The 144179-nt window shown below is 43.3% G+C and overlaps 6 protein-coding genes across 6 annotated transcripts in view; 3 read left to right on the forward strand and 3 right to left on the reverse strand.

The window, feature by feature from the left end:
* dkk2 (dickkopf WNT signaling pathway inhibitor 2) overlaps positions 1-7819 on the reverse strand; it is a 10511-nt gene extending 2692 nt beyond the window's left edge. Inside the window, exon 1 of the mRNA XM_071924808.2 lies at positions 7554-7819. Within this exon, the coding sequence (XP_071780909.1) occupies positions 7554-7751 (198 nt within the window). The 5' untranslated portion in view covers positions 7752-7819. The remainder of the gene's footprint in view (positions 1-7553) is intronic.
* Positions 7820-31113: 23294 nt separating this feature from the next.
* On the reverse strand, positions 31114-47879 carry papss1 (3'-phosphoadenosine 5'-phosphosulfate synthase 1). The gene is made up of 12 exons (XM_071924461.2): positions 47689-47879; positions 47105-47219; positions 46746-46981; positions 45883-46021; positions 44265-44383; positions 43779-43892; positions 43477-43588; positions 41073-41278; positions 38235-38370; positions 37289-37557; positions 35606-35835; positions 31114-32382 (listed from the first exon to the last, which is right to left on the reverse strand). Exons 1-12 carry the CDS (start codon positions 47746-47748, stop codon positions 32244-32246), a joined length of 1875 nt encoding a protein of 624 aa, XP_071780562.2. The 5' UTR covers positions 47749-47879; the 3' UTR covers positions 31114-32243.
* Positions 47880-48593: 714 nt separating this feature from the next.
* On the forward strand, positions 48594-58425 carry sgms2a (sphingomyelin synthase 2a). Its single transcript, XM_071924576.2, has 6 exons — positions 48594-48676; positions 53069-53563; positions 54368-54485; positions 55041-55194; positions 55873-56039; positions 57694-58425. Exons 2-6 carry the CDS (start codon positions 53115-53117, stop codon positions 57877-57879), a joined length of 1074 nt encoding a protein of 357 aa, XP_071780677.1. The 5' UTR covers positions 48594-48676; positions 53069-53114; the 3' UTR covers positions 57880-58425.
* Positions 58426-59839: 1414 nt separating this feature from the next.
* Positions 59840-64016, forward strand: cyp2u1 (cytochrome P450, family 2, subfamily U, polypeptide 1). Its single transcript, XM_071916122.2, has 5 exons — positions 59840-60394; positions 61685-62335; positions 62775-62936; positions 63175-63342; positions 63465-64016. Exons 1-5 carry the CDS (start codon positions 59962-59964, stop codon positions 63644-63646), a joined length of 1596 nt encoding a protein of 531 aa, XP_071772223.2. The 5' UTR covers positions 59840-59961; the 3' UTR covers positions 63647-64016.
* A 693-nt stretch (positions 64017-64709) lies between these two features.
* Positions 64710-69193, forward strand: hadh (hydroxyacyl-CoA dehydrogenase). Its single transcript, XM_071916121.2, has 8 exons — positions 64710-64874; positions 65845-65973; positions 66091-66248; positions 67054-67180; positions 67638-67727; positions 67845-67917; positions 68468-68584; positions 68802-69193. Exons 1-8 carry the CDS (start codon positions 64758-64760, stop codon positions 68918-68920), a joined length of 930 nt encoding a protein of 309 aa, XP_071772222.1. The 5' UTR covers positions 64710-64757; the 3' UTR covers positions 68921-69193.
* A 1040-nt stretch (positions 69194-70233) lies between these two features.
* lef1 (lymphoid enhancer-binding factor 1) lies at positions 70234-110833 on the reverse strand. The gene is made up of 11 exons (XM_071916119.2): positions 109832-110833; positions 107629-107695; positions 106147-106274; positions 88267-88399; positions 85342-85432; positions 84017-84136; positions 83021-83183; positions 82080-82187; positions 80254-80302; positions 79497-79538; positions 70234-71728 (listed from the first exon to the last, which is right to left on the reverse strand). The coding sequence occupies exons 1-10, from the start codon at positions 110042-110044 to the stop codon at positions 79504-79506; spliced, it is 1107 nt and encodes a 368-aa protein (XP_071772220.1). The 5' UTR covers positions 110045-110833; the 3' UTR covers positions 70234-71728; positions 79497-79503.
* Positions 110834-144179: the final 33346 nt, after the last annotated feature.

Below are 144179 nucleotides of genomic sequence, written 5' to 3' on the forward strand. Positions count from 1 at the left end.
TTTAAGAGGTGCAATAAAAGTGAAAAACCTACCCTAAAACTGAAATTGCATAATTGTAATGATGAGTATCAACAGCACTAACAGCTCTTCCCCAATCTATAAACCTGAGACCTTATGTGTGATGTCATCAAGAGACAAAACCTGGAGCTGCTCCACTGATAATGACCAGCCTTGTTTCTTTGATATTTTACATCAAAATGAGCTTCATTTCATTGCAGAACTAACAGTTATAAACATGCAAAAAAAACAACAACTTCATATCCCTGTAAAATCAACCTGTCTCTGTAAAATCAAGTGTCCACAAAATCATCTCTCTCAAGTATTTCCAGAATTATTGGCATAATTATCAAGAGTTTACTGGCTCTCTTGTATGCCTGGGACTGAGTTTTTCCTCCTGCATTCACAAATGTAGACCAAACTGTCTCATATAAAAAAAATTTTTAAAGATTTTTCTTTAAATTGATGTGAAAGATTATGATAAGTTATGTTCAGGTGTTGTTTTACCTTTGCTTTTGGTATTTGACTAGTGAATGTGACGCTGTGGTTCATTCCAGGTTAACTAAGCAACTTAGCAACCCCATTATCCAAAACTATCAGTTTCATAATTCTGTTATAAAATTCAAGTATAATGGTTACCAGACATTACGGAAAGCATTTCTGTTCCACTTAGTCAAATAAATCTCATTTTTCGACTCTCTTCAAACCATCGCTTATTTCTCTGTCTCCTTCTTTCTCTAGTATTTTTATCTGATGACAATAATATTGAAATCGCATACAGTAACTCGATTAACAATTTGGGCTGTGTTCCCTCCGAAGCAGAATTAGTGTTTCCAGCAGTGGAAAACATGTTGCAGAGGGACAAACATGACTCTCACTGGAATGGGAAACATTTTCAGGTCCCAAACAATGGAGCCATCGGCCTTTCCCCAACAAACAAGACACCAGTCAGGTTCTCTCAATTGAGAAAGCGTTCAGAGGCCTAATTAGTCCACAAAAATTAGTAATTAGTTAATCATACTCCTCTAGAGTCGGCTAGTGTTGTGTCTCACTGTTCCTTGAGTATAAGGAGATTCAAGCAAATTCAACCTAGCAATTTGGCATTTGGGTTCTTGTTTGGACACATTTTTATTGTCCAGCAAAGCAAGGGCAGCATGATCAACAATGTAACTAGGATCATTCAAGTCTGTTGAATGCATAAAGTAAGTGGACTGAGATGACCGGGGTAGAGAGACCACCCCTTTTTCTATAAACACAGCATCCACTGTCCACAGCAGCTAGGAGTACAATCAAAGCCAAGCTCACTTTTTCCATAACAAGTGCGTACAACAATGGGAAATATTACTGGAACCGCTGTCATAATGTAATTCCTTACACATGGAAGTCTTGTCGCCGTTAGACTTGGAGTGCGAGCAAAGGAGTTTGAAAGACGTTATATCACAAATCAAATGAGCTCCTCATACAAATGAAATAATGTCACGAATTTGTACTGAACTCATCAAGGGAAAGGGACATTTTGAACAGATGCAAGGAAGCATCAATATTTTGGATAGGTTCCATTGGGCGAGACACAATAACGCTTAGGCCACGGAAGTCTTAATACCGCAGATGTTAATGCTTTCAGTTTAACTTTAGGATGTTGTTCTTGCGTGGGATAGACTCAGCTGTCAGACGGCTGCTACAACACAACACCTACACAAAATATGCAAATCAGTGAAATGACAGGGCAACTGAGGAATCTGACTGTAAGTTGTCCAGTGTAGATTGACATTAGAACAACATGTTTGGCTGGCACACCACCACCACCGCAACCACATTTAGCCGGTACTGTACTGACAGATCTGATTTAGTGTGGCTTACCACTGACAAACACGGAACAATAAACATGTGAATGAATATGAAAGAAGTTCAAATCAGAGTAAAATCGTTACAGCCACAATAAACGGCGAACTCCATTCGGGGCCATAAGGTCAACTGGGAAGGGCTGCAATACCCAAAACAGGCATCATTCCAAAATTGAATGTACACCACATGTTTAAATCAACCCTCAAAAATATCAGTATCTGAGGACATTAAAAGTTGTTATTCAATATGCTTGTGTTTAAGAAAGTGAACAAGATTAGACGCTTTGGATGGAGTGTAAGCCGTATTGACTTTGTCACATTGAAAACACATGGAGCCAATGATACAGCCACAGACAAACGAGGAAAAATATTAAATGGATACTCATCTATCATTATGACAGATCCCCATGATGCAGATGCTAAATCTACTGATGAAAGTAATCAAGTGTTGACGGATTCTAAAAATGTCTTAATTACTATTATATTGAGAAATGTTCTCTGAATGGTCAAAAGGATTCCCCAATCTCACGGCCTTATTTCTAAGCTGTGCATTTCTGTTTCTGTGTCGATTACCCTTTTACAATGATTTGTACGTTGCCATTCTCAATTTAGCACCGTTGAGGAAAGAAAATATGCTGCACCATGATCTGAAGAGAAGTTCAAGAAAGTGCAGTGGGAGTTTTTTTTCCCTGACGTGAAAAATGGGCTGCTATCTAAATATGAAGACAAATGGCCGTGGCCGTGTGCAGTAGTACTTCATACTACCTGCTCTGATTCCTATCTGAGTGTCTGGCCAGCAGTCTTGGATTGATTACAGTGTATGGTACATATGGGGGAGAGGCGGCGGTGGGGGGGGAAGGGGGCTCACCTCTTCCATCACAGCTCAAACCACAAGACAGCCCTTTGAAACCCAATGATACAAGGCCGACCCCAAATCACGGCCGATAATCTCGCCTTATCTCGCCGTGTTTTAAAACGCCTCATTCACAACTTCTGAGGGATGGGGTTTCGTTTGGATGCGTCTCATTCATCTCCAGTCTTCGGCCCACTTTAGTGGCCACTTTTTTCTGTTGCTCCCTTATTTTCCCCCAGACAGTCTTCTCACATAAAAGCGTGGCCTCGTATCCTGCGGAGGAAGTGGGCTGAGAACTGTGTACTCTGCAGCCTCTCTCGGTATGCTGGTGAGACGATAAAGGCAGAGACAGACGCGGAGGCATGAGGGAAGCCCCGGCCCTGTCTCGTGCTGCTCTCGTGCTGGTAAAGCTCTGCGGCTTTGAAGACGGACCTCAACTGTGCGGGAGCGACAATCTACAAGGGCTTTTCTGCAGGATATACAGGGCTTTGAACCTTCCCCTTAGTCTTGACTTCCCTTATTTACATCTTTAGAGTCATGCCAAAGCACTGATATAATATGATGGGACTGCACTGTGACACAAGGTGTGTAGGTTGTGCTTAGTTTATGTGAACAGAATGTTTTAAAGTCTATAGTTTGTGCAAGAAAGGAGACTCTGATACATTTGACACATAATAAAATGTAATAAAATTGATTAAGTCTGCTTTTTGAGCTATCAACATACAGCTAAACTTAGGTATAAAAAGTATTTCATATAGTTTCTATTAACAAAAAGGTTTGACAAAAACACACGTGCACACAGATGCACTCATGCACATACACACTAACAACACACATGCAGACACACACACACAACACCCAAAACACACACACACATAACACGTACACACTTTTTTGAGCTTATGTCGTGATTGCACTTGACCTTCGGAGATGAAGCCAGTAACCTGAAACTGTGAATGGTGTTAATGAGTGGCAGGGGCCTTGCAGAGTCAAATAAACTATGTCACTGAACAAACAAACCTCATATGCCCTGAAAGCACAGACAGCCGGTATCAGATAACATAGGATGGCAGCGCACAAGACATACGTACAAAACATTTCTGCAAACACGACTCGGCTTCTTTCATCACTCAAAACACATGTGTTTATGCGTATGTCTCTTTGAGGGGCTAGACTCCAAAGTCTCCCAAATCTAGACGGCTCTTAAGTTAAGTATACATGCTAAGCTGCTCTTATTTATCGGTCACAAAGAGGGCTTGCCTTCTGCCCTGCTTGGGACAGAGTCACCATACATGACTCCTTTCTCAAAAGACAGGAAAGAGGAAAAGCTCTTGCTATACACCGGTGATCTAGGAGGTGTAACCCTGTGGAATAAGAGCTGTCTGGGTCTTCTCTCTCATTAACAAGTCCAATTACAATAAAAGGAGGTGAGCTGGGACCCCTAATGGCTCCAGCATGGGGGCCCTCACAGCACCCAAGGGACCCACTGACTGGACGGGCCACCGGACAGGAGACCCCCGGCTGAAGACCGAAGCACAGCGCTAACAAGCGGCCACACCTCTGCCTGCCTCCTCTCTCCCTCTCAGCTCATTAGGATCACTGAACAGTCAGTGAAGGCAGGAGGGGGTAGGAAGAGGCAGGCAGCGCTGAGAGAGAGAGAGAGACGTGGCTCTACTTTTACAGGCAGAGCCTTCGGAGATTTGCTTGTTAAAGTAATCTCTGTGTTGAATTATATAAAGCAACTAGTTAAGGCTGGCTGACCGGCTGCTGATGTTTAACAGACACGTACCGCATGAATGCCGCCACGCTGCCGCTTCCCTTGTGGGTTCAGAGGTTACAGTGGTGAGCGCTGCCTGCCCATACTATCCATTTCTGTTGGTTTCCTTCCAAGGGACCAGTGCCCACCCACGAGCGCTGGCTGTCAAGGTCTTAGGGGCCCCCTTTTCTGGTTTTGTCGGTTTTACCCTAGTCAGTGTGATGTGAAAGGGTGAGGCGATTGGGAAAACACTCAGCAGCTTGCCTTAATTGAAGTGACTGAATCACAAGGCATAGCCAAAACCTGACCCTGGTTTGTGTGTGATGAATGTAACTCTTATCGCCAACGAGAACAACATGAGCGCAAAGCTTTTGTCAACAGCTCCAGGAAATAAAAGCACATTAGGCTGTCACATGCTTCCTATACCAATGGCTTTGGCCCACATTTATAATCTGACAGATGAAACAACAAATTACACCCTTGTTTCCTGCTGCTATGGCTCGCCTCCACTGGGTGGCTGGACTCTCTGCCTCGATAATTTGCTACTTTTGAAAGCAAGCCAGCCGGGGCAATTTATTGGGAGCTTGTTTGTAATCTTCCACATATTCTTTAATGTTGGGAGATTTTCAGGCCCACAAACAGCTGCCCGATGCCATATAAAAAATTACCCCCTTCTTGTGTTTGGCTTGGGGAAATGGAGAGGCGTTATAATGTGAAAAATGTAGGAAAAGTAACAAAATGTGTATTGTGATAAATTATGGAGATGCTCACTCATACGCAAACATGCAATCGCTCACATCCCGAACCACTGAGTACACTGAAGAGGTGTGATAATCTGCCAACTATTCCTCACAAATTGCAACAAACTCAACATCGTGACATATTGACCATAAATCTGCTTGTAAGATACTGGCGCACAAGCCAGAGGAGATATTTGAGGTTGTGCATGCCCATTTTCCAACCTTACACTCAAGCATTAATCAGCATTAATCACCTCCATGCAGACAGATAACAGCGAAAATACAGGCCTAATGTGAACTAGTACAGAAAGAAAAGACCTAAGTGATGTTTCAGGCTATTTTTCTCTGTGTTTACACAATACAGTATCGCATTGTCTTAACTCAACCTCTATAATCAAACCACTATTTTATGCATTGTAAGATAATCACAGCCGCATGCTGATTGTAACTCAGTATCCTTGTGATAGCTCCTAAATTGTTACAAATCTTTGCCACGCTTCGCCCATTAAAGCCTCGTGAAGAGGCCAGTGTTGTTATCTTTGATTTATTCTGCTCATAAATGACCACTGCATGATGGGATGCAGAAGGTCAATGGAGTTTGCTTGCCAGGCTCCAACCACATATCTGGCCAAGGTTGAGTTGCGGCTGTTACTTCACAACTCTGGAAAACCCTCTGGCAGCCAGCACGCAGACACACGCATGCCCTCCTGCCATAGAAGCTATTAGCCATCTTCATTTGGACACGCAGCTAAATATACTATGGCACTTTACTTATATAACAGTATGGTGGTCTCTGCACACACATATTGTATCCCCTCAGTCCACTCTTCCAAACCACTCAAGATTATTGCAATGGCAAGGATGTAAGCAGGCGTTTAAACTGAGGTCTGGCAGTGGTGCTTTGGGGTTGGATCTCCATAGTCCGCAGAGGAGAAAAAAGTGGCTTTTCCATAATCTCCTCTGTCTGAGCAGGATGTCAGAGCGTTGCTCTCAGCACTACACACTGCAAAGATATCCAACAAGTGACAGTTCGGAGACGGCTGCACAGGCCAAACGCAGACATAAATTAAAGCTACACAGCGAGGCCATCAGGCATTTGATATAACTCACTTTGATTAATAAAACAAACAAACCACAAAAAAAAAAAAAAAAAAAAAAAAAAACACAAGAGGAATCAGCTGTTTCTGTGACCAGAGGTACAGACTGTGCATGCTGTGGGGCAACATGTGATGGAGATGTGGCAGTGCCATCTGCTGCTCAAAAGGACACCGTGACCCACCAATAACAACTAAGAGCTAAACATACCGGCTCATAAATGTGTTATTAAAACTTATTTTGTATCAACAACACAGGTGGGTGTAGGCCTGTCCAGTCTAGTTAATTTATATTTGTTTACTTGTTTGACTGATATGTAGCATGTAATGTCCTCCCTCTCTCCCATCTTTCCCAAATTGATATTATGCTTTCCAATACCTATCCACAACAGCCAAAAGATAAACTAAATTAATACAATAAAACATCCACTTCTGAGAAATTATTCGGTGTGTGAAGAACTTTGCCTAGCCAACAATAAATATACAACAGGTCTGATTCCTCATCATGTACACATCACTCATAATGTTCACACCGTTTTTTTTATGTTTGGCAAAATCAAAACTTCTTTAACATTTTTGATCCCATCTTTCGCTGCCAAACTAATACCACACTTTGTTGAAACAGCAGGAATTGATAACTCTTTGAGTGGGTATTAAGTGGTCGGTAAGAGTATCCCTCAGCGGCCCCACAGTAAGACTCTCATAATCCCAGCAAGCGTCTGGACCACTTTAATGACACTAAGAACCAGACAGAAAATTACCCCAAGTGTTAACTTTTTCTCACATTTCTGCTGGCATTAATGATTTACTGTGGAAGTGCGCTGCACCCAACTGTGGCGTCAGGTCTGAAAGGCAATTAGGGTTTATGAGGGGTCCAATCCCTGCAATTTCCAATAACGATTCACACGTGAGAAAGCTTTTTTTTATGGCATAGGGCTACTTCACTCGCTCACCTCAAGACACTCCATATAGGCGCATTATTTGGAGACGCTACCACACAAATACGCACGCTTATTTGTATCCATGACACACCCGTGAAACAGCTCCAATTCCTTGTCCTGCCTATCATAATAATTTACCACTGTTATTGGAATTGGTAGATTATTAGTAAGTATTTCTACTAACTATAAATTATTCAATTAATCCTAATCCCCCTACCCAAAGAAAAAGGCGAGGACAAATTTACTGAGGCTGTGCGTAATTGGGCATTGGAGTCGGCATTGGAATATCAATTTGTAATTCCTGAGAAATTTGAATAATTGAAATTACCTGGATGTTATATTTCTTAGTGATCCCGCTGTGGAGGGTGGCGGAGCGGTTTGTAGCAGGCGTGGGTGTCTCTTCCAACAGAGCCGGCTTGATGGAGTTCGCCTTTGACCGCGCTTCTGATACCTGGGATGTCCCCATCCTCAACGTAGCGACTAGAAACACCAGAACACACCATCTATTCCAAGTAAGGACGAGCATCCTTCCGAAAAAAAATATTGAAATGCCAAAGGAAAAAAGGCAACTTCAATAGAAGTGAACAACCTGAACTTTGCGCGAACTTTTTACGCGCCGCAAAAATGAAGTTTCTCACTGAATTGTGTGCGCTCTTGCACTGTCCATGCGCTAAACTGGCCCGTCTGCAGTGCAAAAAGTAGTGTTGGGCCCAACTTTTTTCCCCTGTAAATTAGATACTCACACGAATGACTGCCATCGACACACAATGTCACCTATCTGAAAACACCGATAGTTCAGTCTAGGGAGAAAAAAAAATGATGAGCTGAATCTCTTAAAATGCTGATGCTCTCAAGGTCAGAGCGAAACTTGACAAGAGATTTCCACTCTGTCTCTGGCTGTGAGTGAGTGCTTAGTCCTGCAGCCTGGTATTTTATGATCTCGGATACTTTCTTTTTATAGGATTCTAATGGGTTTGCTTCCTCCGCCCCCATTCAGAACTGACAAAGAATGAAACTGATCTGTGTGCGGCACTGCTGCTCGCGCATTGTCGTCTCGACACCGGCACCAGGAGCCCCGTTGGGAAAAACCTATAAAATTATACACTGTGTATTTTAACTGAGCGCTTGACCCTTTTTACTGCGAGGCGGTTGGGCGCGTAGGAAATGAAAGAAATCAGGGGACTGGGCTACACTAAAGAGGGTTTGTCAGTAACGTGGAACATTTTACACAATCACGCGTAAATTAACCTTTTTTTAATTTGAGTTATTTGAGGAAATTGTTACCCAGCGGATGCGTAAAAATAGCCTACAAATTCTAAAATATTCCAAATCAAATTAAACCCATCTGACAAGATAAATCATGAAAATATTTAAATTAAAACTTGTGTTTCGGATGATATGTGTCATTCAAATGATGTTCCGACCGTCTTTATTATGAAGGTGGTGTGTAAACAAGCAGGAGGCGGTTTGGACTCCATTTAAGCAGCATTCCAGAATAACGTGAATAAAAAAAAACAATCTGATAACCATTGTTTTCCTCTGTGGGAATGGCATCCCTCATGATACAAGGAATGCCCATGGTGATAAAGTTAGTGATATAAGTAATATAGAGGCTCCTTTGTTTGATACATAGAGTCCCCTACATCAGGATAAGTTATATTCACGTTGGTTAGATAATACATCTAGGAGTACAATGACCTCTTTCAGTGCCAGGTATATACAGGTATAGCCTATGATTATTGAAGTGTAACATACCTAAACACTGTCTGGAGATCATTTATTCTGATGATGCATCTGTTGTACCACTGGCAAAATACAATGTTGTGTGTATGCCATGCATGCCATTCACTGACATGTATGTAAATTATTAGGTGGTATAGCTGCATATCTGTGCTGAATGCAAACATCCATCATGATCTTCTTCTTTGTGCATTAACCAGACACCAAGTTTCTGGGTTGACTGTCTCTTATCTTCTCGTAACATGGAAAATATGATGCACTGAGAAACCACGGTGCATGTAAATCAAGCACAAAAGCTTCCTTATCAATGTAAAAATAAGCAGCCAGTCACCAAAACCAGCTTTCCCACAATGTCTCTATGACTCTCCTGCAAATAATGCTTTCGTCTTCACACGAGTTGGAAGCATCTATTCAGGGCTCGAAGCTTGGCTGAGCTAGGATGAAACCAATATACCGGTAAAGGCTTCTGACCTCAAAAGCTATCCATCACAGGCTCCAATTCAAAGTGTCAAGTTCTTTTGTTGGAGACAATGGACAACCAACTGAACTGGGGAGTGGGAGGAAGTATTGGACTTGTTTGATGTAACTGTAGATGCTTAGAGGTGATACTATTTTAGCCACCTTTGTCACCTGAGTGCACAGTGATTTACCCTCAAACACTGTCAGTCCAGTCACATTTTATTGTCTTTTAAAGAAATAAAACAAAAATCTTCCATTGTCATAAAAAAAGTGAGCTGTTGGACATAAAGTTTCAGTCCCTTTCAGACAAAAATGAGATAGAAGAAAAACATAACATTTACAGAAGTATCCCTTGCCTTGTGAAGATGTTATTAATATGTTTTGTTGACTGAACGAAAGATCATGTTCAAATAACCAACTGAAAGAAAAACAAACAATGATTTACAGCATAAACTGTGCAACAGAACTATGATTTATTCCATAAAAGCCGGGCGATGCCCAGCTGGATTTTGTCAGTTTTATCTGCTTTTAGTTAAAGTCACTAATGTTGCTGTATTAAACAGTTTTAAAAAGCCCCCGAGGAGAGAGAGAAAGTGGCCTGGGGTAACCAGAAGACCAGATCAAGGCTGGCTGGCTGGCTGGGTTGGGGTGTTTGTATTTCAAACACATTCATCACTATGATACATATTGTTATGCCAGGGGAAAAGAAGAGACACTTAAAATGACACTTACTGTTGAATCTTTGGAGGACAAAAAGCAGCATGGTGTTGCTGTGGTGCTGATAGCTGTGGAGACGTCCGGAGGAACCACAGCAGATGAGACGTGACAGGTCCGAGAAACACATGATGAAGTATCCTGGTGAAGTGAAGGTGATGTGAATGTTTTGGACAGCAACGCTCCTGGTGCCTCAGATAAGGTTGTACATCTATCTAGTTTGTTTTAAAGATGACTGCGTGACTACGCCTATCTGGTGCTTTGGCACTTTTTTTTCCCCGACACCACGGAATAACCCAGGGCCTTGTGGATGTCACAAGGTAGTGTCCAAAAAAAATGTGATCTTATTAAAAAAACATGGGAGGAAACAGGTTCGGGTGCCCCTCGCAGCGTGACTTGACAGGAACACATTGACGAGCACCTGGGCCAAGATCTGTGGCGTGATTGTTTTCTTGGCTCGCTCGCTTGGAAAGAGTTTACCTTGGCATTATCTCGCGCTCTGATATGCTATCATCACCCCAGCCTCCATACGGTAATCACATTTTGACTGCTATCTTGCCATGTTTAGTCACTCACAACACAAATGCTGCCGAGTCTCAGATGTTTAAAAATTCAAACCATCTGTAAAATAATATCTGAGAAAGTATCAATATCAATTCACCTGACAACAGAGAAAGCAAGCATTGTTGATTTGCAATCTGTTTTTGAGGGAAGATTAAAGTCGTATCATAGCAGGTAGACTCCCCTGACGCCAGACTGGATAACTCTGGCATCAGTCGGAGGTGACTCATAACTGGAAGAGGTCCACCCCAGAGGAATTATAGCAAGGTAAACGCTGACAGAGCCAATCATGTGACCCAGGTGGTCATCTGCCGGGTGCCAAAGCCTCACTGCACTGCTAACTGACAAACACAGCTTCTTTCAATATGATAATCCATGGTTTGCTTTCATCTGATGTCTGTCTGCTGAGTTCACATACTGTGATATACAATAAAGCACATGTGAAGCGCCTATAACACAGGTCAAAACAATGTATATAAGCCACATAATGTGACATTCAGCATTCCTGCGACATTCAGGAGAGTGGCAGGCTGCGGTTCTGAACGGCCTACATGAACGGAGGGAGGAGGGAATGAGTGACAGAGCGTCTTTCATGCTGTCGTGAAGTCTAAGGCTCAACGTCAGATTAAGATTCTGGCAATAGGGGTTAAGCCATTGCGGTTTGATCCTTTGATGTAACCCATGATAGTGTAAACCTTCGTACCGTGGCGTATTGAAACTGGTTCTTATTAATGGATCACACAGTCCAGGACTGGTTTCGCCCTCCTGGTTGACCACCCGCAGCCACGCATCAATACAACACATCAATCGGCCCACCCTGACTCTGCCTTTGATTCGGGCTCGTTCACAAGCGGCCGTGTTTATGTTCTGTGTAGAATATGGGGTTCCCCGCAGTTGAGACCCGGCAAGACGTCTGTAAATCATGTGCCGTTAGTGCGGTGGAGCTCAGTGAAACGCTGTCTTGCAGACTTTGATGTGAGTCATACAGAACATGCATATGGAGCTACACCCACACTAGACGATAAACAAATGATCCAAGAGGCTGCGTCTCTCCCTTCTTTGGTAGATCACTACCTCTGTGGCCGGCAGATGTGAGCTGGCGGTCTGACGGCGTGGGTCATGCAACAGGTGGCTAACCATTAGTGCGACGGGCCAAGAGGAAACAGGTCCGATTCCAGCAAATGAAGCGTTTGGACATCCCCAGAAAAACACATTCTGGAGAGTTGTTTTGAGTTTAATTGCAGATGCTAACACAGTTTTTATTTCTATGACTGGAAGTTCTCAGAATGCCGTCGATGATGGCTTTCCTGGAAACGCGTTCTCGTTAAGAGTTGTTGAAAACAGGCTTTTGGTTTGCTCATTAGATTGGTTCATTTAGTCTTTTGTTTCTTTAAGATCCTAGATATGATCTATAATTTGTAGAGATTTCAACTCTTTCCAAATGCAAAACAACAAGCCACAACCTATACTGGGACATTACATATCCTATACAGAAGTACATAATAAAAGGGTTTTTTTGCAAACACAAGGAGTAGCCACTAATTAAGACATTTTGGATCAAAAGCATCTTGTCCAAACTTGACTAAGACACACACAGTGGTATTGGTTGTGTTTTGGACAGAGAACCAACACTTCCCATTACATCTGTACCCATTCTCAAATGCTTGGCACTATTGACCCCACACAGATTGACCCATCCCTATTCAAACACTGTGTAAATGGATTCATATATCCCCAGCTCACTAGTAGTGAGCTTCAATGACACTAAATACTGTAATCCTAAATTATAATTCATACAAATATAGTAAGTTTTCTTATATATAGTAAGAGACAAAAAGTGCTGAAAATGCTTAAGAACAGCAACAGCACTCCAACACATGGACTTATTTTGTCATCACTTCATTATGAATTCTCATTAAGTAATTCCCTTGCCATATGTGTATGCTCATCAGTCAATGAATGAATGTCAAAAGCCTTTACCTAACATACAGTAGACTGGGATGGCTCTATTCACTCCTGTGGATGTTTATAGTAGCCTTGCCCCAGTAGAGCGACAGCCATTGAATAACTTTCTCAGGAATCAAATGATTCATTGTTCCAGCTCTGCATGTCCATATCCAGTCTACATGCATGTCCTGCCGCTCTGATCCAGATCGTTAGCAACGCCACTTTAATCAAAAGTGTACCGCTACTTTCACAACTCCCAACTTCTTTGAACTGCACATTCCAGGAAGATGAACTGGAGGCTGGAGCGGTGGGGACGGCTCTGTTTAAAGAGGAGATGTTGCTCGCCAGATAATTGTTCCTATCCCCTCATTTCCCCAGAAGATGGATTAGGCCATTTCCGAAGAGTCAGGCCTTCAGTTGGGAACATGAATGCACCCTGTTACTGCCTTTAACTGACTCAGATTATTTAATCGATAACAGTGACCCTTCTTTGGCAGAATGCTGACCACATGAAAGCACACAGGGTTCTGGTAATCAAGGGCCCAGAAGGCCATCCCTGCCTCTAAATCAAACGATGCCCTCTGCGCCTTGGGCTGTGGGAAGTGGGGACACGACACACAGAGCCACACTGTCACTGGTGCCTGTGCTATTTGAAGTCTTCTTTAAAGACGTGGCTGCCTGTCCTCCTGAAGTTTCACTATAGACAACTGATACGAGAGGGAAGGCAGCTTTGGTAGCAGCGCATTCCACGATCATGTCTCATGGGCAAATGCAAAGCCTTACAAAGACGTACACCTAAAGACACAGGTATCACACAGAACAATAGCATGCATACTTTTCTACTGGTGGAGATACTAGGCTTTTGTTCATTCTTCAGCGGCCACAGCCAATGCAATATTACATAGGGGGGGGGGGGGGGGGGGCATTAAATATAGTTGTCTATGCTGAGGTTGACATATTTGAAAAGAAAATTTCTGCCTGTGGTTCTGCCTAGCATGAACCATGAATAACAGGCACCAGGTACGTATTCCAGCAGAGCAGTATGCGCAGGGGCCGGAGTCTGGCAGCTTGTGGCCGACTCTCCGAATGAGATTTATGATGTGCCTGACCAATATAGGCTATAAATACCATGTTCTCATGATAAACTGTGATTTTCCAAATATTCCATTGAATCAATATGGTAAACCAGAAAATTAGATAATACCATCTGCGGGATTTTTAATAGCATACTTAGGGCTCAGCAGCGCATGGACAGCACAGATAAATGTAAGCTTAATTATTGTTGCTGAGGTCCCTAAGAGGAGTGTTGATTAGGTTTGACAGTAATAGTGTTTTAATTGAAGCCAGCCCCGGCCACATGCATATGTGACTAGCGGTATACATGCTATGTCTGGCTGACGCATGCACTCAGCAGTTTATTGTAAAGTGCTGCTTTAAAATGTCTGCAACGATTACGACAGCATACATTTCTTTAGTGGATAAAAGCATAGAGGTTTGTTTCTGTGTCCAGAAACAGTGTTTTAAAGGTTTGTAGGTACTGTGGCCAATAGCTGTTTCAGCAGCCAGTCACTTAATATATTCCACAGAAAAGAGGAAAACAGTATGTTGTACAGATGCTATAAAACTAAGACATACTCAGGGTTGAAAAGCAACCGAGTACTTTCACTCAGATACTTTGGGACAATTTTGGGGTACGTATGTCGATTTTACAAAACTTGCTTCTGTCACTCTGTCACTACATTTTAAAGCCAATATCCTACTTTTTACTCAGCAATATGTATGTAAAACTGCAGTTATTTATTACTTTTAACAAAAAGTAATAAATAAAAAAAATTAAAAAAAATACTGTGACAATTTGTGAAAAATATGACGACTTCATAAAAGTGAAGTATGCTTTGTACTTAGATAGATAGACAGATAGATAGATAGATAGATCAAATGTATACTCAAATACTAAATATAATTAATCACAATGCATCACAAGCAATAACGCTGATTCTCACAATTGCTTAGATGATGAGTGATTTGATGTTACATATAAACAAAGACCAGATAAAAATGTATCTCACAGTTCACGTCCTCTGAGAAATTCCCCTCACAATGCCATGTAATCAATGTGTCCATGTATGTTATTTGGTGCTCTTCAAATTCCTAGTTACCCCTGGCTTTAATCTGACTTCAGATCTGCCCATCCTAAGGTAGTTCTTTGTTGTTGCTGCAAGCAGCTGTGGTGACATCATTTTTCTGTGATCACTCGCTATCAATGTTACGGCGCAGTGCGGGATTGAATGACTGCCATACAATGCACCATTGTCCCCAAACCTGTGATGTCGGCAGACAGGAAAGTCATAGAGCTGGACCCCTTTACAGATTTCAAACGTCGGCTCCTATCAGTGTAATTCCCTCTCAGATCTTTTCATCGCTGCACATTTGCAACCGCTCAGTCTCTCTAGCACTGTATGCCTATGAAATCCAGGGCACACTCTGTCTGTTTTTTTGGGTTTTTTTGCGTGTGTTTTTTAAAAAGTGAACTAAAGGGTTCAGCTAATGCATACCATTCTTATGAGGGTGAACTTTAAATACAACTATACAAGTTATTATTTAGTAGCTTTGAAATGCCAGTACAATATCAAGTTCCCAAGCCTGATCTAGCTCTGCCTTCACTCACTGTTTGAGGCTGTAACCATTTTTACATGTTGGAGGCGTGGGATGTTAACAGAGAACTGTCGCTAGGCCTGTGTTGAGTGTTGACAATGTAAAGAGGCACAAATTCATTCCAGAGGAGCCTCAGGGTGTCAGGAGAAAAACTGTAGACACATTTCAAATCAATATTCCCGATCCCACCATTCACCGCATTACCACAAGCATCTGTGAATACCCTTTTTAATTTCAAATGTATTCCAATCCGGTTCAGTAATAGGTCAGGGAGATATGTCGGTCGGTGTTGGAATAGTTCTGGTTTGGACAAGTGTAAGGATATTGTTAAGTCAGAGCCCAAAGTCTCAGACCTTCCCATCGTAAAGAGATCACTCATCCCTGGACAAACGGGCTTGTTGGTCAGAGATGGGACACGCTGTGAGCCAGCGCTCAGTCAACACCAACAACCTCTTAGCCACAGAGGAAACAGTTTCACACAAGTCTCTGGCCACAGGATCCTGCTTCCCCTCTGACACACGCACATTGCATGTCGTAGGTGCAGCAGGGCCAGCAGCGACCACTGAGGTCACAACATCTGGGAAAAGTGTCATCGTCACCGTAACGCGGGACAGACAGATGACAAATGGAACAGTTAGACATTTGAGACACTTGTGACCAAAACTTGCCAAGATTGCAAATGGCAGAAAAATGAAATGTGGTGAGTTGGAAAGATCTTCTTGTTCTCCTCTAAATGTCTCTTTTTGTTCTAAAAAGGAAAGTCCACTCAGTCTCATTTAGATGTGGGAAAACAGAGAGGGTGCCTGCCACAGGAGTGAAATCTCTGATCTGTGGGATTCAGTCGCAGGCCAGCGAGGGCACACATGTGGCTCCAGAGGCAGGGGGCTTAACCGCTTCACAATCTCTGGACACCCTCTAAACTACAGCTGTGTATCAAATACCCATGCATCACAGGAATACTAAGCAAAAGTGTTGGGATGTTTTTTATTACTGCTATCCGTCCTGGGCCTGGTGTTTTTATTGGTTTGATGTGATGGATCCAGATGTCTTTAGGTGTTAACTTTGACCTGGAAAGCTTGTTTTGTCTTTGTCCCACAAAAGCTCTCTTAAAAAGAGGAAGGCACAGCAGAGATGAAGCACATTCCTGTGGTATGTTTCCAATTTCTCTTACGGCAAAGTTAAAAACCAAGGCAATTTGTATACGCTAACGGTGATAAGTAAAACCTGGTAACTTTTTAAAGACCATCTCTCAAGGAAAACTTCCTTTCATGTGTCCTTGGCCAATTACTGTATGCTAAGCACTCAGAGACATTTCCGGGACAACAAGAAAATAAGGGACAGGACAGCAGTCTTTTATTTCTAAGCCATCCATTCAATTAGCTGAGGGCTTATCTTGGCGGCGCATGATCTCATCACCCAGAAATCTGAAGCTTTATGACCATGTGGTGAGGTACACCCTCTCCACTTACCATATATAATCACTGGCTCCTTTGTGCTGGAGTGACCAGTGCTGCTGTTTACAGTAGATGTTAAACACGTTGCATCCTTTTCCTCTGCTTCACTTGTCCTCCATCCAAACATCCACTCAGCTATTATATACAGAGCGACCGCAGCATCGCGGCAGGAGCTGTCTTCATAGTGAGCGGCTCATGAATATGTTTTGTATCTGTGCGGCATCAACCCACGAGTGTCAGATCATTAATAGAGTATCAATTAACTTCAAATGTGCTTAGCTGCTGGTATGAATACAAATTACAAGCTTTCGTGACAGATGGAGGCGGCATTTATTCGACTCTGACATCTTATTTTTTGTGTTGTTGTGGGTTTAAACTCTTCTCACTTCATTTGGTTTTGTTTTCCGCTGTTTTCCCTGTCTTGTCTCCAGAGGGGGAAGCGTGATTTACAGGCTCAACAAGCACTGCCTTTCTCCAAAACGTTCAAGTGGCACCTATTCTCTATCTTTTGTTCATTACAAACTGCATGTGTAGGCAATGAGGTTTTCTGTTTTCACTTGCGAAAGACACAGGCAAAGAATTTAGCGCTTCCAGCAATGCCACTGGTTTCAAACAATGTGTCACCGACAAAAAGACCTAATTGAAAAAATTAAAACCCAAGATTAAAGATGAAAAGCGCTGTTGACTCCGGTTTTACAAATAAGATCCACGTGCAAGCAGGGAACCCGCTGCAGCTATGACAGAGTTGCAAACTGTCGTCTCTCAGAGTGTGTGTGTATGTGTTTATCCGTGTGTGTGTGTGTGTCTGTGTGAAAACAGTGCTGTAATGGATGCCAGGTGGGCAGCACACTCTCACACGGAAGACTGATGAAGTGTAAAAGACCTGAGATTTGTCTGCCTCGACAAATGAGAGGATAACGCCGGAGGACGGGTGATGCTGTGGTGATGCGACGCCGGCCAAGATTTTATAAGACAGCTTCTGCGACTGCATGAGATGGCACTGCAAGATGATGAGCGACGAAGTGGAACTGTGTGGGGCAAGCGTATTTACATAGCAGATGTTAGACTTCACGGAGGTCTGTTGCTCGAAGAAGACCATTAATTTGCCCTGACTACTCTCAAAACATATATAAGAAGGCTTTAAAAAGCAGCGGGTTAACCCAAAGAAAATAGCAATGGCCGCACAGAAACGCAGCACAGTCAGAAAAAGTAAACTTAAATTCTCATTCAGCAGAGGATGCCATGTTTGCACTTTAGTCTTCTGCGATATTTGGTGAAATTTCAGTTGGGCCTAATTGTGGTGCAGAACCACATTTGTCATGGTGGTTTTGGCAACACTCGAACGGTAAAGGGGACTTGGGAATTTGTGAGAGTCATCTTGACCCATTGCCTCCCCAGGGTGCTGTTGGGGACAGATGTGCTGCATATTGGGCATGCTTTGTTCCTCAGTCACCGTGCTTAGGCCTTTAGGACGTTGGCTGGAATTCTGCCTTGAGAAAGTGAACAAAGTGTCTGTGGTCAGTGGGGAAAACCGCGGCACAAAGAGAGGACCCATTCCTCAGGCGACAGCGAGGAACAAAATGTCCCCTTCCTTGCATGTAAATGACGCTCAAAACATTTCCCAGAAATTTTTTTCTTTATAACCTAATGGCTTCAGGCCATGCGAAATTGAATCCCTACACCTATGACATTAAATCCTTCGAGCAAAAATCGACTTTCTGAGCATACGGTTTAGAAATGAGGAGAAATGAAGTTTAAAAAGAAATTTAGAGCGATGACAAATCTCATGATATCAACTTCAAACTACCTCATTATTTCCCACACATAGCATGCAAAACCAATCTGTAGCATAACCAGCCTGTTTCAGTGTTATCTAGTGTGGTCTTGTGCTAAAGCAGACCTCCATGTTACCTGAGCTTACCAAAGCTTGCCAGTGGGAGCAGATTATAGGCCTGATATAATAAACATCCTTTTATGGTGCCAACACAGTAATTATGAGCGTAAGACAGCAGATAATACTGTGTCAGTGTCATGCGGAGGATGTTACAGGGAGGTCAACTTTACAGCTGGTGACAGCAGACCAGTATGATTTACTGCAGAGAGTTTGTTCCTTGTAAAGACTGATTGTAGAGAAACTCTTTTCAGTGTCTCCTCCCAGAGAAGGTTTCATTTGCGTAAACCAGAGGAGGCTCAGGCTGCCAGTCAATCTGCTTGGCTTTAATTTTCAGCTGAGAAAACAGAGGGAAGCCAGACCATCAAACAAGCAAATAAACAGTTGAGTTGAGAGAGACCCAGGTCCAATATCTATGAAAAACAAGCGAAGAACTAGATAAACAACTTAAATAGTAGTCATACCACCTAGGTATTCATATGACACGACAGGCTTTGTTTATTTAATCAATTGGATAGAAGATTTTTTTTTTCACTCTCAGATTCACAGACTGAGTTGTTGGTAGCTAAGAATTGATTTGAAATAATTTCTGAAGCTATAAATGGTTTGTTTCAGTTTGCAGTAACTGTAAACAATGAAGCAAATGAATCTGCAGTTTTAGTTATGATATACGATCTGAAAGTTGCAAAGAGATTATTTTCCATTGAGTCCTAATGTTCAATGTATGTCAATATGCCCTTATTTCATATGATGATCATTGCCATTTCATCAATTCCATATGGTTATCCTGCTCATTGAATTTGTCCATATTGGCCATATAAATTACCATCAGTCCATCCTAATTTATCACAAACTTTTAAGAATATGAGATTTATCACATAATGTTGCAGTATCAACCACTGTGTTTTGTATCACAATAGTTGGTAAGTTTTGGCAAACTTGATTCAACCAATTACTGGAAGCCTGTTTTTTGTATACTGAAATAACAATGAAACTAGAATTCCAAAATAAGAGTGGACATGTACTTTTTTTATGGGTTGCTTCAAAATCTTACTTTGCAAGCTAGCAGTTGTATTAAAGTGGACTTTGACAGTGGATATTTGACAGCTTCATAGCGCAGGGAGCCAAAGACTGAATTATGCCCAGCATCTTGGCAGCCCGCTGTTTCAGCAATGAGAGGAAAAGCTGTTTGCACTTGGATTTCTCACTGCAGTGCTCTCAACACTGCAATCTGTCAAAGCTGGGATAAACAGACTCACACATCCCAAGCTTGTTGCTACACTGGAACTGTGGATGTTGTTCTGTACATCTATCTATATATCATGTTTGTCTATTTAAGATATTCAAAACACTAAATACTTGCATGTGTTGCACGACTTCATTGTAAGTTCATTGTGTTGCTATGGGCAACTGAAAAAAAGTTTTAAATATGTTGTTTCATTAGACAAAGAAACTTATCACAGATTCAGAACCATGGTAAAAAAAAATCAGAAATCTTTTTTTCTTATGCGTTTACACACTGTATGATGTTACTCTAGTTATTTGTAGTTATAGTACATTTCCACCCCCAGACAGGGAGGTCCTTCATATGATAATGTTGAGTGCCAGGCTGCGACACACGTGGGGATTGAACGGGCCAACTGTGAGCCTCAGGTAAAATACTCTAACCACAAGGCCACTGAGCTTGCTAAATTCTTGACTTTATGGGGATTAGCCAATAAAATTACATTTCTTCATGGGAGAAAACAGAAACGGAGGGAGGATTAACCACCTCGTTAGATATACAGCACAATTAATTTGAAGGTCTTTGTTTGGATTTCAGATAACACAAGAGCAGCAGATTGTACAAAAAGAGAGATTTAAACAAACACCATTTTAGTTTTCTGATATTAGTGTCCAAATTTCCTAAACGCTAATATGGAAACAAAATTCCAATTCAACAGTTCGCTCGGTGTTTCAGAGAGATGGAACGGGTAAAGAACATTTTGTGAGTCAGCACAAATATAATTTTACCTCATGTTTACCTTGAATCCCTCTGCAAACACTTGCTGCCGGTTTAGTTGCTCTGCTATTCTTGACAACAAAATCAAATGTTCCAAATTACCCTCCTCTAAGCTTATGAGTGAAAAAAGCCACAATTTTCCTCTTTAAAAGTAATTTGGTAATAGGCAAGGACTGAATTGATCTGTGTGAACAATTGGGAATCCTGGCCCTGCGAATGTCAAGAATATTTATTTTGAACAGCAATGGGTTCACTTGCAAAAGACGAGAATAAACCATCCTGAGGTGAATCATTATACGTTGGCATCCGAACATACCACATCATAAAGTAACGACCACCCTGGGGATACACATTTGATACTGTTGGCGGGTGCATATTTCCATCAGCGTGTACCGAGGATGTTTTCCAATGAGAAATGTCGTGGAAATCAACATAACCCAACTGTTGCACAATTCACTGGGAGCTGGGCTTGATTTTGAAATCACACTGAGTCTTGTTTTTAATTAAAATGAGCTCTTTTAGAAGCTGCGTTCAAAGATTTTCTCTGTCAACAGTCATTTTATTCTCAAGCGCTGCCTCTGGTCATACTTTGGAGTTACCATAATCTTGAATACACGCTCCAGAGGCCTTACGATGCAGAGAGAGCCATTCAGAATCTGTCTTGGATAGAAAGGGATGGATGTTTTATCTGAAATAATGTGTATCAAATAGATGTCCATTTTCAATTGTGTGCTAAAATTCCGGTAGCACTTAGTATAATTACAATATTGGTCAAATTGCAGCCATATTTTTGACATCAGATCAGGGTATGTCTCATCTTGTGGCTTTGTGGTGAGAGGCTTTAAATGAATGAGAAAAATGTGGGAAATCATTTGGAGTTGTGTGCATGGAGCAGAGCGACTGTCATGCTCTGGGTCAGGCGCGTCTCCCTTTTAAACAGATAGTCATCGCCTGTTAAAACATGCAGACAGGAATTGAATTTGCTTAAGCTCCAAAATTGGCTTACATTCACAAAGGGCAATGGCGATTGGGTTTCAAAATGTCAGCTCACCGACTGCTGGCTCCAGGGCCTCAGAGCGCAGTGACTGATGTGCGGATGAGGACGTTTCTGGACATTAGGAACAAAAATATGCGTGGCCTATTGAAAGTCAAAGCAGAGCCATATTGTATATCTCCTCTGAGTTGCATGGTCAGCTATATCTTCAGTGGGCTGAGGATGATCAGTAAACCAGTTTCACACAATCTCTATCTCGCACGAGCTCCTTGACTTACAACGTGTCTCAACACCATTGGCCGGGTGACATTTCACAGCAATAAAATGTTTATGGTTAAAAATAGAGAATTGCTGGAATTTCTGTCACCATATTTTTGGATAACCACATTGAGGCTTGATGCTTGATTGCCAGAAAAAGAGGTTCGTAACATGCCAGGAAGCTGCTGTCTAGTTTGACAGGAATTCTAATTACCGCATTTTATCATGGTATCACTCAGCACTTGGAATTCAAACATGTTTGTTCTCCGCTGAGGCTCAGACTACGAAAAAGACATCATTTTCTGTATGAAGTGGATGGAGGCCTGTGGCAACCGGGGGGTTAACTGTGCGTAATATTCAGGAACCAAATGAGTCACACAGCCTGTTGTTAGGCCTGATTGCTGCTGTTTTCCAGAATCCATAATGAACAATTCCCTGTAGTCACGTCTCAGGTTCTGCTCATTTATTTATTTGTGCTTAGAGACATTAGGATAAAAGGAAAGGGAAGGCGGAGGAGGAGGAGGTAGAAAAAGATCTGGTTCAATTACAGAACACCCTGTTTCGTTAACACATCCGGACTCAACCGATACGCCGCTAAGACGCTGCACACCGCTAGCCGAGCTGCGAAGTGCATTGTAGATGAAAACACATAAAGGCTGCATTTAATTGGGCTATTTATCCTCTCACCGGTGCACCCACTTTGCCCTCTGTGTTGGTGCCTGTGTACGCGCTGGCTTCTCCTGTTCCACGCATTGTTTCCAGAGGGAAAGGATAAGGCCCGGAGTAATTACTGCAATTTATGATCAAAGCTAGAACAATGTCCAAGACAAATACAATCGTGGCATCGGATAGCAGCACATCTGATGATATGAGGGAACTTGAGATTGCCTGAGTGCGCTCTGCCAAGGAGAGGCTGAAACCGCATCACTACACTTTTTTGCATGCAACAAGCGGCTGGAAGTCAATCACAGGTGCTCATTATGTCTTCTTCTATGAGTCTACCTCGTGAACTCAGAGTGAACTATGCTACAGGATCTATGATTCACACAATATGATAGGGTCAACAACATACAGATGCTGTCTGGCACAAACCAGCTGCTATATTGCAGTGAGTGTTTTGCACCAAATATGAGTAGCAAATATGGTACTGATTAATAAGTGTTAAGATGTATAGAGTCGCCTAGGGTCAATCTACTTTATCTTCACCTTTTCAAAAATCTCTCCTCTTCACTGCAAAACACTTTTTTTCATCACTCATTTTTTTTTTTACAGTTCACAGTTAGTTACTATATAGTTAATGGTTAAAGTGATGCTATTCATGACTCATTGCTGTGGTGTTTCTGCACTGCACTTCCCAGAGATCACTTGGCAGTCAAACAGTGTGGCCAGTACTGTGATGTCTTTTTCCTTGGATTTTCTGCTGATGCGGTTTGAGTTTCTGTAGGTACCGCTCTTTTCTTTGTCTGTTCAGCCGTGGCGGCTATCGCTGTTCATGCTAACTACCCAGTTCTCCTTCTATTATTTATTCCAAACAAACCGCTGTTGCTGCTGCCAGAAACATAAAACTCATCACTTCCTGTGTGCCAGAGGATTTTTGCCAGGAAAAGCTACCTGACACCGCATTTTTTTTTTTTTTTTTTAAAGATTTATTTTAGGCATTATTGATAGAGACAGAGACAGGAGGGTATGGGAGAGAGAGAACAGCAAATGACCGCGGGCCGGATTCAAACCCGGGTCGCTGCAGGAAGGACCGAGCCTTATGGTACGCCCTCTACTCTGTGAGCCACCGGGGTGCCCTGACACTGCATTTTTAAAACAGTAGATAAACGCTTTCATGCATTGTGTATAGGCTGACCAAGGCTAACATGTATAGGGTTTTATCCCCAATGAATATATATTTTCTGATTTGATGGGGCCAACGCCAAAGCTTGGGCTATCAGTTTTAACTTTATAAATATGTTTTATATCTCAAGTGGTGTCAAACCTAAACCATTTCCAGGGCTGTTGGCATTGAAAGCCATTGGAAGCCATAGGCAGCCATAGGCAGCCATTGGAAGTCATTGGAAGTCATTGGAAGTCATTGAGTGTGGACCCCAGGAAGACTAGCGGTGGCAGAGGTGACATCTTCTCCCTGTGTTTGCATGGGTTTCCTCCAGGTGCTCCAGTTTCCCCCCCTCAGTTCAAACACACGCAAGTCAGATGGACTCAAGTCTCTCAGTTGCTCATAGGTATGAATGAGAGTGACTAATTGTCTGTCTGTGTTGGCTACTGTGATGCATTAGCGACCTGTCCAGGGTGTTTCCCTGCCTTCCTGCCTCCTTGTCATTTAGAGTCACATCATACCACTTTCTTTAGCTTTTGACAGTTTCTCTAAAACTGTTGGCATTGCTTCTTCATCTATGTAGAACTTTTTAGCCCAATTTAGGTTAGCATTCAATTTGTTCAGCAATCTTTTTGTACAAGGTGCTGTAGTTATCATAGTCACATCATCCATATGTGTCCTGATGGGAGGGCGGTGCAGCCCCTCCTGCAGCCTTTCCACACCACCCAGCTTGATGTCCTAATGATTACTTCCATTGCCATAGTGAAAGCTGGAGGGAATATTGGGCACCCTGCTATGATGCCTATCTCCAGATGCTGCCATGCTTGATTAAACTCTGCTATTGTGAATCACATTTGAATATCTTGAAAATTCGCCCTGACCCGCCGCTCCTTCCCCTCTCTCTCGCTCATCTTTGTACAACCACCAAACACACAGCGAGTTAGCTGCCACAGTTCCATCCCAGCTTTTTTGGCATAAATTGATCATCAAATTTCCCCTCTCACCAAGCTTCCTATTGGGATTTTCCCCCTTGTTTGAAATCTGGTGTAAATTTGCCTGATAATCCCTGGCCTAACTTGACAGCCTCTTCACCACCACACTAAGGGAAATAAGCCGCAACTGACTAACATCTACAGAATTTTTCTCTTCGGGAATGAAAATCCCTCTTGCTCTACACCATGATCTAGGAAATAAAGTTTCTTTCATACTAACTTCATAAGCCTCCACAAAAATCTCACAAATATACATGTGGTGTGCTGTTAAATAGCTGGTAGGGGACTCGGATTGACTTAGTCCAGTGAGGCCCTTGTGCAACAAATGGAAAACAAAACAAGTATGATGTGAAGTCGCATCTTTAGAGTTAAAACATTTTTGAAATTTTAATGTGAAATGTACTATAGCAACTTGTAGGTCATATCATTTATAATCAATTTATTTTACTCATAACAATAAAGTTTATTGGATCACATTTGTTAACATAACTTGAACATCACTTGATATCTCACTGTGTTGAATCTATTCTACATAAACACTAATGAGGCATGTTTATTGGCTTTGAGTTCAACACACTATAAATATTTGAATTAATATTGTAATAATGCTGAGGGTTACTATATATTATTAATGTGGCCTACAGCAGCAGCACTTCTTTTCATTTTGAATATGACCCATTTGCACTGTGTCTTTCCCAATCTTCTTTCAGCTTGAGACTTTACAGACTCGCTGCTTCTTTCATATCCCACAGGAACGTCTCCTCTCTCCCTAAGTTGGCTTTGGAAAGGCATGATATCTGTTAAACCTCTGGCTTGGCTCTGTTATCTTAAACCACTGGCAGTGATCAGGGTTACATTATCTGGCAAGATGTGAGGACTTTGCAGTCTCAAACTGAGAGATGCTCTGCTGCTTAGATCCTTGGGAAAATGATCCTGGACTCCAGGATCTGATCTGCTGAGCGGACCACGTCAAGCCAGCAGTGCTGTCATTCTTCCATTGAGTTGCACCTGTGGACACACAGACATTCTTTATACAAACAGACTAAAGATGAAAAATAACTGCATTGGCTAATTCTGGCACATAGCAGAGACATGCTGATTGATATAAACTGTCCGTGTTTAATAAACTATTGAATTCTACTTCAAAATCAGCATGAATTATCAAATGAAAAGGACAATTTTAAAGGGCCCTACAGAAGTATAGTGACCAAAGTGAAAACTCAAGCTAATACAGCATTCACAAATGTTATTCCAGTATCCAAATTCTAATTCTAATCCAATATTTGTGACTATTGACAACTCTGTCCCAAAGATAGAAACCAGACTAACCAAGACAAAACCTGGAACTGCTCCACTGACATTTGAGACACACTGTGGACTTTTTGGATACGGAAAATGTGTCCATATCCATGTAGAATCACCCTGACACAAACTATTGATTCTTGTATTATCACAAAGTCCTCAGAGTCAACCTAGTCTTCATTGGCCATAAAGCACAGCAGAGAGAGGTCCAACAGGCATCTGCAACCCCTCAGTGTAACTGGCAGCCTGGTCAAATACAATGGATTGATCTGAACATTGTAGTAAAACATATTTGTCAGAATAATGTTTATTAATTTAGTCTGTAATTTTCTCTAGCTGTTTTGCATGAGCTTCAAAGGCTGCTTTGACCACTGTAAAAGTTGACAGTGATGATCCTTTTTGTGGATACAAATTTTTTTTTTTGAAGAGATAGATCTGCACATACCCAGGGCCAAGTTTGACTGGATCTAGAATGTCTACATTTTCTATATCTCTTATGTCCCAGCTGATACCGTAGCATCTGCTAGTCACCTCACAATTTTTCTGACAAAATTCCTGAAAGAAGTCTTTAACACAGTTGGACTTGGTTTGTTATTGATATTCAATAGCTCTCTGGCAAATGGCACTTTGCCCTCTATTTTCAAACAAGAAGTAATTCAACCCCTTCATTACAAAAAACAGGCATAAATCCCAGCATCTACAGGCCTATCTCCAAGCTTCCATTTTTATCTAACAGATTCGGGTGAGCATTCAATTTTAATCATTTTAGATCATAGCACAGCCTTTGACACTCTCTGTCAGCATCAAGGACACAGTACTTCACTGGTTAATCTCATGCCTTTATAGGACATTCTCCATCACCATAGGAAACTTCTCTTCTTCCTCAACATGCATTACTTGTGGAGTTTCTCAAGGTTCAATTTCTGACCCTGATCCTGTTTTCCATTCACATGCTCCCACTTTGCCACATAATCCACAGTTACAATATTTATTTCCATTTCTATGCCGATGATACACAGATATATCTACCTCTGGAACCCAGTGAAGCAAACGGCCTATAGCCACACTCAAGGAGGGCCTCGGTGATATTAAGTAATGGATGACACAACATTTTCTCCAAATAAATGAAAGCAAATCATTAAAACTAACCAACCAGAAGTCTCTTCATGTCTCCAGCTTGTTCAAAGTGCAGCAGCCATAATTTTAACTGGTACAAAAGAACAAAATCACATCACTCCAGTTCTGACTTCTCTTCACTGCTTACCTAACGTTAGGTCTGGCCCCAAGATATATTGTAGACCTTTTAACCCCCTTATGAGCCAATGTGCAACCTCAGACCCTCAGGCCCATTCCAAAGTCTAGGCTTAAAACCAGATTATGGTGACCAGGCTCTTTTCTACTTTTTAAAACTTATTTTTATAGATTTGATTTTATATGATGTCTGTTCATATTATTTTTACTCATATCTTATACTCATATCTTTTTATTTTGTGATGCCTTCTTGTTTCTACTTGTTTTAATTCATTTTGTGATGGTCTGCTTTGATTTGATTGTTAAAGCACTTTATAAACACTGTTTTAAACAGTGTTATACAAATAAAGCGAATTATTATTATACATGTCACAAAAGCCGAGAAAGCAGATGAGGTGATAGTTGACAAGAACAGCCAAAAGAATTGAGCACCGGGCATCTTTCCAATGATAAACAACCATATTGTAACAATTCTCCACAATGGATTTAGAATCTGGATATAATGAACCGCAGTCCTTCCACCCCATTACGCACCCCAACAACTCAGGTCAGCCACCAGATATGGTCTATGCTTAGGGCCTGTCAGGACTTTTGGCATTTTCTTTATTTATAGTTTTTGAAAAAATAGTGAATCTTGACATTGTAAATATCTGTCTTTCCTCCAGGTAGGTGACAGGCAGACAGACACTGCTCCACCCTGCAGGGGGGACCCTCAGTGAGGAGGGCCAAGCTGTGGAAGCGATGGGCTCCCAGCCCACCTTTTGTGCCTGACAGTTTATGTGTGGTATAGGAGCCTGGAATTCCTCCTTGCCTGGGTCCTCCACTGTCGTGAAACAGATGCTTTCCTTTGATGTGCTCAGGGATCATTATTTGATGTATGATCTCCTTCCCTCTGTATGATCTCTTTATATTGAGCCTCTGGCTCCTGAGGTAATGTTCCCCAGGCTGTCTAGCCTCATTCTGATATGGTGTGTTGACAAGGGAATCATAAAGCAGAAGGATTTATCAGGGTATAGTAATCTTGTAGTAATGAGTGTCTTCTGTATCCTATATCAATAGCATGCGGGAGGAAGAACCGGTACACCATGTATGGCTAATGATTTGTGGCAATTCTTTGGCCACCATCATGTACTGCACCTATACATCATGGGGCCCATTAAATGTATACAATACATTAATTTGTCTGTAGTATGTCTCTGCACTCCAGGCTGGTTGTTCATGACATCATCTGAAGCCAATTATATTATCAGCTCATTAAAATGACAGAAACTATCAAATGGGTATAACCATATCACAAATTCACAGCACTGTATGATAGAGAGTTATTAGCAAACCATTACTTTTGCATATGTTTATGCTAGGATATGTCAAGAAATTAATGTACTGTAATTATGTACTATTAACTGTACTCAATAACTGGATTTGATGTTTCCAGAGAGCAAAGACAGTATGGACTTGAATTAGGAACAGAAAGTAAGGATGACAATTACTGTATGGTTATTTTATGGTCCAGCATTGGCTTCTCTTTGATTCTTCTGTCCATATATTCTGATGATATACAGTATGGACAACATAAAGGAAACACCAACATCAAGCCCTTGCAAAGTGAAATGTTCTGCTGGTTCTGTGCTGGAGTAGGATGAATTTCCTGGATGGGTTTGCTTAGCCTTAGAAAATCAGATTGATTCCAATTTTCCATAATTGGACTAAGCAAATTTGACAAATTCTAATCACTGCTAACATACTCAGATAATGACTCTGAGTTTATCCCATGATGCACTGTTTTATGGGAGCAATGTATTCCAGGATCAAAGTGCCCCTGTTGACTAAGTGCAAATGGTAACCCAATGAAGAGCGTAGCAGTGATGTTAGCCATATGTCAAAACCTTCTCAATAATCAAACCCCAAGTGAGCTTTTACTGGAGCTTATGAAACAGTATCTGAGACAGCTTTTTCCACTGCCATAATGAAGATGGAAGGCCCAGATGATCACTCAAAATCTGTTACCAATGATTAGCTTTGACTTTGCCCTGTAGGAGATGGGTGAAGAGAAAGCACTCTGCCCCATTACAGACACCTCCGAGCTGCCGCTGAGGAAGGTTTTAACACCGTGTTTTCCTTTAATTTGACCGTGCCTGTATCATCGGATTGCATTTTGCAAAGAAAAGCCTGTTTTTATCGTGACTGGCTTTGAATGGAACTCAAACCAGATGGAGGGAAATTGGAGATAAATGCAGCTGGAGTCCGTGTAAGAGCAGAACCTTTTGGTGGTATGGGATGAGAGGGGGATGATGTCATCATTGCATGTCGTGTGTGCCATGCGTGGGTCACAGTGCATCTGCATGAAGGAGAATGCCTATGGCGGTGGTATTTGCATTTATGTCAGTCTTAAAGTGGCACCTCTTGCAATGCAGGGACATAACCTTTTATGTCTGTCTCAAAGTGGCTTCTCTTATAGTGTAGGGACATGACATATTGGCTTTCAGTTCATTTACAAATGATGTATGACATTTATCTCTACTTTAGAATGTCCACATAGTTAATAACATTCAACTCCTCTGATAGGTTCTACTTGCAATGTGAACACAGCTGGCCACTCTGGATACCAATTAGGTTTGGCCTCTAGCAACTGCCTTTGCAGAGCACTAAAAATGGCCCTCAATTTAAATGGCTGTGACCAATGTATTTAATGACCAAATGACCAAATTGTGTGCAACAATAATTTGAGCTAATTAAATGAGGTGGAACAGGTGAGTGGAGTAGGCACAAGTCATGTAAACAGTAGTCACAGTATTACAATTCTTCTGGCACCCTCAAGCCTTTCCTCTGGCAGTGTGCCACGCTGTAACAAAACCCTCAGAGAGACGGAAAATTCAAAGCAAGATCTGATTATGGGGCGAGCTATCTGAAAATGGACCCCAAACTAAAATACAACATGCGTGATACAACTATGATAACATCAAGAGGTTAGGAATAAGCGTAGCTCGGGACACCTGAATTACCCTCAGAATACTGATCTCCCCAAGACAGTTTAAAAAAAAAACAACAAAAATTATTATGCAACCTCTCCAAAATCATTCCATCATTTTCTGTGCAAAAACAGTTCTTCTTTTGAAGTCGTAGTGAGGTCCAAGCTTGATTACCATTTGAGATTGAACAAGATCTGGCGAAAGGTAGAAAAATTGCTGCTGGCAGGTCTCTTCATTACATCTTGGACTTGGATTAGATGAAGTATCCAGGGTATTTCAGACAGAGCCACTCTTTCAGGTCTGGGATTAACCCTCTGTGTTCCACTTTGACTGCGCCACTGCATCTGGGAGCCAGCTGCAGCTGTATGTATACAGTATGTGTGTGTGTGTGTGTGTGCCTGTCTGTCTGTCTATCTGATTGGGGTCAGTAGAGGGTCTGTCTCATTCAATATACAACTGATTGACCGACTGACCTGTATGGTGGGAGGTCACAAATGCTCCAATAGGCAGGGCCGAAGAAATCTGAGAAATGACATTTTGGACAGAACATGAAGTGTAGGAAGATGACAAAATGTGCCTGAAACAGGTTTGTCATAAAGAGACCAGGAAATTCAGAGCTATTGGGAGATGTCAGAATATAAATTACATTACTGTGAGATCACAGGCAGCTAAAAGTTGATGAAAGCTCATCAATGTAAATTTAGTTTGTGAAATACATGAAATTAAGTGCTGTGTCATTTTAAATTAAGTTACATTCTTTGAAAATGTGTTATGAATTTAGAACTCTTTGGTGTGTTGCTAAAGAAAAAAAAAACATGCACTGCAAGTAACAAACCCAAAGATTAGAGAAACAAAGAGTAAACAAATTGTTCCTTTTGCTAAAAATGGTTTATTGGACAAGGAAGATTACAAATCAGTTCCTTTGCTGGTAACCACCAAACTGTTTATACAGACCAAATCCTGACAAAAAGGAATAACCAAGTGGAAAATATCAGCAACCCATTACAAAAAAAAAAAATTCAGGAAGAATAAACACACAAAAAAAACAATTAACAAGAATTTAGAGAGAAACAGGCATAAAAGGGTCAAACTACATGCGAGATACAGTTAAAAGAGAAAACATTGCCACATTAGGACAGAATAAATAGATCATCTGAGAAAAGAAAGCTCATGTTAAGTTTTCCTAAAAGTTTAGGAAGGTTAGGGTTGCATATCCCAATGAAAACATCTCTCCAGCTCTTTTTCAATGCTGATCTGTTTTGCAGATCACTTCTTTAACTACTGGACCGTTTCAATGTAACAAAGAGACAAGCGGGACAAGAAGCAGGTGTGCGTTGTAATTCAAACAAGAGGGCACATGAATTCACTTTCTGAAGACAGTAACTTGAGAAAGACCAAGGCACTCAACTTTTACATCAACTACTGGCGTAAACCAAATTTTGGGCAACGACCGCTGCCACTGCCAAACATACACAGCGATTGTTTGGGGTTCAGTGATGTCTAATAGGTGCACTGCCTTTTCAACAGGGACAAGGGGAATACAAACATTCATTCCCTCCCAAGTACCGGTCAACAGTACTTTGAGTTTGCCAGCAGCTAATTGAGGATTTTGCTATTTAAATTCTTACACACCACCATTGTAACCACTCATCCAAATATAAGTTATACAGTCTGTTGTAGTTGAAACACAAGCATCTACTTAGAAGTAATTTGTTTGTTCTGTTAAAAGACCAACACCTCATTGGTATACTGACCTCTCCGACCGTGTTCAAATTTCACAGCCTAAATAAAATTTGTTAAATAAAGTACATACAGTTAAAAGACAGCAGTGAGTGTAATAAGACTAAAAAACAACTGACAGTAGTATTGTGAGTGTACATTTAAAAGTGACATACGGAGACAAGCCAGAGCATGGTTTTAGATAGCGGTTAAGTGGTCCCCACATTCATCATTTTAACCGTTTGAAGGAACCACTGTGTTCCCATGTTTTTCATCCAAGCCTCAAACTTAGGCCTTCTCCATTGACTTATAGTACTCCTTAAGCACAGTCCAGGCCTTGGGCGCCATGAAGCCCTCCGGGGGGGTCTCTCCCTCACGAGCCATCTTGCGCATACGTGTGCCTGAGATGAAATCATAGTCTTGATGGCTAAAAGATAAAAGAAAACAAGTTTTGAATGACAGGCATTTTTTAAAATCAGTCAAAAGCCGCTTATTGACAGCACGGCCGATGTGTGCCAAGCCTTAAAAATTGACAGCTGCTGCTTTAGAGCCTGTTGCATCAAGGAGTATGAACAGACCAGTTGGCACTTCCACAGGCAGGCTGCGCAGTCTGCAAACAAAGCAAAGCTCTAATAACAGTGTGGGAATATTTATCTTAACGAACACTAAATTTCATGTGTTGACCGTTTCTGGCAGTTGCTTTATTAGTAGTTGCATTGCTGAGCCAGTAAAGTGAAGGTCATCGTGAATACCTGTCGCTCCCAAAGCACCATTTGGCTTTACAAAACTAGCAGTTTACAGCACTGAGAAAAGTCCAGCATAAATCCCTCCAGGACTGGAGAGTTGCTGTGAGAAACCACTAAGCACCGGCACACCCTCGAACTGATGACTCCAGTGTGAGGCCAGTATAGTTGACTTTCAACAGTTAGGAATCTCAACTTCTTTAAATTGAGCTCTGCTAAATGTATAGTTCAAATGTACATGAATTTCACAGCATGCAAGTTCCTCTGAGGATGTTTACACTTAAGTGCTTACACATGATGAAGCAAATAATAAATGAAGAGTGGCATCAAATTCAAACTCTTTGTCACCAGTTTAAACAAAGGGTCCAAAAACAAAGTCTGGCACAATGTTTAATCAAGACTGGTAGTTTCAAACTTCTGGTAAAGACTGTCTAAATAATATAATTTCCCTTGGTTCCTCCGCAGCAATATGTAGGTAAGGAGTAAAAGAAATGTTTGTTAGAAATGCAACAAGGCAAAAAGAAAATGTGTCACCATTACAATAAAACGTCCTAACAAACATTTGTCAAGTGTGGTTTTATTTTTCTGTGGTTTGCCATGATGTGGGTGATCAGTACAAGTGGAGTGGTTGAAGCAGATTTGTACGGCCCAATTTAAAGCTTATCATTGGGTCCTTAGACACAGAAAACCAAAGCATCAAACCCCATTCAAGTGACTACATTAATACTAGAAAATACAAAAAAAAGACACAAAAAAAGACGCTCTTTCAAAAAGCCCTTGCTTGAGTGTTGGTTTTTGAGATATTTAAGCCAGAATTTGTTAGTAATGCTAGTGGATTGCAATGGGGCTAACAACCATTTGTCTAGGCGATGGAATAACAAAACAAGAAAAGCAGCACACTGTAATCAATTTCCTATTTTTTTATGATTTTTTCAAGAATGTTTTTTCAGCCCCATTGATTTGCACTATACTAACCCATTGCTACCAAATGCCACCAACATCTGATTATAGTAGATCACTAACCAAACAAAAACAAATAAATACATACATACATAGAAGAAAAATAAACCTAGTGCAACTGCTCGTTGGATGAACTGAGAGGATCCCCAGTTCAGACCAGATCTACACCCTAGGGTGTCAGCCAGTCGGCTCCTGTCTCACGCCTCCCCAAAGCAAGCCGTCTGCCCACTCTGCGTGAGGGAATGGGATCGTCTCCATCTCTGACCACTGCTGAACAGAATATTGGCACCAGTTCATAACATCTTCACCAGCACCCTCCATAAATTACTGTCAGGGTTTTGGGATAATCAGATAGTTTTAGACATCTTATTTGCAGAGATTTACACTTTAAGCCCATTCTCCAGCGAGCTCACACTTAGGGTGTGTCAGAGTCATGCTGATTATGGGGGAAAATTTTGAATCGCTGTCAAAAGATGTAGAGCACATCTTTTTGTGGTTCTCAAACCTTAGGAAACTTGGGTGAAGAAGATGCAGCAGTTGATCTAACTGCGCAAGAGGTAAAGGAGCACAAGGCAAATTCTACACAGAACATTTTTATACAACGTCAAATTAGAAACAGCTTGCTGTGATTGGAGCCATTGCACTTCAGAAAGAGACTCCGAGGGGTATCGCCAGTGATTAGGCCGAGCATCCATATTCTTCTAGAAATTTGGCAAGGCCCTGTCAGTGTGCACCACAGGAGCGGCCAGAGACATGGAATGCCATAAATCTCACAAAGTGCCAACCGGAGCCTTTGACAATCCAATTGTGCTTTAACCCTCTGCTTTCTCTCCCTAGCATTAGCCACGGCTTCACTTGTTGAGGAAGTCACAGAGTCACATTTCATATAAAAAATAGAGTGCAATTTTTACTTAAGGGACTGTAATGTGATGTTACATGTCATCATGCCATTACTCTCCAAAAATGGACAATTCCTTTGTGGGAGAACATGTTAGTGTATATAATGTGGTTATGATTAGATTGACAGTTATTGATACAGTTCTGTAACGATTCGAAACCAATTCCTGATCAGCCCTCCTCCTTTGAAACACATGATAAATGCCTCTGGTATTTATCCCAACCATGGACAAAGGTGATATATAAACAGTATGCTAATTCCTGGGTTTCAAACACAAGGGAGGAAATAGCGTTTTGCCTCATTTCATAATTCCATGGCCAGGTGAAGCTCAACTATGTGCGGATAATATTTTAGCACATCCTGCCTTTAGCAGTAGTGTTCCCTCTTCACAGAAACACTGGAAGGTCCTGATCAACAAATTGCATTTGACTCAATATCAAAAATGTGCATCATGGAAAACAAAACAAATCTTTTGATTAGTCTGGCCATATTTAGTCAAAGCATTCCTAGAACACAGCTACAGTCACATAACCTGATGGTGGAAGCAGCATCAAATCTGGAGAGGCAGTGAGATCGCATGATTTTTGTGCAGCGTCCGTATACAGACTTTAATTAATGGCAGTTCTCTGTAATGTTTGAACAACTTCAAAGCTCACAGAAAGCCACAAAACTTTCTAACGGTATAAGAAAACAAAACCGTTCCTGTTATTCTTGGCTTGGCATTTTACTGCAGATAAGAATATAACAAGAAAAAAGGATGAAAGTGCTTTGTTTTTTTGTTTTTTTAAACAAGGGAAGCTTCATGAATAATTAATTTCCAGTATATAAATTCTGTTAAGGCTGCTGACTCTAACTGACCTGAATATGAGGCATTACTGCAGACTAAACCCTGCGTAACATTACCTTGACAAATTACAACACTATGGGAAACAAGGGAGGGGTCCTGGAGCATAGGATTCCTCAACTTTAAGAAACCCCGGTCAATCAGAGACAGCGGGATCGGAGCTTAAAGAAACAATAAAAATGAAATAACATTATCAAGCACTTACTTCTTGGGGTCATAGAAGTCCATTGCCCTTTTGACCTTGTTGTAGGCAGCAACCTTGAAGGGCACGATCTCCAGGGTGATGAGGCCGGGTGCCATGGTGAGAACTTTGGCCCCGTGGGTGGGCTCGTACAGGTCCTTTCCCGTGTCGGGGTGGGGCATGCCCGCAGGGTCTCGGCCCACAATGTAGAAGTTGGCACCGGCCACCATTCGGGCTCTGCAATGCCACTGCACCTGTGGACAATGGGGGAAAACAATCCTCTAGTCATTCAAAATGAACAAATATGGAATAAAAAAAGATTAGGAAAAAGAAAGAGGGATGTGGGTTTTGTGTTTGGGCAGCTTCTATGTGTAGGTTAGAGAAAAAGGGCTTTGGCATGAGTCATACTGCAGTCAAAAAAGGGGAAAACTAACAATTAATTATCTTAACTGATTTGCAATCATGTGCAAACAAAATGTGCTTAAACAACGGTGTGAGAGGCTCAAATGGCTGTTGGCTGATACTGAATTCCTGAAACTATGTTAAAAAGTACTTTCCCTGCCAATAAACAGTCAGTTGCTACAATAAGGCTACAAGGGAAGTGCAGTGGTGAAGTGACATTTTACCACAAATATTCAAAAAATGATAATAAACCATGCTCTCAAAGGATCATTCAAATGAATAAAACAGACAAAACTTAATTTGATCACCTCATGACATTAATCCCACTACTTTCTCTGGTGTGGGGAATCCAGCTTTTTTGTGTTTAACACTTATTTTTATTTTTAGTATATTTACACAATGTTTCTTGAAGAGTAGTTCTTACTGATGAGATGAATGTCTTTGCAACTTTCATGTCCCACTGTAACTTGAAACTAGATCCAGTTCTTTTGAGTGTAAAAAATATTAGGCTGAAGTCTTTAACTGTAAAAGCCAGTCCAAAAAGCCCTTAAAGCAACTTTAACATATTCACTCTTCAGCACGCCTGGGCTATTTCCATATGAGTTCATGAACAGCCAATCTCCAACAGCTGCTGCCCTCGGGAATCTGCCTTCACCACGAGCATACAGGCTCTTTTTCTGTTTCTCATTATCAATAATTGCTAAAACTCCACAATACTTTCTTGAAAATCACTAATACTATTGCTATTAGAATAACGATTCTCATCGGTGTAGTGTGTATACATTAGCTGTAGGATGTTTAGGGGTTACAGCACAGGGTCGTCCGTGCACAAGCTGGTAGGTATTCAGTGTCTTGCTCAAGGACACTTCAACAAGGAGGGACACTGGCTGCCCCGAGCGGAACGGTTATTTTAGCGCCCGGAGGGTGGAGAATAAGGTTAAGGCTGGGGATAAGTCAAGCTGTCTAAACAGACTGATAGGAGTTCCCTGCGTAACATCCACCAGCGTTCAATCTGCTCTCAATAATTCTCACCGTAACCTTCCCATAATCATGAGAGAATGATTAAAAGACAGAGTATTCCCAGCTACGCTCAATCAGAGGGAGAGGCTGGCGTACGGTGAAACACTAAACAGAGTTCCCCATCACATGACCAAATCCTTTCCAGTGATATGCCATCTTTTCACTTTTCACTTAGACGTCAAGGATGTCAGTTTGCTGTCAGTTTTGAGGGAAATATGTTTGTTTTAGCTTTTTAAAAAAAAGCAACATCAAGCATATAATTGCATGTACAACATTCTCCATTACCTCCGTTGGTCCGGCGTACATCATGGGTGAGGGAAAGATGGCTACGATGGTAGACTCTGGATTGAGGACACCCTCCTCCAGCACGGCGGCGTGCTGCCTCATTCGCCAGGTCAGAGGCACGTCGTCATCCTTGGTCCAGCCTCCCAGCGGGTGGAGCAGCAGCACAGGCCGACGGTAGCCTCGCTCAATGAGACGCTTGTGGGTGTCCTGCATCAGGAGCGCATGGCCGTTGTGGACTGGGTTACGTAGCTGGAAGGCAAATACAGCATCTGAACAGAGAGAGAGGAGGGGGAACCGGTTAAACTGAGGAAAAATATGGTTAGCGAGACTTTTTGGGCAAATCTTGTACAAGACAAATGCCCGTGTCTTCCCTACTCTTCCCGTGTCTTGACGATATATCAATATTCAATATATCGCAATACAAAACTGTGACAATACATATCGAGGGGCAGAAAAAAGAATTGCGATATTAGCTACATTATATTCTGCTGTAATAATCACAAATAAGATGGCTTGTCCATCACAATTTCACAAGCTCTCCATCAAAGTTATATGATTTACACTTTGTAATGACATTTTTAAATTGTTGTTTACATTCTAGCAAGCCAATGCCATAAATAAACATAATTTCATACAGTCACACTTAGCTGTCATTGAACTTTTATTACATTGCATTGTGGTTATATTGAATCGTGAACCCCACGTCTTAAAATGTATCATGAGACAAGCATATTGTCCCATCCCTATCTGTCTCACTAGATTCTTTCCCAAAGTCTAAAAATACTGAAGGTGAGTGGAATGCCCAGTGCCCACTCTCCTTTTAAAGGAAAAAAGAAAAAAGGTAGTCATTTCATTCCTTAGTTCAAGATCTAATAATTGCTTTAGGTTTCTTCTGATGGAAAAGAAAAACATCAAGATAAATGAAGACTTGGTATTGGTCCCATACCTGCATTCATTTCTTTGAACTTCTGTTTGAGCTCGGTGGGGGTTAGTCGGTACTGGTCAAGTCCATCGTTCCAGCAGATCTTGTCCAGAACCTGCAGGTCTCCACCAACCAGCCAGTCTCCGCTCTCCATCACCATCTGAAATAGGAGTCGCAATGATCTGACAATCGGCAAACACAATACATACTTAAGACATTTTGCGGTCCATAAAACTTTATGTTCACTCTGAATGTCACACTGAAACTCAGTAACAGTGAATTCTAACAAAACGCCCCAGTTATTGACAGTTGCAACAGGGATGAACCAGCAAAAGTCAAAGTCACTCAATGTCTTTAAACAGTCAACAAAATGCTGACACGCCTACTAATTGGAATCCAGTGAGAATCCCTTTTTTGCATTTGACCACATCTACTTCCTTTCTTTCAACAACAGAGCAGAAACAAAATATGATTGTATTCCACAATAAAACCCAGTGATGAGCTCATGACCACATTGGAGAGAATTTTTCCCTTACAAGATTATTCTAATGTCCCCAAAGTGCTCAGGATCCAGGCAAAGGCTGCTATTGTTTCAGGCTATAACTTTTGCCTGCCTCTTGTGGCATTTATGAGACCTTAGCTAGAGTTACTGAAACACTGGCCTGTGCAATGTTAATGTGATACAGAATGACAATTCTCTACAGGGTAGGCAATAAATGAAGCACAGCACCAGTATTGAGATGGAGAGAATCCAAAAAAAGACCACAGATGAAACCTGAAGTGTATAAAAAGCTGATTTGGAAGCTGAGTAAAGAGAAATATCTGCCTGTGCTCTCGTTTCATTGGTAATTTATTGTGTAAATTGTCTTGGATTGGATAGCTAATATAATCAAACTCCTAGGATGTCTATACATTAAGAACAGACGGATTTGAGTTTCATCTGGCTAACTATCCTTAGTAATCAGAATTTTGTCAGTGATAGACGTGAAGTTTCTGTCTACTTGATGTGACCAAAAGCCTCTTGGCTTGCTGTAAATAGTTAAAGGTTTCAGTATCATGGTGTGAAACATTTTCCACGCTCCAATTAATCCAACTTGTCTACTGCTGGCCTGAGATCAGTCATGAAAGATGCTCAAGAGTCCTGTTCTTTGGAGAGATCAACGGCACAGACAAGTGGGAATTTATTTTCCTGACAGAAGTGAATGGAAAATATAGCATCTGCATGGATGAACCAAAAAAGAGCAGGCCTACACATACTCATGTGCTGCATTTAACCATTACATGTGCCCTATGACTTTATATATGAGAAGGCCCTGGCTAAATAAACAGCCACTACACCATAGTTTCCGATGAAGGGGGCTCCTGTCCGACAGGTAAACAGGAAAAAGTGGATTAACCGCATGTAATATGGAGCAGGTCATTTCTGGTTGGAGAGACAGAGGATAAAAAGCTGTAGCGAGCAGCACAGGGGTGTGTTGACAGACTGGCTCCAGCGTGGGGAGTTGGACACACACTAACATATACATACACACTCTTTAATGAGTGACACCTTAATCACAACAAGCTGCACACACATGCTCGGCGGTGACATGTTAGAGAGGATAAAGTAAGAGTGACAGTTCTGGAAATACAGACTACTCAGCATGCATTTAAAGCCAGCACTGAAGCATCAGGTGTGGACACAGCTCAGTCTTGGTACTAATAAATGAAACTGGCAGCATCTAAAACTTGATGCCAGCCCAGATTTGATCACAAAGGAGGTGAGACACAGCAGATCTCTCCTAAAATTACAGATGAATGCCAATTGCTGTGAAATATTCAGACAGCTGGCACATATCTAGTGTTCAAATTCATCTCTCACCCAGCCAACGCATTTTTAGCAGCAAAGGGCTTTAAAATGAGCCAAGTCTGAGCCCAGGGTGTTAAATCACTAGATACCATGAAGGTTACTATCACTTTTGTCTTGCAACTCCGCCAGTATATGAGCAGGCAGCCAACTGCACTAATCCTGAAAAACAATGGGATTTAAAATTAGCCAGACAGGCAACTTTTAAAAAGTAACCCAACACTGTCAAGTCCATGCAGATGGGGTTTCAAAAGGCAATCTGACAACTGTCCTGCTTGGGTTTGCGTCGCCAGACAGTTCCGTTGGGGTGTAAAGGGAGAGATGCTGCTTTTCCACGTACGAGCCAGTGCCACTGCTGGCGCCCTTTCAGCAGGGTGGGCAGGATCATTTCAGGACGTTATCTCGCCATCGAGTCTACCTGAGCCCCAACGCAGTCGATATGAGGCAGATGGAAACAATTCCTGGGTATATTTGGAGAGGGGTTGGGTGGAGGGAAAGGTGGAAGCTGGCAAGAATTCCACAGCCCGTTGAGTTGTGCAGTGCAGCCCCGGTACAATCTCAAATGCATTTGGTGGAGGCCGAACGAGAGACTCGGCATCCAAATATAACACCTGCAAAATGAGGGTGGACCAAAACAGATCAAGTGATTACACTGGGCAGACAGACGGAAAAGCTCCACTCTTCCACCTACTCAGTCTTTCCGTGAGCACTGTGAAAAAGCCACCTAGGATCTGTCTTGCATCAGTGCAAAATCCAGAGAGGCAGTTTGCTTTGACATGCGGAGTGTTTATCAAACAGCACATTGGGACAGACCTTCCATAGCTCTGCAAATGCTGTTTAATATTTGCACCTGGGTTGAGTTTCAAAACACACATCAGCATAATTTTTTCAGATGCCAGGGCATTATAACATTTCCAAAATATCAGCCCATGTTGTAAATTCAGTTTTCAGAGAACGGCAAGCTTGCCCACCACCTTAACGACCCTGGATGTGTCTGTGGCATCTCAGTAACTGACCTTGATGTAGGGGTGGTCCTTGCAGGTCGTGCCCCACTGGCGAGCGCAGCGCTCCTCTTTGCGGTGTTCGTAGAACTCGGGGTTGCGGAGGATGGCCACTCGTCTGCCCTCAAAGACCAGGGCCACGGCCGTCACGCCATCCAAACGCTCTTTATCTGCACTGGACACAGGCAGCACCACAGGCACTGACAGGTTGATAACGCCACCTAGGACAAGGGGGTGGCAGAGAGGTCAGATACCGGTGACCAAGTCTGGTAGCAATCAACAACATTTTTCAGATGGGGAAAATGTCACATGTATGCAGAATACAAGGATTTGCGTCATACTCATTTCAACCGGCCATCTCAACTTCACCCAGTAAGTTAACCTCGTCCTGATTGGCCCCTGATTTGACAGCTCATCCAATCTGGCAACCTTGCCATTCCATACCCTTTTCGCCTAAATGTGGAATGTATAGCTATACCACAGGATACTGCGAGTCTTGGAGGCTGCAACTTAAGATATACGAGGAGAAAAATCACCTCGCAAGCTCAGCCGGATCCTGAAACTCTGAGACAGTCTCGTTTTATAACTCGAGCTGTGTAGTGTTTGCCTTCTGTTGGCAGATTCATTTTGCCATCCCTTTGATGAAAACGTTGTGACCGGCACGCTTTTCACATCACATCAGATCAAATGCCGGCGAGGTAGGACGGGATGCTGGCTGCCCACAACCCCCCACCCCCACCGCTCCCGACCCCCAGCCCCTCTGGTCCCCTCTGTCACAGAGCAGCACTTACAGCTGCTTCTAATAAAACACACACACACAAATATTGCCTAATGTCCACAGAGCTAGGGAGACACAAGCTTGCATTTGAATCGTTTATTTTTGTAGCCTATGTTATTAGTGAAACATGCTAATTTTTCTGCTTCCCGACCACAGTTTGAATGTGGGTGATCAGTCCTTTCATTGTGATATCATATTTTCATTGTGAAATTCCTAGAAGGAAGCGAGAACGGACAAATGATGGTTTGTGGTGTCAATCAATATGGAAGCTTCCTTTGTGTCCCTTCCCCCAGGACAAACAGAGGAAACTGGAGTAAGGAGTTTTGACATCAACATATTTCTGCCTCTGTCCAGCCCAGATGACATTCTCTAGCTAGCTACCCTTCTGGGCACAGGAGACTGGCTCAAGACTAAATCAACCCAGATTTTGCTCCAAGTTTTAAGAATTTGATAGTTTTACCCTTCAGTGAGAAGAGTTGTTGTAATTTATACTTGTCAAATTCTGTTAATGAAATACAGACTATAGTTACATGTCAAATGATTTTATGCCTTCTGCCTTACTGTGTGTGCGTGTGTGTATGTGTCAAAATGTTTGGCACCACAACACACAGCTGAGAGGTCAGTGGTCATATGGGCAATAAAAGTAAATTGACTCTTTCTTGGAATTTCAAACAATACATGGGAAATTGCTGTAATTACACAAAGGCACTCTACACCCAATACCATTTCATTTGTTTCACAAATGCCAAAAAAAAAGTAAGCATTCCTGAGCCGTGGGTGAAAATGTTCTCATTATGTGTTCACTAACATGATGCACGGCAAGATTATTCTTGAGAATCTCTATTAGAATCAACTTCTCTTCTGATTATATCCATGTAATTCTGCCACCTCCAGTATGATGTAGGCTGTGTTACTCCTATTAAATACCACTTCATAAAGCATGTCAGCCCTGTGGAAAACATCACTCATTCCTCCCAGCCCATCCTACAGTGCAGGAAATACCATGCAGCTTTAACACTTGGAGGAACGCATTTGTAAATCCAATCTGATGCTCCATTTAAAGAGAGAACTCAAATTTCATTGGGATAAAGTGGAGAATATTAGAGGGAATTACAAAGGGGTTCAGCTGACGGAAACAACAGATTGAAGAGAAAGTGAGATGAGAAGGTGTCAAATTATAGACAGTTTACATGAATGAACCCTTTGACTAGTATGTGAATTAAAAAAAACATGGCGACTTGTGGGCAGAGTGTACAGAGTGCCATATAACTTGCCAGCATGGTAAGCTGGAAACCACTGTAAACATCTGATCTCTCCGCTACACCTTGGCCAGAGTGCTCATAATGTTAAAATAAGAATTGGACAGCACTCTCTATTTCCAGTTTATTTGGAGAACATTAAAGTGATCACAGTGCCATGAAGTGATGAACATACCCGACATTTGCATCAAGGGACTGGTGTGAGAAAAAAGTAAAAGGCGTCCCAGCAGAAAGCTGTCAACAATATTTGTGTGATCCATTCTGTGAGCACTCATCTCCATCTAGTGTCTTTTGTCAAGTACAGCAACACTGAATTTTAGGATAGCATTTTTCAGTCATTTTTCTATTTCCTTAAAGACACTGAGTTTTAATGGCATCTTACCATCCAGTAGACAGTCAAAATGAAGACACTGCAGGTACTCTCTCTCTCTCATGAAGCCATTGAGAGGAGTGGCCCAGCCCTCGGCCAGCACCTGCACCCACTGCATGTCCACCTGGGGATAACGCACACAGTCACATAGGTTACACATTAGTCAACCACCCGTCATATATTTACATCAATTTAAAAAGGATACGGGAAAGATGTCAATGGACAGGGGGAAGAATCATGATTGCTTTACATATACATCAATGGGTCTATAGTCTAATTTAACATCTTAATCAGAATCAAATAATCAGAAGTACCTTCCCAATCTGCACGGCAGGTAGAGTCTCTGCATCAGCCTTGGCCAGGTCCAGCTTGTTCTCCTGAACATACAGTTCTTTCACTTCATAAGAAGCATCAACAGGAACTATATCCTGCAGAAACAACACAATATCAAATTAATGACATGAATATCACATCGCTGGAAAATATCCTACATAATCGTGACTTCTGGTAACTGTTTATACTAGTCACTAAAGAAATATTAATTAATGAATTCACATGGGACAGTGTGGACACACTGGCATGAATTCCCATACAAATATGAGGGGCCACTTCCCTCTAGTGGTAAAAAGAAGAATAACAACACAGATTTCTGTATCAACTCTGAACTTCAAGCTTACAACCGTGTTTCTAATCTTATCACAAACTTGTTTCAAAGAGGACAAAGCCATCAAAAAAATGCAGTAGCTAATCCTAAACATGTTATAATGATCCTTAAATCAACAGGATATGTTTCCCCTCACCCTCTCCTGAAGCAGGTCAATGAGCTGCTGTATGCACTCATTCACGCTGCAGGAGTCAGTCTTCAGCACCAGCTCTGGAGCCTCGGGCTTCTCATACTCAGAGTCAATCCCAGTGAAACCTGATTTAAAAAAAGAAAGAAAGAAAGAAAGAAATGAGTGCAAGGTTGAGCCCTATTCTCTATGCTACGTACAACTAGCCAAAAGTATTTTTTCATGAGGCTTTTGGCCAATCATTTCTTTTCCATTTTTATCATTTCACTCATCTGAATTTAACACTATTTGGAATAAGTGTCTGATCACAACGCTCAGATGACAAATTCAAACTCATACTTTTAAAACAAAGAAATTTGTGCAATATTGTTTTGGGATATGTAGGCGGTTATGTACAGAATAAATCAGCTTTGTTTTTCCTTCCTTAAGTTCCCCTTTAATTACTAAATGGGCAGAGCCATCACCAATAACTGCTTTATCCATAAATGAATCAACCCAATACATTAGTGGGCTCAGCAGTGCCGCGGGGAATAGCCATTAATTAGAGAACTGAGTGATTAAAGTTAAGACAATTCAAAATGCTTAGTGCATGCCGTAAAGACAAGGGTTTTAAGGAGATTAAGGGTGTGCTGAGACGACAGGCTAAAGTCTGGATTCCATCTCATTTAAAAAAGACTATCTGACATATGGTCCCTAACTGATGATGTCTTGGCCTCCTCAGACAGGAGGGAAGCTTTAAGACCGACCTGCTCTACAGAAACGAGACAAGATGAGACCAGATCTCACTCTGGCACAAAATAAACCGTTACACCACAGTGTGATAAAAGAGATAAGAAACACTTCCTTCAACAGAAACACTGATGCATCAGTTTTCTTCTCACTGTCATTTCTGCTTTATTGGACAAGCTAAGCTATAGTAGAGACTGAGACAGCAAAGTTTTTGACGTGTCACATACTGTAGGTCAAGGTCACAAGTAGAAGTCAGACTCATGAAATTGTAAATGCATGGTTTACGTGTCTTTGTCTGCTGAACCAGAGTAGTCCACAATAGATGTTCAAGAAAAATCGATGATCGATTTATTGTTTGTTATTTATCACGTCGATTAACCTTAACGGTTAACGACTTTTTGAATTGCATCATCGCAGCCGGTCCAACCGCGCAAATGACCATGAAACCAAAGTGGAGGGCTGCTTGCAAGAAATGCCTCCACCACTTGATAGGAATCCACTGGACTGGTGGAAAGCCAACCAGGTAGGGTTCCCGAGGCTGACAGCACTAATGCAGTGGTATCTCTGCATACCCATTTTACAGTTGTTGTTTTTTTTAATGTACATCCCTACCCCACAACAATGGTTTTGAAATTCAAGAAATCACACTTACTGTCCACACTGTAATCTTTTCCCCTGTTGTATGTTTAATACGACAAAATTTCACATGGATGTATATTTTGACCCCATCTCTTCAGTGCCAAACTCTAAGGCACTCAGTACTGCACAACAGACATCAATATACCTCAGCCCAAGTATCAACCCTGAATGTTTTGATCACATGGCAGATACACTTAACACAAGAAGAATATAGATCTAGTGGCGCACTGCACATAAACAATATTAAACCATACTCTACCTCTTATCTCCCCTGCTCTGGCTCTCTTGTACAGTCCCTTTACATCCCTCTGCTCACACACATCCAGTGGTGCGTCCACAAACACCTCGAAGAAAGGCAGACCTGCAGCCTCGTGGATCTTCCTGGCATTGAGGCGATCCTGAGAGACAATCATCAAAAATACAGTGAGGTAAACACATGACTGTAGCCTAAGAGGAGGTGCCAAAATGTGGTATGTTGCAAGAACACAAAAAAACCTTCTCCCAAAAGGCTGCCTTGAGACAAAGGTCTCAGCAGGCAGAGCCTCGGGCCTTTACAAGTTAGTCTGTTCTTACATCACCACTTCTGCCTATAAGGTCTTTCAATACCAACAGGTAGGACAGGTTGTTGGCTATAGGGGTTGTGCAATATGGGGATGTGCAATATGAGGTATACAATTTGGTGCTGTTGGTATGTTGACGATGTTGCTATTTTGCATTTGTACTGTGGAACTACAGCATGGAGTCCAAGACAAATTTCCCTAAGGGGACAATTAAAGTAAATCATTGGCATCATAATTTTCAGCAGGATGATGATGATGGATATCCTCATGATTGTTAACGTCATCATTAACATCACTTCAAAATTGAAAGGATTTCAAAAAGGGATGTGAATCTTACTGGCCTGCTAAGCACACAGATCTTTCCAGCCTAGAACAAAACTGTCCTCAAAGGGCCAGAATTGATTTGAATGTGATAAAATAAATATGGCATTAGAGAAGCCAAATTGTGCTGCAAAGCAATGCTAAAAAAAATCTCAAACTCTATTCCTGATGCAATGGTGGCAGAACCATTTCGGCCTGTTCAGATTCATCTCTGCCTCTCCTTCTTCCCAGAGTCACTCACCCTGCTGTAGGGAGAGATGAAGCTGGCAATGCAGACAAGCCCAGCATCAGCAAACAGCCGGGCCACCTCAGCAATGCGTCTAATGTTCTCTTCACGGTCCTCTGGGCTGAAGCCGAGGTTCTTGTTCAGCCCCTGGCGGATGTTGTCCCCGTCCAGGGTGTAGCAGGGGATCCCGTGACACACCAGGTACTCCTCCAGAGCCATGCTCACCGTGGTCTTCCCTGCCCCCGACAAGCCTTCACGCCAGAGGGGAGGAATAACAAGACCATAAAATGACTAAATGAAATCACACAAACTGTGATAAGGACACCTTGAAATGTGTTTCTTTTAATCGAAACTGACATGGTGCACCAACATACCACTGAGCCAGACGGTGCATCCTCTGAAGCCTCCTCTCGTCCCCACAACCTGGCCACGCTTGTTTCGGCTGACATGGTGGGCTTGGTAGGTAACATTAGTTGCTCGCTGCATTCCCTGAAATGAGACATACTTGCTGTCATCTCACCCCATATGCAAGTTATATAATGTTACATAACATTTAGTTAGGAATCTACATTAATAGACAGGGGGTTCACACCCAAACATCAAGCATTATCAATTTACCAGAAGGCTGATAAACTGATAAAAAGATGATACATATTTCGCTGACACTGATGATGGAGCCGGCAAGTGCAATGTTATCACAGCTGCAAAGGCATTAGCGTAATGCACCATTTCTCAGATGCAGAAACGTTAGTTAATGGAGCAGTAGCTGCCAAACGCTGGCAGCAGCTTGTAAAGAGAGCTAAGCAAGGAGCCGCCAAGGCTTTAACGAGAAGCCACCTTTACTACAGCAGTAAAGCTAAGTTAGCTCTCGGGCTAGTTAGCCTGCTAGCTCATTAGCAGCTAGTAGCGGAGGGGGACGTGGCGTTGCGCTGAACGCAACTTGCTATCAGAAACTCACCCAGTTTTCAGGCGCGTTGCTCAGCTTCTGTTTCTTGTGCGAGTTGCCAGAAGTCTCCATGGCTGGGAGCGGCGTGACAGCTTATCTAACCAGCTGGCTGTTTATTTAAAAATAGAAAAATAAAAACTTGCCTGCTTGTTTATTTTCTTGGACAGGTATCTCCAGTGAATGGAGTCTGGCACAAGAACCGGGAAGAGCTTTTGCAATCTACGTCATCAGGGCACGGAAGTGACGCATTTCCTCTGTGTTGGTTGAAAAACACTGATCTGAAATCAGTGTGTTTCATTACTGTCTATATGAGCACAGCGACCGGCTGAAGGACTCAACCGATCTGCAACCTGCTCATGTGAAGCACCGAGGCATATTTTTAGTTGCAGCATCCAATTCTCATTAAGATTTAATGAGATTTAATTATTTAGAATGTTTAAGTTTTGATAATCAGAAATGTATTATAACTACTTATATATGAAATAAATGAATAGCCTATGGATGACACATGGCGAAAATAGTGATAGAATACTACTGCCAGTATTTATGGTTATCTTTAATAGTACTTATAGTTGTTGTTTTTTTGCCATATATATGTGTCCAAAATGAAGCTCATCAGCGAAGCTACAGCGGAATAATAAATTATCGTGTTATTGCATCCAAGTATTAGGCTTTAATTACAGCAAAGATGCGGGTTGAAGATTGCAGAGGATCACCTACTTAAAAAGAGCAGGTTATAGTTACAGGGCGATGCTTGTGTTTATTACAGGATAGTTATATTGGAATGACAGGGGGGCTGTTTGGATGTCAGGAGGGCTGGATATAGAGGCTGCATGGATATGATCATCTGGGCTGCTGGGAGGAGCGCTCCCTCATAGACGAGCGCTACAGTCGCGTAATGTAGCAGTACAGCCTGAACACGGATCAAACAAGAAGCAACAGCAGGGATTCAAGGAACTGCAACTACAGGAAGAGATACCAGGAGGCCCGAGGAAGGCAGGTAGGATGCTGTAAACTGTGCAACATATGGATCAAGAGACAGAGAGAGAGAGCATCCTCACACTGATATGTGTTATATGTGCTAAATGGAATAGAGGTGGGATCATTATGTGAACTGTAATAGGCCTGTAGCCCTTCGATTTTATACTCCTGATCACATTTAAGTTTTCTGATCAGTCTGTTGCCTACAGGGACTGAAATACTCTGTGTATCTGGATTCTAGATAACATGCATCAGTCTTTCCACATAGGCAATGTTGTTTTCTGTTATAGGATATGTTTTCCTCAATATTCATAGGCTACAGAAAGTTTTGTATGTCTCATTTCAGACAGGCCGGAAGGAAATAATTAGTATGGGGCACTAATGTGTTTATGGTATGATGATCTCATTTCAAGACAGCATTTCCAATAAAACTGGTTCTTTATCATCAGCATCATAAACGTGACAGAGAGATGAAGCACAGCTGGTGCATGTAGCCTACTACTGCATGTAAGCTCTAAAAACTTCTAATGCAAAGTGCAGATTATTTCTAAATTATGTATGGACTACAGTATACAGACTGTCATGCTAGTGATGCTGATGGTCCTTGCCTTAATTCCATTATAGTAATCCAGCTGTCAGTTTCTAATTGCAATAGCTTTGACTGCATGTGGAGAGGGGTTTAATTACAGGACTCCCATTAACCTGTTGCCCCACCCAGTAGCCACTTATGGAACATGGTGTTTAGCACTGTGTGGGGCCATGCTGCTCCCCAAATGTAAACTTGGAAGCCAGCCACACCGCACACATCATATGTGGCGGGGCTGCCGCCCTGTAATATTGGAGGCTTGGGAGTCTCCCAGTCCTGAACCTGACATTACTGCCAGTATCCACCCCATGTGGTTATGGCACCCACAAGAGTGTAGCGGGGCGGCTCCATGCACAATCTGACCATCTGGGCCTACTAGACTACAGACTGTACAGACTGTGTAATGCAATGTAATGTGTGTCTTTTCAGGAATGCAACATTTGATGTTGAAGTCAGTAAAGATGGTCTTTGTTTATTCTGATGAGCAGATTTGGACAGTGAGCCAGTAGTGTCCAGTCAGCTGGAATCCAATACAGGAAGTGAACATCATTCTGACTTCTACAGAGACACAAGATCCTACATAGGAAGGCACAGACATCTGATGGAAATTTGCTCTTCTTCGCTGACACTATTTGACATGAGATGATATAGGGGGTCAGGGAATACATGAGGATAATGATGATGACTAATATACTAATGCTACTGCTGCTACAACAACTACTACTACTAATCATAATAATAATAATGGTAATAATAATATATCCGTCCTCATCATAGATCTTTCAAAATTTTAGGAAAGAGTCCTTTGCAGATGCTCAAAAAGTGCATAGTGCAAAAGTGCTATACAAACTTGTGTTAAATGTTTCAATCACATCTTCCTTAGTAACACTTTTTGACTATGCAGTTTATATTTTGATTATCTGTAACCTATAGAAATGTAAATGAATCATTTACTTTCCTAAACATGAAGTAAACATTCCACTCCAAGTGCCATTTTTCCCTTAATTGGCTCTAAATTAAAGGACTAGGTCTAGGTAGGCTCTTTAGATATGCTTGAGATGACGGGCTATACAAATAAATGAACTTGAACTTGAAAACTAAAACCTTAACTAAATCTAGGACACTGTAAAAACAAAACTAAAGCTAAAAAACACACTCTGAAAAGTAATTCAACCCAAATTGAATTAGAAAGTGGAACTGAAACTAAATTAGAAATAGAAACTGAATTAAAAACTATAATAACCTTGGTCCCAATCCAGGACTTTTTATATTGAGCACAGCCACAATGCGTATGCACTGAATCGTGAAAAGCAGCACTGAACCAGATGATATGTTTTTTCACAAGTTTCTACATGTGCAGATCTATTTTAATCCAATACAAATGTAAACAAAATGGATTAGGGTTTTCAATGTTTTATTCATCGACCTTTTGATCAGCATGACTTGAATGTTATCGCTCCCATTCAGTGACAGATGACAGTACATGCTGTTTGAAGGCTTGTTTCACAGCATAGCATGTGTCAGCCCCTCTCTGTGATGGCCCCAGTTCCTACAGGGCTGGGCCACTTCTGGTGTGACTTATTTTTAACCCTCCCTTTGATGACGGCGATCCACTCTGTGCAAAAAAGAAAATGAGTGGACAGCAATGGAACCATGTTATTATCAAGGTCCCAAAATGGCGTCAGTGTCCTGGTTCCCCTAGAGTAAAATACAGCCTTCATGGCAACTGGGTGGCTTTTCTGGAAATAGCTTTGGGCGAGCAAAGACGGCCAAGCCATCCATTACTGTCTGTGACCATGTGGAATAGGTTTTTCTGCCAGTTTTCCATCACCACCCATCCCTGTAGAGCACTGGTTGCACTGGCTGGTGGGAAAATAGAGTGTACTGTACACTAGAGAGGAGGAGACCAGTGGAAAACTAGCCTAATGGAGACACTCTGTTGACCTCCCATGTACAGTATACACTTAGCGCAGTCTCACGGTGAACACTGGAAAAGAAACACAGCTTCCATCCCCTGTGTACTGTAGATTAATGTCACACTGATTTATCACAGTATGGGCGAATATAATCAAGAGAACCTTGAAAATACAGGATTCCAAACCCCCAAAAGTAAGATTCTATTGATAGAATGATATGTTCACAATCTCTCACAGCACTGATGCAATTTCCATCCTATTCCAGCAATAGAGTGACTTGCCCTTAGATGTCCGTGAAATGGGTAGAATCACAACATGGGGTATGACTGACCACAGAGTTGGAGAGGGAGAAGGAACATAATCTCCCTAACAACATAAGAGACATAATATTGCAATAGACCAATACCATTTGTTTGCTCTCTCAGATCTTATTTGCCATCTTGGTTAGTATTAATATACCTAATAGAGCTTTGACCTGCCTAAAGTCTGTCAGACGTTGTGGTCTGTAGCCATCCATCAGTTACATAACAGAATGTGAATCTGCTATGAGTTAGAGGGCATTCTACCATGAGCCTGTCTCCAATGCAATAATGTTTTCCTCAAAAATTGATTCTGAGGAAATTGATACTTTCAGCAGCTCTCTTGTATACAGACACTCTCTATTTCTATCCCATGCTTTTCTCTAGTGCCGAGTTTGTCTCTAAGTAAACATACCATTCTGTATGTATCCCAGATGACATTTATTGTGATGCATTGTGGGGCTGATGGGATACCCTCAAATCCATTAATGGACCTGTTATAGGGGCTAGAAGCCTCTCAGACATGAAAGAATGGAAATGGTCATTGCTGCAGAGCTCTCTCATGTCATTAACTGTAAGGGGCTCAAAAACAAAAAGGGCGTGCTCAAACTACATTATAATTGCCCATTGTCAACTTTGCTCATGTTCTTGGTATCAGTTCATTACTAATCATTACCTCTGGCTTCCAACAATGTTTAGTTTAGTTTAGTTTAGTTTAGTTTAGCCTGCTGATGACATTACAGATGAACACATCAGGACTGAGGTGGAAGGAACAGAGACATGGTTATGAGGCTGTTAATTACAAACTGTTTAAAGCTTTAAATTTGAAATGCAGTATAGTCGAGGAAATAAAACATATCTTTCAAAACATACATTTTAGTAATGAATCAAAGGCCATCTGTATCATTGCCTACGTTATCAATCATCTATATTAGTTTGTGTGTGTGTGTGCGTGTGCTGGCCAAGTGGCTAGTATTATTGCAGTGTCATTAAGCAGCAATGTACCAAACCCACAGAACACGTTGTTTGTCCACAAAGAGCAGCTTTTTCACTCCAACAACCTGAAACAGAAACAGGCATGAAGAACATGCAGAGGTCTGGAAAAGACCACAGCTATTGAGGACAGAATCAGAAAACCAAGAGAAAGATTTGTCAAGGCCCAAAATAAGAGTCTGGTTCAACTTTCAAACAGGAAAACTGTCCCAGTGATTCTGGTAAATGTCCAGAGAAAGGAAAATGTAAACACACAAAGCTTCAACTCATACAACCACATCTAGAATAGCTCGCTGCTATAAACTCAAAGAGAGCAATTCAAAATAGATGTTTCAGCCAATAGAAAATCTATAAAAGCTCCATCTCTTGCTTTGCTAATCCCCAGGATGAGGTGGAGTGGAAAAAAACGTAAACATGAGAAGTTTGTCTCCTGCCTGTTTCTCATCATTGTGATTTGACATCCTGAATGCAACCATCAAGCACAGTCGCTGTTTTCTTATCTACTTTTCTTTTTACTTTTGTAAGTGACACCAGCAGCATCTGCTGATGTCATCTAGGGACTGATGGAGAATTCCTTAACTTCCCTAACTTCAACCTGCTGTTTCCTCTTGTGGCAGTCTAGACCCAGAGGAGCAGACTTCTGGGTGGACAGAGCAGGCACCCATGGCATCCCCGGAGCTTGTGGATGGGAGAGACTCTGCCGCTGATAATCTGAACCCTGGAATGGAGGGTGGCGCTCTGCCCAGCGGCGGTAAAAGCTGTCCCGTCCACACCCCCGGCACAGAGGACACCAAGCGGGGCTTCCGGAAAGGCATAGGGAGGCACAACGACTATGTCAAGATCTCCGTGCCTGAGTCCAAGGGCAGTCGCCTGCCCATGGAGTGGTGGAAGACGGCCATCGCATTCTTTTACGCCGCCTTCAACTTGGTCCTGACGACGGTTGTCATCACGGTGGTCCATGAGAGGGTCCCGCCCAAAGAAAACAGCCCGCCTCTTCCTGACAAGTTTTTTGACTATATTGACAGGGTCAAGTGGGCATTTACAGTGACAGAGATCAATGGCATGGTCCTGGTGGTCATCTGGATCGTCCAGTTGTTCTTCTTCAGATACAAGTAAGAATCTTTTGGTACTACCTATAGTGCAAGTACTTCTATTTTACCTTAATGTGATGTCAAAGTAATATTTTCAGTGTATTTCCATAAGAAATACATTGAAATACACTGAAAATTGAAAGAGGAAAATTGTATTTCAATCAGACAAAGAATTATATACAATATTTCCTTTTTCTAAACTGCTTTAAAGGGAAAAAAAATCCACCCTTAATTAATCTACACTCGTAGATATCATCAGTGTGTGATGTTCATCACATTCCAGGAGTTATTTTGTGATGTAGTGTTGTAATTTACTTTTTTGGTGTATCCACTTTCATCTATTTCTGCTTCAGTTAGTGATTTCCTACGTTTCCCAGAGCTGACACCAAAATCTGCTGTTTATAGTTGATGTTCTAGATAGCTGAAAATGTTTCTACTTTCAAAGTCCATTGTAGCTGTGTCAAGTCATCTACATTTGGCAAGTGATCTGACGGAATAAGAAAAATATATCACCAAACAACAAACTGGGTCCAGAAATGCAAGACACATCTCCAATAGCTGTTTTTTTTAACAGTACAGTGTTTTAGGGTGGATTTTTCCTTTAAGATGCAGTTTCATGTAATCTGTTTAACAGCAGATGCTATTCTGTAACAAAACTCCAATGGACCACTGTGACCCATCCCACAGTGCAATGCATATCCAGTGTTTTGGAGCTTTCTAATATTTGAGTAGATGTTCGCCACTCCATAAGAAGTTCTGCATAAGCAAGAGGCCACAATGTTCATGCACTTACTCCACTGGGCTTCTCACATTGTCCATTTGCAGGTCAATAGCAAGCAGGCGGTTCTTCTTCCTGATTGGCACCCTGTACTTGTACCGCTGTGTTACTATGTACATCACCACCCTGCCTGTACCTGGCATGCATATGACTTGTGCACCTAAGGTGAGTAGCATGCTCACATCAGAGTGGGCATCAGCTGTGGTTGCTCAACCATGTGCTCTTGTGCAGCCTCTGGGACTCATTTTGCACAGCCACGCAAGAGAGGCAGCTATAAAAAAGCCATTTTGACTTTTACTGCCTCAGGACACCAACAATATTGAGGTGCATCAGGAGTTTGATCAAAAATATGTGCTCCTGGCAGTTGTTTTCTGGGTTGTGCAGTGCAGAAAGATCAGATGCTGGACATTTTAATAGTTGTTTTGTTCCCAAGAATCTAAAATGCCTCAGACAGTGTATGAAACTCTTTATCTACCTGGAAAGAATATGTTATCTTCAGTAATTTAAGCACCAGGTACAAGAGGCCAAGATTTGTTCATGTCTAGTTGATGATCCCTGTTAAGCTATGTTTGTTTTACTTCCTCACATCACTCTTCTCTCTGTTCAACCACATCTTTCCCTGATTCCTGTCCCTATCTCTCGCCATTTCATATTGTGTTACCACTGATCCAATCTGTAACCATTTTTCCCTCTTTCCTTCCAATACCACTTTGGTTTCAGCTGCATGGAGACTCACAGGCAAAAATACAGCGTGTTCTGACGCTGATCTCAGGTGGAGGTCTGTCCATAACAGGCTCCCATCTCATGTGTGGAGACTTCCTCTACAGTGGACACACTGTCATGCTCACCCTCACCTACCTATTCATCAAGGAGTGTGAGTAGTAAAATCAATGTTTGTATTACTTGATGTTAATTGATGTGAAATTCCATGAATTATTTATGAATTATATTAAATTGTAATATTTTGATGTAGAATCTAGATAATGAAACTAAACCCAGCTGATCTATTTTTGGATTAGATTGAGGAGACAAAGTTATGCATTGACATTTTAAATTGTTAGCGTGACCCTCTGGCTCACCCCCTCCTGTGTGTGATTCATTCCCCACCCCACAGGGCCCACATTACCATATTATATAGATACACATGGACCATCCAGATACTTGCAGGATACAACTGGCAAGCATTGCCATCATTCTCACTTTTTTGTCTTTTAGCATGCTAGTAATGTCATGGTGACAGCAGAGATTACCAAATATTTTAACATGATGACAGAAACAAGATCATGGCTGGCTAAAAAAAATACAAAACAGATTTTAAGAAGTTTTTGTTCACTGAAAATTTAACAATACGGAAATTTGGATGAGATTTTACAAGCAGAGGTTGGAGTGTGTCAAGTAGCGTTTTTTTCGCCTTATCTGTGTGTTTCAGGGAATCCTCCTGTGCTTGCCTCAGTGCCATTTTGCTGACAGTGGGGATATGGACAAGAACAAACCGTATACGCATATTGTCATGAATAATCACTGCTGTCTTCCTTTCCTTCCTTCTCCCAAGACTCGCCGCGGTCGTTCTGGTGGTACCACCTGATGTGCTGGCTGCTGAGTGCCGTGGGCGTGGTCTGCATCTTGGTGGCTCACGAGCACTACAGTGTGGATGTGGTTGTGGCCTATTTCATCACCTCCCGCCTCTTCTGGTGGTACCACACCATGGCAAACTTACAGGTCTGAACACACAGCTGAACTCTGCACTTCTCTTTGTGTGCTTGTGTGTGTGTGTGTGTGTGTGTGTAGGTGGGTGGGGGGGCTGTGTGTGAGGGTGAAAGAGAAAAAATGAGAGCGGTCATAATTGTGTTGCAAACAAAGCTGAAGGCTCCACTCTCCGAACACAGTGTATACTCATGTAACACAGTGTTTACATGAGTCATAGTATAGTTAGGGATCTCCCATTCTTTACTGTCTGCCTAGTGACACATGATGGCTCAGGGGATTTGCCTCAAGTGCAGCTAAAAGAGTTACATGTCAACACAAGAATTCATTGCATTTTATGTTTAAAGTAAATGTTTTTTCTGTATACTTTTACAGTAAGTGCATATATATTTAGACTGTGTGTCAAAATCCTCTGCTTGTTATTCCCAGGAACAGTCAGCATGACTTTTCAGAATGGTTATCCACCCCCTCTATTGGCCAAATTGTTGAAAGACACCTGACTGGGAGCGGTTGAGTCTGGGGCTGGAATTATCATTCAAGTTATATTGGATCTGTGATCATTAGTCATGTGATAAATATGTTTGGCATATTCCTCAGAATTTCACAATAAAGGTGCCCAGTGTTGTACAAAGGTAGTGCTGTATGTTGTGGAAAAAATTCAAAGTTTGAGACATCAGATTATGCCAGACTATTAAATATCAGAATGGCTATACACTCTTCAGGCTTTATACTGTCCCTAGCACCAAATAGAGCCCCGCCTAATTTTCAAAAAGGCAGTCTATTTGCATTGATTTAATTGTTTATAAATCACACTCTTTGTTTCTCTGGGGAATGTCTTGATTTCAGGAAGCTGATTAGATGTTCTTTTCTAACCCATCCAGCTACACTCCTACACCAACAATCAGGATGGCCCCGAAAGGCATCAGTCTTAATGATAATGGACAATATCAATCAATCTTGAGGCAGTTTTCCCTGGCCAGATGCCTAAATTATCAAAGCTGGATTTGGCAACTCTGAAATTCACAGTGTTTACTGGTCTCACCACTGTCTGGCAGATTAATTATTAACCACTGGCAAATCAGGCCACTAAGCCAGTGATAAGAAACTGGTGGTCCACATGCTTCATCCTTAGGTTGGGTAATTAGGTAGGTAATCTTAGAAATCTTCTGGTACCAAATTAGGTAGAGACATCAGGAATCCTTTAATGTGTAATTTATGCATGCTGTCTGTACATTAGGTAGCTAGTCTTCTATTTGTTATGGCTAGAGACCATTTGAGCTGCCTTAACATGTGGGTTTCAGAGTAATGTATGCCCCTTTACACACCCTGAGCCTCTAGAAGTGCCCCAGGTTTTGGCCCTTGGCCGCCATTAAAACTGTCGAAACCTATTCTTACTGTCTGTAAGTAAAGGCACAATATGGTTTAATTGAAAGGCCAAAATCTTGTTGCTTAGGGCCACAGAGCAAATGAATGTTAGTCCATCAAGCAAAGACCTCATCAATGAACCTGCACGCCTCAAATTAAAATCCTCAACCTGAAATGCAATACGAAATGCATATTTGCAAAAGCAAATATCAAATTACATAATTAAACCCTATATTGAACATGTACAATAATATGGCATCTGGTCTGTTCATCCTGAGGCTAAAACTGTGTCTTATCTTGACAGACTCTGAAATGCTCGCCCAACAACTACCTCACCAACACCTGGTGGAACCCCGTGTTCAACTTCTTTGAGAGGAATGTGCAGACGTCGGTGCCGTGCTCGTACAGCTGGCCCATCACCTGGCCCCCCGCCTGCCTGAAGAACCCCTGTAAGAAGTACTCCATGGTGCAGAGCACGCGAGAGGAGTGACAGACAGCACCCGCCGCTCCACACCCCCCCACCACCACCAGTGTTGCTCGACCATCCAAAGGATTGGTATCCATGCAGTATTAATGGTCTACTGGACAGGAACATACGGAACCAAATGAGTGGGCCGTGTCAATGATATTGACATAAACAATCTTTCAAATTTATTGTGTTTATTCTTTGAGAGTAATCAAGACGGGATCATCCATATTGTCTGTGCGTACTTCACCACTATAATTTATTTATGAGGTCAAACTTCTATAAAGTGATTTGCAGGTTTGCTACAGTATTTGCAAGACTTGATTTTAGTTCTGTTAACCCTCCCTGTACAGGCTGAGGGGGTTTACCTCAATATGATGTCAGTGTACTCAAGTCACAAGGTGCCTTAGAAATAGTGTTAAATGTCCGTATGGTGTAACAAAACTGCCATATTAAGTCTTGATGTAATTGTTTTTTTTCTATAAGTTTTTATCAATTTTGTATTAATTTTAATAGCCTTGAGTGTGCGTGTAGCTGTAGTTTCAACATTGTACGGTTATATTAAAATTTAACCACATCGATGTTTGTGTGTCTGTTTTGCTTGGATCCAAGGGTTAGGGTTAAAGTTACATCATCAGTCTAAGTAGATCATTATGCTATAATTGCATCATGCATTCACCAACATGATGATATTGATCTGAATATGATATTTTGGTGAATACCTTCAGATGTGCAGAATTCTATATTTCTCATATGACATCAAATTTATAAAATAGTTCCAATCATTCATGGGACTAAAATAAATCTGACTGCATGTGTTTAAATGCCATTACCCAGATTAACGACTGCAATAAACACAGGGCTATGTGTGCATGGACTAAACTCCTATTATAAATTGTGCAGACTATTAGCAAATTTAGCTTTAAATTTAAAATTTAAACAAAAAATGAAAATATATTTGATGAAAAAATATTTGATGAAAATTTGTTAGATTGTGTTAGATTATATTGTGTTTTTATTCACCTGTTTTGTATTTTTCACATACTTATGTTTATTGTTCTTGTCTTATTATTATTATTATCTTAATGTAGTATGTAATGTACAGTATTATGTTCAAGTTTTAATCTTATTTGCAGTTGTGTCACATGTCCCAGCAACCAGGACCGGTGCCATCCTGGAGGTCCACTGGAGAATTGTCTGTGCACAAATAATGGCTAAGTGTATAACAACCAGGCTAAGAAAAGAAAGGAATCTGTAAAAGATAGTTGCGCTAATGTTAAGTAAAAGTGAATAGTCTGATAAGCTGGATTTGTTTCCAAATTTAGGTTACACAGTGACATAGTAAATTGTCTTGCCTTAAGCCCTAGCCTACTAAAACAATTGGGACAAGTAAGCTAATCAGAGCAGACATCCAACAAAACTGTCTACTAAAGACATAATACAGGCAAAATACTGTAAAAATTATATTGCTTTATCATTTGAGTTTTGGGCTTGAGAACAAGCTGTCTTGCGATGGCAGTCGCTCGCATAAATCTCAGCACCTGGTGAAGTAATCATTGATACATAAAAAACAGTGGAGAAAGGTCTTCCATGGTAGCCCAAAGAAAAAGCAAAAAATGTTTGCATTCAAGGAACTTCCAATATGATTTTTCTTTTTCTTTTTTTAAGAAATCATTGAGTCATTGGTATTGATCAACCCTTTAAGCCCCTGCATATATTTTGTGCAATAAAAAAAAAAGTAAAAACCTTACTGCCTTTATATCTGTCAGCGAGGAGTTACAGCACCTCATCTTTCCGTGTTTCGGGGGAGGAGTCAGCAACATACCCATGGTGCCATCCATCGTCTGTCAGACAGCGTTGAGGGCTGACCCTCCGAGCCGCCGTCAGCTGGTAAAACGCACCAATCAAACAAGCCACAGCTCTACCAGCCAATAGCAATAGGAAGCAAATAACAGTACCACGTTAGTGATTGGTTTCACAACAATACAGGAACAGCACGAAAAAATAGAGATATTGGTTGGCTTTGTGGGGCCTTTTGTATTAAATCGTGAATATGGGATGATATCAATAACGCTCTGAACTCCGTTTAGTTTGCCAAATGACAGCATGGTTTTGGTATCATGGCACGAAGATCTGCGCACGTCTCTACTGTCGCCCGTAAGCATTTTAGCTTTGGTGATATTCCTGACGGTCTGTTATTCAATTTACATCTATAAGAAGCGACGGGACCTCGCAAATATTCCCCCCGGCCCCAAACCATGGCCAATAGTGGGCAACTTCGGCGGATTTCTCATCCCTTCTTTCGTCTGGAAGAGGTTTGGAAGCAGACAGGAATCAAACGTCCCCGACAAATCTCCTCAAGTTAGGTTGATGGAACAAGCCAAACTTTATGGCAACTTGTACAGCATTTTTGTAGGGAGTCAGTTGGTCGTTGTGCTCAATGGCTATGAAGTGGTCAGGGATGCTCTCTCCAACCGCGCTGAGGTGTTTTCCGACAGACCAGATATTCCCGCTATCACTATCATGACTAAACGCAAAGGTAAGCACCTGTAATGTAATGTCTTCCTTGCGTTAACTGCAGCTCTGTTGTTTTCCCTTCCCTGAGTATTGACAGTGACAGATGTCTGAGCGTGATTAAAGTTGTAGCCTGGCTGACTTGTTTTTACGGAAGCCCTTTGAGGACATATATTCATACTTTTTATTTACGCCGTTTCCCGTAATAACGAGGTTCCGTCTGTTTGTTTGTCTGTTAGCAGGATATCTCAAAACATCATCAATGGATTTGCACAATTTGTTATTGTTAAATTATTGTGGAAAGATTGGTCACGGGGCAAGGAAGAACTGAAACTTGTCATACCAGTTGGCCAAAGGGGCGTGGTGGTGGGCGTGGCTTCTCACAAATAGGCATACGAACCATAACACCATCAAACTGTGTGCGCCTGTCAGCAGGCATAACAAGAGGCAAACCCTCTGTTATTGGCCCTATCAAACAAGATGTCGGCACTGGAGACCTCATTTCCAGTTTAGACATAACCGACCTAATTTTTCCAAAATATGGTCCAGTGGTGTAAGGGCAGCCCTAATGGCCACTGAACAGATATAGAGCTGATTGGCCAGGTGGTGTTGCAATAACCATCTAATCTCCTGATGTGAAACAAGTGGGTAATGCGGCATGGAAGAAATATTTAACTTTTGGTGAAACGTGGAACTGGCATATCTTGTCAATTGCATAGTGTTGGTGGACGTATGCGCTTTACTGAGTGCCATCTAGTTGTCTATTTTTTCTCAAGATATTGAGCTATTTATGTCATTATCTCCAGGTAACACTTTTTGTTTTCCTGAGATAATGACATTATGGTCTCATTATCTCGAGATAAAGTAATTATCTTATCTCGAGATACTGAATTAATTTATTGTTCCTCGAGATTTCCAACTCCGGTGCATCACACTTGACATGATGACATGCTGACTGACTGAAGATGCCCTGAACACTAATAGGTAGGCCTACTTCAACATTTGGGTCTGACCCAACACGCAGAAACAACAAGCAGAACATTTTCTCATTATCTCGGGAAAACAAAATTTGTTATCTTGAGATAATGACATAAATACCTCGATATCTTGAGAAAACAATGAAAATTAACTTGTTGGTTGCCACGGGAAAACTAACATTTTAAATAAAATGTATCAATATATTGTCTTCAATGGCCTTCTGTAGGTTTTTAGATCTACATATGGTTTGGTTAAACACCAGTTGTAAAGCATAATGTTTAGGTCTAGCCAACATGAACTACATGTAAATCACTCCTCTGCTTTGATTGAACCTCAGGAATAGTCTTCGCACCTTATGGCCCAGTGTGGAGAAAGCAGCGCAAGTTCTGCCACACCACTCTGCGAACCTTCGGCCTGGGGAAGCTGAGTCTGGAGCCTTGCATCCTGGAAGGCCTGGCTGTAGTCAAGACAGAGCTGCTGCAGCTCAGCGAGGGGTCTGGTGGCTCCAGTGTGGACCTGGCCCCTCTGATCAGTAACGCAGTGTCCAACGTCATCTGCTCGCTGAGCCTGGGTCAGCGCTTCCATCACCAGGACCACGAGTTCTGCACCTTGCTGGACCTGATGGCACGGGGGCTGGAGATCAGTGTCAACAGTCCTGCGGTCCTCATCAACATCTTTCCACCGCTGTACTACCTGCCGTGCGGGGTCTTCAGGGAGTTACGGCAGGTGGAAGGGGACATCACGGTGTTTCTGAAGAGGATTATAGCGAGTCACAGGTCAACACTGGACCCTGATAACCCGAGGGATCTGATAGACATGTACCTGGTGGAGATGTTGGCCCAGCAAGCTGCTGGAGAGAAGGACAGCAGCTTCTCAGAGGATTATCTCTTTTATATTATAGGGGATCTCTTCATTGCTGGCACTGACACCACCACTAATTCAGTGCTGTGGATTCTGCTCTACATGGTCATATACCCAGATGTCCAAGGTAATAGTAGTGCGAGTCAATTCAATCCATCCTAACTGCTAATGATGATAGTGGGGAGGGCTATGGATTGGTCTCCATCCATCCGTACATCACCCATAATATCGCAGACATCTCCCATCAGATTTTGATGAAACTTTGGACAATTACATCTAACAACTGTGTTCGGACAGTTTCAAAATTACACTGATTAGCACAAGGGGGCGCCACATCGTTTGTTCAATCATCCAGTGTCACATGCAATAGCCTACCTCAGACACCACTGACCTGATTTTAATGAAATTAAATTATGCATTCCAGGATTTTCAAAGTTAAACTTATTGTCTGAAGAGGTGTGCTGCAATTACAGGTCAAAACAAGCTGCCATATTTGTTACAGATTGGCCAAGATGGGGACTGTGACATGTTTAATGTTGCTTTTGCTTCTTCTGTTCTGTTCCTAGAGAAGGTCCAGGCTGAGATTGATGAGGTGGTGGGCAGAGATCGGGTCCCGTCTCTGACTGATAAGGGCAGGTTGCCCTTCACAGAGGCCACCGTCATGGAGGTGCAGAGAATGACTGTAGTGGTTCCTCTGGCTATTCCTCACATGGCCTCAGAGACGACAGGTGAACTTAACCACACCTATGATCCCTCATTTCTCACAATCCTCTGTTAATGCACAACCTGTCAGACTCCTGAGCCTCAGACAGTGACTGGACCTCAAGGGCAATAAAGATCTGCAGAGCTGAACTTTGTAACAGTAACCCTCCTTACGGCTGTTTTCTTGTGATTTCACTAGGTTCTGATTCATTGAAGTGATGCCGTTGTCATTTTTTCATGTTGTTTTTTTTTTTCTTCTGGCAGAGTTCAGAGGCTATACTATTCCAAAGGGGACAGTCATTGTCCCCAACCTGTGGTCTGTCCATAGAGATCCCACTGTGTGGGACAACCCGGACAAATTCAACCCAGCACGCTTCTTGGATGATGAGGGAAAGCTGCTGAGGAAAGAGTGCTTCATTCCATTTGGGATCGGTATGTCATACTTCACCCATATGAGTTTTATCAAAGAGCCATTTAACTGAAACATTGATCTATGAATGCTTTTTACAATTTAGTCCACCAGTTTCTAATGATTTCATCTGTATATCCCGTAGGTCGCAGGGTTTGCATGGGCGAACAGCTGGCTAAGATGGAGCTGTTCCTCATGTTTACCAGCTTAATGCAGGCCTTCAAGTTCAGGCTACCAGACGGAGTGCCTCCTCCCCCCATGCACGGACGCTTTGGCTTGACACTGGCACCCTGCCCATACACTGTGTGTGTGAGCCCTCGAAGTTGAAGCTACCAGACCTGGTTAGAACAGAGAGATTTTCAATTAACAAGGTGCTTTGTTGCCCTGTGTGGAGCTCACAGAGGGCTAAAAAGGGAGTCTTGATGGAGTTTGTGATGTGTGGAAATGTATGAATTGGTTTTTTTTAAGTTCAGTGTGGCTCTTTTGCACATGTCTAGCATTTTGAATGAAAATTGTTGAATCATTTTATCGGGCATTTTATATTGTTTTATAATGCATTTCACTGATTTATTACAATGTTGTCCATATCATTTCCTTAACTGGGGCATTAGGGCATCAATGATTTAGAGATTTAGTCTCAGCCCTCCTAGGCCCATTTGATTGTTGATATATTCAATAATCTTGAATTGTATTTACTGTCAGACTTGATGTATGGATTATTGGCAACCTGTCAATAAAACAGATTATCTTAATGATATTAATCGTCTGAATTTATTGTATTTAGAGTGTGTGCATAGCGTGCAATGTAAAGTTACACACAGGCTGCAGTAAGTGTGTTAAATGGAGAATGTATGCTTATTATTTAAAAAACAAATTGGTATATCAGCAAGAGATAATGAAAGCTAAAAATCCAATATAAACCTAATTTAAATAGGTCAGTGTTGTTCCTATGATCTTGGACAGTTCAGGCTAGATTTGTGAACAGGGACCCAGTCTGTGAATCACAGTCACATCAAAGCTAGAACAGGAGCTGACTGCAATTTGGGACTTTCTGGACCGGCCCAATGACAATTAATGGGAGCGCTTACTGCACCCAAAGTGAACGATTGGGTTGTTCAAGCTCAGGTGTTTATTTACTGAAATATATTCTGAATGATTTAATATTATATGATATTGAAATATCACATTGTGTTTAAGATACTTAAACATACCATCTCCATAATTCTCACTAGACCTCAACATAGCTAAAAATTAATTCAAGCAACAGTGCTTCTATATGAGGCAATCATTTTAGTATTCTTTCAACGTGTAATATTGTCCTGTAAAACTGTGTGAAAGGTCGCGGAATCGTCTGCGGCACCACGTGACCGCCGACCTTCTGCTTATTCCTCCTCCGTGCCTCTCGCTCTCTTGCAGCAGTGGTAGCAGCAGGTTAACCATGGCTTTCTTCACTCACCATATCTCCCGAGGTCTCTCGTCTTCAGCTGTCAGAAATGCAGTTATAAAGCATGTAACGATCATCGGAGGCGGACAGATGGGTGCAGGTATTGCACAGGTAATTTCCTCTGCGCGCTGGCTAGGTAGCTACTTCACTAAACATTAGCTAACGTTAGCTAACAACATGCCCAAATCAGGCACAGTGCTTGAAATACAGTGACACTGGCTAACGACGCATTTGTTGACCTTTATACACTTGAATTTGGAAAAACGAAAAACTAGCTTGTGTTAAATATGTTCACAACTTTACACGTTTGCTTTGGAAATGTGGTTAACGTTAGCTAACTTAGCCGACGCTACACTTGTAAATAGTTACACACTCAACACTGACCCTGCTGTAGATGTGCACTTCAGCAAGTGAAACATACAGTCTTTGAAAGATAAGTAAGAGTGCTTCAAGTGAAAATCCAGTTTAATAAAAAACAACATTTTGTATATTATGATGTCGCGATAGTTAAAAAGGTATTTGAGCACTTGGAACAACTGTTTCCTGAAGTTAGGAACCGGTGAAACAAGGTTATATCAAATGACACTTCCCTGGAACTGCCCCGTTGATAATAAGTTGGACACTGTGGCTTTGTGGACTCACATAAATCTTTGTATGTTTGAGCCTTTATATCAAAATAAAATGTTATTTTATAATATTTCTGATATGTACCAGAAATTGTGCCCATATATCGCCGTCACTCTCAGTCTGCTGAGACTCAGTCTGCTTGTTTGGTCTCCCATACACTGTTATGGAGCATTTGGTCTAACGATGACATCTAACGTTTTAGGTACTTATATTGTGCATGGATGTTCTTTAGCCATTTGGGACAGTGAAGGCAGCCATCATCATTTGCTGTATAAACCCCATATGAGCACCAATCACATGTAAAGATCTAATGAAAAGTAAAGCCTCAGCTAGAATTGTGGCTAACCAAATACAGGCAAAGATAAATCGCTGTTGCCTAATCTGACCCAGCTCAGCACCACTACCATTTACTGCTGTATTCATACTTATCTTGGATCAATTTGTTTTTTGCAAGGTTGCTGCATCAACTGGCCACACGGTGACACTGGTGGACACATCTGAGGACATCCTGAACAAAGCTGTCAAGGGAATCGAAGGGAGCTTGAAAAGAGTGGTGAAGAAGAAGTTTGCTGATAAGCCAGAGGTTAGACATGCTGCATCATAACACAGTAGATCACCATGTATACAAGAGGAAATAACAGACTACATTGTGTATGAGAGTGAAACATGTGTGTCATTAATGTTGTACGGTTTGTTTCAGGCAGGTGTAGAGTTCATCCAGAAAGTCTTGCAGAATGTGTCAATCTCAACAGATGCAACATCTGCAGTGCAGAGCACAGATCTTGTGCTGGAGGCGATTGTGGAAAATCTCAAAATCAAACAGGATCTCTTTGGTGGTCTTGACAAAGTGGCACCAGCGTAAGCACTGTCCTGTTTCTATTACCTGTACTTTTATGAGTTAGATTAGCACCTAATACAACGACAGTATAGGAAAATAAATGTGCAGCTGACAGGTTCAGGGCTATACTATACTTTGGGTCATATCTGGCTAATTTCTAATTTACTAATTTAACACCTGGTCTAGTGTTTGGTTGAAATGAAAACCTGCATACTGTCGGCCCTTGATGGCACATGGTTGCCCCTCCCTGTCCTAGGACTACAGTATCTTAACTGTCTCTAATCAGTTTTAGTGATTTTATTGTTTGTATAAATCGGTATTTTTCGGTTGGGTAGATTTACAGTTGCAACCTGCATGTAAATGTGGTCAATAAGCCTTAAAAAAATTCACTTGAAATCCTCATTTCATATAATTGCTATGTGTTTCTTTTACATATTTCGCAAAATTACTTTGTCAGCTGTTTATGACCCTGTACTATACAATATTTATGATGAGAGGCATCACTATGGGGCGAAGTTGCTTGTACTCATGAAATCCTGCAGCTTCAGGCAGTGGAAGACACCTCCCCCCTTCTTTTTACTGGGGTTTCTGTTGTGTGTGGTCATCTAAAGCATGTTTCTATTTAAAATCCTTTATCTTTTTTAAGCTTTCTCATGTAAATTCTGATCTGTGCTTGAAGACAGCACATACGGTGTTACTTGGTGACCTTCAAAGAACACTGAAAAAAACATTAAGAGGCACCTGCCTATTGATGTTATTAGCTGGTGTCCAACTGTCCATTGTGTGTGTTGCTTACTGTCTGTTTTGGCGTTTCTCCTGTTTTAGACACACCATCTTTGCCAGCAACACATCCTCCCTGCCCATCACTGACATAGCCAGCTCCACCAACAGACTGGACAGATTTGGCGGCCTTCACTTCTTCAACCCAGTCCCCATGATGAAGCTCGTAGAGGTAGGGCCGCTCTGAAAACATTAGACAGCTGGTTTTCACTGTCATTATCTATGCATTAAGGCTGCGTTACAAGGCCACCGCAGATACTATTACTGTATTCACTAAAAACAAGTTCCAAAAGAAGGGATTTATAAGAGATTTATAAGAGACACCTACCAGTTGTTCTTTCCAAAGGGACAAATGGGGAAAAAACAAATCAGAAAATGGGGAGTAAAATTTAAAGCTGGTTGTGGGAGAGCACAGATGTGAGGTGTTCCCTTACAGGGGCACTGGGTTAGCAAGCACAGTACAAGTCAACCTCTTTCCATCTAACAAGGTGCCACCAAGGATGAAGCACCAAACCAAATAGGAATCCAACCTCCATGTGCAAAGTTAGGGTTATCAATGCCTACAGTAGTGAAAAAGTGACGCCAGTAACAATCAGTTTCAGAGATACTGAAGTCTGTGTCTTCCACAGGTAATTGGAACTTCAACAACAAGCCAAGAGACTTTTGATTCCCTTCTGAACTTCAGCAAAGCGCTGGGGAAAACACCCGTGTCCTGCAAAGTAAGGTTTGCTCTCTGATATCAGTGTTTTTTTGTTATTTTTAGTAGTTCACATTCAGTTGTCTCTTAGTTGTTCATTAACAGTACACTCAGCAGCATGTCACACTCCTTTATTCAGGATACTCCTGGGTTCATCGTAAATCGCCTGCTTGTTCCTTACATGATGGAGGCCATCCGGTTGCACGAGAGAGGTATGCATACCTATGTGACCACCATTAATGTTAAAGGTCCCGTATCGTGGAAAACGGGATTTCCCTTGCCTCTTTGATTATAAAGGAGTTGGATGTGCTATCTAAACACTGTGACAGTATCAAAACACACGGTCGCCAACTAAATCCACACAATCCATAGTTGTGAGAGATGCTGGAGTAAAAATGGATTGAGAGTGTTTTTGGTACATGACACCACACAAACAGCTCTTAATGGACCTCAAGACATAAAATAAAACACTGGAAAGTGCAGAATATGGGACCTTTAATGGTAATGGTCAAATTATTGTATTTTATGTGTTGGCATTATAGATCATAAAAAGTTGCCCAGGCCAGAACCAATTGATTTTGGGGTTTTGAGTCGATTAGAATCTCTCTAATGAATCTCAACCTTTATTTGACAGTAGTAGAGCATACACTCATATTAAAATGCACAATGTCAGAGATTTGAGCCGCTGTCCAACAGCCATTACCAACTTTTTCAGATTTATTGATTTCTGTAGCAATCCATGGTTGTGTTTGTCTCCCTCAGGCCATGGATCCAAAGAGGACATTGATATTGCCATGAAACTGGGTGCTGGGTATCCCATGGGACCCTTCGAGCTCCTGGACTATGTAGGACTGGACACAGCGAAGTTCATTATGGATGGTGAGTAGGACTTAGTGGAAAAAATGTTGCTCCAGATTTTACCTTTCTCTGGTAAAAGAGAGACAGCCTCTGATTAAGTTTAGACATAGTAGCAAAGAGGAGAGAAAAAAAAAAAAACCTAAAACAAATCTCATTTGAATGACTGTTGACATATTTAAAAAAAAAATGAATCCCCATTTTGAGTTATTAATTCCTTTCTGTCATTGCATGTCTTCAGGCTGGAGTGCAATGGATCCTGACAACCCACTCTTTGGCCAGAGTGAAATGCTAAACAAGTTGGTTGCAGAGGGTAAATACGGTAAGAAGACAGGAGAAGGATTCTACAAGTACAAGTAAATGATCACAGCTCAAATACAGGTGAAGAGTCACTGAGAAACCGATGGAAACTCAGGAAAACAAACCAACCAAGGACTGATAAGAAAACGATCATGGAAAAGTGCTAGATCACTAGGACAACACTAATGTCCAACAATGCCAGTAGTTAACCTGTGTGCCTTTAGAAAAAAGGTTGACCTCTGTCTGTCTGAGCATTTTATTCTGGACTTGCACTCTGTCTGAATGTCATCTTTACATGTATCAAGAGATTGATTAAATTGATTTTTCAAAATGCCTCGTGTCTGTTCTCATGGCAGTGTTTCATGTGAATGGTGTCGAATGCAGCTGTGGATACACAAGTAAAGACCAGGGTCTTGTTTATGAAATTTGTACTTAACTTGTACTTAAAAAAATGTCTATCAATTAACATATCTATTAGCATCAATCCACTTTTCAAATTTGGAGACCATTTAAAAAGAAATGAACGTATGAGATATAAACTGTTTTTTGTGATGTCATGCAAATAAAAAACGAACTCAATGTTTAGATGGAAGAGAGAAGTTACATAGGAGCCTTTTCATGAAAAAGGCCTGAAGCATTTCCCTCAGTTTTAAATAATTGTGCCACACTAGTCAGTAGTGCAGATTGTAATGTTAATAGTTATGAGCCATTTACCATTTGCTTTTATAAAGCAACACACACTGTGGATTTTCACCCATACCAATTAGCACCGCCAACCTTCCTGTTAACCCAGTTCCTGCATGCTTCACACAGGAACACAAGGTGGTGCTGTTTTCCTTGAAATGGGAGCGATGAGAGGCAGTTCAGAGCCGGCTATTAATAGAATTTCCCTTTGATGTTGGCCCTTTCATTAGGAGTGTTATGTTTACTTCGAAAATGTAATTTTAACCTTGAGAGTACTAAGTAGTTGAAGAATTTAAAGTTTCTAGTTACCTGACATTTTTATTTTGGAGGGACTTGGGGGAAGAGATGCATCTTCCCTCGAAATGAAATCATTTCCCATTTGAAGGGTTTATATATTGAAAGATGATTTAGGTTTCCCTTTTCATTATCATTGCAATAATGCTGTATGAATGTAGCCCCAGGCATTGCATGCTTTTTGAGTTTTAATTGCTGGTCCATTTTTTGAAGCCTTTTGAAGTTTCCCTAAAGATTAAAACATGTTACTTTCAATGTATGTTACTTCATTAGTAGTTCCTTAGACTACCAATAAATGGTAATGCTGCCTATGGAGACCTACTACGACACCTCAAGGATGACACACATCGTTCAATCTGGCACTGATATTTCTCGTCTGTCCACCACACAACAAGTTATCAAATGAGCCAATGATGCCTTTTTATTTTTCTTTAAAAAACAAAAAACATGTTGAAACAGTTCAAATATGACCACTTGGGAAGCAAAGTGCTATACCAAGATGACAGTGACCCAAAATATAATAAAGAATAAAAAAAGGAATTCATCAAGTAATACTAAAATAGAGCATTAAAATCAATAAAATGTTACAGAGATGCTTGCATGGAATAAACAACATGGCTAAAGACCACACTATTAGCTACCAGAGAGAAAAGACGAAGGTCCATTGCAATAAAAGAAAGACTGCCAAGTGCTGGGGTAAATATATATATCTGCTTCATTTGTCATGTTTTAGAACAATAAAATATAGGCCTCTGAGCTATCACTCTCGCCTTTGTCCTAATGTTGCCTGCAAAAATACCAAGAAAATTGACATATCCTGACAGTTTTAAAAAGTACACATACTGAGCATTATTTTACATCTGAGCAAGACTCGAGGTCACTATTTGTTACAAATAGTTATCAAAAGAAGCCTTAATTTTCAATTTTCTGCAAGACGCTTCAACAAGAAAAATGGCTTTCCTGTGTCCAAAGCTTATTTTCATATATACCACTATATAAAAAAACAAAATATTAAAAAAAAAAAAAAAAAAAAAAACAATCACTAAAATATACACCGAGAAATTGAAACAAGAGTTCAAGATACAAAAAAGCATTCAAAATTAAATTCAGTCTAAAATGAAAAGCAAATCAAAATGTTGATCCTTTTTTGCACCAACTGGTCATCAAAGAACTAAATGGCGTCTTGAGGACGTTTCTTAGACAAAATGAGATCCCTCCATCTTCCTTTAGTGCAGTCTAAAAGAGGTGTTTGGTCGGGTGAAACCCCAAACGGTCTCAAATCCAGTGAGAGAGAGAAGGGGGGAGGTGTTGAGGGGGGTGAACGTAGGCCTAGTAAACTATACAAAGGAACTGAGGTGACAAATAACTTAGAATAACTTAGGAACGGGTGTTTTCGAGTGTTTGGGTGGTACAGGGTAGAGGTTTTACTTGTGCGCTTGTCAAAATTGCTGCTGTTTTTCAGTGCAGTGCCTTGGATTGCAATAAAGCTGATTGTAAGGAAAACTGACAAAACACAGACGTCAAATTCATGTTTTCTGTTGGGGGGTGGGGGGTGGGGGGTGAGAAACGTTGGCTGCGTGAGGGTGCTCTTTCTAATAATGATTGTCTTGTTCAGTTCAGTTCAGTGTCTCTACAGCAGGTGCCTTCAAGGGAGGAAGGGAGTAGAGTCAAACACAGTGAGGTGTTTTTGGTGGTGGTGGTGGTGCTGTGAATGTGTATTGACGGAGGGGGGGGGCGGGGGGGGCGCGGAAGGGGGGATCCTCTGAGAACTGGAGGCTTAGGTTTGGAGATTTAAGGGTCTTCATGGAATCTAACAGGCCTCCATCTCTAGCAGAGGGCCGGTAGCTGCTGCCTTCGCTTTGCATGTGGAGAAATTAGTCCGTTTTCCTCCTGCAAGAACAAAGCCAGAGAGAAAGAAGAACAAAGACAGTTGAATCTAAAGCACAACTAGAATGAAACGAGTGCATCTGCACGGAGAAAAGGCTGCTGTTGACAGTCCCTCATCAGTGGGGAAAAAAAGAGGTCAAATTAGACACACACACACACACACACACACAAACACACAGCAACAAACCCACGCCAAAACACTGGTCACACGAACCAAAACCAGACAGACAGACATATCCTACATGACTCAGTGTGACTCGGAAGTAGCTCACAGTGCAAGCCTGGCTTTCCAGTCAATGGGGAGGTCATATTTTCTGTGATCATCATCTATATATATTGAATAATTTTTTCGGAGTGTTTCAGCAGATTGAACGGCAGCCCGCGGAGCCTTGGTAGCAGCGCCGAGCCAACTGAACGGAGCGGTGAAGTACAGGAGGTTATAGGTCAGTGGCAGGATGTGGGCTGGCCGGCTTTGATCTAGTTTAACATGGGGGTTGCCGTGACCCAGCTGGCAGCGCTACGCTCCTCTCTGCCCTCGTCTGACTCATGCCTCCTCTCACTCTCTCAAGGCAAGCAATCACCCAATTGCGGAGCTTCTGGTTGACATTTAGGCTCGCGCTGCGGGTGGGCGAGGGGGAAAACTAAGAACAGAAAATAATCTCCTGTCCCTTTTTCACACAGGAGGATCACTGTGTGGACCTGGTTGGCTAGACTGCCACAGTTCACATTACCTGACCTAATACAGTTCTACAGGCTGAAACTGCGGTGCGAAAAGGTTATCCCACCGCTCAATCCACTTCACAGGACTCTCGTGAAATTGGCCCCCGTTCACAAACAGGGAAATTGTTTGTCAAACCACAAAAGTCACCCCCCCTCCCTCCCCCCCCCCCGTGATCTGGTCCTGAGCTAACATAACAGAGTTAGCTTCAGTTATCGACGAGCCAAAGAGAGTTATTTTAGACCGAGCATCAAATAGAATCTGTGATCAAAGTGGAGAGGCAGAGACAGAGGTGGATGGGTGCCTCCTGTGACTAAAAGATGGATGTTTTGTGAAGAGGGAAAAAAAAAAGGGAAGGGTGGGGGGGGGGGGGGGGGTATTAGTCGGCTTCTCCCTAGTGGTGAAGCCCAGAGTGTGTTTTTGTAGGAGAGAAGTCAGCTGAGCCCTGCTAGACACTCCATCCCAACACTCAAAAGTCTTACACACACACACACACATACACACACACACACACATAAACACCACCCTCCAGACTGCTTTACCACATGTGGATAAAAGGGAACAGGATAGAGGCCACCTTTCCCAAGGAGAGCTGACCCTGAGCTGCACAGAGGAGAAGCTGAGAGCAGCACAGCACAGAGAGAGAGAGAGAGGGGGAGAGAGAGAGAGAGAAGGAGCCCCTGTCGCTTTTATTTACCTCCGCCGCCCTCCCTCTTTTCATCCCAGGATCTCAAAGCGGGCCCGCACGCCCGGCACTGCACCCCGTTTCCTGGGGAGCATTTTTCCTTCCCCCGCCGCAGACATGAAAAGCACTGGCCTTCCTGCCTGGGGAAGAGGCCTGAGGGGCTGCCGGGTGAGTAGTGTGTGTGTGTGTGTGTGTGTGTGTGTGTGTGTGTGTGCAAGTTTCAGAGAGAGTTGGTGGTAACGGCCGGGGTGTGTGCTGTGTGGTGGTTGGTTGTAGGGGGCACCGGGCCAGCGCTTCACAAGGTCCGCCCGACACACAAACACTGGGATTCAGGAGCAACTTGACCCCTCCTCTCCCTAACCTCCCTCCATCTCCTCCTCCTCCCTCCACATTAGTGCTCAGGAATGCCGGCTGGACCTTTTTGCAGGAAATGAAACGCTCCTCTGTTCAGAGGGCTAGAGAAGGTTGACTCCCCCCCCCCCCCCCCCCACTCTTCCCTCTCTCTCTCCCTCTCTCTCTCTCCAATTCCTTTCCCTCTACGAGACGGAGGGAGGAAGGGAGGGGGGAAAGAGAGTCCGACAAGCTCTCGCCCAGCTTTTGAAGTGTGGGAGGTTAAGATAACTGGCACGGCCTCGCGTCTCAATCGCTGCTTTCACCTCCCAGGCCAAATCAAAGCACCCGCAGCTGGGGCCCGCCCGCCTTATAGCCCCCTAACCCCCACCCGCCCCCCACCCACCCGCCCACCTCCTCAACGCCCTCCCTACACAGAGCTCTGGGGTTTCTTTTGGTGCCATTAAAAAGGAAAACACCGCCGACAAATTACTCTAAAAATAAGCCAAGTGGAGAGAGGTGTCTCCAGCACAGGCTGAGGTGTAGACTTTACCATGGCAGAGGAGAGAGGGGAGATTTGGAAGACAGAAGGAGAGGGGAAAGACTGAGAGGAGACGGGTTGAGAAATAAAAAGCAATAGTTGTGCAAGAGAAGAAAGGATGCGTCAGATCAGTTGGCTTTTAGATGCCTGGTCCTAACCACTAAGTCAAAAACCAGGGACAAAATGGTCCTAGTTTAATAAGAAAATTGGTTCACAGGTTACAGGAACGTTAAGTCTCTACACTGTGGGCAATTGGCATTTAGTGTTTGAGACAGAAACTGTACCAGAACTGATTGAGTATGGAGTGGATGAATGCTGAGATGGTTGCCTTTCTTTCTTTTATTTCAACCTGAGATGTAATAATAAACTAGGTGCCAAACCTTTTTCACATCATTCACCGAGTTCATTTCAGCCTGGCGCAGACGAATAGAACTGGAAGGTCTAGCAAGGAAAAGTGCGGACATTTAGATTAGAGGCCGGTGCAGTGGCCTGTCTTGGCAAGTGACCTTGGCCTGGATAGTACAGCTGGCTTTGGCGACACCTTCCAAAGCAGTCTCCGCTCTATAAAACTGTGGTAGTGCTGCTCCGAAGGACACGAGGGGGAAAAAAAAAGTATGAACGGGGTAATAAAAAAAGCACCTGGAAGAGAAAGCAGTGTTTTAAACAAACTGCTTTGTTCTGTCAGCACTTTCTTCGGCTCAGAGACATTGAACATAAAAAGCACCCCCTCCACCCCCTAAATGGTAAAGGCTTTGAAAATTTTAACCTCCAACCAAAAGGCAGGCGCAGGGATTTTGTATCTTTTCTATAGGGGCTATCAAAAACTGACAACTCAGTCACAAGGGACTCAAAAAGAAAAGGGTAAAGAGAAGAGGAGAATGGAAGATGGTGTCTGTGCGCAATATTGGAGAGCAGGGAAGGGTGGGGCTTGGCTGTGGTCGAAAGGGGAAAGGGGAGGGGGAGCCACCAAAACCCCAAACCTCAGGCATGTGTGGGTGAGACTGGGGGAGGACAGGAGGGTCTAGGAGCAAGGGGGGAAGAGTGTGGGGCTGGTGGGAAGGGGGGGGGGGGGGGGGGGTGTTGCCCACATCTGAGGCGGCATCGCTGGGGGCCCGGGCAGCTGAAGTCTGGCCAAGTGCCGTGTGCCCCCGCACAGCACAGCCTGAGCTGCTGCAGGCCAGGGGGGTGAGGGGGGTGAGGGGGGTGGGGGGGTGAGGGGGGTGGGGGGTGGGGGTTGCGGCACGTTCAAAGAGCCTGCACAATGACTGCTCCCTCCGCTGTGGTCTCGCTTCAAAGGCCTCCACCGCCACTCACATTCACCATCAGGATGGAGGAGAGGAGCAGGGACGAGGGGAAAGGGAGGAGGAGCAAGAACGAGAGGAAAGGAAGGAGGGGGGAAAAAACAAGGCAGTAGAAGAGAGTGCAGGAGGAGGAGGACGGAGAAAAAAAGAGAGATGGAGCAGGCGTTGAGGTTTTGCCTTCTTTGACAACGGACAGATTCGGGCACATCGCAGCACAGGATTTAGGGTAAAATAAAAAACCAACACTGCTTCGTTCGGCCCCTCTATCCTCTTCCTGTCTGTGCCATGTGTTACCTGGGGGCCTTTCATTCAGAGATAAGCATCTCACCAGGGGGGCGTTTTATAAGGTCACATATCTCCGCCTCTTCCAAAAGGCTGCAGCGCCTCAAGGTGCCACAGGGGCGAAGTGGGGGGGGTGTGGTGGAGAGAGAGAGAGAAAGAGGAAGTGGAGAAGACATTACAAAAAGCCAACAGACTGGACCCTCATACTGTTACTGCAGCTGGCCAAACCACAACACAATAGGCCCGTGACTCAATCAAAACACATTTCCAGCCCCAGTCTAAACAATGGAAGCACCATAAGTGCATTTTCTCACATGTAAACATGGGCCTGTAAGAGGTCCTCCCCTCCCCGCTTTTACGGGATTTCTTCAAAAGTTTCAAATGGGGTAGCAAGTCAAAAGTTTAAGTCCAGGATCAGACAATATTTTTACTGAAAAAGATGGCTACTTCTTAGCTCATACCACACCTGCATACTTCAGTGTTTGACATCCTGCCACCCTCTGGAAGTCCATATACTAAGTTGCTGAGAGGGCTATTTTTCTTTACAGAGAAGGCTTTGTGGGGGCGAGGGCAGTGGGGGAGTGAGAGGACTGTGGGGGGAGAACATTTCCGTTTCTATTTCCTACCCACGGTAACATTAGCCGGGGCGTCGCTCTGATTTATGCTTAAGCCCCCCACCCCCCCAAACTATTTTTTTTTGGTGAAGAACAGTTTTAAAAACATCCTCTCATCTCCTGTGAGCCGCTCAGAGCGAGACCCAGAGTGGCTCGCGATCCGGATCCCATCCCCAATTATCCCAGGTCACTAATAAGGCGGGGTGTGGAGGCACTGGGCTGTGCCGCTGTGGCCTAGAGGCACGGCGCCAAATTGAAACGGCTCGGGAAATACAGGCAGACACAGAACCTTGCCTAATTGCAGCTGGAGAGTGTGGCTGGCTGCTTGAGAGAGAGAGGGGAGGGAGAGAGAGAGGGAGAGAGAGAGGGGTACAGAGAGTGATGAGGGTCTGAGAGAGAGAGTGAGAAGATGAGAGGCAAGCCTATAGAGAGAGAGAGAAAGAGAGGGAGGGGGGGAAATGAGGGACAGAGACTGTGAAGGATGAGTGGCAGTGGAGTGAGATTGGGTAAACTCAGAAGTCTCTAGAATAAGAGGGATTTTCTTTTGGCCCTTTCCCTCCCCTCTCTTCTCCCCTCCTCCCCTCCTCGCTCATCAAAGTCTTGACAGCGGACTTCTGCCTGCACACATCTGAGGGAGCAGGGCCGGGGCACGGCAGAGACAGAGAGAGAGAGAGAGAGAGAGAGATGGAGATGGAGGGAGAGAGTAGCCACCAAAGCTCCCGCTCGAACAGCGCTTTCTTTCATGATGTGGGACCAGGACGTGTGGTTAGAAATGACCCTGCTGCACCTCAACACACTGACCGGACTGTAATAGCAGTAAAATAACATATTTTAAAAAACCTAGATATCCTGGGCTACATTAATATTCCCTCGAAAAAGAAAACCAAACATATGGTTGAAAAATGGGACCTCTTGCACAAGAATATGGCGAAATTCACGTTACCCTCGTTGAGATGTCCATTATCCAACAAACGGGCACGTTCATAAGAGCTGGAGCTTGATGAGTCACGCACACGTCGAGATTTTATGGTGGTTTGCGAGTGTTTGCGACTCCCGTGGCCCTCGCCAGCCAGATTAAAAAGCCACCTTTGTTAGAGTGTCTCCCCCCTGTGAGAGAAATGTGCAGCGGCTGAAAAAAGGGAGAAAGCCTAGAGGGCATGTGTGTGTCTCGGCCAGATAACTATCTCAAAGGCTGTGAATCAGTGGGCTTAGTCAGACAAAAGGCTAACAGCAAGGGAGGAAGGGAGAAAGAGAGAAACAAAATAAAGAAGAGCAGGATTCAGAAACAGAGCGAGGCGAGGGAGAATGGAAACGGGGAAACGCGTACACAGGCAGTGTGGATGTAAGAAAAGAGGAATGGGAGGGGAACGGAGGGGAGGAGAGGAAGAGATGGAAACCCTAATTTCACAATGTCAAAGTAATGGCTTCTCGGAGTGCTGTGAGACTGTGGTGGGAGCCAGCTGTGTGGCGGGCCCAGTGTTTGACATGCTAAAGATAACAAAGAGAACCAACTTCGAGCCATAAAACACGGCTCAAAGACTCGACTCCTGGTTTGCCTCACAAGCAGAAAAACTCAGCACAAGCCGTAAAATATGTATTATGTCAATGTATTATTACAATTATCCCTTCATGAAATCTTTACTTCTGTTTTAGTTTCTTATGCTGAATGATCATTACGAATGTACGTGCACCATCCAAAACAAACAAAAAAACATCTAACTGAGCAAATATTCTCAAACTGTTTGAACCATCGTACAAAAAGTGTAACCCTGGTAAAAAAAAAATTCTAAAAATGTGTATTCAAAATTAACTAATTAACACATAATATAACAAATTTCCTGTCAGCTTTCTAATGCAGGGGAGAGATAGATGGGATAGAGACTAGAGTAGATGAAAAGAAATAGACAAACAAGTTCATTTAAAGATGTTTTTTGGCGTCTACACCAAGCTAACCTCAATCCAGCTCTTTGGGATCTGCATAAATTGAGGGCTTGGGGAGTAGTGGCAGTATCCTCGGTATTATGCATATTAGTTTAAGGCTGTCACTGAGAATCAGCAAGGGTGTCCATCCCGCTGCGGCTAGGCCCTGCTAATTATTGGATCAGAGATAAAGTGCTTTTTAGCGCTCACTCTCTGCGCTTTGAAAACGGGGCTGTGGCGAAAAAAGAAAAGCGGCCCAATTTTGGGTTCAGAGAGAGCCACTGGGTCAGGAATCGATCAAGTGGAAAACCTTTGTCTGGTTGCGGCGATTTCGTCATAAGACCAGATTTGTCACATCTGCCGGCTTTTTGCTGCTGCCGAAAGAGAGCGGAATAACAGGATGCTACCAGACTCACAGGGAGAGAGAGAGAGAGAGAGAGAGAGAGAGAGAGAGAGAGAGAGAGAGAGAGAGAGAGAGAGAGGAGAGAGAGAGAGAGAGAGAGAGAGAGAGAGAGAGAGAGAGAGAGAAGAAAGAAATGCCACACATTGGGAGATGCTGTCCTTAATCTTTCTTCCTTTTGACACATGATGAGAATAGGTGACAATTCAGTGAGCAGTCGCAATACATCTTTCAACATATCTTTCAGAATGTAAGAAAAAAAGACTACAAAGTGCCTTTGTTATCTATTTTAGGTGCACTCGTTCAGATACCATGAAATGTTATTAAGTTATAGCATCTCATTAAGTTCCTGAGCTGCTGAACTCTGCTCTCCTTCACATAGTCAACACATGTAGTCCATATGGGGCTGCTGGGCTGAGAAGGATCTGATATCTTAGCCTGCACCAATAGTAAAAAAAAGAAATGTTCTGGGCAAGTACAACAGTTTTCAAATGTATTATTTAGTCCATGTTTAGAAAACACAGTGAATGAGCTGTACAAGTTAAGTAATATTTCTTTTGTTTGGACATTTTTCTAACACGTCATGGAAGAAAAGCAAACCATACACTGCTGACAGAGCATATGACCTTTCATCCACTACTCCTCACACAAAAGACCCAACATTGGATTGACCAGTTCAACATACACACACGTATCCACATACATACACACACACACACACACACACAAACACACACACACACACACGCACAGAAAATCCAATGCCCATTGTGCTGAGCCCATTGAGCAAACTAGACACACAAAGCACAATCCCTCTTCAGGCCTTAACACCACTGACACAATGACTATGGTGAGGTTAGGGTGGACCTTTTTAGGATTAGTCTGTGAGGACACACTCTCAAGTCAGTGTTTAGCAGTTTAAAAAGACTTGACATATATTGAACAGGACCAGACAGGGAGGGGATAGAGGGTTGTCTTACCATTTTCTCAGATGTACGCCGTTTTCATTCTCTGGCCTGTACCTGCAGAAAATGGCATCTTTTTTAAAATTTGAGGTATCTGGACGGCATAGCTCTCAACCGTCCTATATGGCCTATACAGTGTGGCCTATACAGATAGACCAAAAAAAATATACTGACATTTTACTTCAGATATAATTCTCAGTGAATTACAGTTGCAGTGTAGAGAGGGGGCTAAAAGCACAGCTAAACAAGGTCAGCAGAAAGACATACTGTAGTGCAGCAGGCAGACAAATAGTGCAAAGCCCAGAACCGGCAAGGAGTCAAGTAGAATGGACAGACTAATCCCAAAGTAGGTGCAATGTGTGAAGACGGAGATGAGAGAGGAAGGGGACAAACGGATGGAGGGACGTGTACAAAGAAGGCGCCCTAAGAAAACTCACTGAGTGACAATGCTGCCTGCACAGAACCAGCTAAGCAACCCAGTCTACTAAGGCTAGAATGAGGATAGTGGGTCACATTGGTGTGTGTTTATCACAAGCACAAGGCACACCTGCTTCTCCTTAAGTCAGCCTTACAGGAGTTTGTGACGGTCTAGAGGGAGAAGACTTTTTTTTTTTTACAGCTTTGTGGCCTGTGTGTGTTATAGAAGAAATGCAGCAACATACAGAGAAGATACAGAGAAGAGGACATGTATTCTACGGGAAGACGGTGCTGCTCACAGCCTCGAGATGCGACAGACAGGTAACAGAAGGCACTGAAAGGAGCGGTTGGTTACCTGCGGCCGGTTCCTGGATCTTCTCCCTCTTCCGCTTCTTCTTCTTTCCCTATAAAATATCCAGGTGAACGCATAAAGTGTGGCTCCAGCACTCACTCTCACTAGACCACTCTTATGTCCTGCTGCTGATTGCCATGTTCACTCATCCCCTGCTGGGCATCCGACCAGCATCTCCTGGCCTCCGGCCCGCTGCAAGTCACCACGCTGAGGGGGGTGGACCAATAGTCTACTCTGTTGCTGTTCTACCTTTTCTCACTTGGTTTGGATGATTACCTTTGAACTTGTAGGAAGTTCAAATGAAGTTACCTTCAGTGTGTGGTCTCCAATGCTGCTGCGACCACTCTGTATCAATACTCCTTACCACCACTGTTATGCAGAGCTTTGAAGTCCTTCTAATGACAAACATTAATATGGAGTGCAATTAAAAATGCTCACTACAATTAGGCCAGTCTAGCTCAATGACTGTGAAGAGCATCACTTTTTCCAGCGAGGTGGTGGGAGTGTGTAAGGATTTATAGCTTATGCTAAATCCCCAGGGGGGAGACTATAGGTATAGATAGCAGCGTAGAGTCGTTCTAGTCAAATATGAGCAGCACTTTGGTTTCCTGCTGCAAAGTCTGCTAATCCACTTATTCATGAGCTAATCTGCCTTCTACTGCTGCGGCAGACAGGGAGAAGAGGGAGAAGGGAGACCAAGTGAGAGTGGGTGAGGGAAAGGATGAGAGGGGGGATACAGAGCAAAACTATGAATGCTTCACGCTCTCTATGCCAGTGTGTACCTATTTTGAGTGTTTCCAAGCATGATATATTGCCTGTATTCAGCGAAAGATTTTGTTTGTGGGAGGGGACACAAAATAGTGCTTACTCCATTATCCAGAGGTTGCAGAACTGACTCTTTCACTTTAAACACATTGTTTCCCTTTTTCTTAGTACGCCAAGTAAAAAGTCCTTCCTGTAGTGAGCCTTTTTTTTTCTCTACCTGTCAAATAGAGTTGTAGTAAACAAAGCTAGGAATTAAATTGGAACTGGGCTAACTGTCACTAGCTGATGTTGTGTAGTCTTTCACTGTGCTGTGCTTCAGTGGGAGCAGCGGTGTGGAGCTGTCTCCCCCTCAGCGAGGCGTCTTGGCAGCGGAGCGGTGGAGGCAGAAGGAGAGGGATGCCGTCGGTGTCCGAGGGGAGGCAGATAAACACCACAAAGCACTTTGGTGGTGGAGTGAATGTGAGTGCTGGAGCCACACTTTTAATAAAGGCAGGCGCTCTCTCACAATTGCATACACACCGCATGCTCACGAAACAGATTCGGCTATTTCCAAGCACACAGACTGTAATATACATGGAAAGCAGACAAACATCTTAAGTACACTAAAAGCCTTCCAAATTCACAAACAAAATGGGCACCTACAGGAGCAAAGGTTGGTGTTGTTGTATGTTGTTATATGTGTAATCCAAACACCTCAACCCCAATCTAACAGTTGCTTTTTACATCCAAAGCTCCACACTGATATGGAACATCAAAGACTAGCATAACCATTACCAGGCACTTTTCAGTCAGTGTCGCAATAATAATGTCCATGATACTACAATCCATTTTTGTGCGGATGGTAATGTGAACAGTGAATCAGAGTGCTATGAATTACACATTAGGCTGAAACAAAGGGTCTATAAATGGACACCATTAGCATGGAGCAGACTAGTGCGAATTAGTGTGTCGTTATTGTGTGCCATTTTAAGAACAAGGCATGCTACGCTGACAAAAACAGACGAGATAAATCAACATACACACACGCACACACACCTCTGCCAATCTGTTCTGTTGATACTTACATAATTGTCTCGGGCAGACCAGCCTGGGTAGAGCTGCATGTGGAGCTGCCGTTCCTTGCGGGCTAACTCATAATACTTAGCTTGCTCTTCCCGAGATAAAGCATGCCACTGTTTCAGTACAAAGGAGATTAGGGGAAAAAAGAAAAAAAAATAGCACACAGTCAATTACTGGCATGCACTTGCATGTTCCCTCCAAAGAGAAGTGTGCTAGTGTTTTGCTCAAAAAAAAAAAAAAAGAAAAATTCCTTTTCAACTTCCAAACGTTTGGTGTAGAAAAAAGGGGGTAAGAGAGAAACACAGAGTAAGGGGGAACCATGATGAAGAGATTAACATGCACAAGAGTCAGCGAGAGGGAGAAGAGAAGAAAAAAAAAACTTTGATTTCATATCAAAACACTGGTTCCAATTTAGCAGCGCTTTTTATTCAAACTATGTCAGCGAGCAATTACCCTATGCAGGCCACAAACTAGGCTTTGCTGTGGCTGGCTGCCTCAACCACTAGGCCTATTCGTTAAGGCTTTTAACATGGCTCTGTGGTTCCACTCTTTTCCCAATCCTCAAAAGGAACAAATTTTGTCATTTCCAACCGTGCCATTATCCAGGCATATTTTATTAAAGCCAATTTGATTAAATGTCAGTTAGATAGGCAGTCTGTATCTGTACTGGTGAGAGGGACATAACAGGCTAGGGCAATCATTACGACAATGATCATGACGGGTCCTTCAAAGAGCCTCTATGTTAATAGAGGGAGGATTTTTGTACTTTTTAAACTAATTGGGCCTGGATAGATAGTCCATGCAGCCTCTTCAAACCTGCTGGTTGGGAATGTGACCTCTTGGCTATTTAGCTCAACCAACAGAGATATACGACAGCGTGCCAGTGAGACCGGGTATAAAGGGTATAAAGGGTATGCTCTGGGTATAGAGAAGCGGCGCGGCCTACCCTCCGTCCCAGGATCTGATTGATGGCGGCACTCTCCTTCAGCGTGCACTCGGCGACCACATTGGCACGCATCTCTTTCATGTAGAGCATGAAGGCGTTTAGCGGCTTCTTGATGTGCGGTCTTTTGGGCTCCTGCTCCTTTCTCTGTTCGTGCTGGGGTTTCCTGTCAAAACAATAGTACAAAAAACAACCGGGATGGAGGTAAAGACGAGGAAGAAAAGAATGGCAATAAAACGGGAGAGGAAAAAAAAAAAAAAAAAGAGCAGGGCAACAGAGGAGGGAAATTGTGGTGGCGCGATGGCGACAGAAGCAGCGAGGGTCTGGTTGCTCTCAGCCAATGGTGAGACTGCGTGAGAGGGGTTGCCACGCCATGGGCCCCTGCCCCAGCCTTTAATCATGTGCAGTTGTACAGTCGCAGCCTTTCAAGCGGAGAGATTACTTCACCAGTAATGGCAACCAAACCTTCTTGTCCACAGCACATTGGCAATCGCTTAGAACCAAATGCTGAAGCTCACACACTCACACACACTCTGCTCTCGACTCACTTTCTAATAACCATTTTGATACCAATACAGTCTTAGTATGATGATGGCCATGAATAATGGAAATATCAGTGATAACCACTTCAGGGCGCTCAAAGCACTTCCCACTAAATGGGGGATGTGAGTTCGGTTCATCCAAGCCCTAATCTCAGACCTGTATCTGTTGCTGGCTAAGTGTGTTGTGATCCCTGAGGCCAAATGAAGCATGGGCCCGTTATCAGTAGAGCACGGGCCCTTGCTGCTTATCTGCTCCCATCAAGGGAATGGGAACAAGGCTCTGACAGAGGGGTTTGTTCAGCAATGGCCCACTGCAGTGGCTGAGTGCACAAATACCTGGAAGTATGTGGTCTCAGAATGCCGCCGATAGCCGGGGCGCGGGAGGAGTGCAGGCTTCATCGTTAAAAAGCGCGAGTGAGTGCGTTTGATTAAAAGGTGTTTTGTTTGAGGGACTCACATGTGCATGAGGTCTGTTTCATGCTGGGGCTCGTGTTTGACCTGTGGGTTGACGATGGCCGGGTGGGGGATCCCCGTGGCATGGGGACCTGGGGGGCCGGGCACCATGTGGTGTGAAAACCTGCAATAACAGCACACAGCGTGCACTTTGATGAACAATAGAGGAGGAGGAAGAGCAAAGAGCACTTTTCACGTATGCATGTTATACGTCAAGTAAGGAAAAACACAGCAGAAGTAAGGATTGCGCACATGTTGACAGCACGCACGCACATAAGGCAACAAATCCATGCGCACAGACACTTATTTGCTTGAGTGATGTTTAGAAATGACATTTCAGCCACAACACACAAGATAAAGATGATGCCGAGGGATGGCGTCACTGGCTGTGGTTCCTTGTGTGAGCCTTTGGGGTGAACGCGTCTCTTTGGAGCTCCATTAGCACTGACTGGTGATGAGCTAATGGAGCACTGATCTAATTAACCTCTTTCCCACAACATTATGCTGCAGACAGTAAACAAGACCATGTGCACAGCATCACAAACATCCTGAAAACTCCCTGAAATTCCAAATGTTGACTGATAAGTACGGTTATGTGGGGATTTGCATTTACTCAGTTTCAAGGGAGTGTTTGGTTTTTTCTGTGTGTGTGTGTGTGTGTGTTGGGGGGGGTTGAGGAAGCACAGGAGGAGAGCATCTGGGCTTGAATCGTCGCCTGATCCTGCACCTCACATATGGATTCACTCACAGCGTGCCTGAAGCGCTGTCTATACCAGCATCACGCTGACAGAGAGAGAGATCGGGGGGGGGGAGACAGTATGAGCGAGGGAGACACACTTAGGGAAGGGGGGAAAAAGGAAGGAATGGAAGAGACAAGAGTAGCATGAAAAGGGCAGAAAGAAAGAGGGCAAGAGATGGATAAAAAAAAACGACACACACTGAATTAAAAAAAGAGTGTTTTGCAAACATGAAGTGAGGCCGCGAGAGAAGTACTTCCAGAAATCTTTGAAGGGGGTAAGCAGCCATATGGTTATGCGGGGGCACGTATGTGGTGATGTGTGTTTGACATGTGCTGGGCACACAGAGGAGCAGTGTGGCTGAAGCCGCAGCAGCAGCGGCGGCAGGAGGAGGAGGAACAGCCAGAGGCAGACCTCCCCCTCTGCAGGCCGGCGCTGGAGGACCGCCTCGCCCCGCTCCATTCAGTACACAAGGCTAGAACAGTGTCAGTGAGAGAGAGTGTGCGTCTGATGGGAAGAGACAGGGTGGTAATTGCTCCGTGTTTACATGAATCAACTGTGCGTGCTATGCCTTTGTCTGCGAGTGACTCACCATCCTAGTGGTGGCGTGATCTGCCCCACTCCTCCAGGAGACAGGGAGTAGAAGTTGGGCATGTCGGGCCCGGGGTGATGCCTCTGCATACCTGCAGAGAAACAATGGTAGACTCCTGTTAGATCCACAAGATCCAGAGATCTTGTACGGTGAACAACAATGGCGTTTTAAACCTGTTATCAAGAGCACCACAATCACCGATTCACACTTTTCTCATCACGCCTAACTACAAGGCAAGGGTGATGCATCTAGCTTGAGCATGCGTCTCGTCATTATCAACCAATAGAAGAAGGATAATATTTTGCCTCTCCAGTGTGTTTCAGTATCTTTAAGCTGGTTAATTGAGGCTGTCTCTTTGTGGCAAAGGCTGCAGCTCTCCCTGTAGAGATGGGATTGACTGGGACTGACTGTCAGTGGATCTTCAGGACTAAGCTGCTCCATCTCCATCTAGACTGCTCCTACTGGGCTTCAAGGTCGAGGGCTCCCCAGTTTGTAAGGAGACGTACATAGAATGGAGCAGTGGGATGATTAAAACTGAACACTGTCTAACGTCTATAATGACGTCTGTCTTGTTGAATAATGTCAAATTGTTTGTCCCTTTAAAGCACGACAAGTCATGTTGGAGAGTCTACAGAAATGAGAATTAGAATATATTGTGCACACACAGGCACATGGAATGTGCCTACACATGTGCGCGCATACACACACACACACAAGAAAAGAGGGCAAATGCCTCCAGATTAGCACCATCTTCTAATCCCTGCTGGAGCCAGGCTTTTTTCCTCTTCTCCCTGCCTCTATCTTTCTCTTCCTCTTTCTCTCTCCAGGCTGTGGTCTAAAGGGGCCTCCCTCCTCGGAGAGGCCGGGCGAGCGGGGGGCTTATATCTCCAAAGCCAATGTTGCAACGCCGGATTCATAGCGAGCACAGCACTACCCCCTGCCCACTAATCCACCACCTCGCACTCCTTAGGGCCCTCCTAAGGGCAGGAGGGAAGGAGGCAAGGAGCGAGGCAGGGAGGGAGATGGAGAGGGGCTCAGGCGTGTTAACCTTGTCACTCACACCCCTAAGGTGCCTAATTACTCACTCCCCTTTCACACGTTCCCGTCGACACCCAACACCGTTTCACCCTCGCATTTCCTCTCAGAAAACAGGGCAACAACAACCACGTGATTGTCATTGTAAAACCTGGAAATAATCTACATTTAGATTACTGTTCCATTTTAGACTCCCTTATATTTTTTTTGTAAGAAATTACAATGCAAGGTTGAAATGTAAAATGTTCAAAGCCCCCCTACTCCCCCCCCATCCCCCCCGCTCGACCTTCGGTCCCGCATTGCGGCCCTACGCATATTAAAGCTCATAATGAGAAAATCCATGATTGTTTTTCATAATTAACGAGCAGATCAAAGTCTTGAGCCCACTAAGGAAGGCAGAGCAGCAATTGGTCGATATGAGAGAGAGGGAAAGAGACAGGGAGAGAGAGAGATTTCGTTTTCATAAGCATCGTCAGCTTAGCTTTACTGGTATAGAGGCGTGAAAATGCCTAGGGAGTTCATTTGCAGCTAATTCTTCACCAGATCTCTTGGACATGGATTTACTGTTCTATGGGCTGTGAGTGTGGGGATCAAATATAGAGTGAAAGACTCCCTCCAGGGGCTCCCGCTGCTCTCCAGCGTTTGTCACCAGCTCTCATGCTGGATCCCCCAAGGACTGGCAAGACCAACATGAACACTAAACTAAACTGGAGAGCATTGCCTCATAAATTGTACTAGATAACAACAAATTTCTGAAATCTTACCAATCACATTTATGTGTGTGTGCGTGCATATAAGTGCATGAATGTGTACAGCGTTTTTATTACTCAGTTCCGTGTCAACATCACTCTTTCCTGCTTCTATTAACAAAATATTCAACAAAATGTGTCTGCTGCATGATTCTTCTGACATATGTGGAGCACAGTTTCTTTATACGTCTCATTCCCTTCATCTCATTCGGCTGTGTACTCTTGTGATCAGTTCTACATTGTTATTTATAGCTTGTCCCTCAGAACCTCCCTGCCTCATCAACATCATCGCCTACATCCCGTCTGCTCCCTCTCCTCCTTTTCGACTGGCAGCCGGAGGAGAAGAAAGGCAAGAGAAGAGACAAGGTGCGGGACAGCACTACGGAGGGCCCGTGTCTTTTCACATTCGCGAGAAGCTGCCAGAGACTCCAGCTGCGCAGGGCCAAGAAGCCTGTCCAACCTGCTGAAGAGCTCCTCTGGAGCTGTCAGACTTCGAGCTTGATGTTGTTACTGAGAGACAAAGTGAGGAGAGGGCAGCAGAGTTCACCTTAAGAGAAGATAAGAGGGAGACTTTGCAGTGTCACATTTTGGTTCGCTTTTGGGATACTCTATTCATCCCTGACAGTGTTGGGTGGTAGGGATGTCATGATACATTCGGTTTGATCACTATATTTTGAGGAAAATCAAAATCAAATATGACTGAAAAAAATCCAAAACAAATAAACAAAAGCAAAAATCAAACCATAAACAGGGTGACTACAGGTTTCTACCAGTAAGACCTTTTTAATGCCAGTTCAACTAAAATTTAAAACTAATTTCATCTGCAAATAAGCTGGAAGAGTAAAAAATAAATAAATCAGTGAAGTATACATCTGCACAAGCAGGGAATTTTCTCACTCAACATCAACACTATTTAGTTACCCTGAGCAGTCACACTGAAGCACACAGGCGAGGCGATTTTGTGGCTGTAACAAAGAAGTATTATAGCAACTAATGTAACAAATTACTGCTCTGAGGGAGTAATGAAAGTAGAATATTGCATTTGAAAAGTATTCCTCCTACTCACTACGCCACCCTGCTGCCCCACACTTTGCATGCTGTTGTGTTGTGACATGTCCTGCTCCCTGTGCTTGGTCACTACCTTGTTTGTTGCCGGCATCCTGTGGGTGATGTCCAGAGTGCGGTCCGGGGGCGAAGTGCTCATCACTGTACGTGATCAGCGGGGTGAGCGGGTGGACCGCGTGGGACGGCTGCACCACCGGGACCTTGTTGGACTGAGGAAACAAAAAGAAAGGAAGGAGATTTAAAAAACAATATGTGACAATGATACTTAACGCATGAGCTTCAACTGCTTTGTTCCCTGCGTAGCCGGTGTGCTGAGCTTTAAATATGGCCTCCTTCCCCCGTCACATGGTATGGTGATTGGTACGGCAGATAGGCCTACTGTGCGGGTGGTCTATTGTGCGGTACAGAGCCTTCTTACAGATGTGGGTGAAGCTTAATGATATGGTCAAGAGAAAAAAAAAAAAACATATTCCCACCATTTACAAATGTTCTCTCTCAGCCCTAGCCCAACACCTCAAAAACTTTGTTTAGTCTAGGTCAGCAAGATCGAACCCTTTTCCCTGAAAGAAGCAGGGAAAACAAGTCAAAGAAGTGCATGAACATGTTTGAGACAGCATAAGAGAGAGAGCAGGAGAGAGAGAGAGACACAAACAGAGCAGCAGCGCATGAGAGCGAGCAAGAGAGATAGAGCGAGAGAGGGAGAGAAAGAGAGACCCACAGGGTAGAGTTAGAGCAGAGGTCTTAGGCGGGAGATCAAAGGCAGTCATTAGCTGGTGAATAAGGGGAGTTCATTACAGAGCAAGAGCCGGGGGAAGGAGGGATGAGGGATGGAGGAGGAGGAGAAGGGGGGGTGGTTACGGAGAGAGAGCGAGCGAGCGAGCGAGACAGATGTCTGCAGTGGCACTTAATGCAGGGGTAATCACGTCAACAGTGGCCTGGCCACAGGCCCCCCACTCCTGGGCTGACTCAGAGACCTGCCTCCTGACAACCAAAATAGACCCAGCCAGGCCCGAACCCCAGCCCCAACCCCCAACCCCCAACCCCCAGCCACCAGCGCTTACACGCTTCAGCAGCACTGAACACATGGTAATGCTTAGCCATGCTAAATCTACTATTCACAATCTGAGCCCAGAACTGAGTTGGAGTCAAAATATCACCTCCACAGGATATATGGCTAATCGGAGAGACATCGATTTACCGTTGGTTGAGCCACGTCTAAAAACAGGATTCTCATAAGCTGTGAATCCAAGACAAAAGTTTCATGAAATTGCAATCAAATGCTCAGACAGGAACCGTCATCTAATCAATATTGTGCTTGATGATACTAAACTCATTTTAGTATGAACATAAAATGATGAAGTGACAGCTTAGTCAAAGTGATCTTGACTCGAGTGTTCTTTATTCACTCTCACTTCTTGGAGTCCTGGTGAGGTGTGTGCCAAGGTGACATTCCTGCAGTGCTAATTGGTCGTTGGTGGCCGCCGGACCAAAGACACGACACCCCCCCCCACCCCCCCGCCACACACCACACACACACACACACACACAACCCCCGGACACAAGGGTGGCTGGAATGTCTGTGTTCCCCGACCCTCTCGCAGACTGGCACCACCCTCAACTTAAGACCCCCTCTCCCTCCCCTGCCTTCTGGGAATGTCCTAACTGGGAACACGAAGGGCAGTATTAGTTTGATGTATGTGTGTGTGTGTGTGTGTGTGTGTGTGTGTGTACCCTGGCCAAGGATCTCAGTGTCCACTGCCAAATGGAGCGCCATCCGCCATCAGACTCCTGATCGGATGGAGAATCTCATCTGTTAGAGCCAATTTCTCTCTCAATTCCTCTCTTTTAATACAGGCCTCATATGTAATCCAGCACAAGGAGTTTTCTTCGACCATTATTCCACCTTGTTCCATCCTCGTTTGAGATTATTTTGAACTTTCATAAATTCTAACTAAACTACAGAGTCAGAGTCTGATTCTTTCAGCAACAACCAGGCAAATCCTGCCTGAAAGCTAATGATGCAGTGAAGGCTTTTAAGACCAGCCCAGGTGAGGCAGGTTGTTTGACCCAGGTCAGCCAGAGTCAAAGGTGATGGGATAATCTGTGTGTGGGAGTAGCTGGCCTTATCCCACCAAGAGAGGACTAATGGTAGGGCTGCTAACCCTAAAAGAAGGACTCAGACTCAGACTGGTGCAGCCGGGACATGCCTACACCAGAGGCTAAATGATAGTATTCTCGCCCCTATTACTTTACGCCTCTCCACTGCCATTTGTTACCCTGTGGGAATGAGATAAGAACCTGGAGGATTATCATTTTAGTTTCAAGTCTTCTTCTCTAACGTGTAGCAGAGGAGACAGAAAGAAGAAGGGGTAAAAAAAGAGCTTCACACACACAAAAAATATGGTATTCCATACAAAAAAAATGGTCAAGGTGATTGACTCCTTGGCACCTGTGAAAACCGAGGGGTTTTTCAAACACCCTGATTTGCCATATTGAGAAGCTCTCTTTTGTGCTTTCCCAGTTGCAGCTGTCAAATCCTATTTTTCTCAACTTCTTAATAAACTGCCTCCATTGTGGCTAAATCCACCAGAGAAAACCTGCAGGCCTCTGTGACCAACACAGCATTTACGGACATTTGGGCGCATATTTAAAGAAACTGCATGCCCTACCTTACCTTCACCTTTACTTTCTGCAGAAAACTGAGGCCATAGCATACTGAATTTTATGATATTCTCCAATCTTACATTCTTCTCATTCATTCTTATAGGATAATTGTTTTAGATAAGCAAAATCCACACATGACATGTTTTGACTGTCTCCTCTGAAAGTTCCAGTGAGTACGTGTGATCGGGCGCCATGGAGCCGCCATTTTAATTCTTCCAGGTGGTGTCTTGTGGGCTTGCTGCGCCTTTCTTCTCACTTCCCATCTCTTGCCAAGTTTACACACAAAAAAAAAAAGCCCTACACACTTTGACCAAGCTCCTGGAGGAAGTAGTTGGAGAGCCTCGACTGACCACAGCCGCGAGGGTCACGCCACGTCGCAGCAATTTGATCCCCTCTCATCCCCTTCCTGATTCAAAAAGCCCTCGGCAGCAGCAGTGTCATGATGGAGGGCGGCCATATTGGAGGTCCCTTTTATTGTCGAGGAGAAATAATAGGCTTAGGATCTTTCTATTCATATTTTTCAGAGAGAGCGCAAAGAAGAGAGGCGGCGCGGATTGAAAAGAAAACGTTCCATTTGGAATTTCATAACCAGGCTTGGCCGGCCCTTTTAAAGAACCCCTCAGATGTGGTTTTAAGAGAAATTCATTGTGCGGAACTGGAGCTGGCAGGAAGCCCTCCATGGAGGAGACACTCCAGTGCGTTTCAGCACGGGGAGCCAATGACTTGGCGTGCTGTCTGAAATTGGGGGTGGGGAAGAGAAACGGGATGTTTTGTATGGGGGGGGGGACTAAATTTTTTGACGGCACGGGGGTATCGCTGAGTGTGTATTCTCTCAGATTTTACCAAGATTGTGCCCTGGTTGCTTGGCATGTGTTTGTGTGTGTGTGTGTCTGTGTGGCATATGGGATGCCTCTCTCTCAATATTGCCTTTTTAGCATCTCTCCCTCTCTCCCCTCACAGCATGGCTTTTGTACTCCACTCAATTATCCCACTTCTGCAGAGTGGAGTGGAAAAAAGGGAAAGCGGGAATTTTATAATAATCACTTCCCACTTCTGTAATTTATATGCAATGAGGACTCTTCGCGCCTGCAGCTACAATCAAGTGTGTAGAAACCATGTGAGGTGTTTCACAAACTGTCGGGGAGATGGCAGCTCAAGTGGCGGCTATGGATTCCCATGCTGCTAAATCTTTTCACTAAGAAGCCCTCCTCACCACTTCTCCTCCAAAACCCAAGCTCACCTGCTCACTGCTGGATTCATAACCTCTGGGGGGAAAAGAGATGCACAGAGAATGGGAATAAAAGAGACAAGCGGAAAGAGAAAAGATGAGAGGCGAGAAATTGTTCTATGGCCACTAACTGTGCCATCAAAAGTTTGTTGTTGTTGTTGTAGGTCTCTAATAAAATGACATCATTCCCACCTGAGAAAATCATTTGAAATAATTGTGACTCACTGGCAGAGAGCATACACCCATCCATGATTGTTACAGTCTTGGCTACTGTTTCCAGTGACGATATTCCCATAAAGAGGACAAGATTACACATGGAAAGCCTCTGTAAATGCTGAAACTCAGACTGTAAAGAGAGAGAAGCAAGGGTGTGCCCTGTGCTAAAATCCTATAGAGCCACCCTCAGACCAGGTGTTCACTCTCAGGTGTGTGTTTGTGTGTCTCTGCATGTGTGTGTGTGTTGCCTGACCTTTTCCCAACAAAAGTGAGCAAACATTTCCCCAAAGTGTCTTTATAGCGTGGAAAAGAAAGGGACTCCTCTGCCTCCCTCCCTCCCTCCCTCTTCACCAAAACCAGTGGAGACCAACCTGAGGAAGCTTAAATAAATAACCAATTACCATTCGCAGAGTGGGTTGAACCCCACCAGCTTTGAGTGGAGTGCTAAAAATGGAATGTTTTATTGGCAGGATGGCCCTTTGGCCAGGGGGCTTAATGTAACGAAACCCAATTAATGGAGAAGAAAGCCAGGCCGCCAGCGAGCGAAGGAGCGCCACGCGCCCGGGGTAATGAGACGAACAAGCGAAGCCAACCACAGGGACAGGAGTGGAGGAGGCTACGAATAACAGGAAAAGCCTGCCCCGGAGAGAAATTTACATCTATGAAGCCCCCCAATCCCTCCCTCTTCATCTCCCTCCTCCTTTTATTTCAATCCATAAATCCTGCATGCTGGTCAGAGTCCAATAGTTAAAGGAAAGCAATGACACTGAAGGCTGAGGCCACTTAGTAAAAATGAGGAAAAAAGGAAAGCGATAAACGATATACCTAACTTGGAGCCAAACACTGTTTTATAAATTATTTACATAGTAGAAATAGGCATGTGCCATATATTCAATGTCATGGTGGAAATAGGTAAGTTAATGCACAAATATGACATGTGAGGAAACTGTCACACTGTCACCATACGGCCCCCATACACACATACAGCACACATACATCAAACACTTTGCATTAATGCGCAGAGAGACAGCACATGACCCACACATGGCACTGTATCAACATGCAATCCACACAACAAACACTAACTCTCACTAAATCACACACAGACATACATACTGTAAAATAGCAGAGACTGCAATATGCACGCACACCAGCAAACGCATAAAACACATACATGCTACATATAAATACAAAGGAGCTAATAACAGCCGAGCGTCTTCTTTCCCACCGCCAACAGCAGTGCTGAATAGAACGAGATGGATTACCCAGCATCCTTCAGTTGGCATGAAGACTGTGCGCTCCAAGCAAACCAATCATGCTAGCTCCCGCACCGGCATTTTGAACTTGCAAAGGAGATAATTTGTGTGAAATATGCCTGGCCTAGATGAAAAGACTTTATCCGCTTTTTAAAGTGTTCAACTCTTAATTTCTATATGTCGGGGAGCTATTAAAAAAAAAAAAAAAGAGGGAAGAGAGGGAAGAGAGCGAGTGAACATTACATACAAATGATCCAGTCGCTAGTTTTCTTCCCTGTTAAGGCAGAGCGAGTTGAGGTGAAGGAGTATAAGACTATGACAACACTGTTGAGTCTGTCTGCTTGTCTTTCTGGGGTTGGGACTGTGAAAAGACAGAGTTTTTTTGCACTGCAAGAGGTCATGTAGGGCTAAATATGAATTAGATAGGCATGATCTGAAAGATATTGTAGTGGGACTGGGTCAAGGTTGCTTGATTGTGCTGCTGGTTTGGATGTGGTATATGAATATTCGGGTGGATGCAGGACTTGAAATGTTTCTGTGCCATGTGAAAGACGTTTGCCCGACAGAGTAAGACACTGTCCTGTGTTCCAACTGATCCAAGCGCTGCGCGGTAGTTCACCACCGTGAGTGGAGGTTGGGTCTTTGTGACTGTTGGATGGAGGTGTGGGGGGTTGGGCCGTTGCTCTGGCAGAGCCCAGGGCAAACTGCAGGATGTTCACCTTGCGGCGGGGCACAGGGCTCATTATCACAGCAGGACCTGGTCACATCAAAGGACTGAGGAAAGGGCAAACATTCTGCTGAAGTGCCACTGTCAGCAGGCCTGCGAGCGCACACACAAACACGTACACAAAGGCAGACCGCACACACTTGAGCACCCACTAGGCATCCACACTCCCCACAAAGAATATGGCTGCTCGCTGTAGCACTATCACTTGCCTGGTTTCTATTGAGACGCCAAAGGAAAATCCCTGCAATGCCTTGGACAACGACAGCCGAATTATGTCCTCTATCGGCATCGATAGGACAGAGGAAGCACAGGTCCAGCCTTCATTAACTTAACTAGTCCTTCAACATGGCTATGAAATATCTAGACACTGTAAATGTGTTTAAATGTATCAACAACTGCTCCATACAGCATTTAGCCCTGTTGTTGGCTCATTTACCGGATCAGCTGTGAAATGCTAGTTTCAAACAAGTAAGGGAGAAATGTTCGTCTTGGGGCCCTAAGTTTGAACTCCTTTAAAGCTGACCACTAGCAGAATATTTTGGAGCACACTTTATTTTTCTTTCTGAATCAAACGGCATCCCTCTCCAGTGCTATTTATAGCAACCCCGCTGCTGCATTAACACACTGCATGATTTATCATTAGAATCCAGCTTTGGTCTGCTGAGTAGCTACATTCATGCCAGGCGCCACATTCATGCCAGCAACCACATTCAAAAACAACACTGGAAGGCCCTGAGAGATGTACACAAATAAAAACGCAGCACAAGCTAACTTTGTGTGGCTAGTGTGCTAAAACCTTAGCCTTCGCACAATACCAGAAATGGAGAGAAAGAGGGAGAGAAAACGCAGCGCAGAATGGGGGAAAAGTGCTGAGGAGTCGCCTTATGCAGAAGCTTCATAGACCCGTCGAACAAGAGCGGATTTGCCTGCTACACCTAGATAGTGTTTCCCCCCCTCAGCTTTCGCCCAGGTATTCTGGGCATGAATGGCTGTCAGTTTGGATTTGGGAGCTCAGCGTTGAGGGGGAAAATAGAGTCTGGTGGGGGTCTTTGTGTCTCTCTACCTGTGGAGATGAGAGCTAGAGACAGTGCTCTTCTCACTAAGCCCCAGCTAGCTCCAATGCTAACATTACACACTGCGTCTACTGAAGGGAATGGGTAAATATTAGCACGGCAAGCTAGCCAGCAAGGCTGTTTGAATGCGGTGAGTGCTGGACGAAGGCAGACGGCAGCGAGCTGAAGAGACACTCCTGTATTTACGGGGGAAGGTTTTCGATGGCACGCGCTGGGAAAAATGTGGATGGGGAGGTGATTTGAATGAGAGCTGCCTCTGCCAGAGCTGTAGAGAGTATTGACCTAGTTTTCCTCCTGTATTTCACACAGACGCATGCACACCCACCCACATACATACATACATAGAAAGGACAGAAATTCTGGCAATTTGGTGAGCCTGTAACATTGATAATTCATTGCCCACTAATATATTCTGTGGCAATCAGACAATGGCAGTGAAAATGTCTGAGTTTCATTACCAACCTGCATTTCTTGTGAATGGCTCAGTATCTAGGTTATGTCATGTTTTTAACTGCAGCAGATCACAGAGGAGGCATTTTGCCCCAGGTGTCATGGCACCTGTGTCCTGGCCTTGGTCTGAACTCCTGACCCTGCAGTCACATGATCAATGCCCCTTTCACCTCAGTGCACCTTTGCTTTTGAAGATAAAACACACATTCTGCCTCCTCACTCTCCTAGTGCGTTACCGCCAGTGTGTGATATCACATTACTGCACTAGTCAAATGACCTTGGCACACAATTTGACAAGCACCCAGACAAAGCACTTTTTAAACATTATTTTATAATAACAAATATTATTGAGTGGTAAATAGCAGTGCATGATATGGCCTTCTGTGTTGCTACTGGTTATACAGTATGTGTGTGTGAGACAGTGTTCACGGCAAGGTGCTAAGAAGCATTCATGATTGTGGATCTCATTACAAACCTTTCGGCTCAGTCACATTACGGACCATACAACAATACCAGCAGCCCACTGTTTGGGTGTGATTCCACGTTTTAAGGGATTAACTGGTAAAGACACCCAACAACTGCCTTTCAGCCTGGAATTAGTCATTAGTCAAACCACACATTTTAGTTTTTTTTTCCAGCCTAACACACACACACACACACACACACACACACACACGCCCCCCCCTAAGATCTGAATGAAAGCACAAAGCTATTCAAATCTGATCCCCTGTGAACAAATGGCTTTTCTCCACCCCCATAGAAGTAGGGAACACTTCAAGCACCTCTCCAAGGATCTGCACGGTCACAAGAAAGCTCCGCCCCCGTCAATTAGTTTTGTGGCTGAGGTTTTGTGAGCTTTAATACAAACAAAACAATGACCATGTAAAACATGGCAACGGACCTCGTCTGCTTATCCCTTGATACCTCTAAAGAAATGGTAATAGTAAAACACTGCACCACAAAAGGAACTCCTCAGGCCCAGGGCACATGGCTGCATCAGCATCATGGGGCACACTAATGCACCTGATGCCACACTTGAGAAAGACAAATTTCAAATGATACAAAGCCCATACAATGAACACACCATGTTAGTGATTCAGTTCCGTTAGCTGGGTTTCCTCGTGATGGACTTCCCAGTGTGCCCACACCTTTTAATGTAATCTCATTCTTTATGCAAGAAGTAGGTATCACCTTAAATAGAGAGAAAATAGACGTATTCCCCATTCATGAATACCATGCGCTGTATCTTTAGCAGATTATGTAAACAAAGTTTGTCCTTTTGGGTGTCAATTTAGCATTTCAAAAGCAAAATATTATCAGATGTTAAAATGACATTTGGCCCCAAATCCAAACACATCAGTAATCTGCTTTAGAAAATGCAGCCTGCAGTGCATCACAAACACAAATTAATTAATTATCTTCAATGTCATCACCCATTCTCAAAATCTCAATTAACCAAAGCCAGACATAGTGGAATGGAGGATTTTTTTTTTTTAATGAAGGGTCCACAGTTAGGACTGAAGATCCTATCTAGTAAGGGTTTAACATAAGGGTGTGAATGTGCTGCTCTCACTTGGTCCTCCTCCCTCTCTCCACCGTTCTTCACGTCTCTCAGTGTTTGTGCTGGGAGAATGGAGATTGTGAAGTTGAGGTGCGGGGGCGGGGTGGGCACATTTCAGAATCTTTCATCTCAAAAGATAGGTGTACAGTGGGGGTGGATTGATTTGATATTTTGATGCATTGTTTGATGGCGGGCAGCTCAAAGCGGAGGATGCCTCTGTGATGTCTCTCCATTGGAGGACATGAAAAGCCTCACCTGGCCCCCGAGCCGAGGGTTATGGCCCCTGGTGGATTTGAGGGCTCCTGCTGAGCTGGACGGTGGCTCCATTGATGCCACATAATCCATTCAGCGTGACCTTTATATTTTTAGAGTCAGCTCCATTTCCCTCATGTCAGCCTGACTTGTTCAAACTATCACAAACATGGAGGTTATAAACAACTTCAACGTATTATAACAGAACGATATATCTAATTTACTTAGTGTGTACATCCCTTGAGGAAAATAAGTGCCTTCCATCACCATCGGAGTAGCCCGATGATCAAAGGGAGCGAGGAGCGCAAGGCAAGCTCATCAGATGAACAAACACATTCTTGCTAGATATCTTTATGGGTTTCATCATCTTGCATCAAGTGACTGCTGAGGATAAACAAAGCCCTGTTTCTCTTCCCTGTGACATCAGCGCTACAGACAGAGCGCAGAGGAAGAATCAAAGCAAGAGCGAGCATATCTTTCCAATTAAATGCGGTCATCTGTTCCAATAATAAGATCCTGCAATTTTTCTGTTTCTAGCTCTGTCCCCCCCCCAATTAATCGTTACTTAAATCCTATCAAAAACATCATAGGATTAAAATAACAAAAAAATAAGAAGAAGAATAAAAAAAATCTGATATAATGTTGGCTATGTGGTATTAGTTACGAGATGCTTGATTGAATCAAACTCTTACCACTTTCTAGACTTCTCTCAACAAGGAGCAAACATAATTGGGATAAATCTCCTCAGCAAACCACAGACAAAAGCAGAAGGGTGCTAATTGTTACAGTGCGGTATGTTAAGACACTGAAACAGTTGCATAGATCAGACCCGCTGCAACAGCAGGGAAAGAGTGGCATTCAGCTCTGCTGTTTTCCTCTGTGACTTGGGGCCACTGAGTTTTTCTCCAGCCATAGCAAATTGGGCGCCTGGGGCAAGAGCCTTGGCCAAGCTTGCATTTCGGAGCCGACTGTGGAGGGCGTGAGGGATAGAGATATGGCACTGGAGGGGGACAGGGTGGCGGGCGGTGGGGGAGGACTGGGAGCACAGTGGAGGTGACATTACGCACATGTTTTAACACAAAGAGGACCTGGCTCGTTAGCACGCTAGCTAGCAAGCTCCATGGCAATCAGCACTCTTCACTCTTTCTGTTCTCTCTATCCTCCTCGTCATAAATATGGCTACATCTGCAAGTGTAATCACTCCATTGTACTCTGATTTTCTGCTCTGCTGGACAGCAGCATGGCAGCCTGCTTTTCAGCACCTCTCTCCCTCTCCTCTCATTCCCTCCCTTCCCTTCAGTGCCTTCGCCTGTTCCTGTTCCTGGCTACTCCTTCGCCGGTGAGGCCGGTGTGTCTCATAGATTACAGAGCTCCGGTCGCTCAGGTAACAAGAGTCACTAATCTGGCTGGGGTTGAATTACACATAATTGCCTCGGCACCGTGATTGATTTCAGCCCTGGAAAGGAAAAGACGACGACTCCCCCACCCCTCCCCTCCCCGCCTCTCTCCAGCGCTCACGAGCGGCAGCCAAGACTCTCCATCTAGTAGGAGGCAGGAGGCTTTGAAGAGATCAAAGCCAAGGCCGGGAGCAGTTGCGCGCCCTGGGAATACGGGAGAGAGGCTTTCTGCTCCTCAGCCCTATTTTCCAGCGTCATGTCGGATTGCAGCTGTATTGCATTTCGCCAGTTTTCTTAATGCTCTTGGTTTTGACTTTGACATCAGTGATCCCCCTCGGTTTCTTCAAAAACAAGGGGGGGAGAAGAAAAAAGAAAGTGAGGGAGGAAGAAGAAAAGAGAGAAGGGGGAAAAAGAGAAGGAAGGAGAGAATCTACAGGCTGATTTTTATTTTCACAACTCCATAATTGGGCAGTTCAAAGGAGAGGGGAGGGGAGAATGCAGCATTTGTTTTCAATTCCGCGGCCGATATGAAAGGAGCGACAAACTTTTATGGGTTTCCCAAAAATTAAAGACAGGCTTTTTTCACAGTCAAAGAACAGGGTGTTTTTTATGGCCAAGACCACACAAAATGAACTGATAGCAAAGCCCTCCTCCTTGTCCTCCCACAGAAAGCTTAGCAGTGCAGTGTGCTTTTGCATGCGTGCACGTGTGTGTGTGTGTGTCCGTCCGCGTATGAGTGTGTCTAATAGTTCAGTGTATGTGTTGGAAATGGTTAGAAGAAAAGAAAGCGGTTTGATGTTCACTGCGAAAACACAAAAGAAGGCATGGAGAAAGAGTACAAGCTATATCCATCTATTCATTTAACAGCTTGGCTAATAAAGCCTGGTGGCGAGAAGGCACCCTTTGTACTGTAACTATGCAGGCCCTATACCAACCTCCTACACTGGGGACCATTAATATTTCAGCGCTGTCAGATACACATAGCATGTGAGCCTCTTTAGCACTCACACCCACAGCAGAAAGAAATAATGAGCTTCTGAAAAATATGAAAAAGCAAAGAGAGGGAGGGAGGGAGAGTGCGAGAGACACAGAGAGACTGACCAACTTCATACAACAGAGCAGCTATTGATCATAGCTCTGTTCCTCCGCTGGACAAAGTGAGGGCTGTTTCAGCCCCTCTGAAGTCTGGACACAGCCGGCAGGATTTGCACCCATGTTTCACCCCTGTGGTCCTATTGTTCCCCTTACTGCAGTTTACTAGCTGGAACACTGCTCGCCTCTATATAGACCTACAAGCTGTTAGAATGAAGTCAATAAAGCCATTCATATTTTTTTTACTCATTTTATGACTGTATCAGGGAACAGTGAGGTACTGTGATCAGCTTTCAGGGACTACGGTCAAGCTTCAATCATGGCTTAAAGACTTAAGCAGATCAATTAAGAAAAGCTTGTTCTCTATGGTGCTGTAGAGGCCTAACTGAAGCATATTGATCATATTTGCAGATAACTATGATTGTATCCGTTTAAAGCTTGAAAACTACTTTTGAAGCCCGATTAAAAGTCTATTAATCTTTAGGATATAAAGGGTGAAAACACACAACACGGTGCGGTCCTTGGCACCTCGGCCCTCGGCGCTTCGTGGTGTAGAGTTGGGCCGCGGTTCTCCGAGCTCCAACAGAGCGGCTTCAATAGGAGCCATGCTGAGGAAAAGTCGGGGACTTTCACCCACGGTGCCTTCTAAGGACACATAGTCACAACAACAAGCCAGAGTGACGACAACTGCGCAACGAAGAGACAAAACAAGCCACATACGCACACACACCGCCCTCTAGCCTCCACTCCGAACCCAGCCTTACAGGAAGCCCACACCCAGACCATTCAAACAAAAGTGGGCATAAGGGACAGCCTTGGCACGGCCCTCCGCTGACCCCTGGAGATCAGCGGCAGGCTGGTGGTGAGGAGTGAAGCCCTCTCAGCAGGTGCTGTGGCTTGAGTGCCGGTCTGTCCATGAAAGCCCGGCTGGCTCCAGGCGGCACAGCCTGCCTGGTTAAGCTTCATCCAAATCAGGGAGAGCTAAGAAAGTGTCGTCAGCGATGAAGCTTTCACTTCAAACAATTAAGAGCACAACCAAAAACAAACATCAACAGGTATAAGTGCATAAATGCCGTCATGCCCACTACACGCTCTATTGTTTTTCTCACACACGCAGAAACACACACTTTCGGCGTTTCAAAACACTTGTTAACCATTTCAACTTTGTCTATACCTGTCTTTCACCTACACTGCTCATTAAAAAAAAACAACTATTATTTTGATGTAATGGCACTGCCTTAATAAAATGGAATCTCAGTTTTGAATACAGTAGAATAATATATAATAATATAAACATGTCTCAAACAATTGTAATCACTGAATAAGGAATTTGAGTGATACTGACATACAGTTAAAAATCAGTTTTAATAATAATTAAAAAACTGAAACTCTCTTAATGTAATTTCTAACATCTCAAGACACAGCTAGCTTATCACACTCCACTCAAGCCAATCAGCACGCACTTACAGTACCAAGAAACACAAATCTATACCACATCATCCAAAAACTTCACCCTCGATTCGTTTTACACAAGAACACCAGTCCTTTGAGTTGAGTGAATCATTCTGCTGAGCTCCACTGAACAAGATGAAACACATTGATAAGGTGATTGCAGCCACATGGCGTCATTAGCACTGTGCATATGGAGTAAACGTGTCAGCCAGCATCACCATACAGTAGAGGACAAGAAGAAACCTCGGTGTTAACGGCACTGTTTATAAAGCAGCAAGACCCAGCGGCACTACAAAGGGCCTAGGGCGCAAGTGTTCCTTCTGTGTGAGGTCCCTTGTGCTGTAACACATGCACATGCGCACACACACACACACACACACACACACACACACACACACACTTCTTACTGTTTGTTACTCCTGCACAGCAGATGACATCAATGCCAGTGTGACTCTGTGATAAGTATGTTACTTAACTGAAGAAAATGGTTGATACAGTGGTAAAATAAGGCAATTATTTCGCTGTCACTTGGCAGATACTGCTACTAGAACATTTTTAGAACGTAATCTACATTTAGACAATACTTACTACAGCCTACTTAGTGAAATGAGCAGACAGTGGGATGACAGTGATCATATGGAGTCCAGCTGTTTAAAAGCAAAATGCTACATTCAATTCTGCACTTCACACAGCATGTCCACCCTGTAGTGAGAGATAAAAAAAACAGCTACACAAGGCGCCGTACGCTGCCATCTAGAACATTGTGTGTGGACATGGAGGGCTGCTGGGAAATGTAGTGTTCTCTTTAACAAGGATCTTCCACGGTGGGGCTGGGGGCACGGGCTCAGGACACACATGGCACTGGGGGACACGAGAGCGGTCCTAGCAAATCCCGTTAGGTAAGCCTGGGTTAGTGATTCCACGCTGCGAGACGCTGGCTAGCAGATCCGTCACGTTCCCACTACATCAAAGGAAAGTGCATCTCTCTCTCTCTCTCTCCCTCTCTCTCTCTCTCTCTCTCCCTCTCTCCCTCTCTCTCTCTCTCTCTCTCTCTCATATTGAGGGTCCAAGGGGAAAAGGAGTGCATGGCAAAGGAGAGAGAGCTGTCTAAACTCCCCCCCCCGCCACAGCAGCAAAACTCAGCTTAAGAAATCAATGATTCTATCTATCCTTGAGACCATGAGACTGTTTAATGCAGTTCGAGATCGCCAACACATCTTCGCTGTGGGGTGAAATCCTTGTATATTATCTTGTCAACCATGCATTTTTCAAGTTTATCCAGTGAGGTTGAAAGGGGTTTTATGAAAGGGGTCGTAGTATCTTCTCAACCTATAGAAGACCATGCAATCCTTCAACTGAAGTTAAAACCAAAAATTGGAGTTAAGATTTTTTTTTTACATGACAACAGCGATTACATGCTCCAAGAATGGATTTCAGTTTCAGGCCACGTACGTACTGCCTTATCACATGTACGGTGACCTTTATTTAGCAGCTACCGCTTGCAAATCCTGACTTGATTTGGGAGCCTAATTGACCACTTATTCAAAGATAAGGAAAACCCTCTTTGGGCAGTGATCCTCTCTTCTTCCACACATCAAACCAAGAGTGTCTACATGCTAAATGCATTGACAGTATGGGAGGCATTTTGATGATTCTGACCAGAATCGTAAAAGCACGATTCAGTCAATCCAAACAATCACAAAGACACAGAGGCCACGGTGAACACAACCCTCTCCTGAGGAACTTTGTACACCCCGGCCCTAAGGCTACGACAGCAGGAAACACGAACCATCACACATGGACAAGTCCCTTTACATAATCCAATATGCATCTGCAAATCCTCACAATACGCTACTGTGGGAGACGGATATAAAAAGATGAATGAGTAAGATGAATAAGGTTAGTCCACACTGAACAACTATGATTATCACTTCAAATTACATTTGGCTAATTAGGTGCCAGTTCCAAACGTCAGGTAAACAGAATTCCTTTAATGCAGTTCCTTTAAGAGAAGAAACCACACCAGCCAAGGATAAATGATGTTGGCTATCAACAATTCACGACTAATGAAACTTTTTGTATCCACGCGCCAACTTCCTCATGACACCCTGCAGATTCTACATCTCAAAACAGCTAGAACTTTATGGAAGCACCTGCGTATTGACATCGTCACGACACACCACTCTTAATAGCGGCCAACATTGTGCGCCGTGCCTCTGTTAAATAAACATTAACCTTATGTGCAACTGTACACAATGGTCTTCCTTCACACCAAACTCTCAGCTCTTGTCAGCTAGAACCCCTAAAATCTGCTGACAATCAGCAACTCCCAACAGCTCCATCATGGCTGGGCGGCATGTGCAGGAATGTCATGGTCAATGGAAATCAATCTAAACTGCTGGGATTGGGGGTGGTGGTGGGGGTGGGGATGGAAGAGAATGAAAGAGAGAATGTGCCTTTGATCTCGGTGAAAACCGATCCCAGGCCTGCAGATACTGTGGCTGCGGTGGCCAGCAGCAGAGGCAGCAAGCTGACATCCAGTGAGAAAGCTAGAGGACTCATGTTCCGTGATCCCTCCACCAAGCCCCGGCTCTTTTTATTGGATAAGTGAGAGAAACGTATATAAAATGACTACCGTTTTATTGAAGACAGGGTGAGGGAGAAAATTGGGTGAAAGAAAAGCAGCCATGGTAAATGAAATGAAAGCGAGTCTTTAAAAGTTTTGGCAGCGAGTAAGCTGCCTAACTGCCTGGCCTAATTCATCTGCATTGAGGGGTAATTTCCTCCAGTACAGTCAGCTGGTCTCCATACAGATCTCGACACGTTTGTCATTGCGTACAATGGAATATATGATGGAATTCACAAGAAAATAAGCCCTAAAAAATAATTTGGAAAACAGCATACATTTCATAAACCTTTCTATTTGTAAAGTTAAGAGGGTAAATCACAAGGTAATCAGCCTCAAGTTTTCTCCACTATGTCACATACTTTCACTCTCTGCAACTTTGGCAAAGGGGAGGCAATGCAATTTTAACATCATTCCGAGATAGAGTTGCGTGTGAATGAAGATCCTTTACACACAGCATGTGGCATCTGCCCCCAACAATCACATCTGTTTCTGAAAGCTGATTCTCATAATAATTACACAGAACTCACATTTCACAAGTTTACCCTGATGAAATCGACTCAGACACGTAGGCATAAATAAGCCGGAGTCTTTAGTTCTTCAATACCGTGTGCGAGTGTTTCTCCACAGACTAGCAGGGCGTATGGACAGGCTTTGGGAGGCACCGAACCATAGCCAGACTGAGGCTGGTGTCTTCCCAAGTGCAACACAGACACACGCTCATACACAAAACAGGATTAGGGTGGACAGCTGCTAGTGTGCCCTGCGTTTTGTGTCTGTCTCGCTAGGGGAAATTTGCAAACGGGACAGACACAGGAAGCCGCCAGTGAGGGACCTGCAGCTGGCCTGAAATTAATACCGTTACAGGGACAATATTTGCAGCAACACGCGGCACCCCTGGACGGTCCTGTAAACTCCTCTGCAGAGCGGCCTCAGAGATGCGATGTTGCTTTTAGGCCTACTCAGTCATGCCGGGCTAATTAGAGGGCTTACTTGGGCCATGTAGACATGCATCACTTAAGATTTTAACAAGATGAGGAATACTATATATCTGATGTTAATCTGCTGGAAAGTATGGCAGGCATTCCGTTTCCAGGAGCCACATATGGTTGTCAAGGCGACGGGTCACAACAGTGCTGGTACATACGGCTAGCTATTGCTCAGAGACGCAACACAACAGCAACACACACACACGAATGGGTAAGATTATTTAACGTGAATATATATGAAATATATCATGAGGTTGCGGTGATTTGAAGCATTACATTAGTATACATTTTCACCCCAATTTCTTTACAATAAACCCCATATTAAGAAATGCGGGCTTAATGAGAGCTAAAATTTTGTCTTTAAGTTGTTTTGATGCCCAATTCTTGGATTCAGGTATAAATTCTTAATACAGATTTTTTTCCTCAATAAACCCTTGATACTTCAAACCAAATGTGATGCTTGATAGTGAAATCAAAGGCATTCATTACTTAAATTAAAATGCCTTTATTTGTGTAGAATGCTAATATTAAGAGCTTTGATAACATCTAAACATGGTGTTTATATCCTTACTGGGATGTCACTACAATAAACCCATTGCAATTTCTCAAAAAAGGCTTTAAATACATTCCTACAATGGCCCTGATGAAGCACTGATTCTGTCAGCGGGTGAATATTTGATTTGACTGATTAATTATATGGCCTTGCCTCTGAAAACTATTTGAGCCACTAGCCCTTGTCTACTTGGCTCTTGTGAACAGCTTGACTGACTGAGAGACTGACATGTTGCTGATATTTGTTTTGTTTACCTGGTGTGAGGTGGATTGTTATGCGCTTAGTCTCAAGTTTAAGCTTATTGTTTTGTTTTATTTTATCGACAGCATTTCATGCACTTGAGGTTTGTTATGGAAAAATAATGTTGTTTGAGTTAAATTAACTAATGAAACGATTTGTAGAAAAAGAGGTGATACTGACCGTTCTGGCCATGGGCGGCGAGAGTGAACCATTGTTCATGTAGGAGTCGTTGTTCATGTTGGTCATCATGATGTAGCCTGGGTAGCCCGAGTACGGATGGCCTTTACTGTACATGTCTTGGTGCTTTCCTGTTAAAGGTGGAAAAAGACACGTCACTGTGCTGTTTACATGGGGTTCAGCTATACATATAGCTGTCCTAAGCTCAGTAAATTAATAGCTGCATAGATTAAGCAATTTGTAATTCACCAACATCAAAACCCTTCAAATCTCTATATCGGGGCTTTAAACACATTAACATTTTTTTTTAAAATTCTGAATGTGTTTTCCTAGATGCATCAGGCAAGTTACAACAACAAAGCAGATCCCACAACACAAAGTTCGCCTGCCTTTTTGGATGCGGTAATGATATCGCTGTCGATCGCTTTAACCCGTGCCCTATTTTGCCTCGGCCTTTTGTTTGTGCCCTTTCTTCCCGTCTTGGAGAGGAGGGTCGTATTATACGGAGGAACAATGGAGCCCCTCTGTGCCAATTAGCACCAATTAGAAGAACATACAGACTGTGTCAAAACAGGAGACGCCCCAACTGTTCCTCTATGCCTTTGACCTAAGAGGGGGCCTTTATGCAAGAGGCCCCAATACAACGCCACTCACCACTCAACTGCGTGCCGGGTAATAAGACAGGAGGGTGGGGGGGTTGGGTTTGTCATATAGCCTGATGGCAACATGGATCTTGTTGTGGAGAAGGCTAGTGTTTGGTTTGAGGGGATCCTATTCAGGAGTGAAAGGGGAACAAAGAGGAGACACACTCCTCCTCAAGGCTCTGATCATGACCTGCAGCAGCGGGGTCACAATACAAGAGCCAGAGACCAGCGAGCCCCGAGCAGCAGCAACATGTTGCGTATGAGAGTGCAACCAAGGAGCTGACGTACTGGGGTAAATAGTTTATTCGGCTTATTGCATAATGGCAAATATCAGTCATATGCTAAATGTGATTTTGAATTCTTTTCTCTGGTTTTGAAGATGTTTCAATAGCAGATATGCTTTTCTAAATCATGCCGTATTTACCACAACAATCATTCCCAAATTTAAAAATTAGAAAAGCACATATTCGTCCTCTACCCTTCTCTCTCTGGAGTATTTGTTTTGTTTTCCTCGTCTGCAGGCACCACCATCTACCAGGTAGGTAACAGGTAGCTGTGTCCATGGGGGTATGGCATGTTCTGACTAGATTATCTGTCTCTGAGCAGCAGAAACAGGGAGGCTGATAAGAATAGGACCAACAGTGTGACTGATCACTTCTGTATGGAGAAAAAAAAAAAAAAAAGGGGGTGGTGCTTTTTTCCCCCACACCGTCCCCTTCACCGCTGTTCTCCAGCTATAAGGAATAAATCTTAAAATCTGATGTAGTTGGTTTTTACTGGTATGTTGTCCTATAAAGCATGCTGACTGAACGAGCCTTTTGCTCACGGCTGTGTCACTTACCGTCGTCCGGATGGTCTCTGTGTTTTTCGTGATATGAATCTTGCGGTATTTGGGACTGTCTAGCTGCCTGTGAAAAAACATACAAATTATGGTGAATCAATTATGAAGGCCTTCAAACACAGTTATACACACAGTCACTCTGATATGGTCAGACACTCGGCAACACTGCTGGGACCAGCGCCGTCCCTTCGCTTGTCACCAAAGCAGTACAAGCGCCAGCACCAGCACAAGCACGCGCACACACACACACACACACACACACACACTGTCTACAGAGGGGTGATGGAGCAGCCTGCATCAAAGCTTCAAAAGAACCACTTAATTAAGCTTCATGTCCTTAAGGAGCTTACAAATTAACTTGTTTTCAATACCATAGGTCCACTCTCATTTCCATCACTCAGTTTAAGCCCCCGTCTAAATTCAAACAAATCAACAGTATTTGCGCTATAAATTAAAAAGCTCTGTGGAAAGTGAAATAAAATCATCCTGTGAAAGAGGAAATGGTGCAGACCGTTTTTTTCACCCCCAACCCCCCCCCCCCCCAAAAAAAAGTCCCCTAGACCTCGCACATCCATTTCCTTTCTCTTTTTGGAATCCGAATTGGTAAGAAGACCTCCTTTTGGAGTTCAGACCCCTCAGGATGGCTTCAAGCTGAGTCTGGGAACTTCACTGGATTCCTAATTAACATTCAGCCTCCGTCTCATGAGTCTGTATGACATTTGTTAGCGAGTGTGTACAGTCTCAGTCAGGAGGTACTGAAATTCCATTAACACTGCGGTTAATGACAAAACAGCCAACTAACTTTGGGATGTGGGAGCTGGATCCTGCATCCTGAGATCAGCGTAGGAGGAGAGGGACGATATCGAGGCAGAGAAAATGAAATACCAATTTTGCCAGTCATATAGCAGTGTGTGTGTGTGTGTGTGTTATTAATCAGACGTCATCTATGTCTATGTGATTATGGAATGTTAAACAGTAAGCATGAGAGTTAATCACTTAGTAATAATTTAGAAAACATTAAAAATGTATCATTAATAATTATTCCATTAAGGTTCTTTTATGCAGATAACATAAACAATTGATTCAACGCATTTATACAATTTCTCTCAATAGACCCCTCCCTCCGTCTTCATCCTGCCTCTTAATATCTCTCATTTCATCGAGGAAGGAGGGGAAATAAAATAAAAACGTTCTTTTAAATGTGTTGAATATAATTATCAGTCCCAAAACATGTAAATATAATTTATTAACACCATTAATTGAGCACTACAATAATATTAATTATTATTATAATTACAATAATATGAAAATGGTAAACCATCACATCCTAGCAACAAAATAAATTGATATCGTCACTGTGTTCAGCTTGAATTTTATGGGCTTTTGCCTTTCAAGTATTATTATCATTTTGTTTTTTTAATAGGATTTAAACCACGTGTAGAATTCATGAGCCTGTGTTTACAGCTGATTGGGGCTATAGCAAAGTAAACATGGCTATTAGCCCATTCATCACAGGCTGGTCACAAGGCCTTATTCTTACATCTCATCATATATCTCATGGGCCCGCCTTCATCCAAATTTCACTCACAATTTCATTACCAATAACTGCCAGAGTCAGTGAGTCTAGATTAAGTGTCTCCTATCAGGGGGATTATTGGCTGGGATACATTTAACCAGTGAAGCACTTTAAATCTGGAGGTGTGCAGAACTTGGTAGACCTGGGTCTGCAAACTTTCAGTGGCGTCACTGACATTATTGTGGCCTGCTGGTTATTTTCATCATAAACCAAATATGCTCAGTGATGCTGTGGAGGGTAAACACACCTGAACTCAGTTTACACACATTTTAGCCTGACATAAAACCTTATGATATTAATTCATAATATAGGCCTACATTATCAAACTGAGTGAAAGGGTTACATGAAGATAGGGTCTTTTAAGGAGAATTTCTATTGTTTATATTGATGGTTGTCTTTTGATGGAGCAGCTGACCCACCTCTTCAGGCTGACATAAATCTTTGAGGTAAATTCATAGCACAAATCATTATTGTTATGAAACCGTTTTAAGTGAATTGAAAACAGGGTCTTTAAATGAACAAAAGGGTAACTTTTTGTTGATATTGGCGGCTGTCTGTCTGTGCTAGAGGTCAAGTTGATACCCACCTTCATCTCCTTTCCCCCTCTACCTCAGTGAACATACTCACATCGTGGCTGTTGCTGTTGGGGCTGATCTCCGACTCGTTGACCAGAGAGGACTTGATGTCCGCCAGGTCTCCCTCTTCCTCCGAGTGACTGAGTTCGGCGAAGATCTGCTCTTTCTGCGGGTCTCCCTCGTCTTTGAACGGGATCATTTCGTCTGTAGCGCAAAGCTCCGGGTCCCCACCGCCGCCGCCACCGCCGCCTGATAACTGTGGCATTTTGGATCTGCTGTTTATTTCACCCCCCAAAAAATAAAACACACACACACACACACACACACACACCAGCACTGTCCGAAACTACCGAGAAAACTCCCCCAAAATCCCCCAAACCGAACGGGGAAACGTCCGCCTTAGAAGCGGCGGCAGTGTTTCACTTGGAGTGAGGAAGCGGCGTGCAAACACACTGCCGGTGTGTTTTCACTAAAGCAACAGGAGAACAGGCTCGTTTCGGCGTCGCTTCCCCGAGTATTACACACTCTAATTCAGACCCGAAAAATTGGAGATGTTATGGGTCAGAATGGGTGCCTGGTGCACGCCTCAGCAGCGGCAGAAACCACAAAGCACGAGTTAAAATAGCATCACTAGTGTTCAATCAAACATACGCCGACGACGGATATGGTCCAGTGAAAAATGAGACAATGCAATAAGTGCATTTATAAAAGTGGAGAAAAAAATATGTCCTCGTTTCCAGTGGGTCCTCTTACGAGTTGGGTGTCCTTGGAAGTGAAGTGAAGTCAGAAAAAAAAGAAAAAAAAAAGTAACAAAACAAAAACAGTGTCTGGGGGTAAAAAGGTAACTGTGATGGATGTGCAAGTCTGTAATTGGCAGAAGTAGGGACACAGTTAACACTTGGACGAACAGCAGGCTACTGAGGAAATCACTAGCTTACTTAAAAATACATCCTTGAGGCCGCAACACTTAAAGATGGTCGGATGGAAAAGTCATAAAACAATCAAAAAAGATAGAGGGAAAACGCCGTGGACCGACTTCCCACTGCTCCCACACTGCTTCCAGAGTATAATGTAACGAGTGTGTGTGTGTCTGTTTGGTAATGTAGCTCTGCTCCTGTCTTCTTCCCCTCCTCCTCCTCCTCCTCCTCCTCTCTCCTTCTCTCTCAGTCACTGGGAGGAAGGAGAGATGAAAGGGAAGCCGGGGCTCTGATTGACACCACACCGATTGACACTCCTCCTGAGAGAGATTTATACACAGCTCACAACAAATGGGCAGACAGGGGAAGAAAGAAGTGATGAAGCTGACACGCTCACTGTCATGTGTTAAAACAATAAAAAAAAATTTTTTAAAAAAAGATAAAAAATAATAAAAAATACAAGGGAGGTTTAAGCTTGGCTGATCCCAAAAAAAGTGGAATTTAATCTAAACGCATGAATTGGCTATAGCCTTAAAGAACATAATGCAGTGGATATCGATGTATTTTCAACGAGCAGTAGCTTATTATGATCACAGGTAAAAATTAAAAAGGCTATAAATATTTTGTGGCAATTTGTAGGCTTGGGTTTGGCTGGAAATGGGGGTGTACCTAATTATTAAAAAACAAACAAACAAAAAAACAGCTAATTTGGGGAAATTGGAGAGGGGGGGGGGTCATTGTTGTCTCCTATTCTTCTAATTACTTTGCATCAGTATGTAGGCTAAAGCTTATGGTTTCCCCAATGCTTTCTATGTTTTCTGGCAATGTGAGCAACCAAACTGGAATTTTAAGTCATTATTTTGCCTCAGTCATTGCTTTCATTATTCAACAAAACAATGCTGACTTAAAATAATACAGTCAATTTTCATACCACAGTGGCAACATAATAACGAAATGTGATATTATGGTCTAACGAAATAATACAGTCAAGGGTTCTCAAACTTTTTCATGTCAAGGACCTTCAGATACATGTAAACCACAAACCCCCCTCTGATACATTTTTCATAATTGAAGAAGATTTTGTTGTTGTTGTTTGTCTGTCTGTACAGTAGGTGTGGAGGGTGAAACCTCTGATCAGAGCAATCATTATTATAGCCTCCATCCTCTCCCAGTGCTAACTTTGAATGAACGAAATAACAACCAAACTAAAAAACACTAAACTACTCCCCCCTCACATACACACACATACACGCAAGGACCCCATGGGGTCCCCGAAACCCAGTTCGAGAACCACTGACTTTATAGAGAGAATATAAGACACCCGAAACCCGTTTTATATTTGTTTTATCATCTGCAATTGAAAAAGATTTTAAAATATAATCGCCTATATAAATATAAAATAATTAATAGAGTGTGAAAATACAAATATAAGGAAAACTGACACAAAAAAAAAAGAAATGCTCCTTAGAGTCGCAAATGTTTCATGAGAAAAGAAAAGAAAGGAAAAGAAAATTAAAATTAAAACAAAACAAAAAAAAAAACATGGAAGTGGCGTGTTTCTGTGGCTGGCTGTGCAGTGAGAGATTGCGTGAGAATCAAAGTTTGGATGGGGAGGCAGATCTTTATAAAGCGCGGAGGTGGGGTTAGCGGGGCGGAGCCGCGGCTGCCTTTGATCTTGCGGCGGCTGGCTCTTTCATCCCCGGCTCCCCCCACCCAGCACCCCCCTCCCCCCTCCTCCCTCGCGCTCCCTCGCCTTTGTATGACTAAATTTGGTCCGAGTGTGGAGCCGGGCCAACATTTCCACGTGTGCGTTCATCCCAGCTGAGAGAGAGAGAGAGGGAGGGAGGGAGAGAGAGAGAGAGAAAGAGGGAGGGAGAGAGCGCGAGAGAGAGAGAGAGGGGGGGGAGAGAGAGAGAGAGAGAGAGAGAGAGAGAGAGAGAGAGAGAGAGAGAGAGAGAGAGAGAGAGAAGGCAAGGGGTTCTCTTCCGGGTAAGGAGACAGCAAAAAAAAAAAAAAAAAGATCAAAGGCTTTTGGGTTTTGGAAGCCGAGTGTGGATTCAAAAGAGCCGAGACTGGCTGCATTCCAGAGTATAGCGGAAAGCGCGCGCACGCACACGCGCCCATACACACAAACACACGCGCACACACACATACACACGTACATACGGCACAGAGCACAGAGCAGAGAGAGTTAATTAGAAAGATTTCACACAGACAGACCTGAACAACCAAACCTTTCATTAGAAATCCTTAAACATTTTTATTTCTTGTTTTCAGCCTTGTAAAAAAAAATTCTATGTGATACAAGGTATCAACTCTGGCTGTTTCCCTTCCCAGTAGCTACTCCATTCAAACTGTCGGTTCTACTTCATTACAGTCGTTCTTTAATTTAATTAGCCTTTAATTTTTTTCCACTTTTTTTCCGCCACTTTTTCTGGCACAACTTGAAATGCGTTGCTACCTGCCTGCACCGCAATAAATGCCAACAAGAATGGCTTCGTTTCATTAAAATGTATTTTTCCCTGTCGTTTCCATTATTTACCTGTAATTTGGTTAAAATTTAAAAAATGGCAAATAAGAAAAAAATAATCCAGCATGTTTCGGTACATTAGCCTAGGATTACTAAAATGAATGGAACCAATAAATTCAGTGTATCACTTTATGGCCTGAAATAAGAGGAGAAGAGATCCAGTGTTTAAAATATGACACAGACCTAAACCAAATATAAATACTTAATGCTGTCAAATATTTTTATCTTGGCAGCATATTAATCTGTTATTGTACATGTTATATAATGCAATTTTTCAGGGTCAGCTACAACAATGTCAAAATTAGCCACAGTTAGGCTCTGTATACAAACCTATGTGAAGGACCTCAAAACTGATTAAAAAAAGACACTGAAAACTTTAATCACAAACAATCAGGGCATTAATTCAATTTCTTCCCTACATGGCTATTTGCCAAAATAAGTTTATAGCAGTGGAATTTGCATTCTGGCCTTCAAATGATTGCAGGGGGAGCTACATTTTGTAAATGAGAAGTCTTGGGTGAGTGAGACTTTCATTATTTGATGCCCTCTACTGCATGATGAGAGACCACTGCAGAGAGGTCCATCTTCCTGATTAGAAGGCCTGAGAGGAAGGTCACAAGTTCACTGTGCTGGTATCCTGATGTGCATGTTAGTCTACATGTTTTCCCTGTTAATATTATAACAAATGAATCGTTAGCGCTAGTAGGATAGCTGATTGGTAATAAGACAATATAACAAAAAGATAAGGAAAGGTTTTGTCTGCTGCGTGCTGATTGTAGTTCAGTGTGATGCCACCTGCCACTTGATGACAAGGCAACAAATGACAAGCTCTCTAACGAAAGGCACGGCGTTGTCATAACCACACGACGCACCTTCCCTTGACATCGAGATACATTATATTCTCAAGTGAAGCTCTATCGCAGCCCCGAATGTTAAAATAACCAGGAAAGTTGGGAGTGGAGAGAAGAGAGAGAGAAAAAAACAGAGCTACATTAGCATTTCTCTCCTAATGAGTTCATAAGAGTGACCCCTCTGGATCTCACATGAAAAGGAAGCTTTCCTGCTGTGCTGTGACCTGAATTCAGTTGTCTCTCACTTTAGCTACTACAGTTTGCATGTTATATAAGGAAGGAATATAGCTACACACACAGCATAATTTATCATCACCGGATTTCAATTCCTTATCTTCTCACAAGACTGAAGGACAACGTAAATATGTTAATGGCCTATACATGATGGTGAGATACATGGGCAAAGTGCCGATTAACAAAATAAGCGTTTTGCATATTTTTATTTTTGTCATGTTTTCAGTCTTATATTGTGGAAAAGTATGGGTTCAGAGAATATATCAGTTTGGAACATAATATGAATTGTGTCAAACAAAATGCTCTTTGTTGGAACAACACTCATTTTTAGTTTATCAGTCAAGGTCCTCCTTAGATCTATTATTGTCTCATCTTTTATCTGTTCTATTTTCATTGCAATGCATAATACTTCAAACAGAAATTACCCTAATTATCTCTCTTTCGCTCTTTGTGCTGTGTGTGTGTGTGTGTGTGTGTGTGTGTGTGTGTGTGCGTGCATGTGCATGCGTGTGTGCGTCAAGCTGCTCGAGTGAGTTTGATTATTTGTCAGTATCAATTCCTAAAGTCACTTGCCAGGAGAGTGTAGCGGTGCGATCCCCACTGTAGATTCCACCTGCTAGTCATTCATAACAACTTCCCTGATGTAGAAATTATACCCCTGCGCTCGCAGCCATCTCCAAATAAACGACAGGAAACAAACATCAAATTAAGATGAAAAGAGCTTGCAATTAAAGTTGGAAAAAGACACCATTTATCAAACGCGCAAATCAGAGCGAGGGAGGTCCAAGGTGAGTGATTATTTGTGCTGCTCTTTGATTGGTAGAGGATGAGTCACCCTCTGAAGGAGAGGAAAGTGTCTTGGGGGTAAGACGAAGCGAGGAGGGGAGAAGAAGAGAGGGGCAGACCTGTGATCTGTTGATTTATGGCAACACTGTCAGGAGGCTGTCTCAGACATACTGTTATTAAAATGAAATTATCTCCTTGATGGAAAGGGGGGGAGGTGGGTGGGGAATTTGTCATGCAATGTATATATTTTGGTTGTGTTCAATTTGAGAAGGAGAGCTTGCTTGAGACGGCGTTAGCGAGGTTGGGTGTAAAAACAAGAAAACACACAGAAAAATGTTTAATAAAACCAACAGTATAGGCAAGGTAACACTGTGGCTAAAAACAGCACGGTATTCCTATGAAACACATTACAACTGATACGCTGCGATGTTTCTATTCTTGATGTAATGCACTTGAAAAACAAATAGTTTTCTCAGGAGGATCCACTCCTCCACACACTGTATGGATTATTAAATCCAATCAGCAGACGCCTATTGTCTCACTCACAGAGATAAGGAATGATTCACACCAAGTGGCACCTGACTCCGCCCTTCTATCCTCTCCAGTCAGTGATGCTGACAGAAAAGGGAGAAGCACTGACTAAGCTTCTCAGAGAGAGAGAGAGAGAGAGAGAGAGAGAGAGTTAGGGATCACTTTTCCCCTGAGACTTGGCTCTCTCTCACAGGCGAGACGGTGTTAAGTTACATTCTCCAAGCTTCAAAAAAAAAGGAGTGCCTGTGTGCCGCCATCATCACTAGACGACATCGGACAAACATGCACATGCACAGGCACAATCTCTCTCTCTCTCCCTCTCTCTCCCTCTGACCTGACCTCTCTCGCTCTCACACATACACACAACACGTCGACATATGCACCAGTACTTGTAGGTGCTGCAGCCAGAAAAAAAAAATCCTCTGGGGCGTATAATATCATGACACACAGTCTTCTCCTCTGTGTGCATACACACAGCACTAGCCCGCTGTCACTTGTGAAGACTAATGGGCAGATTAACTCTTGGCTGACCCAGGTGCCTTGAGGGAAACTGATGGTGAGGGTGTTTACCTACAAACTTCACCCAGCTGGGACGGCCACCTTCTCAGCAGTGGACTGCCAGTTAGCAGGAATTTATGCAAATCTGCTGAGTTTGCCTATTGGCACCGTGAGCTTCTATTGTTGATAGGGGCAGTCATTTAACTCTTTGTCTGTGCTCACTTTGTGTGAATTAGTTGAATGAGTTACTCCTCTATGAAAAGTGCAGAATAGACCTCATGATGCAATCCAGTGATTACAGAAGCATTTAAAGCACTGCAAAAAAAAAAAAAAGGTGGTGCTCATACATTACGTCCTCTTCCTCTACGTGACAATAGAAGAACTTGCTTCAGTTACGCTGTGGGAAAGGGCAAGGTCTTGACTGGTGTAATTGATCAGGTTAGAGAGGCGTGACAAGGCCCCCTCTGTGTTCCGCAGGGCCGACATATGTCCAGAGGCTGGGCGAGCCCCTCCGCCAGCCGGCCTGCGCTCCGCGTCGCGCTACATTCTTCGGGTCCAAAGGGGAAGCGGTCCGGTCCTCGCGGCCCGCACAGCTACTCCTTTCATCCCACTGTGTTATTGGAGAAAGCACCGAGCGTTGCGTCGGGGCCCGCTGTGTCGGGGTCAGGGGTCGGAGCTGACCCGCTAAGAGGTCGGGGGGCCCCCGTCCAGTCTGTAATCAAGCACACAGCACACGGCCGCCACCTCGCTGACCCCGCTGCTCTGTCTGCGCCCGTCGCCTCGGCTCGGCCCGCCGCGGCTGCCTGAGATCAAACAGAGAGCGCCGCTACCTCTGGCCCTGCGCTATCAGCCTGGGTGTCTCATCACATCAACACGCAGGGCTAAACAGTAAACACTGCCTGCCTGGATGGCCTCACTGAGAGTGTGTGTGTGTGTGTGTTTGGGTGTGTGTGCATATATATGCCTGTGCGTGACTGCATCTGGTTGTGTGAATGTGTTTATGTTTAGGGCCATGCGGCTATTTTCCTTTGGGGTTTCTTAGAATGCACATCCACATCCATTTAGAAACAACTGACATTAAGCAGGGTGGCAGCCGATGTCCGATGTGCAGCAGCCTAAACCATCGGGGATATTAACTCCCAGCCACTGGAGTGTGATACTTACTCCTGCTGATTGATTTCTTCTATTCTCACAGAGGAAAGTCCTCAAATCCCTAGAGTTGTTACTAGAGAGGAAAGCATTTCCAGACACAGGCACATGCTGCCAATTTGACAGGTTTAGTTAGGCACCCTGGCTCCGCTCCTTTGTTGTATTTAAAAAGCATCAGATGAGCTTTTTTTTTTTTGGGGGGGGGGGGGGGGGGGGGGGGGGCGGTGGCGCTCTGTTTCGCTCTGTTTCAGAAGGGGGAAACAACTCATTTCTTTCCTTTGTCTAAGGGTTTTCCCCCCACGTCTCCCAACATGAAGAAATTGTTGCAAGTGAGTCATTTCTTCTTGGCAGGCCCCGGGCGAAGGAGAGAAAAACTGAATAGCCATGTCAGACCAAAGTGATTTACAGATCCTGTCGCTGCTTTTAATTACTTCTGATAAAAGCGATGATTGCTAATATTGAAACTCATTAGCTTTAATTTCTTAAATTACATCTTTAAAAATGTTACTGTCCCTATCATAACAAAGGTAACTTAACCCGTTTCACACACACACACACACACACACTTAGGACTTAGGACTATGTGTGTGGTGTGTGTTTATTTGAATCTATGTGTGTGTAGATTTTGCACAAAAATATTTCAGGAACCAAAAAAAGATTCTCAGTCATTTACAAAAAGATTTCAGAAGATGTGTATTGGGATTGATGTGTATGTGTGTGCATGCATGACTTCATGTGTTGGTAAATGAGTGTGTTTGTTGGTGTCGGTCTGGGGGGGGGTGAGGGGAGATCAAAGGCAGACCCCGTCTCTCTGTAACTGGGCTTCGTTTCTGGGCTGACTTGAAACTGGAATTGTCATGTTTTCCCTTCCCAGGTCCTTTGAGGTCCAGCATGCGGTTTGCAGGTAATATTTCTGAAGTGCGATGCATGCGGGGAGGGGCAGGGGACACACAGTATACCGCAGTGCCGCAGCCTGCTTTGTCTTTCCGCTAACTCCAGTACGGTAGAGGTACGTGGCCAGGGGAGCGTTTGAACCCTTGGCCTCAGCCTCGTCCAAGTCACGACCCAGTTTGAGCCAAATTTGAAACTCGGTAAAACCCCAGAGGATGTACAGTAAAGTAGCTGTGCCAAAACCCTCGTCTCCCTGCCTCGCCCTGCCATCTGCTTCATAAAGTCTAGTCATGAAAGGCCTGTGAGAGTGAGATTTAGTGCCACTGCCACCGCACTTTTATGGAATTTCGACAAAGCGCAATCTGACCAGAGGGACGCATTCTCCAAATATTCACTGAGGCTTATTTTCCCTCATGTCCTTAACCAGCAACAGCAACGTATGGGTAATGAAATGGTGTAAAAGAGGTGTTTGTGTGATTCAGAGTGTTTTGGTCCATTCCCCCTGTTGATTTTTCCAGTGTTCATGCCTTCCCAGTGCTGTTAATGTCATCTGCCCTCCTCTGATTTCAGTGCTCCACTTGACTCGCCCCGACTTTGACTTTGCATGATGGTCATAAACAAGTCTCCCTGGTGGATTTCTCTGTTTTCATCTCCATCCAGTGCAGTCCCTGCCTAGATGTTTGATGTGGTCGGGAACGCCAGTGCTGTTATAGGGTCACCTTTTTTTCAGACCCAAAGTGTCAGATGCAAAGACAAAGCGATAGACAAGAGGCGATAGAGAAAAGCCCACATAACGATTTAACAGAGGCCGGTCCTCCAGAGATGACATTCAAAATGCTCACAGGTTTCCTTCGACAAAAAATCCCTCCCACCCCACATAAAACATGTGGATGCTTCCCCTCTTTGTAGACTGCCAGTGGTGCAGGTTCAGACTTAAAAGGCATTCCCAACCATTTTATCGAGCCTTTGAGCCTCATTTTTATATTGTTCGCCACTTTAATCCAGCGCACTCAAAGACTGTTCTCAGGTTATGAGAATTCCCCTGGTCAATGATAAAACAATTGATATGGAAAAGTCCAGTTCCTCAACAAACCCATAAAGGGGAAAGACGTGCAACGCAATTTTAGCGGCTAAGTCTTGAGAGATAATTCTGGGCTCGAGAGATGTTACGATTTCATCAGTTACAGCTAATGAAAACCATTTCAGACACACGCTCTCCAACAGTTTCTGTGCGAGTCAAAGGTGTTTAAGGAGAGAAGAGAATGTCACTATCTTGCTTCAATCACGAGTATCTGTTCTGCTTGAAAACTACCTGGTTTAGTCATCCTGGGAATTAACAGCCAGTAGACATCAAGAGGAGCTGTAACATCCACTTGGGGAGAAATGTTGCCAAGATTTTGAGGCTATCTAGAGATTATTGACATGAGCACCAGTCTTGTTGACCCTTTGATCCTCATCATGCAGTCTGGATGTAGAGTGTCAGTGGAATAACATGACCAAAGAGGAGTTAAGCAGGCTCCTCTGAAAGAGAGAAAATGGTCCTCCATGTTGTACCGCAATGAATTCAAGATTCAATGTTCGGACTGTCCAAACTGACTGAATGGAGACATTATTAGCCGGTGAAACAGATCTGCTACGATTACAGAATACAACTGTTACTATAACCATGCAGGACAAGTGTCGGCAACCCAGCATGTGTGTTGGAGCGCTGAATGTGTGTCTTAGGCACCCTGAGTGTGTTTGTATTGCTCTTTGGTTTTGGTGCATAAGCAGATCAGTGAGATCTGTCATAAGGGATCGGACTGGATCGCAGAGAGGGGGAAATGAAATGAATCTCGGTCCAACACTACATCGCATAACTGTTTCTTCTCAATGATATGAGAAAAGATTCAGTGAGAAGAACAAACAAAGCAAATTATGTGTACTATGGCTATTTGATGATGTGAGAGTAATGGGTGGGGAATTCTTTGTTTGCAATTACTTTAAGATCAAATGTAATGATTTCAGAGACAAAGAAGTATTATCAACGAATGCCATCTCCAAGACAAAGAGAGAAATTCTTTTGGAAAGTCCAATTAAAACAAATCTTTTTAATGTATAATTAAACAATGGTTAATATATAATATAACCTCTCAGTTGAGCATTACAATTTCATAAGACATAAGTTCAAAACTCTGACATTTCAAAATGCTTAAAAAAATGATTTAACGGAATTATTCACCAGAGAAACATAACAACATAAACATAAACCTTTTCGTATTCGTTGCTGCTGGACTTTCATATATTTCATATATTCATATAGTTTTAATAAGCTCCCAAAGTACTGTATGCTAATCATGTATAATTGCCTTACAACATGTTCAAGTTAAAGTGATCCAATGTTCAGAAGTACATCGCTGCTGTGATGTGAAAACATAGAGAAAGAGGCATATTGATGGTTGAACATGCAGGAAAAGTGATCCATTATTTAAGAATACATGAGTGGACATGATGCAAGTGAAAGATGCTTCTCGAAAACAAACCCTGCCTGCACACTCCTCCTATTATGAGCAGATGACATTGCCTTAGCATACATTTACACACGCGTATTATCTTCGCTAATCATGCTATTTGTGAGCCTGATTGCGGTGTTGCTTAAGATGGGCGAGCAGGGGGCTCCTTTGTGCCGGAGCTAATGATGTCCCTTTGTGATAGGGCTGGGTGTGAGGGTTGAGGACACTGGTATAGACTCCGAAGAGCCGCTGTGGGTCTTAGTGTGACTGGCAGCTGCAGTAATCCGCCCTTTGTGTCCTCAACAGGGCCCCACTGAGCTCCCCTGACAGGGACCGATGTTCCCAACCACACCAGACGGCCCAGATGGGCCGAGCGACACAGAGGAAGAGAGGGAGGGAGGGAGAGATGGAAGCGCATCAAGACAGAGAGGGAGAGTAAGTGAGAGGGTTAAAGGGAGTAAGTAAGAAAAGAGGAGAGGGAAGTAAAAGGAAGGAACGGAGAGGAAAGAGGGATAAAAACGGGGGTAAAAAAAGAACGTGGGAAGACAATCTGAAGGAGATACCGTAGGGGAACGGGGGCCCAGTTGTACACGAAAGCCTCGTGACAGCTCTGTTGCTGCTAAGACGGGATGGGCTTGGTGGCTTTGGCTCAGGCCCGGTTTGTTTGCCCAGCATTTGTTTTTTGTTCCTTTGTGGTCACCCTGAAGCGTGCCTGAGAAAGCTATCTGATTGGTGGAGGCATTTCGGGGCACAGCACAATTAAAAAAACGTGGTCGCACACGATGACAGCAATACACATATACTCTCTCCCTCTCTCTCTCTGTCACACACAAACACACATGTTTATTTACGCTCAGCGGCCTTGCCATGACGTCTGACAGGACTAGAAGTTTTTCTGTTGCTGGTTTGCGGTTTGTGTTTGTCTCATCTCATCACTCTCGGTGATGTGGCGTGTGGGTTTCCTCTATGGCTTTACATGCGTAATCTAAGTGAAGGCGCTCTCCATAAGCTCCTGTAAAACTTTTCACGTCTGCCATGACCACATCCTCCCGCGCCACCGCGTCACTAGCGATCATGGGCATGTCAGTATTTCTCACCAAAGTGTAAGTGGTGTGGAGGGAGTCCCCCAAGAAGATGTAACATTACACACACGCAATAACACACACACACACACACACACACACACACACACACACACATCCTGAATTTCCCCAAGGGGATTAATAAAGTGCTATCTTATCTTATTTTATCTTATTTGGTGTGATTTTCTATACAATATTTTGCATAGGTGTTTGTCTTGGTGGCTATATAAAATACTTAAAGTCTACAGTAACTACACAAGAAGAAATACAATCAACTTGTTAAATCTGTAATGCTGAAATTCCAGTTTTAAGTTTACATGTAGTGGCAGACAGATATTTTACTGTCACCACAATATAAAACTGTTACCATTTTACAAATGTTATTGAAATTTTTAGATGATTTTAGCAGTGTTTAGTTCAATTAACTCTTTGAATTGTATTCCTTCTGAAAATGTCCAATATATGCACACATCACTAATGAAATGTAACCAGTAACCGTTTTCAAACTCTGCAAATCCAAAAGGCATTTTGCTTGAATGAAAAAATGTTTCATTGTGCCATAATTCTTCTTCGGGGAAGTATGTTACTGGTTCTTTGTTCTGGGCTTCTTTATTATTGCAAAGTATATTCTGAAACAATGCTGCACATTTAGGTTTCCTGAACAACATTCCGATCTTGTGAGAATACCTCCCACGTATTATTGTTGTGTCTGTTAGTCTCAGTGCAAGCGGACAACATAGGAGTTTCATCAACTGTGCTATTGTAATATTGAATATTTAGGGAGGAAAGAGCTGAGGACATTGGAACCAGGTGAAATAAAAGCTTGTGCTAGTTTCACTGTGTGCCATCAGTTTGTGTACTCCACCGGGTTTTAGGTGGAATATTCAAGCTCTCTTACTAATCTCATAAGAAATGTTATAGTGAATCATTCAGTTCAGTGTGATAACAGTGGGCATTTTTTAACAACAAAGGAAATTTGTCTAAAATGATCAAAAAATTCTGTTTGAGAAGGATTGATAGACTATAAGTCGTTTCCCCCAAAATTAAGGGGCATGCATTTATATAATTTTTGCTTACTGTAACCATGCCCTTCACAAATTATCCGTCCTGTATGCCACCATTTTTCATTTGGCACCAGCCATTATATGCAAAGAATCATGCTATTAAGAGTTTGCATGGGTCTTTATATATATCAACAGAATTGAACTATTTCTGGACACAATCAGCCATGTGCTTTGTTGTGACTTTTGTTATGCCATGTGCTGGTGATGGTTTGTTGCACCATCTTTTTAAAGATGTTAGGCACTAAAATATCTAAAGTGTTACCAGATATTCTATGACAAGAATGTTTCCACAGTACACTGTTTTGCATTGCTGTAGGGATTTCAAAATCTGGAGTGTAGGTCAGACTCCTGAAAATGCAGCATCAAGCTCAAAATAGAGCAGGGAAATCACCTGGAAGAATTTTCCAAACTGCCATTCGTATTGCTTGGTAATCACCTGGACCAATCATATGTGTGGAATCAAATAGAAGTCAGCCTATAGGTGAAGTGTGTATGCTGCACACAGATGGTCAAAATAGCATGAGACTATTCACCAGTCCTTAATGATGATCGATGGTGTATAGATAGGTTGTTTAGCTAGATGTTGGTCAGTAGGTAGCAAGCAACAATGTGAAACTCCAATGCAGACAGCAATTTCCTAAAGGCTTAAAAACTAACCCTAACCCAAAGTCCCACACCATAATATTATCTACACTTACTGCAACCAAGATGACAGGTCTTTGATTTTGGCGTGAATGAGCTCTTCACTCCAGACTTCAAACAGAGCACAAAGCAATGGGGATTTGAGAGTGATAGAAACCCCATTGATCTTCTGCTTTCTTCTTAATTTATATTTAACCATTGGCTTGGCACCAAAAAAGATTGTGTTTATGGCCTTCTAAAATCCATCATTAATTTCTTACTTCTAAACCCTGCCCAAACAATGTCATAAATAATGTTAATCACGGATGAAGCCGCGTGGTTCACCATCAACACTCCCTCCAACAGCCTCGCACAGTATTTACCTGGCTCTCACAACAAGCTGTTGAGCATAAAAGTCTTTGTACTGCACTGGAATTCTGTGGCAAAGATAACAAGTAATTGTCTACACTGAATTACATGAGACCAGGTTACTGAAAATGAGAGCCAGCTCAGATGTGTTTGGAAGATAATTGGGAGACAGAAATATGATGTCGCATCCCACAGGAGTCAGCTTTGGTGAGGAGAGTTGGAATCCTCCGGCCAATGTAAATCCAACAAACACACACTGTCTGATTGTATAAATCCCATTTAAAAATATGGGATGCAGCCATTCAGACAAGGGTGCGTGTGTGTGTGTGTCTGTGTGTGTTTACATATATGTAAGTGTGTGTGTGTGTGTGACTGTTTGCATGCACCAGGGCTGGGGTAAATTGGGGGGTAAAAATCTATTCAATCTCAGGAATCAATCAGGAAGTAGAACGATAATTTTAATTCATTTAAAGGAAGTAGAGTAAAACAATTTTAAAGAACTGATAAATGGAAACACATGACTTCCTTTTAACTTCAGGGAAGTGAAACCTACTTCCTTAAATTTGACTCCAATCCAGATTTTAATTGGGTTATGAAATATAATCAAAATTCACTGACTTGAGTTGGATTTTTAGAAGAAACAACCATTCAGAAGTGACCCCAACCCTGGTGTGTCTGAGTATGTGTGTGTGTCCGTGTGTCCGTCCACATGTCTGTGTGTGTGATGACAGATGTATGTTAAATGAAGGGCAGTGACTGAACCATATCTGATGCACTTGGAGTCTGTCTGCAGATTTCCCAGGGAGCGGATTACAAACTCCAGCGCTGCACATCCATCCTTCTATCTCTGTCTAATTGGCATGTCATAATTGCCACTCCACAAAACCCAGTGAAGTCTGGACGCTGTATGTCTAAAAGTAGGTGTCTTTGCACCCCACACGCTCTGCTATGCAATTTCGGTGAGGAAATGTGGTGTTTGAGGACTGCAATTCAATAGTCCTGGAAACCGCAAAGCTCAGACCAGGGTTACAATTCAACATAATTAATGCCTATCAGCATCCAGCACTCACTTTCCTTTTCCTTTAACTAGGAACATGATGCGCATTCATGAAGAGAGAGAGAGATAACCAACAAGACTACAGACAAGCAGCAAGGTTTTCTTGGAAGTTTTTGAAGAATAGGTAGGCTGTTATGTCTTGCTAAAATCTGCTTTTGTGTGTCTTGTGCTTCTCCTGATGTTTGTCTTCTATCATTCTGTTCTATGGTTGATTGTTGCTTGTTGATTCTCTGTAAATTCCGTTGAGATATGCATGTGATAAAGGGCTATATATAAATAAACAAACTTGAACTTGAGCAAGAGCCGATATCCACGGCACAGAAAAGTGGTATAACTGTAATGGGTGCAACAAAACTTTCCAGGGAGTTTTTGCTAGTTTCACATAAGTCATATTCGAAGCTTGGTCTCCAGTGCTGCTTCATGAACATGATGAAATGGCCTTTTAAAGTACTCTCAGAGGGCCCAACACTTCAAGGGCTCCTTAGAACCCTTACTACTGCCTTGTATCACCCCAGGAGAGAGAGGGAGAGAAAAGAGGGGCAAAGAGAAATAGAAAGGGAACGCAAGAGACAGCGAGCAAGAGGGAGAACACTCTAAAACCAAAATGCAAAAGAGTCATAGGGGCTGAGATGAGCGCAGAAACCCTCACAGAGAAAAAGAAACTCAAAATGAAAGCGAGCGGAGCCCGAAAAACTTTATTCTAAGCTGATCCTCAGATCAGATGAGATAAGAGCACAGTAAGTTCACTCTCTGCTCGCAGCTGAGTTCAGGCGTTTCTTTTTCCAACTTACTGAATGTAGGACTAAAAGGAGGACCAGAGGAAGAAGAAGGCAAGAGCAGCATGAGCGTGCCCACTAGCTTTTAGTCAGGAAGCCTAATGAGTTCCTGTGGGATGGGGGCTGCCTGTCAATCATTCTCATTCTCCTCCAACACTATGCTGTGTCGTCCCGTACGCGCAGAACCAAGGGGCATGAAATAATTAGAGATGGCCAAACAGCCACAGTATGACTTGGTTTAGCAATTGGATCTCTGGCAAAGGAAGGAAGTCACAGTGCGTCTCTTGTGTGAGGCGAGGTTTGAGCGTGTTGGATTAGGCTGCTGGAAGACGCTGTAACCGCCTTCACGACACTAAATTTGACAATGAGGTAATGGTGTTACAGCGTGTTGCGTAATGTCGCCACGATTCCTGACTTATTGTGAGGGTGATGAAACGGGAAAAAAAATGGTGAGGAATGGATTCACCATATGATGAAAGGGAGCCCCTGCTGATATGGCAGCAGTGAGCCTCTTCTTAAGGAGGGGTCGGCGGAGAATGGGAGGAAAAAAGAAAGAGGGAGGAATGGGGGAAGCAGAGAGCAAGTATCAGGCCTATTGTTCAGCCGATGTTGAATAGAGGGACGAAGCAGAGCGGATGGGGGGGTGGGGGTGGGGGGGGGGGGGGGGGTTGCTGTACATACAGCTTCACGCTCGCAATGAAATATTTATCAGTCGTCATCTATACAGGCTTCGAGAGCGTGCAGGGGTTGATTATATAGTGCCAATTAACAACCAATTAACATTTCTGTTCCGTCCACGTTTGGGCTTCGCCTTGCGTTGTTGTTTGTTTTTTGGGTTTTTTTTTTTTTTTGGCTGTAAATGCAAACTAGAAGACACAAACAGGGGGAGAGTGAGCAGTGGGAGGGGGAACCTAAACAAAATGAGCCATCCCCGAAACAAAACAAGAAGAGGATTTAGTAACATCTGCATGTGAATGGATCCTGTCTAGCTTAGGCAGTGGCAGCAAGGGCTTTATGTAATTGGTGATGAACAATGTCATGGAAGAGAGAAAACGAGAATGGGCGAACGGGGGAGGGAGGGCTAAAAGGGTTTTGTGAAAAGAGCTATCTTCATATTGGAAGCTGTGTTTGAATTGTATGATTGCGCATATCTAAATTTAACTGTAAAAAAAAAAAGCCTTTCTCACACAATGCAAGGGCCTCTCGAAAGGTAAAGAATAAGGTGAACTGTGGGTGCGGTCTATCCCCTAATATAAACATCTTAACATTAGCAATCCTGTTGTCTGCCATCTACACTGCTGTGATGCATCCAGAGTCCCCGGCTGAGAGAGCAGCCAGGAAGCCACGCAGGTTAATGGATGGCTTTTTCATTAAATTAGCCCCCCTCCTGCACTGTTAACATTCCTGACCGTTAGCTAGCCTGCCTTCCGTACCTCCGCACCCGTCTTGACATGGGGTAAACACACCCACGGTCCGGGGTTAATTACGTGTCCACCTCTTAACAATAACACTGCATTGTATCCCCTTCGGTTTGTGTAAAAAGCTGGCAGAGGCAGGCGGGGCTCACTGTGCCAGGGGTGGCGGGGCGGGTATCGGCTCAGGGGACGGAGCGCGGGGCCAAGGTTGACCTGCGGGGCGGGGCGAGGGAATTGGCCCGGGATCTGAGGCAGTGGTGTGAGGACGCTGGGGAGCCGCTCTATCTGTGGGCCTCGAGCCAGCTGTGATCTACTGTACTTCCCCGTCTTTTACAGGCCAGTAACACCGCCGGTGCCAGAGTGGGAGGAGGGGAGAGGGAGAGGAGAGAGGAGAGGAGAGGAGAGGAGAGGAGAGGAGAGGAGAGGAGAGGAGAGGGAGAGGAGAGAGGAGGGGAGAGGAGAGGAGAGGGAGAGGAGAGGTGAGGAGAGGAGAGGAGAGGAGAGGAGAGGAGAGGAGAGGAGAGGAGAACATATTTGAAGCTTACAGGGAGGTTATAAAGTAATGAGGTGAGAGTTGTGAAAAGCAGAGGTGGAGACAGAGAGAGAGGGAAGAGAGAGGAAATTCATCATAGAGGACACATAGAGGAATTATATCCATTCAGGATCCGAGATACTGCTGCTACCAGCCTCTCCCTTGTTCGCTATCAGACCATCTAGATCAGATAGTCTGACCTGAGGAAATTACAGGAGGCTTCAGGATGCACCGCTCAGCTCCACCTATCCAGCACACATTGTCCCCATCAGCCCAACGCAGCTCTTAACCCTCCTTAAACATAGCTCTCTTTATCTCTTCTCCTCCACCACCAACTGTCTGCCACTCTTGCCCGTTTCCACTGTAGTTCCCTTTTCTGTCCCCAATACCTCATGCTCGCCCTCTCTTCCGTCCCAATTTTCTCTCTTGACTCCATTCCCCCCCGTCTCTTCTCCCATCTTTTCCCCATTTCTCTATTTCTCTCCCCTTTCTCCTCACCCTCTCCTCATCTCTGTGGTTGTCCCCAGGGGGTATGAGACAGGCTATGAGACTCACTCTATGTGCTGCTGTCATGGCCTGAGCTCCCTAGCTGAGGATCCTTTGATGGTGTTGGGGATTATTCATCCTGTTCGCTGGGCCGCACCACTGTCACACAGCAGCAGCAGCAGCACCACCACATGCATATAAACCAATGTCTCCTATACTCAGGGATTTTTACTTTTTCCATTGCGACACTCTGGTGATGTGAGAACTGCTGTTGGTATCTGGAGGTACTGTAACGTTACACAGTGCCGTTGTTTAATATTAGCACACCGAGAAGGTGCAGGAAGGGATAAATCAGCATAAAGCTGTCACATACTGGAAATCTGACTTCCATACTGCAAGGAACTTGAGTCGTAGCTTGCCAATTGATCTTTCTGAGAGCTGAACACCAGTGTAGCACAATATTGAAAACCGTCTCCAAGAATTCATCAGTTTATTGATAAGTAAAAATTGGCTCCAGCTCAACTTTTGGGGGACACTGTGGGATTCTTTTCAAATTAAAACGGACAACAGCCTTGTCACTGAGGTTTACAATCATCTTTTCTTAACATGCAATATTGCTCTCACTTACTCTTTTTGAAATCTGTAATTCAGGTCAAGGATTAAAACAGAGCTCTGTTGTAGCTGCTTTTTAAAATGAATGACACATCCTACTATAGAATGAGGAAAACTTTGTCCGTCTGTCCGTCCATCCGTCCGTCCGCATCCATTTTGCTCCTCAATGGGTTGGCCGATCAATCTGAAACTGCACATGGGCATTGAGCATTGGCATAGGCAGGGACTGACGAAGCCGATGTTTCCATTTTCCCAAATTTACGCTGTTTATGTGCATTTTTGGCAAGTCTGCGCAGAGTTGTGGCGCACGCATCCCCGGGTATGGACTAGTTCTATAATAATGACAAAACAACAACTTTGGAATATTGCTTATATTGATTGCAACGTATTTTTGGGGTGGGAAGGTTGACTTAAATGTTTCAGACGTGCAGATTTGAACAAAACTGTCTAATTTAGACCTCCTATTGGCCCTAAACTCAGCCACAAAGGCTGGGGACACACTAGAGGATTATCAGGCCATTAACACCATATTTGTCCATCCTGACAATCTGGAGAGGAATCCCCGATCTGAGGCTTGGTCAGGACTGACAGTCAGCACAGATTATCTGGTAGTGTGAAGGGTTTACAGATTCAATCTGAACCATTTCAATCAACTCAGAGACTGATCTGAACTCCCCTGATCATATCAAACATGTTTGATATTTACGACCCGGCCTCTAGACGGGTCCTGAAGTTTCTGGGAGTCACAGATTCTTCCAAGAGCAGAGAGAGCCAATGACAGCCAAGTTTACAGTGAGGTGAGGCAGAAGAGTTACATTAAAAACTTATATTCATGATAATAATTCATAATAATGCAGGGATAGTAATTTGGGAAGTCCTGTTCTACAATGAATGTAAATTATTAGCCTAACTACCATTACCTTTTTTCCTCATGAAACTTCCAGGTCCTGTTGAAAAGTGTACAGCCCACATTGTTTTGTCTTTGTTTTTGCTCAGTGCATATTATTGATGTTACAATAATGTACATATTAAAATGTATTGATTATTATGAATTGCATGAGTTCCTGTGAGATTAGAGGCCCTGACGTGTGGGAAGATTCAGCACAGTCAGCAGGATAATCTCAGGTATATCCTTAAGTGTGTGATGGCCCATACTTGCCTAATCGTCAAGTGTGAGCAGATTTACGACCGAGAGACGAAATAAAATCGGTGAAGTCGGTCATGTGTGTGATGCAATGTGTTTTCAAAATCAGTTAGGATTTTAAAAGTCTGCAGCCCAAAGCCGTCTGCAGCCAATGGAATTCTGTCTGCACTTCTTCTATTATGCCTCTCCTCCTCTGGGAGGTGAACCGAGCCCCGAGGGACACGCTGTACCTCCCTTCACATAGACAGACACTGAGCTCGCTGCTGACTGTTGTCCGAGTGCGTTTATGTGTGTGTGTGTGCTGGGTGTCGGGTGCGGGTGCTGGCGGGTGGAGCGTAGTTCTCACCCAAACTGCTCTGCCAGTGCTGGGGGGGGGGGTTGGGGGTCTTGTTTCGGGCCTCTTTGCTCTGGGTCCCTAGAGGAATTTGGGTGCATCTCCTTAATGATCCCGAATGGCGCGGCAGCGGCAGTATGTGGGTTGGTGTGGTGTGCAGGGGACGGGAGATGGAGCAGCAGAGCTCCGCAGAACCTCATTAGGCCCAGGACTCCCGAGCTGGAGCCACATTAAAGAGCAGCCCTGCCTTTCAACGTGTGCCGGCTGGTCTCCCTTCCGCTTTCCCCACTGCTGGAGCTAGAAATACACACACACATGCACACACACACATACATACGCATGCACGTATACATGCACATACACACACACAATATAGACACATATAGACATGAAGAGAGAGAAGGAATGAGATAGTGAAATATGGGGAAGAGGAAAACAACGGGGAAAGCATGGGAATAAGAAAAGACAAATATAATCCAGGCTGTGTGTTTGCAGTGGGGAAACCTTTGTGCGGGTGACAGCTTGGAGTCTATAACTTCATGGTATTCAAGTTGTGGTAGGTCTCAACCTTGTGTTTGATTTGATAATATATGCTTAGATTTTTTTAAGTTTCAAATTCCATAAAAAAATAAATAACTGTGACATCTAGAAACAGTGATGGCGGCAGGATCCCAAAGCCAGGAGGGATCCTCCTGATCCCGTCTTTCAGCGAGACGTTCCCTTGTGTGTGCCAGCCAGGCAAGGATCACCATAATCCACTAAAGCCCTCTACCTCTTCACACACTTAACAGAAGCGGAGGGAGCTGCTCCTCCCTCTGTGAAGTTTGGCTGCGGAGGCTTCGTGAGGTCAGCCTGCTATCGTTGTCATATTGATGAAACAATCGTGAGCAATCGGTTCGCAGCCCGCCCATCTTCCAGTTGACAACCAGGCTCGCCTTTACGAGCAGAGAGATTAAGTTGTTCCCTCTGCAAGTGCAGAGAAAGAGAGAAAAAAAAGGGGTGTTTGCTGAGGATTGGTATTCAAATTGCTGTGGGAATTTTTGCATGCATGTGTTTGCTATCTGTGTTTACGATTTAGACGGATTTTGTTGTAAACAAGCAACCATGAGAGAGCCTTTTGGATGAAATGATAAAAAGCACAGCTCTTTTAAGTACTCAGATCAATATCCCATATAATCATAAACATGAGGGCATTAGAGAGTGATGTTCGTCTTTGGTTGGAGGGACACACAGTATATCATATTAATGCAGTTTAATTCAATTAGTTCTTTGCTGGGCCTGCCATGGAAGCCCAGAGGGATATTTTGTTGATGGTATGCACTGTGCAAAAGTGAGCCGAGAGAGGATTGCCAGTTAATATGATGATGAGCACATTCAGTGCCATAACGAGCAACAAACCGAAAAGTTTTAATTAAGGCCAAAACAAGCTTAGTATCTATCACGCAAAGTTGGATACAGTGAGCAGTGAGAATCCCTAAGGTTTCATAATGGGCTAGCAAAGTTTTTATAGATGGACCTAATCATTTTAAATCTCTCTCTCTCTCTCTCTCTCTCTCTCTCTCTCTCTCTGTCACTGCACACTCTATGAAACTGAAGTAAATTCAAGAAAAACATCTACTGTCACCATACCAAACTAGGTTATAAAAAATAAGATGAATAAAAAACGCACAACACAAAGGAGAGCCCAAAGATTTTCCTCTTGAGCGATTCCCTGTCAGGAGTGACACAAGCACTTATTTTCCTATTTCCAGTGTATTTCATTTAAATTTCCATTCTATGTCTTAGAAATGAATATTTGATCTTTTTTCCCGAACCTGTCACCGATGGGCCTTTGAAGCTGCGAGACACTGCATTGTGTTTGTGACACTGCGGGATATACAGGAGAAAAAGATCAAACTCCTCTGGAGAGAGAGAACATGAAAAGGTAAACACTGTGTCCTAGCGGTTTACCTGTTTAGAGGCCCTCTTTGTTTCAAATGTTCTGACCACAAATGTTTAGGGGCAACAGCATTGTACAATGTTGGCGTTTCTGGAAATGATTGTCTGCTTTAATGTTTTTTACTAACACTGTTGTTCTCTAAATGCTGCTGTAGTTGGCAGAATAACTTTCTTTGAAATCTTTGCTGTTCTCTCTGTTTCTGTTTCTGTTTCTTTTCTTTGTGTGTATCTGTGTGTGTGTGTGTGTGTGTGTGTGTGTGTGTGTGTGTGTGTGTGTGTGTGCGTGTGTGTGGCAGCAGCAGCAGCAGCAGCAGCAGCAATGGAGGTCTACGCAGAAGCAAGGTGCGGAATTCCCCTGCCTGAGATCAAATGGAAAGAAGATATATGGGCTCTTACTGCTTTCCAATTAATACTTCACCTGTGTCTATGATAAGATGAAGAGTGATTGCAACAGAGATGGGGATAGACAGACAGGTTGAAAGAGAGAGAGAAAGGGAGAGATGGAAGGAGCTTTCTTTTACAGTCTTGGATTTGCTCTCAAGTGTTGATCAGTGAACTCCGGTGTAACAAGTGAAGAGAAAATACACTCAAAGGTCTGTAACAAAAATGTTCATTCTGTGCACTAGATTATAGGCCTATGTAAAAATAGAGAAACAACATGATAAGCTTGGGTTCATGAAACAGTCGAAATTGAGCACCCTAGTTAGTCATAATTGGCTAATTTTGTTTGGAAGGTCATGATAGCACTTAAAACCTCTCTGGATCCCTTCCCGCAGAAATGCAACATGCAACACAGGCAGCCCTTTTGTGTGCCAGCGAGCACTGATGTGCTTTCTGTTTCCATGCCAACTGACTTTCATCTTTCATCTTTCTTACCAGCTCATCCTACGCTTCAGATGAATTAGGTTTGTTACAAATTCTTTTGAAGTGTGCAGACAACCCCCCTGTACCACCCCACTTCAGCAAAACAAAACAAAAACACCGAGGAGCTACAAATGTAAGCCAATAATCTTGCTCGTTTCGGCTCCTTGGCTAACCAATGGCACCGCGGACAGGATATTTCCACTTCATTTCAATTTGGAAGACGTCCCTCTCTCCTGCTACCTCTTGGGTTCCATTTTCTGCTGTTGTGAGCTGCTATGCGCCGCACAATTCATTTCCATTATGGAGACGGTCGCTGAGAGGGTTGCATTGTGGCTTGGTAATGATCTTCAATTACGTTGATGCCAGGACCCAAGGGCTAAAAGAAAGGTGGGGGTCTCTTAAGGATCAAAGGTTTAGACCTGAAGAGGACTTCTGTGTCCTTGCAGATGTATTTTCTCAAGAAGCTCTGGTGAATTACGCCTCTGGACACAGAAAGGCAATTTCCAGGCCCTTGGCTGTATGTGTCAGTAAGAGCGGTGGTGGAAAATCAGGTGTTGGTTGGAGCCCCGGCCTCCGAGATATCACATCAACAATAAATATATTAACTTTTCTTTCTTCTGTTCCTCCATATCTTTTATTTCATGTATGGGTTTTCGCTGATTTACAAATATTTTGTGCTTAAAATTGATTCTACGCAGCGGAAATATCAATGGTCGTCAGACAAAATAGTTTCACTGAAGAAATTAAGGTTGTATACCATTTTCATTCTGGACTTGATTAGGAGTAATGAGGAAATTGAAGTAGTGGTGTCCATGGCCTGCTGTAGATTTACAGTACCAAAACACAGAAAATTCAGTTTAAAAATTTAAATATGTAATTCAAATGGCCTCGGCTGGTCATATCTATGTTTTTAAAGCACAGGAAACTCCTGGAAACCAAATAAAAAAAACAATTAAAAGCCACATAACCAACAGCTTTGTTTTATGTGCAAACAGCAAAACGCACCCATTGCCAGAAACCCAAAGAACTCTCACAGTCTCCTTTTCTCACAGTCATCACTTTGAATTTAGTGTTTACAGAGCCATACAGTACATCCATGTGACATCACAGTTTAAGAGGCGGGGTGAACTTCAGTCTCGTTTCAGGCTGGAGGGGACAGCGGCTGTTTGTCACAATAGCCGACGCTCTGACTGTCAAAGAGCACGGAAAAATTCATTTGAGAGGTAAATTCAGAGGTGTTACACTTTGAATACATTTTCCCCCCCTGTGGCATAGTAAACTAGTCGTTTTCTTTCTGTCTCATATTGAAGTTTTCACCCTGCCTTCTCCAAACTAAGAATGAGTCCCAGCTGCAACATTTGTCCCTGGTGGCATCAAACGCACCTCACACTATTGGGTGTTCTTTTGAAGTTCTCTTGACTCAAGAAACAGAGAGAGAGAGATAAATAATACAACGAAATAAAATGCTATCTGGAGTTTCATGTTCAGCGTATCTGAGTCCTGACTTCTTTACCTCTGTCTTTTTTCTGGAGGAAAAAAAAAAGAGGAGATGCCAACTTTGAAGGCAGGAAACAATGGGAGATTAGGAGGGGAGCGAAGGAATAAAGGAAGCTTTCAGGTTATCTCTGAGGTTCATCTCGCAGCGAGCGAAAGTGGAAAAAAGAAGAATGAAGATAGAGGAAGCACTGGAGGAAAAAAAAGAAGCAACATCACACTGTGTAAAAACTTGGAGAAGAAAGGCTTTGCGTTTGTCTGCTTTCAAATGAAGACTCATGCAGGCTGACATACATCACAGCGCAGACTGCAAAAACCACCTTTATGGGTTTCTAGCTAGGAACTGAATCTTTTCATGAATGTGAAGCTCAGATGTTGGCACAGCAGTTTGCATCTTGGCTCTGGGTGTTGGAACCGCTTGCCACTCTGCGATTTATGCGACCCATACTGTTTGGAGTAAAAGAAATAAACATTTTAGCCTCTAATTATTTTCCCATCAGCATTGAGAGACTGACAGCATATGGACACGAGGCTGATCCATTAACATGAGAATGGATACGTAACACATGTCACAGTTATGCCGCTGCCAAGGCTCATCGCACAAAGGAGATGCATGAAGACCAGCAAACTGCGCATGTTGTCAAAAGATCAGTTCATTTGCCGCTTGAATACGCCTGGTGGTTTGTCGTGAAAAATGAGAGACACTGAAATTCCTTGGTCAGCCTTTCAAAACTGGAAGTGCTGTGGTAATTTACTTGATTGGAATACAATTTTGAGGTTCAATTAATTCTAAGCTGATTTGGAATACATTACAGGAAGACTGATTTATTTAGGTTAAGCTTTCATTGGTGCCGTGTGGAAAAGTAAGGAGGCTTTAACAGAATGATATTTCATAGTACAGCAGTGGAAATATTCAAGCTCTTGAAAAGGCGTTAAAGGAGCATGAAAGGAGCCAAGGGTGATACTATACCCCTACAACATTTGGTTAATTGGAGATTGGTCACGGGCTGTAATATTTGACTGTAATCTGAAAGGCCTATGAAAGCAGGAGTGTGCAGTGAGAGAGAGAGAGAGAGAGAGAGAGAGAGAGAGAGAGAGAGAGAGAGAGATCAGCACAAGCTGTGAAGAGCAGCCAGTGATAAGATTAAACCCATTCACATCCTATAATGAAAAATGAGCTGCACTAGCTCCTTTTTATCAGTTTCATTTCTTACATCGTCGCTCCTCTGGGGTTGTTTTCATGTAAATAACAGAATAGTGGAGCGTACAACAAACGCAACAATGCCCCCCCCTCCCTCCCCCTCCCTCTCCCAACATGCAATAACATACATTCAATATGGTGTCGAATAACGGGAGGAATCGGAGGTGGAGAAATCGCACCATAAATATCAGCGCTGGCCCTCTTTTCTGCCTCTTCCTCTGCGTAACCAAACTGACTCATTATGAACTTCAAAGACACAGATAGGAGTTTTAATTAAGAGAAATGCTGCGGAGCGGTGAAGATAAGCAACCCCCCCCCCCTCCCTTCCCCCATTTTCACCCCCCTCCCTCCCCCCTTTCCTCCCAACACACACACACACACACACACACACCCCTCCTCAGACAACATCATTAGAACAGTAGAGGCTGGCGGTACGCAGCAGCCCACCGTCGTCCCGCCGCATGAAACCAGCGGCTCTGCGTGGCTTCTGTGTGGTAATCCTCACATCACAGGTCTTTTGTGCTGATGTAGAGTGACACTGTGCATGTTCCAGTATACACATGCAAACATCAACATGGGATTATCCGGGACACCGGCAGCACCATTTCCAATATTGCTATCAGTCAGCTGTGTGTGGAACAGAACCAGGAGGCTTGGGAGGCGAGACGCAAGCAGAAAGGTGCATCGCTCCCTCATTCCTGCAGCGTAGACTTGAGACTTGGACCAAGCTGATCATCCATATTTTGTTTCCCCCTACGCACAGCTGATCCGAAATGCCAAAGCAACTGATTTTAACCAGAGTAGAGTGGTTTGATCAGATCACTCCTGTTTCAGCCTCCCGAAGCTGCTTCCCTGTGAAATGCAGAATTGATTTTGAGATTTTACTAATCACTTTAAAGGCTCATCAGGGTCTCGTACCATAAGAGCCAGAGCATAGCCTGTATAATCTTGGGTAAAGCCCCTTTGGATCATCTGAAAACAAAAGGTGATCAAGCCTTTTCTATTAGGCTCCCCAGTCTTTGGAATTATTTGCTTTGCTCACAGAAATGACTTAAGCCAAATCAGTATTTCCTGTTCAGTCTCTGTTAATAACTCACTTTTATAGACTTGCTTTTGCTTAAAGGTTTAATGCGACTGCTGTGCCTTGTTTTGCATGTTTTAATTATTTTTTAAGATGGTGGTGCTTTATTTCTTTTAGTACAAATATGTATTTGTACTTCACAAATATAATAATAACCTTTATTCCACTAATAACCTTAATCCAACCAGGAAAGTGAATTAAGAACAAAATTCTTAGTTACTTAGTACTTAGTGTACAATGATAAACTGTAACAAGGCCTTAATGATAATTAGAAAAAAAAAAGAATATGACATTAGCTTTTATTATAAGGTTAAGCAGCAGATCATTTGTTGGGTAATGCCAAGTTAAAACTTACAGCTGCAGTTAATCCTAATTAGCAGATCTTTTTGGAGCAATTTCTCACACCATGGCAAAGATGCTCACTAAACTTACATCACAACATCTAAAATGCTGCGCCACTGATCATGTAACCCGGCGTCCAGGTGGGTCCCTCCTCCCTGTGCAGACTAGGTGAGCTCTCAGCCCGCCCACACGCCCCCGGCCCCGCTGCGCGGCCCAGATCAATAGCGGCAGAGAGCAGTCGGCCCCCCTAGGGGAAGGCCTGATGTCGGAGAGATTAATTGCAGACTACGGAGTAGCAGCATGCTGGGAGCGCACATCGCTCGCAGGCTCAAATATATTCATGCGTGCACACACAAACACACACACACACACACACACCCAAGCAAAGTCTCCCTCTCCCCCTCGCAGGCAGGATCCATCAGCATGTTGGATCCCAGATGAACATCAAACCCCCCCAGAGGTGCTGCTCCTTTGTCTCCAGGTAGCGGGGCCTGGCGCTCTGCCCGCCGCCTCCCTCTTTCATGTGGGCAAGGGAATTATCCGCCCTTTTGTGTGTGCGAGCATGTGTGTGGTTAGGCCTGTGTGTTTGTGTGCAAGTGCCGGTGTGTACGGTTTCAAGCGGAGTGTGACGCCTTCACAGGTACTAGCTTCCATATCTGTTTTCTGTCCTGGCAGCGGGCCAGCCAGCCACCTGTGAGGGGTCCCGCGCGGCGGCTCCTGGAGGGCCTTGAGCGAGGCAGCGCTGTCAGCCAGCAGACGATTACGAGAAGAGCAGTCAGAAAAAACTGAGGGGAGAGGAGGGAAATAACTCTCCCACTGCTACACTTCAGTTAGTGGTAAAGGGTTAGGAAGCGGTTTGCTGTGCGCAGTGTGTGTGTGTGTGTGTGTGTGTGTGTGTGTGCAGTGTGTGCATGTACAGTAAATCGCTGAGGCTTTTTCATGTATACACTGTGCCCCCGAATCTAAAAGATATTTATGTGTGCTCATGCATGGCTGTGTGTGTTTGCTTTTCCCCCATGTTTAGTTTTATTTGTACAAGGAGAAAAATTGAAGGTACAAACCCGCAGTGTGCCTCGCCGCTTATTTTGGGGAAACATAACAACTGGTATTTCCCACTCTTCAAAGAGAAGCTGTATAATACTTGGTTTTGCTGTCTTCTGAGCGTGCTTTGTGGAGATCCCCGCTGTGAATCCAGCTTAAATGCTTTTCCATCCCACAAACTCCTCTCTGAGCGCAGCGGTTGACTGAACCTTGAAGATGGCTCTAGAGTCTCAGCTAACTTTTCACAACAAAGATCATCAGAAGCTTCGGCATTACCACTATATGTGTGTGTGTGGTGTGTGTGTGTGTGTCTGTAGAGTCTCAGCTAAGTTTCCACTACAGAGATCATCAGGAGCTTTACTGTTACCTTTGGACGTGTGTGTTTGTGTCTGTGTGTGTGTGTGTGTGTGTGTGTGTGTGTGTGGCAGTGGCCTACCCATTTCCTTTATTTATTGTATAAACTCATTCAGGTGATTCATCAGGCACTGAGCCAAAAACAAAAGCGTGCCAAGAAAATTGTCATTGCTCAAGTTGTTGCAGCATGTCAAATGTTGACACTTAAAGTCATAACTCTAACGCAGCTTAAAATCTCCAACACTTTTCCCAAACTGTGAGAAAATCATTTCAAGATGATGCTTTTAATTGCTGGTTAACTACATAATAATAATAATAATAAGGAAACTGCTGGGCTGCCAATTCAGCCCTTCCTGGCAGTGTGTGTGACTCACCACAGCTCCTCTCGCCAAAGCTTTTACTGGAATCCAGCTGAGCCAATCCTTGTTCTAAACTAAGGTATCGCTAAAATCAGCACCTGTAGGCTGCTACAACTGGTTCTGTTCTGTGTGTGTGTGTGTGTGTGTGTGTGTGTGTGTTAATGCAGCTTCTCCCTGATGTCCCAGTCCCAAAGCAGTGCAGGTATGTTTACGCTGCAGCAGAATGGGCCTGCAGGATAGGCAGCAGGTGGCCCTTGTCTCTGGTGACTACAGCTGGGTCCCGTTTGTTGATACTGGGCTGCAGGAGCGGGAGAGGCCTGCTCAGTGTTCCTCCATTCTCAATCCAGCCTCTCAGACTCCAAATCCCTACATTTAAAGCAGAGGTCTGAAGAAAGAGCCTCTCTGAAGTGTGTGTGTGTGTGTGTATGTGTTTGTCTACATGAATATAATGTGCCGCCTCCCATGTCCTTCTGAATTCATTCAGTGCCTCAGGAGATTGGTTTTGGTTTGTCAACTAAAGAAGCCTACTCAGAGTGTGCGTGCTGCAAATTTCATCGCGGTGTGCCATAAGACAGAAAACTCAAACGTCTTCATACGTCTTCCACTTCCGCTTTCTACGTGAATATGACGAATACAGCATATAAAACAAACCAGAGCACAAACCTCCAGAGCATATAATAATAAAATATCATTAGAGCCGATCTAAACAAAGCCTCTCCCAGCCAACATCCATTCAGGAGAAATTGACTGTATTCATTTTAGAGTCAAATAACGCAAAACATGTCCGATACAAATTTTGGCAAACCGAAAACACTGCACTTACTTCATGACAGTTCTCACATAAAGGGAAAAAAAGCAATCAATTCTTAGATTCTGTAATATCACACAGGGCATGAAACGCTGGATGCCTCATCACTTCGATGCCTAAAGTCAATATCTCCTCCAAAATAGAAATCCATTCTCCCCCCCCCCCCCCCCCCCCCCGCTCCCTTTGATGTGTGGGTGTCTGGGTCTTACATCAGACACCAGGGTCAAAGCCTGAAAAGGCAAGTCGGTTCACAGACAGACATCAGAGGGAGAGGCTCCTTCTGCACAGGTAGAGCCAAGAGAGCTCCACAACCTCATCATCTGTCAAATTTGAATTGAACAGACAGAGGAAGGCAGCTTGGCTAAAGCAGGTTCATTGTCGGGTTCACTACACGGATCGATTTTACGAGCAAGAGAGCAAGCAGTTCAGCGCGCACAGAGCCGCAGCACGGGCTGACTAAGGTGGTGTGTCTGCCGCCGAGCGTAAAGGTTTGTATGTCGGTACATCAAAGTCCCGAGAAAGCGTGGTCCAATAGAGAGTAAACTCCTTCACGGTATTAGTAATTTACCCATGTGCCTTTATCTTCATGGGTCTTAAATATCACTGCGTTCACTCAGTGAGACATGAGAGGGATGACAGCCCACTGCAGCAACAGCGGTTGGTCTAGAGTGGCTGATTCCTAACTTGATACAGCCTAAGGTACATTACACAAATAAAGCAAATCTTGTTTACATGCCTACGGGTGTATTGGAATTTGACTTTGACCAAAGTTAAGATTTAACTTTTCTGTTTTGATCCTACTCAAAACATTGAAAGCAAAAAAATATATATCATTTTTTTTTTTTTTTTACTTTGAACTGTACTGACGTCAACTGTAATATGTGTCTTTGTTTGAGGAGCTGTCAGACATCAAAACATGTAGAGGCTAGTAATAATACATATTTGTTTCCAATCAGCTTCAGTAGAACTTTGTCCATCTGAACATCTTGGGAATGGAGGTTGTTGGAGAGAATGAATTTCTTTGACCACTGCAAAATATTTAATTTTTTTTACCAAAGTTTAGTCAAAATATGAGATGTGCACGCACACAATCTCTGAAATGTTTGGCAGAATCTAATTTCAGTGCACAAGAAAACACAATTCCAACAATTATGCATAGCCAATTGAACATATTTTAACATTGCTGAATTCATTCATAATTTTCATGTTGATGCACTGAAATGAGATTGCACCAAACATTTCAGAGATTGTGTATGTGCACGTAATTTTGAATAAGCTTTGGTTAAAAAAATTTAAGTCTCAATGTTCAAAGTAGTTTTCCCGCACAGTCTCAATTGCTAAGGGGCTCAGATGGACAAAGTTCTACTGCAGCTCATTTAAAACAAATATGTATTATTACTAGCCTCCAACTCATATAACGATATCGATTACAGTAAACTTCAAAACCGTTACAAATGAATGTTTTTCTCGCTCTGTGGATGTTTCGGCTCAAACGTCTGACCTTTGCATAATGCAGCTTCTACTGTACAAAGCGCCGGGTAAGAGAGCAACACGACCACCACCAAAAGGCAGGATCTCAAAGCCATAAACAACTCTCCCTGCAGTATAATGATCTGGCAGGCTCACATCAAATGCAAACATGGATGAAAGGCAGAGGGAGAGCACCTCCAACATAGCTCCTGTATGTGCCATTACATGCAGCAGAGTTCATTAAGCTGAGTATGTGAAGAGAGATAAAGGCCCCAGTATTGGGGGATTTCCCCCTGCTAGCATATTGTCTGAACATGACTGCCAGAGTCTTTGAATGCTGCACAAATGCATGGCTGAGGGCGTATTCTCATCAGGCCTCAGATCCTGTCTTCTCTCCACACACAGATGGAAGTTCCTTCTCTTTCTGTCTTTTTTTTTTTTTTTTTTTTACTAGCATGCTAGTTAAACGGTACATACAGCTATTGAAATATGCCTTTGATAGGGATGAAGAATTGATTTATGGCCGTACTTTTATCATCGCTCACTCATAACCCACGGCCCCCGAGCGCTCTATCCTGTGGAGAGGTTTTTTGGGGAGGAAACCACCTGCTTTGATTTACAACCCCCCTGGATTGAAAGTTGGGAGTCTGGACTGCAGTGTATGAAATCCCTGACATCTCTTGGAGGTTCAGTCACAATGTTGGGCTGTGAGCAGTCCAGCCTTTGGGTGGGATGATCTGAAATGATGAGGATGAACTGAATAAGGCTAATATGAAAATGTTTTCCAAGGGAGACAACCTCACAGCATACAAAAAACCCAATCTGTGATGCCCAACAATGTGGGAGATGATTGTATATTTTATATTGTATGTATATTGTATATTGTGTATTATATTACCATTCTACAAATGGTAATATAATACAGGGTGGGGAACATGAAAGTATGCCATGCAGGGATAAATCAACATTAGCTTCTCAGCATCTGAGGGCAACATATGTAGCAGCATAAGGCAGAAGGTTGACTGTAAAACATGAATGGAGAAGAAATTATAGCCACAGTGTATCCTGGTGAGGAATTCCTTCCATGTCTACTTGAATAACCTCAACATTTAGAATTGGAGAGAAGTGTTCAGTTGAGATTTCTAAAAATTGCTCTGAATTTGTATGTATATTAGGTATTCATGTATTACATATGAGGGGTGTGAATGATGGTCCAAATTTTTTTTCTTTATCTTTGTTCAAGTACCTGAACTGAGTAACTGTTTTGTTTGTCTTTGTTTTTCTCTCTGTGGAGTGCATATGTGTATACACACGTTCGCTTTGTACGTATGTGGAGGTGAGTGTATGTGCATACATCTATATGTATCTACTGTATGTGTGTATGTGCGTCTGTCTCTCTCTCTCTTTCCTCCTCTCTCCTTTTTTTGAAAATTATTATTATTATTATTTGTTACTTATTTCCAAATTATATTTTTTCTCTTTTTTTCCTATCTAATACTCCAGTACATAATAGCTTGTAAATCAGCATATATGTAAATAATATTTTTTTCTGTTTGTACCTACCTTGCCATATAAACATTATCATCTGTAAAATTGAAAATAGAGTAAAACATAATTATGAATTTTGCTACAGATTCTTTTTATTTGGTCAGTCAACTGTTGTCTGAGCCCCGGTGCTACAGATGGGACTTCCTGCAGTGAAATACACCAGCAATAAGCCCGACTGGGGCTTCCGATGCTCTGGGATCTGCATTGGAAATGTAGTTTCTCTCCTAGGGCTACAGGCCCTCCTCCATTGTTTCACGGCTATCTTGACACCCACTCACCAGAATGGAGGCATGCCGCAATGAACCCTGGGATCTGTGATCCTGCCACCGATAGGCACAGCAGTGCCACAGATTCCATTAAGCTCCAAATTAAAGCAGGCACATCAAAGGGCCTGCGAGGAGGCAGCATGGAGATGTGACAGGGAGAGGGGGAACGAAAATGAGTGAGGGGAGAATAAAGAAAAAGAGAAGCCTCATTTACGCAATCCCCGAACGTGACAGAGCCTAATCCAAATCAATATCTGTGAGTGGTAGAGTGTTGTTACAATGCTAGTGTGGAACATATTAGCTGAAGATGAAAGCATCAAAGTGGTTAGCTAGATGAAATTATGTCTTTTATATCATGAGAAATAATTGGAAAAATCTGGGAGAGCTGGCATAAATTTTTGCTAACATGCAAACGTTCTTATATGTGACCGACCACATTTGAACTGGGAGCAGTAGCTTTCTATGGTGCAAGAAACATTATATTCCCCAAGGTTCAGTGATACCTGACTGACAGCTCAGGAGGCTCTTCCCACTTCATCAAGCAAAGACAAACCAAGTAGGCATTTGGTGCATTAACATCAATGCAGTCACTTGATTTCAAGACACACACACCCACCCACCCACACACACACACACACACACACACACACACAAAGACAGTTTTCCCCAGCATACTGAAATATCTATACAATGCCATACAATGCTATCAGCTTTGTCTAGGGCCTATACAGTACATCAAACTGCATTTACTAGTGTAGATGTTCATTATCAGTCTCAGAAGCCTTGATTTCTTTTAGTTGAAGCCAATATCTGCAAGGTCTTATCTGTGTCCTCCATGCAGAGGGTACAGTAAGTGCGCACCACTGGGGAGTGCATTGTCTCTCCGATAATCTCTATTTATTTGTCTGTCCAGGGTGGAAAATTTGCGACTAACCCCTTGGGTTTCCCTAAGTGTTTTATCACTTGGAGATTCTCCTCAAGATGCTACTTGTGATTGGGGAATGGGAAGGACTCTACGTGATACCGTCCGCATAAGTCCCAGGTCCTGTCCAGGAGCGTCCGCTGCTCAAACTACACCCAGGGAGCCTCGGAGCTTTCTATAAGGATCTATCTATGGTTTAGAAAAGCCGACACTCAGAAGGGGAGGGGGGTGGGGGTGGGGGGGTTAGGAGATGGGGGGGGATGTTTGTGGCCCTACAGCGGTCTGCCTGATTGCATCGCCACACAAGCGTGCCTTCAAAGTCTTCCCCTCCCCGCCGCCCA

The sequence above is a fragment of the Centroberyx gerrardi genome, chromosome 3, assembly GCF_048128805.1.
Source record: "Centroberyx gerrardi isolate f3 chromosome 3, fCenGer3.hap1.cur.20231027, whole genome shotgun sequence".
Taxonomy (NCBI): Eukaryota; Metazoa; Chordata; class Actinopteri; order Beryciformes; family Berycidae; genus Centroberyx; species Centroberyx gerrardi.

Bases quoted from the DNA above. Each gene is read 5' to 3' on its own strand.
- papss1 (XM_071924461.2), bottom strand. From the start codon at position 47,748: ATGGAGACTTCTGGCAACTCGCACAAGAAACAGAAGCTGAGCAACGCG. The intron at 35,836-37,288 runs GTAATGGAGAAT...CATTGTCCACAG, and splicing joins TGTACGCCGGACCAACGGAG to GTGCAGTGGCATTGCAGAGC. The intron at 32,383-35,605 runs GTAAGTGCTTGA...TTTATCTTTTAG, and splicing joins GACTTCTATGACCCCAAGAA to CCATCAAGACTATGATTTCA.
- sgms2a (XM_071924576.2), top strand. From the start codon at position 53,115: ATGGCATCCCCGGAGCTTGTGGATGGGAGAGACTCTGCCGCTGATAAT. The intron at 55,195-55,872 runs GTGAGTAGTAAA...CCTTCTCCCAAG, and splicing joins CTACCTATTCATCAAGGAGT to ACTCGCCGCGGTCGTTCTGG. The intron at 56,040-57,693 runs GTCTGAACACAC...TTATCTTGACAG, and splicing joins ACACCATGGCAAACTTACAG to ACTCTGAAATGCTCGCCCAA.
- cyp2u1 (XM_071916122.2), top strand. From the start codon at position 59,962: ATGGTTTTGGTATCATGGCACGAAGATCTGCGCACGTCTCTACTGTCG. The intron at 62,336-62,774 runs GTAATAGTAGTG...TTCTGTTCCTAG, and splicing joins CATATACCCAGATGTCCAAG to AGAAGGTCCAGGCTGAGATT. The intron at 63,343-63,464 runs GTATGTCATACT...TATATCCCGTAG, and splicing joins CTTCATTCCATTTGGGATCG to GTCGCAGGGTTTGCATGGGC.
- hadh (XM_071916121.2), top strand. From the start codon at position 64,758: ATGGCTTTCTTCACTCACCATATCTCCCGAGGTCTCTCGTCTTCAGCT. The intron at 65,974-66,090 runs GTTAGACATGCT...GGTTTGTTTCAG, and splicing joins AGTTTGCTGATAAGCCAGAG to GCAGGTGTAGAGTTCATCCA. The intron at 67,181-67,637 runs GTAGGGCCGCTC...TGTCTTCCACAG, and splicing joins CCATGATGAAGCTCGTAGAG to GTAATTGGAACTTCAACAAC.
- lef1 (XM_071916119.2), bottom strand. From the start codon at position 110,044: ATGCCACAGTTATCAGGCGGCGGTGGCGGCGGCGGTGGGGACCCGGAG. The intron at 107,696-109,831 runs GTGAGTATGTTC...GTTTTTTCACAG, and splicing joins CCAACAGCAACAGCCACGAT to GCAGCTAGACAGTCCCAAAT. The intron at 80,303-82,079 runs GTAAGTATCAAC...GATATTTTATAG, and splicing joins GGTCTGCCCGAGACAATTAT to GGAAAGAAGAAGAAGCGGAA.